Below are 144,179 nucleotides of genomic sequence, written 5' to 3' on the forward strand. Positions count from 1 at the left end.
AACCCAGTTTTGAGCTACTATTGGTCAGGGTGACAGACCCCCACTGACCAGGAAGTCAAAACTCCAGCTCCTTCTATTGTTCTTTTCTCGTCTCGCACTGGGCAGCCGTGCCCCCAGCTCTTCTGCTGAGAGCTGCTGACTGCAGCTCCAGCACCATCCAACACTGGGATTACAACGTTCTCCTGCTCAGCTAAGGAAGCTCCTGCACCCTTTTCTTCAAAGACTGGTAACGTTGAACTGGGCCTAGATAGGAGATGGCATGGTGTAGCATGGTCTTTGTTCTCTTCTATCAAAAAACATAATAATTATCTCCAATAATCTTTTTTTTTTTTATCATTGATAGACACAATTTAACCCAACCTGATATGGATATAAAATCCACTCATCACTTTAGCAGCCAGTATGATAGTTTGATCGATACAAGCTGATGTGTCAGTGTATTAAAAAAATATCAGCAGCTGACAGTCTGTGTTGTGTGATCATTCAAGAATCAAATGTGCATCATCATCACTTACTCCTCGTGCCAAAACACGATGTCAAGCCCATTTCAAATTGTGTGCACTCCGCTGCCTGCCATCAGTGTGATGGGTTCGGGAGGCAGCGTAATGCATCCCAAGGTTTCCATTGGGCTGATGAGTGATGCGAGTAATCATGCTGTCTGTACAGACTAATCATGAGTGATTCTCCCCGCGAGAAGACAAGAAAAACATAAAAACAAAAGCAGCAGCGGCAGCATTTTGTTGGTGTCGGCTCCAGACCCATTTCTCTCTCTTTTACAACACATTTCCACCATGTCTGAAAATGGTATGAAGGGTACAGATACACATATGGTTCAGCATACACACAGACACAGCATACAGAGAGCACCTACCCTGCATTCATGCATCACAGTATTTTTAGTCCTGTTCATTAGCAGGATATATAGCCCTCCAATCTAACACTGTGTTTCATCATAGATCCTGCAGCAGTAGCAGGTGTCATATACTGTTTTACCACCTGGCTGGAACTGAAATTAAACTTGTTGAACTCACATCCTGAGCTGCTGTGTAAGTCACTTCATGCCGGTGGGGTGTGCCGTCCCACTCGGATCATTTTTGTTGAGACTGTGATTGTGATCAGGGCTCCAATGTCAGAGCCGTGTGGCGTCAGGGCGAGATAACTGTTGAGAATGTAATCTACTGTCCTGCCCTCTGGAGGTGTCGTGGGCAGTGCTGCCAGATTGGTTTGATGCTTTCCAGCCCAATAACTGCTCAGAATCTGAAAAATAAAACAAAAGTAATGAGGTCATAAAGAACAGCAACAGTACTGTGGTTCCTCACAATTTTCCATTATGACATGATAATTATGACAACTCAAGTGCTACAATAGTGAAAAGGCTAGGTCTCACGATGCATCTATAAGACTATTTTTCCATTTGCACCCTTTGTCTCTGAAAAAATAAAGGGACAGCAAATAACAAAATTATGCAGAAGAAATAAAAAGGATGTTGTGGCAATTTGTGCAGAGTGACTGCATAACTAATGAATATAATATATGAATGTAATGAAACTGCCCAATCAGGCAGCTTTGACCTTTGACTGAGTTCAATGAAACCGACAGGAGGTTTCATCTATAATTATAGGTGTATGTTAACAATAACAACCTCTCTGAGGCTTTTTAGGTAGCATACTCTGCAGCAGTGCTATGATATGCTAATATGCTTACGCTTATCGTTTTTACAGTGTTCACCATCTTAATACAGCATGTTGGCATACTAACATTTAATCAGCATCAAAAGTAACCAGACATTGTAAAAGGTACAGCAGTAAACCAACAGATTTCGATTTTGCCTGGGTTCTTCATCTGGGGACATTGTGCCAAACAATCCTTTGTAACATGTTCTTGAATGGCAAACATTCGTCTTACAGACATCTGCACGAGTTAAAGTGAAACGCTCGCCAAAATGCAACCTTTGTTGCATCTGTTTTTTTTGTGGATCTTTATATGTCAAACCTTTTGTGTAAAAGCATAATTACGACGAAAGAGGCACTTTTAAGATTTATTGTATTTTCGTTTTCGGGTCAAACTCATTTTCAGTGGAGCGCTGGGGCACTTTTACAATTTCTAAAACACTAAGAAGACTCAACACAACATGAAACTTTGCTTAGTGCTTAGTATCACCAGGGTCTCTACACATGAATCTTAGAATGCAACGTAACCTGGAGGAGTTAAAGTGGACTGCTACTATCTTCTGGCAACAACTATCCACGCGATATCTCATGTGACTTTTCCGGCATTTGGTTTTAGTATTTTTTGTTACATGAGGTTCTTTTTTCAACTTAAAGGTCAATATTGTTTTTTGCTAATGACAAAACAATGAATTGTCCCTGCATTTATATGGAACTAAGCTTTAGGAGTGGTCCACCTTAACTCTCGTCCAGGTTACATTCGGAGATCGATACTTCTCTGCTGCCATGACGACTGGGAGTGGAACAAGCTTCTGCTAAGGCGAGTTGTTAAAAAACTTTTTCAGCAAACTCTGTGTACACAAACAATGTTCTCAATGCTCGTGTTCATGTGTAGAGACCCTGGTGATACTATAAGCAAAGTTTCATGTTGTGTTGAGCCTTCTAAGTGTTTTAAAAATAATGTTTTGATGCTAGCATAAAAGTGCCCGTAGCACTCCCATTGAAAATGAACTTGACCCGAATGAAAATACAGTAAATCTTAAAAGTGCCTCTTTCGTCGTAATTATGCTTTTACATTAAGTTTTGGCTCATACTCATTCACAAAAAAAGCCTATGTTGCATTTTGGCCAGAGTTTCACTTTAACTCAGACAGGTGAAGTATGGGGAGTGTTTACTAGCCTCAGCAGCGTTTTCCCGATTAGCAAAGCCTCCCCATGCTTTTTTTTTAAACGTAACTTCTATTCGATGTCTGCGAGACACCTGCCTATGTGGGCTGTCTGGGTTGAGAATATTTCTCAGGATTAGTGAAGACCTGCTCCTGGTGCTTGAGGAATTTGTCCGTTAAGGAATTTCCATATGTTAAGTCTTATTGTGTCACAGTCATACATTTGTCAATATACTCTGCTCAGCTGGGAGGAAGGGATGCCCTGAGGTCATGATCCGGGTCACGGTGTACCGCTGTAGAGATATTAAGATGCTGCCTACCAGACAACCAAGGTCACGTTCTATTCCTCCTTCCTCTTCATGTTCTCGCATCTTAACCTTTGCTGTGTCATACCAGAGACTCCATGATAGAGCAAATTCCATATTTCACAGCGTACTTTGTAGAGGGTTAAATAGTCACAGCCCAGAAGTGTCCTTCAGAACTTGCAAGCATTGCATTGTGTCACTGCGTAGTGTTGAGCCGCTTTCTCCTTGATCAGGCTTCATTTAATACTTCAGCGAAAGGCATCACGTCTCCTGAGACTCCTGTCTCACCTAGGTTAATTAGATGAACAAAACAATCATCACCATAGTCAAAGTCATTCGGATTGAGCCTCTGGGAGCCATCAATCTCTATACTGAGTTTCATAACAATCCATTTGTTAACCTTGTTGAGATAATTCAGTCTGGACCAAAATGCTGGACAAACTCACTCACAGAATGCTGCTAGCATGACGAAAATCTCATGTGTTGTTGAGATGTATGCTGACGTTTGGTTGGCTGGGACTGACTCCAGCCCCCTGCGACCCTCCAAAGGCATTTATACATAAAGGCTGGCTGGTTGGATGGATGGATGTGGATTACCAGAAATCCAATCAGAAACTTTAAACAAACACCCTCGATTAATGAAAGAAAGATGAGCTCTCAAAAAGAGCCAGATAATTTTAATTACTGCTCTTCATCTTAAGAAGACCCACAAGATCCATCTATGGAGAAAACAGTTAAGAGGGAGGCATCAGCGCCTTTGTTCACCACACTGGTCCTATTCTTTTGACTGTCCCAGCTCTGTGCCGCGCTGATGGCGGTTGCTTATAGGAGGATTTTGATAAAGTTCACATTGCAGAGTTTCTAAAGCCTGTGTTGTATGAACACTACAGACACAGCCACCGGAGGATTGTAGTGTGTCTCTCCTCAAACAAACAATTACCCCGGAGTACAGTTTTTTCCAGTTGCTAACACACTAAAATGACATGCATAGCACAGATATTTAAACTGACACACAGAGAACAACACCTCTTCTCAAGTCTCCAAAACTCATTTTCTGCTTCGCACACATCTTGCAATTCAAAATGGCACTTTTAAACTGAACACAGTTCTCGGCATAAGACACAATCTGACATCAAATCACATGTTTGCCATTTCAAAACACTGCCATTCAAAATGATGCTACATGAGCTCACTGGCCACTATATGTGCCTCCTGGCCAAAAAAATATTAATTTTTACTATGTCGATCAGCATGTAAGCACTTTTGTTTTTACAAAAACAATAGAAGACTCTCTGTCCAGCCTCTCACATTGTCATATTTTATTCTGCAATTTTCTTTTTCAGTTTCCTGTTTTGTGGGCATATTTGTGTTCACTCCAATCTTAATATATCTGCTGTGCATATGTTGCACTGACTTGAAAAATAAAAAAGCAAATGTTTCAACAGCACATGTGTAGCTGCAAATATTTCTGTGCATGTAAACAATCTGAAGAATTCTCTACTGTTTTAGTATTATGGCAAAGCATACTAAAGATATGAGTGCTTCTAATTATGCCCAACAGTGTGTAGTTGGTTAGACAAAAATCTGGTAACATGAATGAAGTCTGTGCCACTTGGTGCAAGAGTTTTATTTTGATAATGCTATTTTGGTTGCCATGCTTCATTTTGCAGGATATCTGAGGTATTTTGCAGTTTGGATGTGTGTTTTTGTGAACTGTGTTAGTATTTTTTGTATCAAAAGCAGCCTAGTTTGCAAAATTATGTTTTAGCAATTGGAAAAAACTGTAATAGTCTGAAACTGACAGCACGTGTGCACCACTTACAGCTGACTTACGTAATCACATGCACCTGCCTGATCCTAATGGTTTCTGATTTCCACAGTAAAGAGCTTCAGACAAAAGCCAGCAACAGATAAATGAGTGCTTTGATGGAAGGCCAAACATTTGTGTAATTAAGGTTTAATGTGACATGGTGTCAGCTGAATCGGTCAAGCAGCGCATTCTACTGGGAATACAAGAAAAACGTAATGAATAAAACGTGTGTGAAGGTTCCAGATACATTAAAGGAACAGTTCAGCCCCAAATGAATATGAATCAATATGAATATGAGTAAAACGTCGCCAGATAAAGCCAGACGTGATGTATGAACCCATTTCATGTTTTCCTTCTGTTGTTTTGTACTTTTTAAAACAAATCCCCATCTACTTCAGCTGTTCGGGAGAATGCCGCAACGCCGTTCTGCTGTGAAGCTCCACAAATGTTTAGTAGACTCTGAAACATCACTCGACTTTAAAATCATCATGGAAGTGAGAAAATAACAACTGCATTTTCATTTTTGTCTAGATTTATCCTTTATCCGGCTAAACACGAGCAGCTGCACTGGTTAAATATTGACCCACAGCAAATACAGAGCTCTGAAATGAGCGTGCCTGCATGTCCGTTTGCCCGCGCCAAATGTGTTTGCTCACACAGGTGTAATGGATACGAGCACGATTACACCCATGCAAGTTGTGAAATGTAAAGGGCAACAACACAATTTGTAGAGCCCACTTGAAAATCCCCCACTTGACTGCTGCTGTAGGCGATCAGAACCATCTTAAATATTTCATCAGCCTTGTTGCTGGCAGGTAATTGCATCACTCCCGTGGTTTAATAAGGTGATTTCATGGAGGTGAATGCCTAGTGAGGATAGTCAGTCCTCTAATGGAGGCAGCCACAGTCCATGGTGAACGGGGAGACCAGAAGCACCTCGGGGTTTGAGGCAGGCAGCAATAAGAGGAATGGCTCAATAAAGACCTGTCTAATTGAGCTGCGAGGCTTCAAGGAGAGCTGCTCAGATCAGGGTTTGACTGACGTTATGCCATGAGTTGAGGGGGAACAAAGCTGTTGTTTAAGATGACAGCCAAAAAATGAATGAATGAATGAATGAATGAATAAATGAATAAATAAAAGTGGGTGTGATGAAACATTATTGTATGCTGGAGATAATTAAAGCACTTTGACAAATGGTATGGCTTTAAGCAGAGGAAGGTTTGGGCAGGAAACAGCTTCCTCGCATCTTGCTTTGTGCACCAGGGATACACACACACACACACACACACACACACACACACACACACACACACACACACACACACACACACACACACACATAGACAGACAGAGAGAGAGAGAGAGAGAGAGAGAGAGAGAGAGAGAGAGAGAGAGAGAGCTCAAACATCCTCCGTGCGCCTCATTTCCAATCCGCCGTCCACTCCTCGTGCGCCCTTGTGCACATGCTCTGGACACTTTGCGCCACAGTGACCTCACCTGCATTTTAGTCTTTCTTTCCTTTTCTTTTCTTTTTTTCTTTTTGCTTCTTTCCGGACATGGAGTTCCCCACTCTTCTTCCCGACGCTCTCGCAGATTTTAACGAGCGCTTCTCGGTCTCACTAACTCCCTTCAACGTGACGCTCTCCGAGGATCTGCTGCGTGCGCCTCCGAGCGGCAACGAGACGAGCAGGGCTGCGAGCAGGGACACCACGAGTCTCATCATCGCCGTCTGCATCACGGCTCTGTACTCTCTTATCTGTGTGGTGGGGCTGCTGGGGAACGTGCTGGTGATGTACGGGGTGGTCAGGTGAGAGACGCGCCATAAAACACAGAAGCAAAACTAAAGAATAACAGCTAAAACAGGGACATTTACTATAATTTGCTGATGGTTACAAGATCAATGCAGATCCCCCATAATGGAGAATATAAGTATTGTTTAAAATTGCATCAAAGCCTCACTACAAGCTCTGATCTGGCTGCATTTGATCATTTAAGACTAAAAATATAACCCAGGAAGTTAAAAAAGTGCCATATTTGCAAAAACAACAACAACAACAACAAACATTTTGACTGTGTGACTTTATCATGATGCCCACTCTGTCAGTGTGTCTGAGAGCAGCACGCCCACACACACACACACACACACACACACACACACACACACACACACACACACACACACCTCCCACTCACTCACACAAGAGGGGATGGAGGGCGGTGCACTCTTCACTGCACCAATTACTGCTGTCAAGAATGATGTTGTAAACTCAAATGATTCGTTTGCACGGTGAGCAAGTTGGCATGTTGCCACTCATAAGCAATCACACTCAGTCGTGTGTTGGAGATTCAGAGGGGTCTGCTTTTGTTCTCTCATTGTTGAACGAACGCTGCGGAAATGAGGGAGGTCAATCAATCACTCCGCTGAGCAACTTCCTACGTCCCAGGCCTAATGTGCTCAAGACGAAACGTGTGTTCCTGCACTTTGATTTGTCAACATCAGAACAATCAAACAAAGTGGATATGAAAGACTCTGTGCCCACTCTCTTCCTGGCAAAGCAATTACAGCCATGAGGGAGATCATTGCCCGGTGTGCGATGTAATACATCTCTTTATGTGAGGGATTAAGATGATAAAAGACATCCACTAGTCTTCCCTCATCCCTTTGGAGCCTGTTGCTGCAGTTTAATTAAATGTGACCAACTGCTGTCATATTCTGGACTTGTGTGGAGGAATTCATTGTTAAACAGGCTGGTCCCTGTTAAAAGAGAGAAAAAGACTGATATCCGATATCAAGGGGGCGTTTTCAGCAACGCATCACAGAAGTACAGTCTAATGGAGGCCTACAGTCACTTTGAGCAAAGAAGCTCTCGCACATTCGAGGCAGTGCCATACAAAGCATTGTGAATTTTAAAAGCTCTTTTAGTAGTTTGGTATTTTTCAAGAGAAAAACAGCATTGACAGCCAGAGAGAGGAAAAGGATTAGGTCAAACAATAAACTGGCTTCCATCCTTGAAACGTTTTAATAGAAGTCGTGAGCCAGCCACATTCTGCTCTGCAGCAGCAGGCAGACCTTGAAATAACTTTTCTGACAAAACAGCAGCTCCAGTCAATCAACCAGTGAGTCAGAATAACATCAGGGTACTCAGTGTTTCTCCTTAAATCAACCAGGTACACCAAGATGAAGACCGCCACCAACATCTACATCTTCAACCTGGCCCTCGCCGACGCCCTCGCCACCAGCACCCTCCCCTTCCAGAGCGCCAAGTACCTGATGCGCACGTGGCCCTTCGGAGAGCTGCTGTGCAAAGTGGTCATCGCCATCGACTACTACAACATGTTCACCAGCATCTTCACACTCACGATGATGAGCGTGGACCGCTACATCGCTGTCTGCCATCCGGTGAGGGCCCTAGATTTCCGCACGCCCGCCAAAGCCAAGATCATCAACGTCTGCATCTGGATCCTGTCCTCTGCTGTCGGAGTCCCTGTGATGGTCATAGCTATGACCAAGGTGACAGATAAAGGTAAGAGGAAAAAAGTGCGGGGAATTACCAGCATTTTGTCAAAGCTTCTTTCATCAGCACACATGCTTTTGTGGCAAGTGTTCAGGGAGCGATCTCATCGTTAAAGAGAAAACATTTAAGCTGGGTTATTAACTTAAATTGGCCTCTCCACATGGCTGTACCATAAACTTCTAATTGTTTTAACTCCCAGGAAACACCGCCTGCACACTCAGATTCCCCAAACCCGAGTGGTACTGGGACACGGTGATGAAAATCTGCGTCTTCATCATTGCCTTCGTGGTCCCCGTCCTCGTCATCACCATCTGCTACGGTCTGATGATCCTGCGCCTCAAGAGCGTTCGTCTGCTCTCCGGCTCCAAAGAGAAGGACAGGAACCTGCGACGGATCACCCGCATGGTCCTGGTGGTCGTGGCGGCCTTCATCATCTGCTGGACTCCCATCCACATCTTCATCATTGTGAAAACCATGGTGGATATCGACCACAAGAACCTCATGGTGATGGCCTGCTGGCATCTGTGCATCGCGCTGGGCTACACCAACAGCAGCCTCAACCCGGTGCTGTACGCCTTCTTGGATGAGAACTTCAAAAGGTGCTTCAGGGATTTCTGTCTGCCGTACCGCTCCCGTCTGGAGCAGAGCAGCTTCTCCCGAGCGCGCAACAGCACGCGGGAGCCCGTGTCCGTGTGCGCTCCTGCACGGACCGAAGGACCGCCGGCATGACTAGGCATGGAGCAGTGGAGGGGACGAACTCTTCAGAACGACCTACAGACTGAGGTCACACAGGTCTCCACCACAGGAGTCTGAGTCTGTAGATGCAGGCTTTTAACTACTGTTTATGTAAATGATCGGTTGTGTTTTCACTTTCATATGACGGGACTTCTTTGCCCAGCAGGTTTGTGAAACACAATACATCCAGGATTGATCACGAGCATGCCCGTGTGTGTCTGTGTGGAAGGAAATGGATACACATGCTGTATGTGTACATATCTAGTTTATAATGAAACAATACGGACAAACACACACAGTTCCCCCAGAAGGTGTTGTGATAGTGATATGAAATCAGTAGAAAACAGGAGCTCAAAGTGTTTTGCCTCGAGGCTTTAAGCAGGTTTTATGTGTTCACATCCACAGTGGGTGGTCTCACAGTGATCAGATTGTCAGGCAGGACATTGATCCTAAACACACGGACAAGGCCTCTGAGGAGCAGTGGCTGACACTTGATTGGCCGAGTGAGTTGCCTGACCTCAGTTGGACAGATCACAAGAAGACCAGGTTGACCCTGAAACTCCTCTGCAGCAGGAGGAACTGACAACGGCTGCAGCAGAGCAGCAACGGGAATCAACGTCAGCAGGGCATTTATGTGCAGCTAAATATGATGAAACATGAGGACTTTGATTAGATTAATGCTCACTTATAAAATGTCTTTATTATTCGAGAGACCATTTATGAAGGGCTACAATTCCTATACTGTTGATGTGACACCTTCAAATTACACCGAAGACCCCAAAGCAGAGAAAATAGCTGTCAACACAACACTGACATATTATCACCTTTTAAAGATATTTAGGGGCACAACTGGAATATCGTATCCATAATTCCGCATTCGTTAGTGTGCAAACACGTGAAACTAAGAATTGTTGTGTTTTGTGACCTTATGAGCCTTTCATATCTAAAGAGGTGCCTCTTTTTTTCACTTTGTTTTTAGGAGCAGTCTTAGTGAGGTCGCTGAAGTGAGGGGTGTTCAGTTGGTAGCTGCTGGAAGCCTTTTTATACATCCAGTAGCTAAATTACATTTGGATTCAGGTTGAAGCTGCAGTAAGTGTGTCTTTGTTTTAGCTCACTGCCTGTTTAATCCTCTCCCTCCTCTCTGCGTCACCACATGAACAGTTGTGATCGCTGGACATAGCGGCAAAAAGCAGAATTCTGCTCTGTATGTGTCACAAGCAGACAGGAACGCCTCCTTACAGAGTTCTCTGTCCTGATTGGATAAAGTGGGCAGGGATGCCAGAAAAATGTCTTTTGTCTTTTACTGCATGAGCCAGAGGAGGAGAGACATGGGTTACTGACCAAACACTCTGGAATATATAACTATTTAACATTTCAATAAAAAAAAATATGACTTACATCAGCTTTATTGGCCACCTGACAAAACTAATTTGATATTAACAATTCGGTCTGTTTTGGTCTCTACCACCTCCTTAGGGAAGTATCTGGCTTTTTAGTTGTTAGAATCCGCCACTTTGTTTATCCACTAGTTACTAAATTTGTTTGTTTGCTATTTGCTGTTGGGAAGATAGTGTGCTGTTGGTTTCAGAGCATTTTTGCTTTACAAAGCTGCCTGTGGTGGGTAAACAACACGAGAGCAGTGGGAGTGAACTAAAAGAGTCAAGAACCAAAACAACGAGCTGAAAGACGCTATAACGCAGCGCTGAGGAGACCTGCAGAGTGCAGTGATTATTCTGTGTGGGGTTTTAACTGTGAGCAACTATCTTTGCAGCACACTCATCATTTGAGCCATTGTTAATATGAAAATACGTTTTTTAACAGCTTTAAAGCTGAATTGACTTTAACCTCAAAGTGTTTAATTTAGTATCTGATGTGCTGGAGCGAACTGAATGCGTTCGTGTCTTAATACTCTGTGAACACAATGTTTATCTAGACTTCTAATAGCACCGTCACTCAAACTCACAGTGACAGTAATGAGTTTAGCTGACACTAAACATTCATGTTACTACAGGCAGGTGAAAGGCAACACACATTCATAAGGAAAATACTAGAGGGTGAAATTCTCTATGATCACAGCAACATGGTTTTACACTTTTATCGACTGTTACATTGTGAAAAAATGCTCTTGAAAGACATCTTAAAGGAGGTGATGATAGGGCCTTCGTGACTGAGCATAAATTCTCATCAGCTGACTCTCTGTTTCCACTCCTCTAGCAGTTAGGTTGCTCTGTTTGATTTTGCGCAATCAAAACGTTTAGCCGACAGTACAGTGAGGGGAAAGCTGTGACTGAATGGCCTCAAACTTGGAAAGAACCAAAGGCTCTATTGGATTAAATGCATTAGTAAGCAACAAGAGGCTTCCTATACGTATTACAGTTAATGGATACATTCCCAGTGATGATTGTTCGACATTTGCAGATGAGATTAGGAAGGTGAGAAGCCGCTTTTAAGCACATTTTAAGAGAATAGTCAAACCGATGCCTCTCATGTTGCCACGGCTGAAATGCAGCTTTGCTTCAAAAGGCCTCTCTATATGAAGTGTAAAGATGATATTGTTCTGTGACAGCATCTTAAGTGATAATGTGATTTAATTTTGTTCAATGTGCCGTCAAGCTGTTGTGACATTAAGCTTCACTTGTAACCAGTGAGTGCAATCAAATGTTGTATTACATAAGGTGTATTTACACGAAGTGCTATCAATGTTCAGTGAAAAACTCTAAATCTTACAAATATATGTATATATATATTGTTTTCCATTTTCTGTCTGGACTATCTCTAACTTCTTTTATCGCCATCACTGTAAGAAGAGCATCCATAAATGTTTCCTGCAGCCAGTATGTTCAGCTGAATGAAAATATGTACCGTATTGCCTTATTCAGCATCATGTTTAGTTCTGGTTCTGTAGAGAAAAAGTGCTCGATCTTTACGCGTTTTTTCATTTTGTGTTTCAACAAATACAGTATATGAAGTACCTTATTGTATAGGTGTAGAAACTGATTTTTGTCTCTTGTAAGTGTTCTCAATTTGAAATAATGTTGTAAATATCTTTCATTTTTCTGTTCTTTGTGGTTGCTGTTACAGATGTTATGAACATTTATATATTCATACTCTTTGTAAATGCCAGTGAGGCCTCGCGGGAGACATGTAATTTGTTGGCACAATCAAGAATGGATTATCGATCAGGGCGATGTTAACAGGGTCCAGCGGCTTTTGACCGAGTCAGAGGCCGCCCGCCACAGGGACAAATATGACTCATCTGAAGGGTTTTTGTAAATGTCAGTGAATACATGGACGCACAATACTGAATAAGTCAGGGGTGATATTGGGGTTTCTGGTCACCAGATTCCCAGAGGAATCAGCACATTTTATAATGTTTCATTTCAACAATAAGGCTGATGATGTTACATATTTTTGTTATTGTCAACAAATCATCTTAAAAGACTAAAGAAAACAATAAAACATTTAATTGTTTGTTGACAGTCACTAATAACTATTGATATTAATGATGGTTATTATAAAGTGTTACCCTTTATATTGTGCATTTCTTTGGGGCTATTTTCAGCATGGATTTGATGCTCCAGTGAACAGCTACTGCAGTACGACATCGGAGTGACTCACCCAGTGCAACAGCATGGCTCAGTTATGCGTTGTTAATAGTTCAATAGTAACACTGGTGTTTTATATTACAGAGGAATTATTTATATCTGGACTTTCCTTGAACTCACTGTTGTTCTTTCGTCTCATCACACAATTTGTTGGCAATAAGACAGCTGTGGAATATCACAAGCTTGATTATTAAACTGTTTTAAAGGTGGAATATATAAGAATGTTTGTCAAAAACAATTTCAAAATGATTAAAATCATCAACAGACTGAAGAACTCGCAGTTTTGAAGCCATGATGTCCTAGAATTGGGTTGCAGGGATATCTACTGAAGTTAGAATGCCAACCAGCCCCAGCCCGTCGCAGTCCGAAGCACCTGTGTTTGCAGTGTAAACACCAACACTCCCTTGAACATTTAAATGGGATAACTAGCTAACGGCAACTAAATATAGCAGCAGTTGGCGATTACTCTGGTAATATGCTGCCCCCCGTTTCATGAATTTCACAGGTGCCCAAATCCCTGAGAGACCACTTTCATCAGTTTTTGTATACTCATCCTGGGAGATAAAATTTATTTTAAAAAACCCACTATAGTACATTTTTACAGAGATTCTTCTTGAATGTGGATTGCGTTTCCTCAAAGGCATGCGTGGGTCACACTGGAGCGCAAATACTCATGACTGGGTGATACCTGCTGACAGTTACATAAGACATGCCAGTGAGGCCTGCAGAAGATGTGTTCTTTGCTGCTTTTGTACCATGGTCTATGGATTATATATGTTCAACTGGTCTTTGGTTTAACTTCTTGCACACATTAAAGGGCTGAAATCATTCAATGATGACAGACTGATGATGTCTCAGAGAAGAGAAAACCCTTGATTAGAAAGCAGAATGGCCTCTCTTTCAGGCTCTTAATAGTTAACGCTCAAAAGATGGAAATGGGAGGTTTTCAGTCTTAAATCACTCAGAGGTTCTATACAGGACGTCACATACACTCCCCTCCAAAACTATCGTAACAGTGGGGCCAGTTCCTTTATTTTTGCTGTATACTGGGTTTGATATCAAAAGACGAATATGAGACGAGAGATCAGTACGTCAGCTTTTAATTCTAGAAATTTACATCGCGATCTGTTACAAAGGTTAGAAGATGGCATCGTTTGTAAAACAACACCAGGTGAGTAAAAGTATATGAACAAATAGACTAAAAACAGATTACCCACATACCCATTGCGACCTACTGACACCTCCAAACCTTTGTATTCTTCTTCACAGCCTCATTCAGTTGTTGCTTGTTTTGGGGGGTTTCTCCCTTCAGTCTCCTCTTTAGCAGGTCAGATGCATGCTTAATGCTTTAAGTCTAGAGAGTGACATGGCCAGTCTAAAACCTTCCACTTCTTTCCCCTGATGAACTCCTTGGTAGTTTTTGTAGTGTGATCTGGGTCGTTGTCATGCTGCATGATGAAGGATCTCCCGATCAGTTTGGTTCTTCATCTCTTTAAATTGGTAGACAACATGTTTCTGTAGACTTCATATCGCTACTGTCATCATGTGTTACATCACCAGTGGAACCATGAAAATGCCTCCACCTTGTTTCACGGATGAGCTTGTGTGTTTGGGATCATGAGCAGATCCTTTGTTCTTCCAACCATAAGCCTTTCTATCACTTTGGTAATGGTTAATCTTTGTCTCATCAGTCCATAAAACTTTGTCCAAGAATTTATGAGCCATGTCTCTGTACTTTTTTACAAATTCCAATCTGGCCTTCGTATTCTTATTGCTAATGAGTGGTTTGCATCTTCTAGTGTGGACTCTGTATCTCTCCGTTGATGATGTCACTGACAGTAGTTTTAGGTTTGTTCTTTACAGCTCTCACAATGTTTTGTCAGCAACTGCTGGTGTTTTCCTTCATCACCCAGTTCATCAACCCTGTTGCTGAGTGCACCAGTGTATTCTTTCTTCTTTAGGATATTCGGATCTTTGTGCAGTAGCTCTGATTGATTCTCCATCTTCTCGCGTGTTTTTCTCAAGTAGACAGCGCTTCATGTTGACAACACCCTTATAACTATAAATGCAGTCTGCATAGGATAAACCCACCGATGAAACTGAGAGTAGACATCTAACGGTATTTATTGTTGGAATAATCAATATAATAGAACACACCCGGGCAGCAAAAAATACCTGTCAGTCACATGTTCCAACAATTTTGCTCACTTAAAAAATGGAAGGGTGTCAGTACCTGGAAATGGATGCTGACATACTGATCTCTTGTTTCATTCACATCTTTACATCAAACCCAAATGTTATCAGTGCACAGCAAAAATAAAGGAACTCTCTAGTTCCAGTAGTGTAGGAGGGGACTGTAGCTCACAGCAAGAGACCAGACATGCAGTAACATTTATCACAGGGGGGGTTAGGGGAGCAGGGCTCACTGTAGATCTGCGCCTCAGAGCAGTGCATACAGTAATATCCCTATGAAATATACATTGTGCTGTTTATACGCTCACTGTGTAAAGGACAAATGAAAAAAAGCAACAAGATGAATAATTTAGTCAAACACCATGAGCTGACTCCTGAATTGTGGATAACAAAGTGCTTTATTCAACAGAGCAGTCAGGTTGACAGCACGACTGTCATGTCTGAAAAGTCCACTTTGATATTTGCCCGTGCAGAAACACAGCTTTGTTCTGCACTTTGAAGTCGATCTTTTTTTTTCCTCTCAGAGCTTATGTGCAACAGGCATTTTTCTTTTATCATTTGCGACCAAACTGGAACAGTTACACACAGAGGGATACAGTAGACAAGGGTGACATGCTGAAAATTAAAAAGCTTTCACCCTCTGACCTGAACTGAAGTGGGGCTTGCTCTCAAGCAACTTAACATAGGGAATCTTGCTCAAGCATTCAGAACAGCTCCCAGTATTCCCTTGCCGCCATCAAAAGCTCGGAGCATCCAGCAATTTTGAAGCAAAGATTTCCTTTTTTTGCTTTTTTTTTCATCTGGACGTCACTTGTTGTGAGACTCCCTCTGGAAAATGCACGTGTGAGGGAGACTTATGAGGGGATCTACTGTACGTGAGTGATGGAATACAAATATCTTCTTCGACAGCTTGGATAAAAGACATGACTTGAGCTCCTTTGCAGCCATGTAAATCTTTTAACACAACAGATGTTTAGGTGTCAACCGTGGACACCAACATACGTCAGGCTTTTCGCACAACATCCTGGCCGACCTGTTAGTGTTGAATCACAACCGTATAATCGAAACTAAAGAGAAGGTACACCCAGAAGGAATTTGGTTTTTAGGATGATTATGCCAATATTCTGGTAATGGATTTGGTGATTTAACCTGCTGCTTTGTGTGATCATAACACAGACATCATCAGACCTCCCGGCTGCCGGAGGTGTTTACGAAAAGACAGAAGTGCGAAAAGGCTCGGAGGCAGTTTAACTGAGAGCTTCACAGGGCGGCAAACACTTGGGTATTCCCTGCTGAGGAACAGTGACAGAGATTCAAACTGGGTGCCATCTGCCAGCTGAGAGTCCAGTGGACTGCATAAAAATCTACTGAGGTGTTGAGGGGGTGAGATAAATCTTATTTCTCATGTAAAATGTAAGGCCCCTTTTTTAACCCTCACCTTGACTTGGAAAAAGACACTCACGTTAAAACATTTCAACAGTCAAAGTACAGGCTGTTCAAAGATGTAATAACATTTCTGCATTAAAATCTCACATTTTTCCAACAGTATTCAAACCAGTTTTCAGAATCCATAATGTTATTCAAGGTAGCGTTTCATTTCGGTCACCTGTCGCTTTAACCTCCAGGAGAGTCCGAGAGAGGGGAAGGACGCTGTCGAAACATGACGTGAATAAAACTTTAAACATTACTTGTCTGTGAACATTTCTGTCTGAGTCACATCTGATAGATTTTCATTACCAGTGGTGGTTGTTTAACAATGAAGATAACAACTCCCATGATCCAACAATACAATACCATTTTTTATTTTGTTTTGATTGAGAGACCCCTTGTGGCAGAAATGACATCCTGTGTATAAAAATGTGTGACCCAGTTTGAATCAGAATATCATTTTGAAAGTTTTAATATGTGCCACCAAGATATATATTAAATAGGTATTGGTAATTAATACTGCATATGTGAAAAAATGTAAAAGACTGTTGTGGCTCCAGAGGGACTGCACAAAATCTGATTAACTGTCCTTTGAGTCAGCGTCAGTTGTGCATTGAGGCATGAGGCACAATAGCTTAACTTTAGTAATGATTTAAATCGCACAACAGGACGACAGAATTGGACAGGCCACCTAAAACTCACATACACAGTCCAAGTTCATATAATGCTCTGAATAAATCCCGAGCTCCATCAGAGCTGTCTAAAAGCATGCAGAATCAAGGTTTATAACTGATTCATCTTGAGAATTTTCACCGTCCTGTTGAGTTTTTCACCACAGCAAGCCTTCATCAGTGGAGCACTTTTATAATAAAGCTATGACACAGAGACAGAACTGTTGTCTTCTGCATTTAGCAAAGTGCACCATCATGAAGCAGAGCACTGGTGAAAAATGTCTTTTGATGTAACTAATGCCTTGTATGGAAGGCTAATACACTAGTGCTACTTGTATACCTCAGCCAATACCCTACCCCTTTCCTGACCCGTCTTCTCAACATTTAGTCTTTAAGAATCAGATAATTCTTTCACAGGATCCATCCCTTTGCACCAGATCCTCAGGACACCATAGTCTGTTTTCAGTTCAGCTTCCACCCACAAAGGTGCTTTATTTGATTATAGCTGGACCTATGTCAGTAATTAGCACAGAAGCAGTATGTCAAAGACATCTAGTAGCTCACAAGTAAAGCCCATTAAAGGGATGAGTCATATTCATTAAATGGTTTGATGCCTGTTGTCATCAGGTCAATAAGAACATGTCTGTAAACATGCAGCAGATCAACAGAATGGCCCTTCTTACAAGCCCAGCACAGCTGCTGGTCTTCCACTGTGGGGCTCACAAGAAGCCTTCAGCCCACTGGACGAGGAGCCCAATCCATCAAGGCAATCTCCAGTAATTACAAGAATGGTCCGCAGGCAATGGACAACCAGCCGCTGAAAAGCAAGAGAGGTACTCATTTGCTAATAATACCCTATTCGTTTTCCTGCTCACACGCTCACAGAAATACATGTTTTGTGGGTGCTAACAACTGAAAACAGCATCTTCTCTGCCATGGCAACAGCGGATACTTCATACATGTAGCACTTAATACATATTTTAATGAATCGGATAACAGCCAGGGGCATTTTGTTGTTGTTTATATCAAATTTATCAATACCTTAAGACACAGGATGTGTGACAGTGTTGACATGAATAAACAGCGTGCCTGTTTGAAGATGTTTTTTTTATTATCAATATCATCTGAAGGTAGCGAGTTATGTGTTTCAGATCATAGGTGGTGGGAAGGCAGTGTGGGTTGAGTGCTCTCTCAAACAAACACACAGACAATCGAGTTGTCATGTGAAGGGGAGGCAATGATAGAAAATGCATGTTTAGTGTTTTGTGGGTAGCCTGTCGTGCTCGCTTTCAATCAACCCTTCCCTCACTTTGTACATCATAACTTCCATCTTCACACTATTTTACTGAGAGCCAAAGCTTACTCAGACAACTCAGAGTGAAGCCACTCCAGAGCATTCAAATCATGACAAAACTTTGGATTTTTTCCATACAAGAGACACAGCATCCCACTCTTGAAACAACAAGTTAATTAAGAAAGCAGCGGGATTACTTACAGGCTGCCGCATCTCAATCAAGGCAGAGCAAAATGATTCAGCATTCGTCTTCCTTGCAAGGTTATAATTTCAATAACACGATGCTGCTGTTAATGAATGCATCGCGCTGTCTGTCAGTGTAAAGCACACGTGAAAGACAGTGTGACTAGAACAAAAAGCTTATGAAATCCTTATGTACAGCTGTGCAACCGCTGTGATTAATTTGGCTCCCTCCGTTATTAGAGTGAATGTGAGGCTGGTGGTGCAGGTGCCTGAGTCTCCTCTGTCTCCTCTGTAATTAGTTTGAAGAAAGGGAGATTAGAGCCCACGCACATTATGAAAAATCCAGTAATACTTTCTACGAGTGAAAGGAATTAATCGCAGGATGCTTTTGCTGAATCCCTGTGCGAATGAATCCCGCACTCGTGCATTCACAGACGTTCTGCATTTCCAGCGCAAAGATGCTTTTAACACCCTTTCCTCACCTTGCAGCTTTAAATCAGTCATAACAGTGAATCGGTGACTTCTGGAAGTCTTTCAAAAAAAAAAAAAAAAAAAAAAAAAAAGACACAGCTTGTGTGTTGGAGGTCTAAAGGACAGAGATAAACAACTACGTCTGAACAGGCGTCCCGGATCAAAAATGTCATTGCTCAAAATTCAGGCGCAGTGGGTGACTAGTAAAAATAACAAGGGCATATCTAGGGAGCACTTAATCAGTGCCGAGACAACAAGACAGAATATTTAACTCTGCTTGGTGTTTGACATCGTAACAGCTCATTACTGAGGTAAGGAAATAAAATGTTGAAAGAAACTTATCGAGGGGTTGACACCGACATGTCTAAAATTGCAGTCAAACTTCAGGGTCAAATTCCATTTTTTTTTTTTTACAGTCAAATGATTGTCAAACTATATTCTTCACAGTCGAAAGAGATAATTATGGAATAGTGTGTCGTGTATGGCAGTGCACGAGAAAACAAGTAGAGTACATTTATTCTTTTCAGAAACTGTCAACAACACATAGAAGGAAGGAAGTTATGTTCTATGAGGAACAATGTGCTTTGATAACGTTTTTCAGAAACATTGTTTGTAAGTGTACATTTCTTTTAATGCCCAGAAGGCTTTCAGATGGTTTCTACTTGAACAAAAGAACCGTGTTTAAGGATATGTTTAAGAAATACTCAGTCATCATTTGGAGCCTCACAGCAAAATGTGGCAGCAGTCTCCTGCTTGTTAAGTTAAAACTTTAAAAAGGATGTAAATTATGTCTTGTCAAACCTACAGTATTTGCAATATTGGGGCTTTCAGAGACTCGTATTTACAACACTGTCAAGCTCTAGAAATGTGGAATACTATCAACTTTCCATCAACATGGGTTGAAAAAATCTTTTTCTTTACAGCTACTGCACAACTTATTACTACCAAATAGGAAACGCTGCCATTAGTTCAGATTTATTTCTGACACTTCTTATTTGTCACAGTGAGGCAAAACAAACAAAAGAAGGGGTTCATTCTGATCACTTAACTGCTTATTAAAGATACTTTAGCATTTCAAAGCTTATTGAGCTCTCTACCACGAGCATTTTTTTTTTTTTTTTGAAATTTCATCATGGGTCCTTTTGGCCAGATGAAAGCACAATGAGACGTGCAAGGCCCCCGTGCAGTTCACCTCAGATTAAACACAAAAGCACATAGCTTTGATGTATGTACTTGTACCATCATTAGCATCCTTAAGTGTTTCTGATTTACATTCATGACACGGTGGGTATGGAATGTGTTATCTGCATACAAAATAGACATAAATCAGCAAGGGTCCAACAGCTTACCGTCAGCGACTTTGTTTAAACCTACGTTTCACACCACGTTCAAAAACAGGGTGAAAAATGAAATCATGTCTGCAGAACTAATATTAATGTCCAACACAATCATTTGATCATTACTAAGGTTTGATTCTTACTAAATGTAATTACTTATATTTCAAGCACAATAGACTCTGATAATCAGAAAGGACTGCAACAATGGTTGATACTGGAGCAATCACCCAATAAAATATATTTTATAGTCAGCATTTATCCCTTCAGTGTCTCAGAATTTCACCGCTGTGGATAATGATGCAAACCTCTGAACACGACTGCTTTATCGTAACTTTGGGACTTTAGTGTGATTTCTGCATCAATTTGATGGCTTATTAATTGGTTAGACATTTATTTCACTATAAGACAAAAGCAATGTAATATGTAACAATATATTGTTGATGGATTCTAATTATGAGACAAACAAAACACTTCAGTGGCCACAGTGTCTTTTGCATTTCTTCCACTTATTGTTACAATATAAAAGTTATAAAACAACAATTTCCTTTTCATGTGTTCTTGTCATTTGTTAACCAGTCTTCAATTTTCACTGAAATGGCCATCAATATTGGAAATAATTCAGTGTGTTAGGTTGGATATTTTCCTTTTGCAAGCAGGGTGTTAGATTTAGCATCCTGCTAACATGTCTGTGGTAACTGCACGGAACAGCTGTGGCTATTCATTTTCATTATTGCTAAAACTGCCAACTGTTGATAAATTTAATGTTTTGTCTATTTAGAGTCAAAACAATTGTTAAAATCAACCACATTGTACAGAAGTCAAATTTTAAAAGCTCACACCTGAGAAACGTAGACCACAAAATATTCAGTATTTTTCAGGAAACTAAAACAAGTATTAAAAAAAAAAAAAAAAAAAAAATGCTGAATATTTGATGCATTGGATAAGAAAAGGCTTAAAACCTAAAATGTAATCTTTATTGTCAGACAGGAAAAGCAACACAATGCAGGTACAGTATGTGTTTCCAAATAGACACAACAATGATGTGTGCTCAAAGTAAAATGAACAGTAGTCTCACATATCAATTTCGGTATAAATGCCTGAACAAAATGAAATGAAATGATTTTAAAGGAAAGAAAAACAATTAAAAAAAAAAAAAGGCTTTGTGGAATTAATTAAAAGGGTTACACTCTCACTTCCTCTATGTACATGCCAATACTCACATTCACAAACATCACATACACCTTCTTACAGTCATACTAATGACCAAAGTGAACATCAAAAACTAGATTTAAAAAAATAGTCTCTCATTTTCATGATCTAGTGAACATCCATGAACATTTTCCCCACACCAGCAAGAAAAGAGTTCCAATAAAAGCGCTTTGAATCTCACCTCTCCCTCAGCTCAGCACAGGAAGTCACACAGATCAACCCCTTCTCCAGATTTAGGCATCGTGAACAAGGCCCCACCAAGTAACTGATCAAAAGATCCCCCATCAGTCAGATAGACATCAGCTCTCCTGTTTGTCCTTGACCAAAAGAGCTGTATGCTGCCCTCCACTGGAGGCCGTCAGTACTACGCGGTTCTCCAGCTGCTTGCCTGTCATCTTAACAGGGCTCCATTCATCATCCTCTTCTCCAGTGCCAAGCTGCAGGTTGGTGCCCATGCCCCAGGCGTACACAGATCCTGACAATGGGCAACACAAGGTGGAGTGAGCAACCTTTTTTTGTTTTTTTTTAACGTTCTTGGCTCATTCATGATTCTTACACTTTTTCATAGTCGAATTTAAGCACTTCAGTGGGGGGATTTCCAGCTTTTCCAGCACCTTACAACTGTGATGAATTACATATTTTTGTATATATACACATATTATAGGAGCCATGTTTGAGAAAGGAGCATTCATGAATTTAAGTTCAGATGTAGAATACTTTACAGAAGTAGAAGAAATATTTACCTTATTTACAGTTTGATGTATCTACAGTTTGCTTTCTTGCATATAAAATGTGCTGATAATTGAAATCTGTAAAATCTCATTCATACTGCATTTGTAATATCTTGAGATAGATAACAGAACGGTTTCCTGGTAACCTGATGTCTTGTGAGTTTTGTTTCTTGGTGGGTATCTCTGGGCCAGCCAGGCATGGGGAAGACAGTTTTTTGATTCTTTCATCAGTGGTTTGATAAGCTTGGATTTTAATCATTCTGTATCATCCTTTCTGGTGTTGAAGTAAGCTGGTCAACTATCGCAAGTGCTAAAGTAGATGTTTTTGGGCATGGATGAAGACAAAGGGAATCGTCAAGCTAAGGCTTCATTCCACAGAACAGTGACAAATTTAGGGAAAACACAAAAGTTTCATGTTTCAGAACATGTCCTCTGTAAGTAAACTAGGCATCATGTATAAACTGATTTAGCCAACATGATGTAATATCAAATACTGCTACAGGTTCAAGTACTTTTTAAAACGACAAAATTAAATGTAACTTTTTACAGGGATTTCATGCTCTTGTACAAACAGACAAATGAAGCTGACACACACTTTGGAAAAACTTTTGGAAGGACTTGCCATGAAAGCAAGTGACACTTAAGTGAACACTTATGAAACCAACTCCGATCACTCAAACGTCTGACGCCTTTTCTTTGTTTCTCACCTTGTCTGGTCACAGCGAAGCTGACAGACGCCCCACATGCCACGCTGCTGGCCGGCTCCATCCCAGTCACAAGCGTGGGCTCACTCTTCTCTTCAGCGCCCTCGCCCAGACCCAGGCGACCATAATCTGCTCTGCCCAGACTGTACACCTGTCCTACAAGAGGAACACATTCAGAGGATTCATCTGTTTGCTTGTTTCATGTGCTGTCCTTGGTGTGTCTTATTTCATTATTTTGATAAAACTATTTTTATATTTTGAATTCTAAACAGTGTCAGCTTGTAGTCTCTGACAGACTGAAATGCTGTAACATGATGTGTGACATAAGTTGCAAATGACCTGCTTACTTATGTATCACCTTGTAAATCTGGATCAGGCCTGAAAGAGCACATATGAGGAACTTACCTTCAGCATCAAGGCAGACTGAGTGATGTTGCCCTCCAGAGAACTGCACCCAGGAAGTGGTGGAGTTCTTGAAGCACATCAGTTTTTCCGGGGAAAAACATATCTTGGTGCTTTTAGTGCCTAAAAGATTGGATAAAGACACGAGGACAAATAAATTCATCTCACAATGTTTGACACAACTGCCTTCAAGCAGAATATGGCCAACTGCCACAAAAATATTTGGAAAGCAATGGCAGATATAAATAAAAAAGCCATTATTGAATCAGGGAAGTCCCATTGAGATTGAGATCTCATTTTCACGAGAGAAAATAAAAAGATTATTAAATATAACACAATACTAGGTAGATATATCATGTTCAAAACTGTATGAAACTGTAAAGTACGTTCAGTAATGTGAAAGCAGTCAAAAAAGACCATACTAACCCAGCTGGTGATAGTTGGCCAGGCCAAATCCATAAATATGTCCTTCTTTTGTCACAGCAAAGGTGAAGTACGACCCACAGAAGACATCGACGCACTTAACTTTGCCTTCTTTCCCTTTTTTCCCTTTAAGAGAAACTACCTGTGGTACCAGCATACGTTCTGAAATCAGAATACACACAGTCAGCCAGAACGCTACATAAACACACATTAAAGACACGAAAACATCGACTGTCAATGTAACCATAAATCAGACATTTATATGTGTTAAAAATTGTGCTATTGATGCTTCGGGCTTGCGTTACTTACCAAGGCCTTTCCTGCCTCCTCTGTTTGAAAAGATTTCAGGCACTCTCCCCAGCTGCCCCTGCTCTCCATTGCCAGATGAGTAAAGGTATCCCTCCAGTGTAACCATTACCAGGTGGTCGTTACCTTTCAAAGAAATTGTGAAAGATCAAAAGAAACATTGTCAGACGTAAAACACAAACATTGGAAAACAAAAACATGCGGCAATGAAGCGGACTCATTCTTACCTGATGCAATTTTCACAACTGGTTCAGGCATGGGGACTTTGACTGGAACAGTGCATGTTTTTAGGGGCTCCAGTAGGCCTATAACACCGTTGTTGTCCTGGAAAAAAGGGTCCAGCATATTAAAAAGTGTATGGAAGGCAGTTGATGGGATGTATACTCTAATGCACATTCCAAATATAACATCAGATCTGGGATAAGAATAACAACATCAATAAGGAACAGAGATTACATAGTGAAATGTAGCCTCACTTCTATTAGACTGTAGAGCGCAGGCAAAGCTACAGTAATAGAGATGTGATTGCCAGTGTGCCATGGAGAATTAATTATGAAAAACCAAGTAGTAATCTAACAGTGAGACCAAAAAGATGAATGTGAGAAAAGGTTCCAAAGCTCAGATTTTGGGAAGAACCTCTCCTGTTCAAAGATCTGAAGTGAGAGATGCACATGACTGGGAGAAACAGATATCAGGAGGAAACTGATGAGAGGAAACCTGAAAGATCATTTGATGGTAAAGCATCAGAGCCTCATGTCCATTTTAAGTATATAAGTGGTTGGATGACCTAAGGTCAGCCCAAAATCATATATTGCAAGAGCCAGTCCTCATATATTGCAAAAGCCAGTCCTCCCATTTATTTACAGTGGGGGTGGAGTGGTGCAGAGAAAAACAAAAAACATAGCAGCCCTGCAGCAGAAAGGTTAAACAGACTCAACACAAGCTGACGTCACGCTATGGTGGCCAAATCACAAGCTTACCATCACATGGCAAACTATCACTAAAATACTTATAATAGAAGTTTGTCATTTGTTCTTACAACCCAAACGAGACACACGCACCAACATTGTGAGGTCTGCCAAAATTTCTATTGTCTTGCCTCAAACAATATCAAACCACCAGGAGACTGCAACTGCAGCAAAAGAGAAATAATCCGCAAACCTGTCTGTTAGTTTGGAAGCACGTGGAAAGTGAATAATTAAGATTGTGTTTGTGTTACTGCTTCAGTAAAAACAGCAATTACTAAACAGTAATCATAATCCAATAAATACATTTTAGTATATGGGGAGGGAGAACTTGTTTTCCCTGTGACAGCAAGGAAAGGAGAGGAGTTTAAATATCTTTTACGAGTGGAAACTTTAAAAACGTGATGTGGGGAAGATTTCATACACACAAACATCCTGACTTACGAAGGTGGCTGAAAAAAGCAGGTTACTAACCCTGAAGGCGCCCCACATGTACACTGTTCCATCATCTGTGAGTGCAGCTGTGTGGCTGTCCCCTGCCGACACCTGGACCACCTTCTCCTCCAGAGGCACCTTTCCTGGAACCATCTCAGACCCCGACTCTGTTGTGTCCCGACCAAGGGCTCCTTCGTCATTACAGCCAAAAGTGTAGACCTAAAAACAAACAAAAAAAAATGTGAAATGTCGAAATGTTAACAGGCAGCCAAAGTAACAGTACTATTATTCCATTTAAAAGACAAGACAGATGGTCCCCTACATTGCCAGTGTCGCTCAGGCATACAGTGTGCATGCCTCCAGCCACCACTTGCACGATTTTCTCTGGCAGGGACACAAGGGACGGCTTCTTCCTCTGAAAGATGTCCTCGCCGTGACCCAACTGTCCAACATCACCCATGCCCAGAACAAGAACCTGGCCTGCCTCCTTCCCATGACTGCTGTGGGAAACTGTCACAAACACAATTTTTATGATAATTAATTAATTATATCATAATCAAATATGCAGCTACAAGGCTTATTCAAATTCATATTGCCAAATGCTTTCCATCCAGGAACTTGGTGTAAACTATTCTCATCAAATTGATTTGGTTCTTCTAGGTTGAAATACTATGCATTGTTACATTTACTCTCATTGTGATTATTTTCAACAAGGCAGTTAACGATACACACACACACACCTTCATCAACATCAACTTTCTGAAAGCTCAATGATTTACCTTTCACTTTCTTGAGGTCTTGCACATTCTCCACAATGGGCTCAGACTTCCTCTTAGTGGTGGTCTTTTTGGCAGGCATGATGGCAACACTTAAGGACTTTGGAAAAACAAACAAACAAAAGGACTGATTTTTATGGGTTATAGTAAGCCATCAAAACATCCATTATGACCGCTCCTGCTGCGCTCAACGCAACTAGACCTTCTATGATTTTGAGGGGCTTTGAGTGAAGGTATACCCATGGTAGGCACTAACTCACAAGCCTACTGGCAAACAAAGTTGACAAACTGATATGACCCAGAAGTTGTTGGGCTTCAACAGCTGTCAGAGAGTCATTTCACTGGCTGGAACAGTGTCAGGTTCAGGACAGCTGTGGCTCCTCCACTTCTGCTCCCAGGCTGTTATCACCTCCGCAATAATGAGGGCACTTCAAACTAGAGTCACTCTCAGCTCGCGGTCACCTAACTCTGTTTTAAACACATTTTATTCTGTAAAGACGTGTCTAGCTAGTGGTGTCAGTGCTTTAACTTTCAACATGCGCTCAACATGCCGTAGTTTAAAATAGGCAGCGTGATCTAAGGTTGGCAGTGCCCATGTGTCCTTGCTAACACCCAGATAGCTAGGTTAACATTACTGATAAACGTGTGCATGGCAGAGCGTCAGTCCACCTATTGATCGCAAATAAACGTGACGCGGTCGGGTACTAGGTAATGTTGCATAAAAGGCACTTCTAATATCAACCACATGTAACTTTAACAACATTAGAGTATAGCTAGTCCACATGACACTAGCTAACGTGAGCTGTTTGCTAGCCGGAGCTAACTAACGTAAGCTAGCGGCGTTAGCATGACATTCGGGAATGAAATAAACTACAATAACACAATTAACTGAATGGACTACATACATATCACTGAAGAAGCTAAGCAGTGCTTGCCTTTTGGACATTTCATGCGCTGATAATTTACTAACCTGTGATATGTGGAAGGTTGCAGGGTGCCCAGAAGTTAACGTGCACACCTTGTTCCGCTTGTTCCCGGTCGCTAAATTACGAATCCTACTATGGCAAAAGCAAGGCCCGCCCTACGATGCCGCTGATTGGCTAGGACTCCTTAACCTTATTGGTTTGGATTGAGGTTTAGGTATGAGGAGTAATGATTGGTTATGTTTAGGGTAAATGTATGCGGGTGAGCCAATCAGAGGACCAGTAAGCCGGGATTTGTGTTTTTTTGGGACATCAGCCTTAAAGGGACAGCAGCACTCAAATGTGCAGTGACAGAAAAGAACTGGGATCATTTACTTAAAAAGTAGGTACGTTTTTTAAAAAATTATTTTCATCAATTAGAGTGGGATTTAAGTGTTACATCACATTATTGGCTATTTTCTGATTATTATGTCGGCTGTATTAACAAGTACTTTGTCAATGCTGCAGTCAATTTAAACTACAATATATATAGTAGGGTATTGTGATCTATAGTTTTTAATATTTATGTATCTTTTGTAAAATTATGTAATTTAATAATATAACTATGTATTTTACTATTTTATCAATCAGCAATGTCACTAGTAACTATAGCTGTCAAATACATATAGTGGTGTTAAGTAAAAGTTGCACAAGTATGGTCAAAACTGCACTACACTATATTCAAAAGCATTCGCTCACCTGAGAGCACCACCCTGCCCTGACACACCTATGTACACCTTCCATAGGACATTGTTACAGGACCCCTCAACCATAACTGTGACATTTCTAATTCTACAGTTCCAATTTATTATGTCATCTTCCTTCTCCACCTACTACAATTGTCTTTTTTTATAATTGAATTAAAGTCTTGAATAAATACACCTTTAAATTGTATGTAGTGGACTGAGTTTATTCAGGCATGATTTTCTCATGTTTCTCACAATACACTTCAAGCAGGGTCATTTCAAGTTACATGACCCCTTGGAATTTTTTATCATATAAATTCCTTGAAGAATACACAATGAACATTGTGCAAAATAGTAGAGCCTGAGGGACTTATCTGTGATATATCAGTATCACAGATATATCAGTATCAGCGTATATATTGTCCGGTATGAAAACCTTATATTTAAAAACTACAAATATAGAATGGAGAAAGCCGCCCCAGCAGGGTACGTTTCCACAGGGATAAATAGCTGGTGTCAGGAAATGTAACAGCTACGTCACTAATGGTTAAACTATAAACCAGCACAAGAATGACAATTACCAACATGACATAAGCCACCATGTTCTGAAGAGACACACTATAAACACTTACAAAATGTAAGATTTAGTTTTAGAGCATAAATAGGAAACTATTAATATTAAACTGGCAGAAAAACCTAATCTTTGAAAAAGCTTGAACATTACTGAAAATAAACATGTGCGTCTGCTGCAGGTTTTGTTCTGCCCTCCTTATGGCATCATACCACGAATGTATAAAGATAACACTTTTCATAGTGGGAACGTTTCAGAACTCTTTTGCCTGCCCGACTTTGTTATCTGGTCATTTTTTGTTTTTATACAACTAACAAGGGGGATACTTTTTGGTAATTTTGCTAACAAGGGGGACATCATCCCCCCTCACATCACCTACTGAATATGTGTATTGCTGTTATGTTTTTTACATAACAAATTCGGCTTTTAATAAGTTACATAGACTATACTGGCTTTTTCAATAAGTGGGCACATGTTCCTAACACCAGCTGAGAGGGCTGGTGATCAAGCTCCCTTTTGGGTCTATCTGTGCACATCTCTGAAGGAGAACAGAGCTGTAAAAGTGGGAAGGGTCCTCTAACTTCACATCACCACCTCATCACTTCATAGCCTTTGTTTACAAAATACCCTGCGTGATGTATTCAGAACTCTGTATTACTTAATTCAGACTGTACCGTACCACCAGGTGTCACTGTAGCCCCATATTCTTACTTTAGAGGCCCCAATTGAAATGTTGAGACACTGCAGGGCTCCAGTATCCACTGATTTAATTCACCTATATAATGACGTTTCTAGAAACACTGTCTCTGACTAACACGTTTATATTTTCCTTTCTAAACCATCAATAGGTAGGAGAGGTTTATTGACTAAAAAGCCAGGGCAGAGAGATTGCACAGAAGGTTCAAGGAATTGTAAGGTGTTTAATTAGATCAAGATGTGACCATTTACATTTACAAAGAAAACTGTCAGTCCATACAATTCCACATTCAATTAAAAATTAACAGTTTTACAGAAAAGGTACACTTTCATATTCCCATTCTTTGTAGCATTAAATCGTCAACTAATATTCTGTGCTTAAAAAAATAGCAACCTATAATACTTTTATATTTAAAATTTTCTTTTCAAATGAAAGGAAGACAAGATATACACAAGCATTAGTTAAACCTATGATCAACCTGTACACAGCATAGAGAACCCTGTAAGCTACTGGCCAGACGATGATACAAGATAAAACACTTCTGCAGTTTCAAAAGGTTCCGGCCAAAATGACTCCCTGTTTACCGTTTATACATTTTCTGATTTTTTTGGAGAATTCCCTGATCTACAATCACAGCAACTTACATTTTTACTCTTAGTATGGACACTAGTAGCATGACCTTATTCAAAATGGCTACAGAATGCATTGCATGTTTGATCTTTAAAGGGAGGTACAAAAACTCATAAAAAAAAGTACAAATGAAGAGAGATTATCCAGATCCATTGGTGTCGGATTCTGTGTAGGCTCATGCAGTGGATTGCAGAAAATCAGTGATATGAAAACCAGTATCCTATATTCCTTTAGGCATTGGGTATGTTGGCACACATAAAAACACCAACAGCCTCCTGACCAGCACCTTTTTCTATATCTAGGATTGACGCTTAAATGGCCACCTCACATCACAACCATAAATACAGGCAAGCCAAATAAAAAAAAAGGTTCAAATAAAAGCTGTCACTACTCATGTGATCAGAATTACAATATAAAATATCTTGTGCATTACAGAATATTTTGTAATTAGATCTTTCCAAGTTTCATTCTAAGGTATAACAATAGCAGTCTGTACACAATTTATATAAAACATACACAATATCCCAGAGATGTCCAGTCCTATAACAGAATCTCCCAGTCTTCATCCTCCAGCCCACTTTCCTGTTTGTCTCTATTACCTATTATTACTGTGTGGAGTATTAGAAGTCTTCATCATTATTATTACTATTGTTATTGTATGTTATTACATTAACAAGATGAATTAGCTTTTCCATATACAGAAAAGAAGAAAAAAGGCAACACAGAATGAGGCCGCATTAAAGGTTGTAACTAGATCCAAGTCCCTGAGGGGTACCACATAACAGCAGACTGAGAGTAAGCCCTGTAGGTCCTCTGTCACTTCTCCGCTTCATTGGCACGTGGTTCCCCCTGTTGTCTGGGAGAAATACTGCATCTGGTCCTCAGCCACCACCACCACCTCAGTTTAGTGAAAGCAATGCAGTGGGAGGGCGATGGAGAGCAAGCGAGAAGCATTCTTGTTTTGAGTCAGTTCCAGGTTTTCCCTGATAATCTGTACATTACATTCAGGAAACGTAAAAAGGGCGATCTGTCTGCATAGGGAGCAGCATCTTGCCACAGAAAGATCTCAAGTGCTTTATTATCCATGAAGAGGGGAAAGGCTAAGGCCGATGAAACCTAAAGGAAACAAAGAGATCTCATGAGCCTTGAACAGACATTTACATTCTGTTTAAAGTCAGAAAATTTACATGAAATCAAACAGGCTATTCATGGTCAGATCTTTTGTAAGTGCGATTTGCCATGCAATATATGTACATCTGTAAGTAGGTCTATGAAACATAGTTATCATTTGATTGGAATACCGGCTCCGTTTAGTGATTCAGATCATTTAGTACAGCTCAGCAATAAGAGTCCCCAGACAGCTCTTCATTCAGTAATACAAAGTCTTTTTTCATAATCCATCAATATACAGGATATAAGGAAACAGATTAACATATTTTTACATTATGATTGATAAAACAACAAAAACATCAAATACTATTACATATGGCTACAGTTTTATTTCAAAGTGAGACGTTTCTGGACAGTTTTTAACAAATATGTTAACTGATCAGTCTGTTCTTTGAGCTGCTTCATGAACAATACATCACAAGTTTTTATTATTTGCGGCAGGGTCCGCCATTCTAATGCTGGATGGAAGATTCACAGGAAACGATGCATTTGTATGATCCAACGTTACTGTTTTTAATGTTATCTCAATGCTATCAGCTTCCCCGTTTACTGTCCACTGAACTGACACTGTATCAGGGCTGTATCAAAGTACTGCTTATGCAAACCCAACAGCTGTGTCACACGAGAAGTCTTCACGTGATAGATGGGGTGACTTTTATTGTGAAGCAATCACAGGAAACATGATGTAATTTTCAGTGACTTTGTCTGAAATTCCTCTACAGAACAAAACTGATTTTCTTCTGTTGTACCTGGTGCAAAGAAGCTGCATACAGTATTTGCTGTAGTATTAAACCGCACTCGCTATCACCATGGTAACCACGGGTGTCGCCAAGTCAACCAGGACTGAAAATGGAAGGATTATAATGTCAAGGTCCAGATGATAAAAGGTATACCTCGTGTAGATTCTGCTCTCTTCATGAACCTCCATTTCAGTGCTCTTATAATCATTGAGCTCCTTCCGGATGGCTGCCTGGATGAATCAACAGGAAAGTCATTATCAGTAGAATGTGAACTTAAAAGTAAAGGTGTAACATAATGCTTGAGACTAATATTATGTGAAACACAATCCACTGCAAAGAGATTTGTTGGTTGCATTTTAAGTGCTGTCAAACTGAGTGAGTACCTTGTCAGCAGGAGTCAGCTTGGTCCATGGCTTGTCTGCTCTTCGATCATAGTCCTGGGCATCTGTGACTTCCACATACTCGTGGAACCGCAGGATTTTCCTCGCCTGTAGTTCTGCAACTGTGGGTCTCTGACTTAGCTACAATCAAGAGAGAGTTTTTAAGTCATTTTTATATCCAGCAAATACACAACTTGACTCTTGGATGTCTGTTGTGGATGTGTTGCCTCACCTTCCTGGTCAGCCGCCGCTTGATCTCTCTAACCTCAGCTTGTCTGTCAGCCTGGTTTTTGGCTGAAAAAAGAAATGGAAGGAACAAAAAAAACAACAACAACAGAACTGCATTTAGATGCAGCATGAAAGCCGGGCTTGAAGTGCACCAAAGGTAAAAGCAGTTTCTAAAATTAGGCATCTAAGCGTTAATCTGTGTTTGAAACTGTTTTTTCATGTCAATTCTTGCTGCAACTGCACATATATCACGATATTCTCTTGGACAGCTTGGAGACCTGAATCAAGAATGTTAAAATGTATGTGTGTTTATAAACGTATATGTTTATTTACATATACAAGATAATTTATAGACAAGTCGTCAGTCCAAACTAAGCAAAATCCCACAAAAAATAAGTCCAGACACATTACGGATTAGCAGGCTCATAACAGAATCCTCCATTTCATAGGTAAAGGCAGTAAAAGCTTCATTAAAGGATAACAAAGGTGAAAAGGAAAGAAAGACTTGATACTTACGCTGAAGGATGTTTCTTTGCTCAAGCTCCTCAGCAGTGGGTCTCTGGCTAAGTCGCCTGAAGTGGGAAGAGAAAAAAAAAAAAAGAAAAAGCAGAGTAGGACTATTTTTACACAGTTTCATCACTTTATCATTCAGGCAATAAGTAGGACAAAGATCTAAGAAATGTTCTCCTGATTTCTTCAGGAAATGCACAATCACTATTGTCATTTAAGGGATACAAAAGAAATTAACAATATGTACAAAGGTATGATGTTGCCTGTCTTTACCTTGTCAGTGCAGTGCCGATCTGTGTGCGGATTGCCTCCCACTGCTCCCTGCTCTGCCAGGTGAGGCCGGTCTGTCCTGGAGGCTGGTCGTCTCTGCTGCTCCTGTCCTGAACAAACCTGTCCCTCTCTGGAGCACAGGGACGGCAGCTCAGCTTCAGAGCCAACGTGTCCTTCCTCTTGACCCTGCTGGCCAGGGCACCTGGATTCAAGCCAAGCAGAGATGTGTTCAGGTGTGAAGGAGCACAAAAACAATTCAAAAGTCTCGACACAAATCACATTGTTAATCTTACTGGGTGGCGGCTCATCCTCTTCATCTTCATCCGAGTCTTCTTCTTTATAAAGTACAGGGCCGTCCGAGTCACTGTCCTCCCCATGCATGTCATGCTCTCCTTCCTCATCCTCATCCTCCTCATTTTCATCCTCTTCCTCACTGCTGTTTCCCCCTGGAATGACACAAACACCGGCATCTCCAACCAAGCATCTGCGACTCCGAGGCTCCAGCTCCGGCTGGGGGATCTCCCCATCATACGCGTCCTCCTCCTCATCATCTTCATCCTCATCTTCTTCCTCCTCTGAGTAGTCATCTTCAGATCTAATGAAAAGAGAACATGAATACATTTATTCATGAACATTCTGGATATTATAAAAACATCTATTGTGTCTACTTAAAGAATTTAGAAGTAGCAAGACAAAGCCAACATTTTAGCTTTAACGAATTAAAATGTATGTACTCAACCTTCAACACAACATACTTTATTGCTCTTGCTAAACCAGACTTTGTAAGATTTGGATGAGATCTAAAATGGCTTAAGTATGCAAGGTTTATGAAATGGATGTATTGGCTTCACATGGTCACATACAAAGCTGGATCTAATGGAAGTAGAGATCCTGCAGAGAGCCTGTTAGTTACCTTTTTTCTCTGGTACTGATTTGTGGTTTTGTCTTGATAGATAAGCTTTTTTAATACAAGATTTTCCAAAATGATGTATCAAGAAACTCACAATTTTAGCGGTTGGATGCTGACAGGAAGGGGGCGCCCACGATCACTTTGGTACTCTGGAGGGGTTTCGAAAAGCAGCGTGTGTGCCCGCTGTAACCCGTCTGGGTGCGGCTGAGCCGGGCCGGGACTGGACAGGGCTCTCTGGATCATGATATGCAGCGGGACAGGAGCAGGCCGCTGAGGAGACTCATTGGTTGGACTTGGTGGGTCAAACAGCATTGGTATGGGTTGGGGCAATGGGTGGGGGTAGGAGTGCTGATGGTGGAGGTGATGGGTGTGTATGTGCTGGCGGGGAGGAGAGGGTGGTATGTGTGTTGGCAGGGGAGGGGACGGAGGAGGGAGAGGTAGCTGGAAGCCCATGGGAAGGCTGCTGTGGTCCTCCAGAGAAAGCGGGGAGGGGCTGATGAGATGGCTTGAACCAGAGGAGTCCTCTGTGTTGCGTTTGGTGACGGGGGTTGTCCTCTTAGGAGGCATGGGTGGCGAGGGCTTGGCTGGCACAAGACTGGTACCACCGGTGGCTTGGTTGAAATCACCTGCAAATGAAAAACACAGTTAATACATCCAACCACAAAGCAAAAAGCTGTAGCTTAGGCCTCAGCGTGAGCTGCTAGCAAGCGTTTTATTTTTCTATCTAATTTGCCACTGTGACATGAGTGCACATGCAGCAGCTCTACATGAATGACGTACTCAACATGACAGAATACACATGAACGATTATAAATACTGGGATTACATGTCTGGCTGAGCATTATTGTGTAGAAACAGTGTGTCACATCACATGATCGTGTCAACATGAATGCACACACTGCCCTAACAAACCAGTGTGCAGCATGTGCCCCACGTCACAGAGACGAAGAAGATACATACAGCCTACATGCTCAACAAAGCCAGACTCTAACCCTCCGTCAAACTGTGCTTAAAGCTCCCAAACGAAAGACTCAAATGCAAACCCTGCAATTATTTGCATGCACATTTGTATATTTGCAATAAATCTTTAAACTCTGTGAAACAGCTTTTAAGCTACACCAATGTTAAAAGCCATAGCCGTGCTACTGAGGCGTAATAACAGGTCAGTGTTGTCAGACTCAAGACAAGCAGACTGAACTGGATTACATCTTCCTCTCTAAATTATATGAAGCCCTTATGTTAGAGCACTCTCGCCTCTCCATTCAACCATCCAGTCACAGCCACCCATCCACCCCACTGTAGCAGAAGCCGAGTGGATTAGCGTTATAAAATTCACTTGATGCATTGCAGGCCGCAGCTGGAACCTGCTGAAGGCTCTTCCTCATTCACATGCCAAACAAGAGTACAGCATTAAAAACATTCAACTGCTCATTCACTCAGAAGTGTTTTCTCACACATACAAAGCACCCAGCAGCACATACATTTTCAGCTCATTATGTGCATGCAGCTTTTATATACCATATCCAAAGAAAAGCAATCAGTGCCAGTCAAGTTAAAGGCATTTGGGGGAAATATGTTGGCAGCTGGAAAGTACGCGACACGATGGAGAACGCAGACTCTGAAGGGGGACATTCCAGACATGGGCACCCTGGCCACAGAGATACCAGGGGGCCTTTTACCTGAGCGCAGGCCTCCAGCCCGCCGGCACAGGTAGACGGGCAGGGACAGGTAGACATCATAGTCGCACTCTCGCTTCCAGCAGGACCAGTAGAGCGGAAGCTGAGCATTCTCTCCCCCCTGCAGGGCGGAGACTAACAGGGAGGAGACGGAGGCCTTCAGCTGGAGTGTTTAATGAATGCAGGTACATGGTGGTTGATGTTGTCTGTTGTTGAGATGGAATCTGCTAGCTAAATGCTAATCATTCTGTCCCTCAACTAGAAGAAAACTCAACCATAATCTTCTTTTCCTTCTCAAACTAATAGTTAGGAAACACACTTATTTTTATCAGAGTTCAAGGAGAGGACTGATACCACATTCATGTCTGTTATGTTAAATGTAAAGCTACAACTAGGGACACGTTAGCTTAACATAGCATGATGACTGAAAGCAGAGGGAAACAGCTATACTGGCTCTGTCCAAAGTAGACATGCATGGTATGAGGCAAACTGACACCAATTATTCTGAGGGCAGCTGACGGCTAGATAGGGCTTCATCTGATTGGTAAAACAGTGTCAATGCAAGGCATCAAGGAATCCATCTGATAGGCCAAATGTTCCCATGCTGGGTGTCAATGCATCAGTCAGCAATAGTCCAAAGTCAGTAAAGTCTGTGTAACAGCTCTTATCAACACTTCATTACTTGTTTCTCATTAATTCAAAACCTTTAAAACTGGAGCTTAGCTAAACTAACTGTCTCCAGGATGTAGCTTTATATTTGAGGAAGAGATATGAGTGGTATTAATTTTTCCATCAAACTCCCAGCAGAGAAGCAAATGTTTGTATTGCCCGAAATGTTTAACAATTCTTTAAATGTTTTGTAACTTTTAATCGTGTTCACAGCATTATATTATATCTGCCACTAATGAGAACAAACAAAACCTCAAGGGAAAACCAACAGGACATCTTGTAATATGTCCCCCCCCCCACTTTGATTAGTCACATGACTATTTGATGAGATGGCTGATAAATATGTAAGGGGAAAAAAACCCTCACAGACGTCTGTGAGTTTGAAGAGCCTGAATAATTTGATCATACAGACGCAACTGAAGGCATGACAAGAACTGCACACAAGGTACCGACAATCATCACATCTGCTGACAAAATAAAAGTGAATCAAAGTAGATGGCCTTTCCTGAGTGGGAATTAAGGCAAGATCCCAGATGAGACAAGCCCACAGTAAACAACAACAACCACTACGGTGCTTCCGACAGCCACAAGAGTCCCTGTTATCTTCAGAGTGTAAAATGCTGGGGAAAAGTTGCAGCTAAAATAGTCCAGGCGTAATAAGTAATTAGCTGGGGAAAAGCTGCTCAAGCTGTTCAGATAACATCATTACCAGGGTGTGTGTATACAAGTGTGTTTTTTGTGTGAGTGTGTAGCTATCTCTGTTCAAGACTTCTCTTTGCCATCAGTTGTTCACCGACTCATAAATGTACATATTGTAATCGCCAGTGGGAAAACGACATGCTAACTGAGCACACATCTGAATGTTCACGATGCTCATTTGTGACTGCTGATGTGGACATGTGACCACAGCGATACCACCCATCACCTGTTAACAGAAGCCACTCATTCAACAGAACTTACCGAGCATGGTGGTATTGCCCCGGTTCACGGGCTTTGGTGGGGGCAGAGGGGGCTGCTTGGTGCCCTGAGAGGTGGAGGTTGGGGCTACAGATGACTGCTGAGTGGATGCTCCCGCAGAGGAGATGGACCGGACGGGTTTGGACGCTGAAGGGGCAGAGGGAGAGGAGTACTGGGTCGTGGGATGGTTGGACGGGGTGCGAGGTGCACCCTTGCTGCCAGGGTCAGGGGTAGAGCTCATGAGCCATTTTGGAGGCATGACGCCTGACTGTTTAGGCGGCAGAGGTTCACGCAGGGAGTCCCGAAGGGCTTCTGGGTCAGGGACATAATGGCTGTCTGACTCTATATAAGAAAAAAACAAACACAGCATCATGAGGATCTATTATATAATAAAAGCACACAATATTCTTCATTTTTTTCTTATTATTGAATTAGTGATATATCATTATGAAATACTCTTAACATGGTAATAAATGTTTCAGATCAGAGACTTGGAAATGAGCCATTTTCTGCTGCTCAACCACTCAAAGCACTCTCTGTCATAGCACTTGTTTGAGAATTGCATTATCTAGGGATCAGCTGTGAAGATAAACAGAGTAGGCGGTTGCAATTACCACCCAAAACCAACCTCCCCCTCTGTCACCCCACCGCACCCCTAAAGCCCCCCCACGCTGCTGCTCCCACGCCATTCCTCAAAGCTACAGCTCTGAAGTTCAGGGTTATTTATTTACAGATGAGCTTCTATCACTGTGTCGTCATACAGCCATAGAGGAAACAATCCAAAGGAAAGGAGGAAGCGATCATGAAGAACACAGAGGAGAGGTAGAGGGAAAGGAAAAGAGGACAGAAAGCAGGAGATGTGATAAAGATAGAAAGAGAGTGGGAGAGGGAGAGAAAAGCAGCATCAGAGAGAGAGAAAAAAGGAAAACACAAGGTGAGACGGAGAAAAGAGACGGGAAGGGACACACAAAGGGAAATGGGAGAAAATATCTGTTCATCTCAATAGAAAGAACAATATTAGGTCTGTACTGGCTTTTCAATATATACATGCAATATATTTTGAATCTGTTGTTGTAGCCCAAGTTCCACAAGTGGATCATTTAGTTTTCCGCTCATCATGAAGTCGAAAAAAATCTTCTTGTGTCAGATAAGTGATAACTGGACAAGTGCGATCTAAAAACAGACAAAAACACCATTATTTCTCAAAGTGTAATGTTTCAGTAAAATCAATTAGCTGTGGCTCTTTACCAATTATCACTGAGCTGACAGTGTTAGCGTTAAAGGGCAATAATGGGTATAGTGATCGTGCCACGTTAATTAGGAGAGGAGAAGAGAGGACGAGTTATTCCCTCATGTTCCTGAATAAGAAGCGTAGCTGGAGCAGGGCCCCTGGGAGCCGACAGGAGCCTGTCTATATCTGGGAGGACAGCACATAAGCAGGGAAGTGACAGCAAGATGGAAAAAATACATGGACTGAAGAATCTTTAAATGTGTATGAAGGAGGTCAGATTTTAAAATATTCACCTCATCTTTGACTTTCTCACAGTGAGGAGAACTCAGCATGGATACTATGATGACAGGTTTTGGTGGATGAATCTCAGCTGGCATGGGGAAATATGCTGGGGGATGACTCACCTCTGCGGGCCCTTCCCTCCTCTGCAGATGCATGCCGAGGGAGTGTGGGCTTCCAGTCGGTTTCCGCAGGCCGACTCCTCCTGCCGTCCTCCGATGGGGCCTTCTGCAGACCGGGCCTCTTCTGCCCATCCTCAGGGTGAAGTCGGACCCCGCGTCTGCCCTCCTCCATCTGGCCGTGAATCTGTCCCTGCCAGACCATGTTAGGCTTCCACTCGCCCTCAGTGTGTGCACGTGAACCCATCCCTGCCCCTCTCCACCCGTCTTCATGAAGTCCCGTGCCCCTGGAGCCCAGAGCTCCCCGGCGGTCCCCATTAGCGGGAGATCGGACCCTGCGATCATCCGGCTGGGGAAGCCAGGCAGGGTTCATCCTAAAGTCCGACTCTAAGGGGAGTTTGCCCTGGTTGCATGGGCTCCTGCTACCGCAGATGACTCCTCCGCCTCCTCCGACCCCAGCACTCACTGGCAGAGTGTGCCCATTCTTCACATAGGCCTGCTTTTGTGTATCTGGATCTGCATCTGAAAAGTTGAAAAGACCTTCGTGAATTTTCAACTATCACACCTAAAAGTGATAACACTGACTCATCAAGCAATTACACTAGAAGGAAACTAATTACTAAATATTTATTCAATCTAAATTATTCAAAATGTTTTGTCTTTGTTGGAAATTGTAGTTCATTGTTCCCTCCCTCTTGAAACTAGATATAATAAAACAAAAGTGGTAAAATGATTAAAACAGTAGGTACTCTTTAAGGTCATTGATCAAGCAAATATGTAAATCTAGCTGCTCAGTGTGAGGATTTGCTGCCTTTCTTTGGTTAATAAATGTTGTAGACTTGAGAACTTGTTAGTTCTGAATTCTTGGCCAGACAGATCGAGTCCTTTAAACCCAACCTTCGTGACTTATTCTGTGGGGCATTCTATGGGCATTTTTCACTGTTTTCTAACATCTAAAAGACTGAGAAATAACAAACCAATCAGATTAATCAGTGATAAAAATGTTTAGTTGCAGCCCCGTTCCATAGTAACTATAAGGTGCCCCTACCTCAAACCCTACAGACAGTGTGTGTTTGTTGGTGTGATGAAGGAGCAGCTGTAGGTTTAATAAATGGGCTTCTGCAACAGCGGGGCCTGCATTACGCTTGCACACACCCCTCTCTCAAAGCTATTTTGCTGCAGGGTACAATTCGCTCCACTTTTTCTCAGCTCTGGAGAGTGGCATGCCATTTTAAACAGACATTGCATTACTTTGGAAAAAACAGCAAGGTGAAAGTCTTTTTTTAAATATGTCTCAGATACCTGCTGGTTAGAAGGACAGTGTTCCTGCCATAATGTACTGATGACTTAACCGTACTGTCTGTGTGGGTGTGATAGCCTCAGGGCTGCTGCTGTCAGATACAGACAACGCTGTGAAGAGAGAGATCAGATGAATCACAGAAGCACTCTTACCGTTGTCCGGGACCTCCTTCAGCACTCCCTGTTCTATGAGCTCCTGCCGCGTACGCCTCGTCGACATCTTTCTCTCCAGTTCTGCCGTCAATAAAAAAGGGTTTACGTTACACACTGAGCTTTCTTGTTGTAGATCTCCACAAAGAAGAAATATTGCAGCGTAGTCGTTCACTTTAGCGCATGACCTCATGGTCCGGAATACAAAGATTGCCGTTTAGAGCTCCTCAGTCAACAGGATATTTTGTTAGCGGCCTATTGTCTTACTATAGGTGCACTGAAAAACATCAGGAGAGCCAGAGGGGTCTGTAACATTCAGGCAGGAACACATGCATTGAGGAATTTTGATGAAAGCTGATTTTAACTGATATGACCAGAGAAGAAAGAGGGAGGTTCACTCATGCTGCAAACACAATGACTTCACATCACAAACCTTCCGAAGTTTCCTTGAACTTCTCGCTGCTTTTCTTCTTCCGCCACTTCCATGGCTTGAAGATCTTGCCAAGGGTTGAGAACTTGCCCTTACGCTTTGGGGTGCTGTCCCCCGTGCTGCCCCCCTCTCCCACCATTGTGCTGTGGTGCTGCTCAGCTTCATCATCTACAATAAAAGCAGTAATAAAATATAAATCCAACAGCTTTTAAGAGAGATCTGGCAAACAAGACACAGAAGCATGGAAGATCAGCGAGGATCTTTTCGGTTCTAACTGAGCTCATCTGCTTCCTTTACAGAGAGGGCCATGTTCATTATGGCTGTTATTATCTTTAGCTGTTAGTTCTCGGGGACTGAGTGTGCCTTGGCAGGGTGATGCTGAGAGCTCATGGACTCCTCCACATATCCACAGTTAACAGAAGAGGTCTGATGTTGGCATTGGGCCAGGATTTCTCGCTGTCAAGTGCTCACATTCCTTGGCTGGATGGAGACTAGCGCCTTATCAGCCTTTCAGCCCTCACTGCCTCTATAGAGGAGAGCAGCTCACACATGGATGCAGTCATACAGTAGCAGAAGTAGTATGATGAACACATACAGCAAACAATCAAGAAGTGAGACATCACACTGATCATTAAGAGATGCCATTAAGGCTTCAAGTGCTCCATCAAATGGCATTCTGCTGTCATGGTTACATATTCGGGGTTACATTATTGACAGCTGACAGGGTGCTGAGCTCAGAGAGAGTTTCAAACATTAGCTGCTTCAAGGCTTCAGCTACTCTGTACAGCAGACATAATATTTACCAGTAGAGAGAAAATAGGGTCCGATTTAAAACATCAAGTCTCATGCACACTCAGGATGTCTCAGCGACAATAACGCCTCGCAGTCTGATTCCCACAACAATATCCTCTCACACAATACCTACAATACTGATTTGGTGTATTCAGCAGTCCAATAAAGAACATAAAAACGTAATAATAATAATAAAATCATTCCTGGGTGGAAAGTGGGTCCTCATTTGACACACACACAGCAGGGGATGTCGGAGTTAGTCATGGACCAGCGCCCCTGGAACTGGCAGCGTTTCAGTATCTTGCTAAGGGACATTTTAGCAAGGCGGATGGTTGCTGACACAGGATTCAAACCCATTTTTGCAGCTGAAGGACAGAGTCTTTAACCGCTACTCCACAAAGCTACCTCAATGCTGCTGGCGGGGTAAAATTTGAACTGAATGCTTACACAGTGTTTAAAAGCCTGACCGTCAGTAAAACCTACAAAACAGCTCAAATCAAACCTGTGAAAATGTATGCACTTCTGCCAATTCAAAAATTAGTTTTGCTGTCATTTTCTGAAGTTGTGACTGACAAATCTTTAAAAGAAAAAAAAAAAGGCACTTGTCTACCTGGAAAAGGGGTGTTAAGCGTCCAGCTTCCATAGCGGTGGGATTTGAAACAGCATGCCATGGGGAAGCAGGGTGCATTCAGAAACCCCACAATCAACCGTCCTGTATGTATCCAATTAGAAAATGCCACAAGGAGAAGTTGCAGAGAGCGGTTCAAAACTACAGCAGAAAGGGTCTGGGTTCAAGGGACATGTCCGCACCATGGAAATCCAGCTTATCTTGGCGAGGTAGAAATCTGAGGATTCAGACCAGCTGCCATAACATCCAGATTAAGCATTGCTTAAGGCAGCTTCCCTGTGAACCAGAACTGAGGTTCTCACACAGCAGCAGACTGCTCTGTCAGACGAGCCCTGACACAGTGGCTCAGCTGAAGCCAGTGAAGCAGGATAAGAGCTGCCTCTGCCAGGCCTGCACACTCCAAAGCACTGCAGAGATGACGATGGCACAGGACTCAGCCCATGCAGCAGGCATCAAAACAATAATTGAACGTATCCTTAGGAGACTTGTACACTTGCCAGCAATTATAAAATGTTTCAATCCACTGACACAAAAAAGACAAAAAAAGTAAAGTACATCCAACTCAACTGTCACATTCAAGAGAACTGTGGATCCACTCAAAATGATTCTTCGCAGATACAGACAAAACACTCCAAAATTCAACTGTAGTGCGAAGAGGTCTGTTGTGTGGTGGCACTACAGCTGTGTGTGACTGACTGGAGTCTGGGAATGGGAGTAAAGGGTACAGAAAGAGCTACAAAGAGCAAAAGTACAGGAGTTATGAAGGGAGGGGGGGCAGCCTGGAAACACAGGGAGGAAACGGCACTCCGCCCTGATTCTGTGACCGAGAACAAAGACAACCTCTTCCCCTCACACTCAATAACAGTCCACTGTACTGTTCATAGAAAAACAGTGCGGGAAGGTGTAACACAGTGACACCAGTGAAACTAATTCATACTCTAATGGTTAAAGCATCTTCATCATACAAAATATATTTCCATTCAGAACAAGGCCAGAACCAGAATCCTTTTAGTCATGCTCAGTAATCACCCGCTCTGCCAAGATAAGGCATACCAGTCAGGAAACATGGGGGTGGGTGACACTGTGTATGTGTCTGTTCCTCTGACGTACCCCTATCCTTAAGCCACACCTACCACTCTCTCACATCTCTCAGAGAGGCCAGATTTCCCTCTAACCTCATGATTCAATGAGTCATGGCAGGCCCGGTCAGGTGAGCATGTGGTTAAAGCAGATTGTTGTTTTAAAAAGTACCTGGCCTTTAGCCGAACTGCGAGCCAAGTGTTCCTGATCACTTACATAATAACCCCCTTTACAGGGGGGTGTGATGGTTAGGAAATACCTCCAACCTCAATATAACAATTACCTATGCCAGACCAGATTATGAATCTTAATCTACTTAATTGACAGCACAAGGAGCTTATAATCACTGTGATTGCTTCTAGTGAAATCTTGTGCTCCCTAAAAGCATTCAACCTTTTAAAAGTTGAATAATTACCATTAGATCGTGCTGTTTGGGGACAGAATTCTGTCCGATTAACTCACTTTATGATGCTTTGTCAATCTAAAGTTTAAAATGTTTAATTAAAGATGAGTCTTTTCTACAGCTTTACACTGTGATATGAAAAACAACAATACCCCAAATACCAAAAAATAGGCTTTCAAAAATGATGTAAAAACTCACAACCTCCATTTTTAAACAATCACTCTATAAAAATGTCCAATCCAATTTAACTGAGCAAATTACTGTCACATGAGAAAATAAGTGCGCAACACAAGCATGAGTGTGTAAAAAAACACAGCTGAGATTCATCCACGTGATCCCAATGATTTAACATTCCTTGTGGTGGTGAAAGTGAAGGGGGGGCAGAGAGACGAGACTGTGCAAAGTTGATTATACAATCGCCAACCCCCATCTCTCCTCTAGCCTTTCATTCATTAAAGAACTACGGAATAGTAAAATGATTTCATGCCGTGTATGTTTACTGATGAGGAATGCACAACCGTGAAAAGTATACACACAGAGCATGAGTGAGTCTTGAAACTCACCGCCATTGTTTTGTTGTTGTGGGTCCTGAGATGGGGTCTCCACACGAAGGCTCTGTCCCATGATCCAGCCCCTGAGGGGCCTCTACCTGTCCTGCACCCAGAAACGTGCACAGAACCCTGGACAGATAAGCAGCTGCACCTGCCTTCCACCTTCTTGTCCCCTGATCTCCCCTGTCTCAGGTCTTTTCTTCCTCCCTGTGTTTCTCTCGTCAACCCTTTCTCTACGCCTTTCACTTCAGTCCTCCCTCCCTCTCACAATCTCCTTAAGACCTTCCCTCCCTGCAGGAGCTGGACTCCCTCTCCCCCTCGCTCACTGACCCTCCCTCCTTGGCTCACAGCACAGGTCAGCATTCACTGAAAGATGCCTGCCATTCCTGGGAGAAGGACGAGTTATGTTTTTAATTTGATGCGTGTGCTGCGGTATGCAGTGCAATGTGTACATTCCATAATGTGTATACAAATGTAATACATGCTATGTGCTGCAGTGGCTCAAGAGAAAAAGGACTTGCATGATCTAAAAACTCCAAACAAAACATCATGATAAAACAACTTAACCAACACACAAAAACTAGACTCAAAACCTCAGAGCTCAGACCACACTGTGTTGCCTAAAAGCATTTCTCTGCCTGACACACTGGTGTCAGTATTTACTTGCCTTGCTAGCGCTGAGATGACAAAGAGAACAAAAGACAGAGATATAGACAGTGTCTGTATCAGCCATTCCTAAATTAGTAATACATCTAACCTGACAAACAAAAACCTTAATTTAGTCTGGATGTGAAGGATGGAGCAGAGAGAAAATTGGAGCAATTTCAATCAATGCCCTCATTTAGGAGAAATGTTAAATAAGATCAGAGACTTTTTGTGGGAGCTGTGGAAAGGTCAAGTGTGTCTGCATGCTGTTCCCTCCCATCATTCCAGTACGAACAACAGACAAGAATCAGCACAATTACAGCTGCTACGATGACACCAAACTTGTTAAAAGAGCAATGAAAGATCACAAGTCCATCCGACAAATAGGAAGATGTGGTGCATGCACGCTAATATAAAGCTATTACTATGCTTGTTCAGAGGGCACTTATCATGCTGCTCACCTCTCTTAATTCTTTCAGACACCATTGTATGCACATCTCCAAGTCTCTTATCACAATTTGAACAGTCTTGGAGGCATTTGCATGACTTTGAAACATGTTTGCCAAGGAGAGCTGCCCTGTCTAGAGCTTGAGTATAGAGAGGCAGAGCAGCAAAGAAAAAGGACCAGTTTCTGTACACACGAAAAAAAAAAGAAAAAAAAAGAAGTGTGGACTGGACCCCCTGAATTAGCGCTTTGATTTCTTTGGAGTCTTGTGTGTCTTCAGAAAACCTTGTCCAACTGCTCCTCAGAGGAATCCAGAGCATTGAGCTGTGTCATTATGCCCGGATAGATCAGAGTTTTCTGAGTATTTGGCTGCATCTCGGGCTGTTTCTAAAGATGGAGAGCTAGTGTTTTCGGCAGCGTTCCTTTTCTCTCCCTGTGCCCCACATACAGCCTCCACAACGGGCCAGCTTCCAGAGAGAGCTGAGCCAATCCGCATGAGCCCAGAACCTGTTGGCCTGACCTGGATAACAGACTGGGCCAGGCCACTTCAGCAGGCATGCAGACTGAGGCAGGTACACACGCAGCCCCGTCCAACATGGGAAGAGTATTGAGCATGCCCTACGCATGGTGCTGTAAAGCTCTGTGTCACTACACTAAGTCTCATTCGTCACAGAAAAATGTATCTTTGTCTTAAAATATGATTCATATATTTCTATGAATGCCACCTGTCTATATAGTGGTGGAGCTTATTAAAAAAGCAAGTTAAAGAAAGATCATCTGAATGACAGCCATCGCATGTTCAAACCAACTGAGGACAGGAGAGAGACACTAAATGTTGGTATGAAGACAGCATTTAGGAAAACACTTTTTACTTAAAGATTTTACCTAGCATACCTAGCAAATGATTTATTGTGGAAATGCGCAGCAGATAATCAATAATGAAAATAATCATTAGCTAGGGTTGTTTGAATGGATTAAACAAATTAGACCCAGAGCTTTAGCTACTAAACTTTAAAGCAGGTGTTCAGTCCTCATGCCAAACTAAGCGAGAAAAACCTTTTCATGTTGGAGTGATGAGAGTTCTGTATGTGCTTTTATTTTGAAGTACCCACAGGAAGCCTTGAGTAATACTTAACAATGTCCAGATGTACATACCCTAAACAATCACTAGTGACTGTTTTTTTTGGTCTTACAAAGGGGAAGTGGGTAACTATGGAGCTACAGGTGACACTTGACCAAATACCAGCAGTGCACTTCATCAAGGTTATCACTTCCTTTTTCTTGTACAGCTGCTGGGTTTCCAAGAGACTGAAGTGTCAGTGTTGCCATACGAATGTTTGAAAGCAATTACACGCCCCCTTTGTTTTTGTTTTGTTTTTTTTAAACCTATTTTGTTCTGGCCATTTAGCTTTATTCATAAGACAGCTGGAGAGGTGAACAAAGATGGTAAATAGGGGTGACACAGCAGCCAAGGGCTGCAGGTCTGGGTCAAACTAAAGTAACTTTAAACACTGACAATGGATATTCACAGAACTATCTACCAATCCTGGATTAGGCCCTTAGGTTGATAAGATGTACAGCTGAAGCCCTGAGTGGCTCATAAAAACACAGAGGCTAGACAGACTCCATAAACACAGTGGACGTACAGCAAGATGAGTGGATCTACAGCTCTCTCTACAGCATTAACACTGCACTTAACAAACCACAACGACCGACTTGGTACTCACCACGATTTTCCATTACAGAGTTTGAGGCACACCAATCAACGGTTCCTGAAAAACAACAGTTTGAGCATCAACACCAATTTAAGAAGTGAGTTGAGACCAAGAAGTTGACCCCAGTGTAGAACAAGAAACCGATTTCACTCAAACTTTTTCAGCAAGCGATGCTCAAAGAAACATTAACACTATGGTCTTAGATTCATGAGACATTTAGTCTTAAATGCCTCCATTAAAATTCTTTAACAACCCAAAGGCATCTTTTCAGCCGAAAAGTATCCAAAGCATCTGATCATCCCTGACCACTTTCAAGCCAAACTTAAAATCAAACCATATGTTATGTTGTTATTAAGCTTAAGAAATCTAATATATAAAAAAGCATACTGATCATAATTCATGGACATGTTTTCTGAAGATTATCATTGTTTTTGTCAGAACTGCCTTTAAAAATGACTAAAATAATCCATTTTCATTAACACATCAAAAAATACCCTTCAAGCTTTGTTTATATTTCATTTTTACTTTTGCCATTTTAGGCTGTACATGACATTAACATGTTACCTCAGCATCACCAATTGTGGATTTCTTTCAATATAAAAAGATATAGACATACACTATACAAAGTCATGGGTGGGGGTGTATGTGGTCCTCAGCAGCAGTTAAGCAGTACTACTTCAGGTCTCCAGCATGCGTAGGATGGCAGCTCCACCCATCTTAACCCCTCTGAAAAAGAGAGACGAGGAAGATTTGATCATAGTTAGTCATAAATAGAGAACAGCGAAGATGCTTGTGTCATCACTACAAATAAAACCAGCATATTCAAACAAGCAAGGACCTAAGAAGACACCAAAGTGTCTTAAAGTGGATAGAGAAAAACACAAGGTATAATGTCTGAAAGCCCACAGCATGGAGATGACATCGATCTCCCCCCAAAAAAGTAACGTTTTTTCAAAGCTGCCATTTTTTTTTACCTATTCTGCTAGATTCCTCTCCAATCTTTCTTTATAGATCATATCTTGATGCAGAAAAGCAGATAATTAGAAATATGAAATCCAATTCTTGACATTAAGGCCATTATAGTCTGTAAGAAAGTTTGTAAAACTAGGCTGTTGATTGCTTATGCCTGAAACAGTTGGATGCACAAAGAAAATACATGTAAAGTGTAAATGTTTGCAGTCTAAACTAGGCTACTTCTTGAGTCTTGGTGAGGACAACTGAGCGGGAGAAAAACAATGTAAGTAAATTAATCAGTTTAAATCAAAAGTACAAATTAAATGTTGATTGCCAAATGTAATGGCTATAGAACTATGACACCATCTGCTTTTAGACTGGTTCCCTTTAAACCTCGCTTTCATGCTGTTATTTTTTGTGCCAGTGGGCACGTAATCTCCTGGGGAAATGAAGGAGATCCAGTCAGACATATTGGTAGTTATGACTTCACTCCACTACCACTATTAAACATTAGTGGATGTGAAAGTTGTCCGTTTCCACTTTAACTATGGATCACTACTATGTTTTAATGGGTTGCAATAGTTACAATGTAAGAAAAAACAAATCATGAATACTGTAGAAATAAAGCCCTCTAAACAGTGATGTTCTCTGAGGTTCCCAATACAGAACAGATTTTATTTTATCTATATTGAGAGAGAGAGAGAGAGCGAGAGAGAGAGACTGGAGGACAAAAAAGATGTATGCAAGTGTGGTAGAAGACACAGCAAAGTGAATGTGTGACAATGTAAGCAATGTTGTGTTTAAATGAAGGACAAAGTGTGAAGCACATAAAACAACAAAGGCCCTTAAAAACACACATAACACAAAATGTCGAAGCTCAGTGTTTGGAGGTACACACAGTTGGGTGAAACTTAAGTAGATGAGTGATGGCATTACACTACTGTGGTCATCTAAAAAAAGACATGATGCTACAGTAATCCCAAAAACTGGATGACTGAAGCGTGATTCCATTTCTGTTACGTCACAGTGATTGTGGTGTTAAAATCTCGTGGGAGAACAGTTTCCTGGCATACACTCAAACCTTTGGATCCAAGTGGGCATTGTTCAAACTATTCACGAGTGAAAAGTCAAAACGCTGTCATCTAACACTTCAGTAATGTAATTAAACACTTTTGTTGGCCAAGTGTATCATTTCACAACCACAACTAATCCTTCAAGTGCCCGAAGTGGACAATTGATGTATGACATAAAATGATTTTACTGGGTATACCTAGCAAAAACAATCTATTAATTTAGGTAATATAAAAGATAGGAAAAAGACAGGGTAGACTTATTGCAGAGCAGGTGAAAACCATATAAACTGTGATTTAACTGAGTTGAGAGAAGAGTGAGCCTGACATCATCACACAGAAGCTGTTAGGATCTGAATTTCCAGGTCCAACTCTTAGACTGGAACACAAAACGTTCTTTTTAAAGTAGGGATGGGAATTGAAATGATTTTATTTCTACCAATGCCATTACTGAATCTGCTTGTCTGTCAAATTCTTCATCTGCTCACCTATTGATTCCTGATACATTTTCTGTGCAGAAAACAGAAGTTCTTCACAGGTTGTCAGCATCAGTGTAACAGTTTTATTATCATGCGAGTGAACATTGTAAAACAAGGCATGCACGTGACTCAGGTGTGCCAAAGCACCAGTATATAACAGCTTTTAACGTGGACTTTGTCGAGTCAAGCTGGCTGTAGCAAACGCCTGTGAGTCATCTGTGGATGAAATGAGAGAATATTTATACAGTATTCTTTTTTATTTAGGTTTTCTTAGTCAAAGAAAGCATCTGCTAAGCCTGTTTGTGTGGTTCAAAAGTCTTTATAACTTAGGATATTTAGCCTCAGTGACTGGCGTGCTGCTGAGTTGGAAAGTAGTGGCACTCGTCAATGTCAAATTATGGCATTTCCTGAATTTAGGTCCAAGTTGCAAAGAAAGATATTTCAGCATTTTTCTGGTGCTTTCAACGTTACATGAAATGGAATACATTAAAACTAGCACTGTTCTCATCTTTCTTCATGACCTGAAGCCCTGCTTTGGATGGATTGGTCCACCATGACTCCTTGATGCAAGTTTTAAGAATGAGTTTGACAATACAGTTTTGCAATGTAGCAAGTGTCCAAAGAAATGCAATCATCAATAAAAGAAAATGACTGGCTCGGGGTAATGACTCCAATTGGACATTTTGAAAATGGTTCTCAACTAGAACTAGTTCTCCACTCCCATCCCTATAATAAATTAAAAATGAGCAGGCTTTACTTACCTGCCCAGGTTGCATAGTCGTACATTATGTAATTAACGTCAGCTCGCAGAGTAAAAAAGGATGACTTCTAGACTGGCATTGCACTTTTAAGGACAGAAAGATAATAGCGCATTGAATAATCCATTTCTAGTTGTGGAAAAAAACAGAGCTGTAACAATCAGATCTCAAATCTACCACTATTTATTTATTATATATATTTTATTTACTATTTTTTTCATCATTTTTTTAAGCAAAAATATCTGGTTGCCGTTTCCAGCATCTCAAACAGGAAGATTTTATGCCCTTCTTTGTCATGCATTATAGCAAACTAAATATGTTTGTGCTGCCAACTGCAAAACAATTTTGTTAAACTGATTATTAGTTGTTAGTTGTTATGAAGCAAAAACCCCAAATGTTTCTGGTTACAGCTTAGATGTGAGAATCTACTGCCTTTCTTTATATGATTGTTAATTTAAGATGTCATCCTAAGCTCTGGGGAACTGGCCACTATTTATAGGGCTTTTACAAAAAAATATAAATTGCTTAAATAGAAATACTCATTAGCTGCAGTTCAACACTAGCATCATTACAAATTGTTCATTCTTTATTATAAAGCCACATCCTTTGTGGGAATTGAGAACAACAAGCACAGACATTTGCTTTGCATGTGAAACAAAAACAAAATAACATGAGAAAAAAAAATGCTGGTTCTAACTACCAGTGAAAATGTACATAGGAGCCAAACTCTTACCCTAAACAAGGCCACAAAAATTCCTTCAGTTCCTTGCTCAACATTGCTGATGAATTTCATTTTAAAGTAATGCTTCTGGTGGTCTCATGGGATCCAGATCATCTTACGTTTCAGAAATAACTCTTCTAACAAAATCACAACATCAGATAACAGCTAAGGCCCCTTTAGACTTTGTGATAGTGTCCAGGCCACCAGAAGCCCTATAACAAGACTATTAATCAATGATCAATGTCCTGTCATGAAGTAAAGCTCCATCTGAAGCACACGATGCTGTGCTGTATTTTGAGCTACACTTCAGACGTGTAAACTTAGAAATACTTTTCTAACCATACGCTAATATTCTGTAATTTTTCTATTCTTCTCTGTTCCTCTTCCAGGCAAATTTGACGACAGGTTCAAAGGTGAACTTCCTTGTCAAAAGAAGAAGCCTGAGTAATGACATTTGGACATCAAACAGACCAATAATCTGGCCTTAAACCACATAAAGTGGAACTAAAAGCTTTCATAGTAGAGCTGTACAAAGAGACTGGAGGAGAACCCTAACACCACTGCGAGGAGGCAGATGTATCCGTGGTTGGAGATGAAATTTTTTACACTCCCGCCCAGTGCCACAGCCTTGGCTGGATGACTCAAAATAATCGAGCAGAGTGGTGAGCGTTTCACTTGATCCAGGGAAAGAGAAAATATCTTTGGTGTCTGAAAGTAAGAGCGAATTTGAGGCAGTGAGGGGGTAGAGCTACAAACACAGAATTTTCCCTGTTTCAGCCACAGCCTCATATGTTATGTATGCAAAACACTTGCATGCATCACTGCATGTCAAGTACAACATTGACGATCCAAGAAAAGAAAAGAAAGAAAAAGAAAACTGGCTTGAGTGGATACATTCCAACATCAAATATTTCTGTTTCACTTGCTGTTTTATGTCACGCTCGCAGCCAGTCTCATATTGTGCCCAATAAAAAAAACACAAAAAAAGGGATGTCGATGGCCTAGTTCCCTTTTGAGTTGTTAACCCTCTCTATGCTGTACACAACAGATCAATATGAAAGTGATGAGGACGTCCAAACAGTGCAGGAACTCTGTCACTCACCGCCATGAAAGATGTTTTTCTCTGAAGGCTCTGACAGCCGCCAACAGTCACTTTAACAGTGAATGGATCGCAAGGGACATTACGCACACAACCAAATAATGGCAAAAACACCCAAATGTAGCTTAAATAGTTGTCTCCCCACCTCATCAATCACTGCTCATTCTATAATCTTGTCTACAGCGCTATACAATCAGATGAACACTCTTGTTTGAAAACTTCCCATTACAAACCCACATCCTCCTCACGGATGATAGCTTTACCACAGATGATACTGGCTGGGATTTTCGTCTTGTTCCCAGCTTCAGTCCCACAAACACACTCACCAGGAAAAGAAGCCACCAATCACGTATGTGAAAGTGGCCGTTACAGACCGCCTTGAAGCCGGGACTGTATAATCTTCTATGGAGCGCATACACCCTCACTGGCGCACTCTACTAGCGCTGATTCAATTATGATGGGAGCAGAAACGGCAGCAGCTGGCTCAGTTATGCCGTCTTTAAATAGCAGTGCGCTTCTCACTCCAGGGCTCGGGTTTTGGGTACAAAAAGCCGCCAAGTCTGTGGAGGAAAATCATCAACTCCACACTTCCTAGTTACACTCTATCAAAAAGGTGAATAACTGCTTTTAATACTAGCAGGTCAGGAGTTAGCTGGGCTGAAGTATACTTACAGGCCTGCTCCAGAGAGATATCGGTGATCGATGTGTAGATCAGAAAAAAGCAAAGTAAAGTCAGACCTGCAGTCTGTCTGCTTGGACCTCTCTGCAGTGTGTATCCCAGCAGCAGTAGTTTCTGCACCCCTCTCCGAAGAGGATGGACGAGGGTGTCTGTTCCCAATCCGGGCTGGGTGAGCGTCATCACCCAGCCTGCCCCAGAAAAAGCATCACTCACCACAGGGACCAGTGGCCCACTTTCACAAGGAGCCCAAAATGCTCCTCGCCTTTGCTAAACTTTTCTTTCTCCCTCCACCTGTGTGAAGACTGCACTGCAGGAGCTCCTTGTCCAAAGGAGGAGGTGGAGGGGAAGAATTAAGCTTCGGAAGAATCTCAGGCACACATCAGTCTCATCTGCGGACTAACCGAATCAATCAGGCCCAGCTGACAGCTCAACTATAGTGGTTGCCTCTTAATGGGCCATTAAAGTGTGTGTGTGTGTGTGTGTGTGGGGGGGGGGGGGGGGAGTCTCCAATGGGAAGTGGGAAGAGCTACAACACAAGCCATGAGGCAGCATTTTCTCCTCTGAGGAGCACATTAACCTCAGGAGCTATTACACCACAGGCAGATGACACCCTACAGGAGAGGAGGTGCAGGTTCAAGAGGGAGAAGGGGCATCTGACCAGCTTTAATAGCAAGTCATATGCCAGATTTACTGGCGAATGCTCTTTTGGATATATATAAAGCAATACATTGGTCATTTCTAACAGATCAGACACTTTTTAGGCCTGTTGAGAGAATACAGTTGCTTCCCATCAGCAGGTTTCCTTTAAATTGACACTTGTGCTCTGAATAAATTACTATGTGCTCCTTATGTGACATATTTCATGTCATGCCAATTATTTTTCTGTCCTTGAGGGGAAAGAAAATCCACTCTGCTCGTTAAATAACGCAGCAAACGACTTTAAAAAATGAGGGGGGATAAAACAATACAAAAGGCTTTGCTAGGCTACTAACCGCCGCTGAAAGATGCAGGAGCGAGTGTATCACGTCTTCCATCTTTGCCCGTCCTAATTAGACCTAAATGAAGCTCTCGTTTTTCATTCTCTCGCCGTCATTAGACCGACTACTACTTAAACGTATTCTTCCCCGAGGCAAGGTGTAAGTTACCTGACAGGTTGACTCGGTCTGCCGTGCGACGAGCATCACGTCTAAGCGGCCGTTACTCCCGGCGTGAAGGAGAACGCTGAGCCCGACCTGCCTCCTTCTCCGAGAGCGGATCTCGCGCCAGCGGACTCAAGATGCTGATGAGCGAGCGCGAGCGGGTCAAAGCAGCTACAGCGGAAGCGAACACTTCCGGTGCTGCCTTTCAAAATAAACCCAGTAGCAGGGAACGTATTTTGTGACGTTTTGTAACAAAAGAACAATTCAAACGCAAGACAGATGCGATGGGGTTTGTCAGCTGTGGATTTTCTGTTGTTGCTGATATTTTAGCTTACTTTACTTGCAGACGAAGACAGAATTTGTCATCCTTTGTCCACCTTTTAAATGAGCCAATTACTGTAAAGCAATGGGGTCTGCTTTCTGTCCCTCTGCTATCCTGTCTTTTTTTCTAAATGTTAAACTGATTAGTTTTCCCGATTCAAGGAGCACCCCCTTTCTGATGCCTTCAGACAGCTTTTTACAGGCCTGTAAATGTGTTTTCCCACAGCACGATAAGCCGTTATGGGAGGGAAGAAAAAGATCCCGGCATACAGACCGTACAGGCGCATCCCACTGACTGACATCCGACTGCAAACATCGACACACACCATCTACATCCCGTAGATCACACGCATCCTTTGTTGTGCACGGACGCAAAGATCCGTGGAAAATGGAGTTTGGGGTGGTGGACTGGCGGCAGCAGAGGCAGCGCAAAAAACTATCTCCCTGTTGCGCCCAGGGTGTGCACAGAACCGAGATGTTTACACGCAGTGCTGCATTGCAAACGTGCAGTTTACTCGCGATGCCGGCTTGTTGTGCGTCTGCCAAGTTGGAGCGTAACTCAGCGTATTGTCTGCGGAGACATGTCCCTCCAAACTCAGCCCCTGGGACACATTTGCTCCCGCAGGATACCGGCACACAAAACCTGTCTCCTCCTGACTCACTCCTCCACCGCCACCTCCTCTGAAATTAGTTTAAAAATAGCAGCCCGGTCATTTCCTCACCTCACACTTTCCCCCTCTTCCACTGCCCGGTCCAAACATTTCACTCACTTACCGGAAACCATCCCGAGCTGAGCATCTCGGTACCGGTAGTTCTCGGCGGGAGCTGCAGCTCCACTGCTGGCGCTGCAAGCACGGCTGCTCTTTGTGTGGAGAAGACTTCAGTACCCACCAGCCATTGCATTGCATTGATTTGGGGAGGGAAAGGGGGGGGGGGGGGTGGAGGAGCATTCCTTTATATTATCCTGCTCCCCACCGTGACAATGAAACACTGCATGACAGAGATGCTGCTCTCCACTCCCTACACCCATCACTCCATTTGAAAGAAAGTTATCACACTGGAACCCAAAAGAGATCATTATGTCGTAATTCACATTTTGTATGACCTCATCCACTTCACACCTTAGGCTATAAAAAAAAAAAAAAAAATACAGCAAAAACAATTAAATAAATTGCATTTGATAAACCTTGGTGTGAATCTTGATAAATGAAGAACAACACACATGAGGTTAAATGGAGACTGTGTATGAATCTAATGTTGTTTAATTTCATAATCAACGTGTCTAAGATAACGCCCACGTTAAATATAGTCCCATCATTTGTTTAACTTTAACACCAGAAATCACTTTGGAGGAGCTTCTGTCACTGTGTCAGAGGTGAAAATCACATTTTAGGCTCACAAAGCTCTTCAGCTGCAACTACCCGTGGCATCAGTTATGGAGACTCTTTCTTTTCATGCATGTTTTCTAAATACGTTCATGTCAAAGCTCTCAAATAGACATGTAAATGTTGGTACACCCCCACAGACCTTCATCCAGTGGCTGAGCATTTGCACATTGATTGTCTCCGCTTCACCGGCAGCTGGCTCATACTGACACACTGCACACACGCTTACCTGCACAACCGTATATATTCTTTAACACAGCCATACATATTTATACTACTGTCCATACTGCATGGCCTGTATCTGATCACCATTATATATACAGTGCAATTGTCATGTGCAATCCAAGTCTCAGGTTCCATTATGATATACTTTTTTTTATCTCCCCTCTTTTTTTATGAAAAAGAGGGGAGACAGAACAGAAGACTTCAAAATTAAATTGAATAAAATAAATACATTTTAATATACTTGCTGATATATGCACATTGTTTTTCATCGATCGCTCAAATGTGGTTGTCAAAAACACAGAATGGAGGAAGGATGTTTCACAGTTTAAGAATAGACATTGTCATCTAAAATAACATCAGTGCAGTGAAACAGTAAAGATTAATGGGATTTTAGTAATTATAAATCAGCCCAGGGAGCATGTTGACCTCTGACCTGAAGTTTTCTTATTCTCTCATACTAGACAACATCTATCAGTCGGACTCAAGTGTGCATTACACTTTCTGTTTCTGATTCTTGAACTGCTGTAACAACTGAACTTTGAACCTTGATCCTGTCACTACAGTCTTTATGGTAAGGTGTTTATATTGTATATAAGTCTACACATTCTTAACTGCCCCCTACTGCTTATTCTATTTATTACTGCTACACTCTGCATTTTCCTGAATGTCACTTCTGGTTAGATGCTAAACTGCATTGAATTGTCTCAGTGCTTGTTCATGGTGTAATAATAATAAAGTTAACTCTTATTTAACCAAATATAATCACTGAGGCAAAAGCAAAATATGGTCAGTGGTTTCTGTTTTCCCAGTGGGGTAAAATACAGTGTTTGAAATTTTAAGCTACCTGTTCTTTACCTGATTATTTTTTCATTTTCTGCCTCTTCTGCACCACTACATTTCAGAGGGTTGTGTTGTTGTACTTTTAGCTCCAATACATTTATTGGATAGCGTCAGATACTAGTTAATTTACAGATGCATGATAAGATAAGATGTGATTTATTGGGGAAATCAAGCTATCAGCAATATATAAAGTCATAAAAAAACAGTCCCACCTTTAATAGCAGCTTTAAAGGGCCACTTACACGTTGACACATTGATAACTGCAATCCAATAATATGATAATATGACTAATATTGTTTTTAAATCGTTCATTCTGCATAATGAGTACTTTGAACTTGATGCTTTCAAAATCAGGACATTTTTTTCCTTTGTTGTATTGCTACTTTTTAACAAGTAAAAAAAAAGAATTTGTACTTTTTCCACAATGGCTCAATCATACTTCATTTTTTGAGGCCCCAAATTCTCCCAACAGTCGGTATGAGCTGTACCAGACCACCGTCCAGAAGAGTGTCAGCCAGCAGATGGCCTCTGTTCACCATGAACTCACTGCAACAGCTCTTTCTCACTCTCAGACATCACATGTGGCACGGAAGCTGCTCTGCAACAGTATTGTCACGCCTGTAACGATGCTGACTTGAAGGGACAGACGGACAAATGAACTCCTTCTCAGCTCGAGTGACAAAGGTTTCAGGGAGGTTTCGCACAATTACTGTGCAACTGTGGTGGAAGGGTATAGTGTCCATACTATACAGTCCAAAACTTTAATGCAAACATATTCAGTTAAAAACTCTGCATTAAGAAATCTGAAGTGAAGCTTTATTGATGAAATGCCATGGAAACATAGTGATTGTGTTGGTGGTAAGGCATATGCAGTGAGTGGAAAACAAAACTATTTACTGTTTCGTTTTCTATTCAGTGTCTACAAACACAAGCGAGAGCTCCCTGAAGCTGTTAATCAGAGCAGCGAGTGTTGAACTGGGGATGTTTTCAAAGTTGTAGGAGCAACTTCAGCACCTCGTGATATCTGAAAGTGAGAAAGGCCTGTTGCAGGTAGTTTATGGTGAGCAGAGGCCATCTACTGGCTGACTGTGGCGATGGCATGTGTCTCCACTGAATTCAGAAAATTAAGCCCAAGAGCGAAAGTGTACATACTGAGTTTCATCATAAATACCTGTGTGTAAAAGTCTTTGCAGTTAGGAAAACATTTCGGTTTGCATCATGAGCTGCAAATTAATCCGAGTGAAACCTGGATAATACAAGTTTTTATTACAACACTAACACAAGAAAACATTTTGAGCCACCGGGGAAAAACCCAATCGTATAAATCCATCTGTGTCTCGCCCCTGTGAGTGTTTGATGTGTGCGATGGGACTGCACTGCAGCAGCACCATATCTGAAATCTTCCTGGTTCAACAGCTGATCTGGTATCTAATCCATCATTTCCTTAATATTTGAGATAAGGGATTGACTCTTGTCTTGATGCCATGCAACTTCAGTCAGCCTTTTAAAGCTTGCCATTGTGAGCACAGCATGAAAACCATGTGACATTTGACCATGTCCTGTTATAAATGGATGGAGCAGAAAAACTGTAGCACAAACAACCCGAGGGGATGAATGCACTGATATAGTAACTAAGATGTTGGTTTGAACTTTGAGTTTGAAATGTTTAGAGTCAGCATTCAGCATGACACTGCATATATGCAAAGCAACTCCGACAGTCTAAAATTTATATCAATGGAAATGTTGTAAACCACATTCTTTATCTGTAGTTCATTGCATCTTTTAATCATTGTCGCTGTTTTACTTCAAGATGGACTGACCGTTTTGGTTCAATTGAATTCAGTTTCACATTTTTGGCAGTGAAGTTGTGGGTTGTGTGTAGGGATGCAGCGATACACAGGTTTTAAGCTGCTTTTTAAACTGAATGACATCATACTCTAAATATTTACATGATACTGGATTCTACTACATTCATGTTATCAAAAATATGTATATTTTAAGTTCATATCATGTTTCCTGTCTGTCAGTTCATAATATTTTGTGAAATTCTAGTTAACCTATTTAACTCTATATAGCAATTTGTAGTAATGTATTTACTTTGTATCAATCACTATTCTTTGTCACATGAAAAGAGAGGCCTTCCCTGTCTTTTACAGACACCAGCCACCCAATTATGATGCTTGATATTTTTCATCAAGTTCCATGCATAAATTCCTTGGAAATAAACAAAAATGTTAAACAGCGCTCTGGCATGCATGAAAAGAAAGAGTCTCCATAACTGATGCCACGGGTAGTTGCAGCTGAAGAGCTTTTGACAAAAGTTAATGGGGTCGATTCTTGGTCAAGGCCCATCTGCCATCTAAGTGGAAACATGACCAGCTAAACAGAGGTAACATTTGTGTAATGTCATTGATCGTGATACTGATGTTGCACATTGTGCCCTGCATGTTGTACATGTTCTGTACATATTTCATCTTATTTTAGCATTTTTACATTCTTTATATTATATTCGTAGTGAAAGGCAAAGACAGAATTTCATTGTAGAGAGAGATTTGTTTACTTTAACTGTGTTCATGACAAAAAAACCCCAGCACAGTAAAAAATCTTTTTCATGTTATCAATCAATTGATTTTTCAAAAGTCTGGCAGCTATCTCTGCACTAAATTGAAATCATTAACAACCAGCCATTGATAGAGAAGTGAAACGCTTTCCTTAGAAATGTCAGTGCTAATGAGAGCATGTTGCAGAGCTTTCCAAGACACTTCCTCAAGTGAGTGATTAATAAAGATAGTTCCTTCACTATCAAGGTTTATACCATCCCTCCCTCGAAGCGCACCTTTGCACTTTGCCCTGTTATACTGTGTATGTAATTCCTCTCCTGCCAAGCCTGCAAAACACCAGGGTGCCACACAGTGTTGCACAGCATGGATTGTTCCTGCATGGGTTAAGTTGTTCGGATGTTGACATGAACAGCAAAGGCAGCTGTCTCAGCCTGCTTTAAGATAAAAACATGACCTTGTGGCCTGGTGGTAAAGAACCATTGCTCTGCACAGCAGAGGGTAAAACACACGCTTGTAGAATCTGCCTCTCTTTGCATGATACACTGCAGTCTTTATATAAAACACCCCCCATTATAAGTCTCAACAGTTTGTGTCTGTGTGTGTGTGTGGTGGCTGCTGGGCTGTTGCTTCACTGCACATTCTTGGGGAACAGCTGTGGAATATTTGACCACTGGCTCCATCAGCTTTGCTCAACAGCAGGTCCCAGTATCTGCTCTGACAAGCTGCTGATCGATGGGCGCTCATGAAGCTTTATGGATATCCGATAAAAGTTATGCTCCTTTATTAGAAAGGAAGGGTTAGGGTTAGTGGGTTAGGATGGCATGCAAACTTATGACTCATTTTGAGCAAAAGCAGGAAAACTGACTCTCACAGCCACATTTATGTAATGATTTTGAAGCAATTATTTGAACTTGACTTACACTTGAACTCTTTCCCTTTGTTCACTCAGGTGAAAACATGAATGATACCGAGGACTATTTTAGGATTAGGAACATACTGTTACAAATTAACAGTATTTATTGTCACTTTAGAGTGAATGAGAACACAGAAAACATTTGAGGAATGTTTACCGAGTGTGTGGAATCAGTGTGGGCTATATCTAATGTGATGCGATATTTAAAGCTATATATACCACAGGGGTCAGTACTGGTACAGTATATGAGTCATTGAGAGGATTACTAGGGACTATAGAAACTTCTACCTGCTAAAAATAAAAATGCGGTCATCAAAATATCTAAATTGCCAGAAGTTGCTGATTCCAAACCTACCTCACAGGTCAGCGTCTGTTTTTCTCCACAATGTACACAAATCTTTCAGTTACACAACTAACATTTGGAGCGCTGCCAGGTGAAACCTCTGTGTGTTTATATTAGGAACCGCAGGACTAATAATGGTGGTAGAGAACTTCATCTTTAGAGGGAACACACTGTACTGAAATGGTACATGTTGTACCTGCAGTGGAAGAATTCCCCTAAATGTCTCAGAGAGGATATCCATTACATTTAGACGGAACAGACAGACTAAAAAATTTGTTAATAATACATTAAAAAAAAGTTGTTACTGGGTGAGATCAAGTATTCAAATATTCATTATCAAGGACTTTTTGCCTGATGCCTTGACTGTGGACAGCTGAGCGGTGGAGACAAATCAAGGAGGTTGGGATCACAATATATGTTATAAGTGAATGTTATGAGAATCTTCAGTAATTCAAAGTGTTTTGTTTTTATATAAGCATATGTATTTTTGGCTTTTAGCCTTCATTTAGCCAGGACACCTATTAGACGGAGAAAGGCATCCAGCTATGGGCCAGAAGTCGGAATTGAAAAAAAGAGAAAGAATCAGCTCTTCATTTAACTCAAAGAACATCTGCAGCTGGTCTATTGGAGCTACTTTGTGTCAGTATTGGTACAAAAATGATACTGCAAAACTCTTTGGAGGTTTGAGAGACTGAATTCAATACTAACATTTCTCATGGTTCACAGCGGTCTGAAAAATAAAATGATACATGTCAGTTTATACATACATCTTTGAATTCATTAGATGATAAAAACTTGACACATCTTTTCACATCAGCCTTAACCCTAAATACTGATATCCAACTTTAACTTAGCCTGCGCAGGCACACTTGTGTATAAGCTGCATATTGACATGTTTGTCTGTACAAAGTATATATGGGTTTGCATACAGTATGTGCTGTCCTAACGTCTGTAAGAATTTATATGTGGCCAGCGTTTCTTTTTTTGCTTTACTGTAAATATGATAGGTAACAGATAGTCTGTTTATAATTCTCTTTTATATGATTTTTTTCTCCTTTGTGGCATGCTTTCTGATATCAGTCTGCTTTTACTTGACCAAATTCCTCTGAATCCCTGTATGACTTTTCTGTGTAAACAGTGTTCAGGCCCCTGATTTAAACAAAACTGAGTTGAATGAAGCTGGCTGCTCATTGTTTTTCAAGGTGACACATATGACCTGTTTCAAAAGCAAGTAATACAAGTCACTTCTCATTACAGCAGACACACAAAGGTACATGATGAAATGAAAAGTGGTTTTCTTTAGCTTTCGTATTGCAGCTCCATAAGAATCTCAGAGAAAAGAAACAAACACAAAGCAGAAATTATTCACTGGTCATCTTGTGCAATTATGGTACAGCTTATGAAACTATTGATGTATAAAGACACTTTGTTTTTAGACGTAAATATCATTAATATCATGAATGTGATATACTGTATGTATGTAACCTGGGAGTCTGGGTCTTTCAACTTGTTTCCCTCATTAGTTTTGTATTTTCATATAACAACATTTAGAACAATAACTATTCACTTTTGACATAGTTCAGCTCTACAGTCATGTAATGTAGATTAAAAACAGCTAAAGGAGCCAAACAGCACAATACCAGACACAACACAACAACCTGAGCCCCAGGAGAGTTACGGGGTGACTGAGTTCTTCAGACAATGGAAACAAGAGGGACTTATCTGTGAGAAAGGAGCCGGGGAAAAGGTGAAAGTTTGTGGTTTCACTTGTTTGGGGAAGAGGAACTTCCTGTTTTGGAACTTGAAGTTGGCTGAGGGGAGTACAATGGCTGGATCGTGTGAAGCCGAGTGTACAAACAGTGTAATGTGGGACAATCAGCAGGTCACAGCACAGTCTGAAGAACTGAGACTGACGTATCTCTGCAGGCGTAATGTAACTGTGCAAGTCTCAGTTTGATTAATTATTATTAATCACCACTTACATTCATAAAAAATAAAGAAACAGCATGTTAGCTTGAACTAGAAAAGATTCTGCAGGAACATATATGCAGGAATATGTATATATATATATATATATATATATATATATATATATATATATATATATATATATATATATATATATATATATATATATATATATATATTTCAGTTTGACAACAGGGGACACCTGCTGGAAAAAAACAGCACAGCTGATAGACGTCACAGCATATGAAAATATTACAATGCGTCTTTATTTCATGTATGCTACGCAAATAAAAACAATGTATGGCTAGGTAAGGTAACAGAAAAAGTGATTTAAAAATGACAAATCATTAATGACACAATAACAATATTCCAGCTAGACATAATCATATTGTATTCAAAAGTTGTTTTTTTAATGTTTTGAACTAAAATACTGGCCACAGCCTACTATAATATTGCACCTTTAATATAGAGACATCCTCCATTTTTTTTTTTTTTTTTGGTTATTTAATTCTTGACAAGGACCCACCATGCATGACCATAAATCAGACGGATATCTGACGGAGATATCATTAGATTTGGTTTGCTGGTCAAACAAATCTGGATATTTGCCTACATGTGATTTACTTTGTTCGGCTCACCAGAGAGTTTCATGTGTGGATGCTGACAACACTGTTTTAAGTTTTAAGTTTTTCACTGGAGTCTCTCCTGTTCCAGCACCATGGACAGAGTTCTGCCTTTGAGGCTGCCTGTGCGACCCTAAAGCTCAGCTGACACAGTAAAAACCTATTTCATCATTATCTCACATCAGTTAATCATTAATAAGCATTTGTCTTTGTTTCCATTTAATCTTTATCTCTTTACAATCCCTGAATGTCTCGAGTTAAATAAAATGACTCGCCATATCTTAAACCGTCAGTGACCATGTATCATTTCCGGTGATTAACCTGTGACTGGCCCCTTGCTTTCTGCCATTTCTCCACTTTAAAAATGTGTCCTGTTTTGCTATGTAAACCCAGAGAGTCAAGGTTACGTGAACAAGATTAGAAAAAGATGTAAATTAAACAGGTATGCTGATAATCATGACAATGCACAGAAGTGTATAGAAGATACTGAGCATGCCGACATTATAACACTGTCAGAACAGGACTTTACCCTCACAACTTGTACACCGTTAAAACAGTAACTAAGGGAAAGGTAAGTTAAGTAAGGAAAAGATAAAGGCAAAAAAAATGGGGAGGAGAGATAATGAAGACTTGTTTGACAATCTGAGAACTGTGTATATTCTCTTTCTTTCTTTCTAAATATAAAGCTACAGCCAGCAGCTGTTAGGTTAGCTTAGATTGCAAACAATTGGAAACAAGGGTGAAGTGCTATCTTGTTTTTTTGGAACCAGAAGTGACCATATTTGGACAAGAGGGTGTAGCTGGGGAGGATGCCCTGATTGTCAATCACAAAGTAGCAAAGACAAAGTCCTTTAAGGTAAATCTTACCACTCGGCAGCCATCTTTGACCAAACAAGACCAGGCATCTATCTAAATTAATGGGGAGAAAACCCTAACTTCACTTTCAGTGGTCACTGGGAAATAAAAATTGCATGTACAGAATCACCACTCAAATCCAATTAAAAAAAAAAAAAAAAAAACTGCCTATAAGTCTGGTGACTATGCTCCGAATTAGGTTTAAAGCACCAACTTCTTTTACACCTCAATTCAGAGTGGTGTGATGTGACACTGTCAGCTCATCCAACCAGAGCACTTGAATAAATGTGAGTCTAATGTGTGATTAAATTGACTTTTCTTGGTAATCCTGTGCAATAATGTTTCTGGAGGAAGGGGCTGGATATGTGTCATACAATTGTCATCTATGGTGTTGTGCACTTTTCTACCAAAAATGTTTTGAGGGATTTGCCTCCTCTCTTATAACACCACGGGCCACACCCTTACTCATATGCCATTTTATCATGTATTTACTGGTAGGGAAGGCGACTCTGGAGAAAGATAGTTGATTGCTGAGTCTCATTCCCAGGTCAGGGTTGGGGCATTCGGTTAGGATTACGGGCCGAATACTGATGTCTGGCTTTGGCATTTGATGACCTCTTTCCCCAGAATCTAAAGCATCATAATGTACAAAAGAAGACTTAAAACTACCTATTGATACCGTATGTTCATGAGGAAACTGTTTACTGAGGTAACAAATCCAATGAGATGTTGTGTCATTTTCTCATAAATTACATTCAGGAAGACTTCTTTTTTGAAACCAGTGGAGTCGCGCCCTGAAGGCCATCACCAAGAATGCAGGTTTAAGGCACACTGGATTCTAAGCTCCATCCATCATTCATTAAGTCAGTGGTTTGAACAGACCTGGAAAGTGAGAAGCCATCCATCCATCCATTGTCTGTAACTGCTTTATCCTTTTCTTTGGGGGTTTTTGCTCAAGCCAATCCCAGCTGTCTCCGGGCGAGGGCAGGGTGCATCCTGGACAAGTCGCCGGCTCATCGCAGTGCCCTCACTGATGGCAGAGACCGCCATGCAAGGTACCAACCGCACGTCAGGAGCAATTTGGGGTTCAGTATGTTGCCCAAGGACACTTCGACATGCAGCTCAGCTCAGCCTGGAGCTGGGATTTGAACCAGCGACCTTCCGATCACTAGCCGACCTACCACCTTACAGTCACCCCAAGCTGTGAAGAACGAGTGTTAAATAACTCTGCCCAAGTGTATCTGTGTCTCTACTGCAAATACAGGCAAATATCCGTGCAGCCAGACTGAGGTTTTGCTCAGGCCTGTCTCAAAAAGATGGCTGCAGGGGGTCTCTACAGAAGTAAGCTGAAGGAGAGGTATGACAGGAATTAAATGCAATGCAGCGCAACTGCATTAACACTTGAGTCTTCTTACTCATTCAGGTGAGCATGGACGGTATGTACAGTACAAGCAGGCAGAGAGGAACACAGGGTGATGGGCAATTTGTGCCTCTCTCTCACCCCCTCAGCAATGTTACAAAACGCTGCATTCTTTCCACAGATCCCAATGATAACAAGGGCCGCGCCGCCTTTGAATGGCAAGCAAACCTACTATTGATGTGAGCCTTGAATTCCTGCACCATCCATCCGTCTCAGGCCTCCTTTTGAACTCAAAAATGTGTTTGCTTGTCACACATTTGAAGCGCAGCCCCCACACACAGAAACACAAAAGATTCTTAATGTTTATTTTCTATATAGCAGTAAGAGTGCACTTTACCAAGACAAGGCCATAAATCAGAAAATAAGGGCTAAAAACAAGATGTGGTCAATTTTCTCTTTATTTAGAAATTTAAAGGTGCAAAATGTATACATTTTTGTTTAAAATCAACATACATTATTAGCAGAATATGTATGTATAACAGTTTTAGTCAAAGACATCTATGTATTGTGTTGAAGAGATATCTACTAAGGTTAGCATACATATTTTTTTAATCTGATTGCTATCAAAATGAATTTACTTTAAAATACTTAAAATGTACTTTAAAACAGTACTTGAGTGAATGTATTTAGTTACATTCCACCACTGCCTGTGCATGCATGTACAGTATGAATGTCTATTTTCCTCTGTTACATCCGTCTATGTCAGTGCTGGCCTGGTCTGTCTGCACTGTGAGACGGAGTCAAACATGACCAGTGGTGCACCACGTCCTCTCCTGATAGTTGCTCCTCTCGACACTGATCCTCCACATCCATCTCCATGATGTGTTTGCAGAACTCTGTCATATTTTCCACCCTCTATCCTCGGGTACAAACAGACATCTTTGAGGCACTCCGGCCATCCTGCATCGGGTCTGTCAGCGGCCCTTTGTTTGCCCCCTCCCTATCGAAGGAGTGTCATTTGTTCAGGTGCTCGCTGCTGTCTTTCTCTCACCATCGCTGCCCCAACAGCCATGCTGCTTTTTAGCGAGCATTCCTTGTCTGTGCATCCAGAGCTCTCCTGCTGGCCACAGATCTGAGGGACAGGAAGTAGGTCAGATTATTAAGTAAAAAGAGGTCAAAATGTCATATGTCACTGAAGCTGAATTCTTGTCATTCAAAGCTCACCGTAGGATGCTGAGTATGTTGAGTTGACGTCTTTTTACAGATCTCTTTGGGGAAGTGATTCCCGGGCTGCACATGAGGAAGAAGTAATAAGTTAGGATAAATAGTTGGTGGATAAATTAAAAGAGACTAAATACAGACTGCCCATGACATTGCATTTTGCCTCTTCAAAGTTTTATTGCTATTGTTCTAGTTAAAGAATATCTAACTTACATAAAGGCATTAAAATTTTATTTTTTACATTCTCAGTCACCTAAAACAAGATTTATCTTTACAAGCTCACTAAATGTTTTACTTTACAAGAAATCACTGTCACTGTTCTCCCATGAAATCTCCTGTCTTCGCCTGTCACTCACCCTCTTATCTCTGCTGTTTCTAGGTGGTGACGCCAGTTTTTGGGTATTTTCTGGGAAACAAGATATCTCAACTTAGCCTCTAATTGCTTCTCAACGTGCTTTACTCCTCCAGTCTCAGAGCCAATCGGAAACAGGCTTTGTGCACCAGACAGAGAACATTTTACCCCCCAGGCCTTGGCTGTATAATTTGATGATCACAGTGGGTATACTGATACCACTCCTTGTCATCCACAAAGGGCAATAACATTTGCCTTTTACTCTCACGTGGGCCCTGCTTCACAGTTGTTTTGAATGCCTTGACTGACCTCTGACGACAGAAGCTGGCGCAGGTTTGATCATCTGGGTTGGCACAGGTGCAGCGGCAAGTAGATCTCCTGCGTCTGGACAGAGCGCTGCCGAGACCATAAACTGTGGTCTTACTGCAGAGAGAAGGACAGACACGGTGCCATGAGTGGGATATAAACATTGTGCAGACTTTGCTCTTTGATACTCAATACACCTCTGCCCATTTAATCATACAGTGATATGATAGCACTTGTTTATTCTGGATCAGAACGCTAATGCACTTCTAATCATCCTGACTAAAAGTTACTATACAGAGTATGCTGCATGTGTGGCCTCTCTTGCTCACCTGGGAGTATTGACCCAGATGATATCCAGGTGGCAGAAGTAGTGGCACTCAGAGTCCAGAATGCTGCTACAGGCACAGCGCTTGGTCCTCGCTCTCTGCGGGACACTGTCAGCAGCTTCCACCTCCTGCTGTTTCAACACCGGTAGACCAAAACCTGGTTAAAGATAGAGCCACTCAGTATCAGAGACCCAAAGCATCAGCATCCATCAGGGGTCTACTCTTTTACTGTCTGTTGTTTTTAAAAACAGATGGAAATGTTACATCACTACAACTTGCGTGTGAGAGCATGAATAAGCTCATCAACCATTCTTAAATTCTTAACAGATTCTTCCTGCAAAACTCATCAGTCTTGATATTTTACAGTGAACAAACAAATGTATTGTAAGATGTAAATGTGGATGGATATGCATGGACTCCTTTCATGCCAAGTTCTCACATCTACTTCATCTTGTATTATTTTTGATTTATAAAACCCACACAAATTCAAGCATAACACCTCCATGCTTCTACCACTTGTACCACAGAAATCATTTACAAACTGTCTGTCAACATTGAGCAGCGGTAAGAATCCGCTCCAGATCAAACAAGCAGCTTCTGTGTGACAAATGAACCCTTTTATGTGCTCTGAGCTTGCCAAAACGCGCATGTGCACCAGCATACAGTGATGGCCACTGCTGCTTTGTGCACAGTGCGACTGAGATGAAGACATTCAAAACACTAACAAAAACACACAGATAAAGCAATAATATGGTACCATTCTCTCTTTTAAGATAACTGAGAAAGTTCCCAGATTCATGTAAAGGATCCGAAGCTTACAAGTAATGTCATGCACATCTGCTAAAACTAGAGCAAATATTGCAATCTTTTAGAATACATCTAATGAAAAGTAGGCTTACCCTCCTGCATTGTAGCCCACAGAGTGATGAGAAAAAGCACGCTGGTGTTAGCAGTCATACTGTCTCTGATAGCAGCTGGATGAGGCTCTGCAGAGATATGATTATCCGTACAGTCACAGCTGTGTTGTATCTGCTGCTGCTGTTTATCTGCAGGTGTCTGAGTTCTGCCCTTCTTATACCTCCCTCACATGATGTAATGGAATAAGCTCCACCCACAGCTGTTTGCCATGGAGGCACAGTGTACGACCCCAGGGTGTTGGAAACCTGTGACACATTCCAGGAATATCTGGTGCTTTGTAGCCTCTTCATGACACCGCTGTCACCCGCTGAGTGACATTTAAGTCTGAAGTTTACATTTGGATGAGAGAATGTCCACTTCCACAAGCTAAAGTGACGGAGGAGGACATGAAGTTAGAAGGATTGCCTAATTTGCTGGAGTAGAAAGATGGAGGCTGATGTGTGAATAGGGTCTAATAGGCGATGGAGGAGGAACAAGATAATGGATCCCAACAGTGATCACTGGGAACACATGTGGGAAGAGATAATGGGAGGGAAGCGATATGCTGGTTTCCAAAGGAGACAATTTAAATTGGACAAAACATATAAAATCAAAGTTCATCATTGATATCCAAATCCAGAAAAGACCAGAGGCCTTTTATGTTCCAAATCTAACCTGTCAAGCTCCTGATACAAAGCCTGAGGCATTGTCATCAAATGATTGTGACCTTTAAATATATTCTGAAACTGAGTCGGAATCCAAAACACTTTTAGAAATGTCTGAAAAATACCTTATTTTGAGAAAATATGGATTAATAAACCTTTTGACCTCCAAGTACTGTACTGGCAGTTTGATGTTACTGAAGTTGCCACCATTCAGCAATCTATTGGACTTGACAAATCAAATCAAATATTTGCTAGTCTTCTTGAATAAGACAAGCCAGTGACAAGCTGAAAATAGATCTTTGTTAATAAAACTATATTGAAATATTTTTGTTTTTGTTGTTGACATGACTGGACTAATGTTAGTGATGCACATCCAAAAAGTCTGTTATTTTCCCCAATGGTGCGTCTAGTCTCTTAGTAGATACAGAAACAATATATCACTATCAGTGATTCACGTTACAGATTGATGTGACTCGTGCAGATTCCCAGCATCTTAGGAGACGTTTCTTATCACATCTAAAAAAAAAGTTTTTAATTTTTAGTACCAAAATAATGAATGAAGCCTTCAGAGCTTGTGAGTGAAACATGCAGGGCTTGATGATTAAGGTGAACTGCACTGATTCTCATCGTGGTGACGGCTGTGGGCTGCATGTCGAAGGGTCCTTGGGCAAGATACTGAACCCCAAACTGCTCCTGATGTGCTGGTTGGCACCTTGCATGGCAGCCACCGCCATCAGTGTATGAATGTATGTATGAATTACTGTAAGTTGCTTTGGACAAAAGCATCTGCTTAATGCCCTAAATGTAAATGTAATGTAAATGGTGTAGGTAAAAAAAAAAAACCCAAAAAACCTGGGGTCTTGTTTTTATTTCTTTAAACCGATCACGATCGTTTTGGACATCACAAAGCCCAGGATGCAGCTACAGCAATACGGTGTCCTTGTTTTACACATGGGCAGTTGGACCAGGCAGTAAAAGGCAAAGAAAAGTTAACAGCTGCTAGCTTGTTTTAGTTCATACTGCTAGCAACAATTGGGGAAGGATAACTTTTCTTCTTCAGCAGGTAGATTGCTAGCTCTGGGGTTGTTTTTGTTGTATCCCATAGCAACAGGGATGTTAAAAACAGTGGGAGGCAGAGAGCGGAAGGGAGGAGAGTGTCCACTGATATAACCCTTCATCCTGTGAGTCAGACTGGTCATTTTGTGACTGTATGGGTATAACCATCATAAAATACATTCAAGAGTTTCATTTGACTGAAATGAAGCCTCCATGATAGCTGGTGAGGGCTCTCATACAGATAAGCAGGCTGTTCTCCCCTGCCCCTCTGGCACTATACACTGCTGGTCATGTCCCACCCACATGGTGCCCAGTATGCAGGTCAGCCGTGCCAGAGTCATGCTGATAGCCAAATGGCAGCCCTCACTCATGTGAATACAGTCCATGCATGTTCAGATTAGTAGCATTGATATTATCTTTGCTGCAATTATTTCCCAGAAGAGGACGGGTCACTTTCATGATTGGGAAATCATTTTCATTTTCTCTTGTGAGCTGAGATCATTCTTGTCCGATGGCAGCCTGTGAGCATGTGAATCAGGCAGTGCATTTGAGAAAAATATAGATTGAGAGACAGCCATGTAATCTGGTTGTTATGTAGTTTTTACTATAAGAGCATTTTGTCATTTTCATTTCCCGTCCATGGATGGTGTTTACCTAAAGGGGCTTATAATCCGTTTTCCATGACACACGGCACCTGAACATATAGAACATAACAGAGAGCAGACAGAACGTTTCCTCGCTGCAGTGGGCAGCGCACTAAAACATGTCAATGAAAACACTGAGGAGAGCAAATGAAACACAGAGGAGGACAAGTGGGAGGACAGAAGAGAGAACAATCAATACAATGATTTTGTGTTGTGTAATAGGGAGACTGGATGATTGTAACACTTTTTACTTCAGTACTGGTAACTCACTGAGTTTTGTAGTTATTGTTCTCAAACCTTTATACCTTATAAAGTACCCTGTTTTGTTTTTGATTTGTTTTGTTTTCATTACAAATGGATGCAACACCATTGGATTTGCTACAAAATGAAAGTGGAGTAGGAAACCGATTTGTCTGACCACCTGTGCCAGTATTCAATTTTAATCTGGTCACCAGTCGCTAACCCGTCATATGCTTACCTCATGTGGAGTCTGTCCATAGTGCAGGTCTGCTGCCTGAGTCAAATAGTCAGCCAACTATTGCAGCTGCACGTCAGAGAAAACTTTGTTGCTGCTCTTATAACTTAGACTGGGAAAGATCACTGGACCCCCGGACCCCCAGCTTCTGCAGTGATCTGCAGTAACTGTTACATGGCAGATCCCATGTGCCTTTGCAACTGATCCGACTGACTTACCCTTCTTTGTGAACTCATCAGAGCCTGTATTTTTTAATCTTTTTTTTTTTTTAATACTGGCAGGCACCCCTCTGTGTCTTTTCCACTGCATCCTGCAAAATTATTATATACAATATACAATAATAAATACAATGTTATTAGTGAGAAACTACAACTTAATATAATATAAGATAATATTTTGTCTGCAATAGTATAAATACTGCACAAAATAAAGTCTTCATACAAAAAAATAACTCTTTTTTTCTGCAAAAATATTCATCAGAAAAAAAGATCTTCATTGACTGATTTTATATGCCTAAATAAGCTAAATAAACAAACTGACCATGAAGCAGAACACAATTTCATACTGTTTTACTTTGCTTATTTGTGGCAGACCCTGCCACTTGTCTAGCTTCAAACAGTGTTCTGAGGACCTTATTTTCCTCTGAGAACAGCTATTTTCAAAAATTTCTGAGTTTGTATTATTACCCCATTAATATTCTAAATATTTAAAATTCTAAATTGGAATTTCTCATGGAAACCCTTATTAAGTATCATCTCAGTCTGTTTTCTTCTCCTCCCAGACTCTCAGAGGATGAGTTACTAGTGAGTCGATCAGGATGTACTAGTGTCAGAATATAAAATCTGCCAGACTTCCGGTGGGGCGGGCACAACATTTCCCTCTCACATAAACATTTGTGGAATGTCTGACATGGTGGATGTGATGTCCACACTGAAGATTTTATAACACATTCTTGCACCAGGGGTTATAAGTTGAGTTCCCTCAGGAGCACAGATGTGACCCCTCTGCCATCACATCAAGCAGCTGTTCGATCTCTGGAATATGGATAATGAGTAAAAGCGATGCAAGTGAGAGGAAATCTAGGGAGTCTCTCTTTGTTCTGCCACGCTTCCGTGTGTTCGCCGGCTTCTGTCCTTAACACAGGTGTTCATTTTTAATTAGCAACCTTACCTCCTCAGCTAACTCTTCCGAAAACATCATCAGCCTCTAACCCTTCTGGTTCGGTGCCGTCAGCATATACAGAGCTTTGAAAATGGAAGAGAGCTCATTCCCTTCAAATCATTTTTCATATGGGTGTCTAAAAATACAAGTGCCTCTGTTGCCTGTTTTATCAAAATTTTTTGTGGAACGTCAAGTCACAGCAGCAAACATCTCTGGGCTTCTTGTCAACACACTCGCTGCTGTGCCTAAGTCAGCTTTATGTAATCCACGTCTTGCTGTGCTGTTAAACATTGTTGTGCAAAGCACCAGTGACGGTGAGCGGAAACAAAAACACTGCAGGGATGGGAGTGATACATTAACAGGAATATTGTTTTATATTGTTTGTTTTGTGCTCCTTTAGTTGCATATGAAAAGAGTGATTAAATTGGATGATATAAAAGAATGATAGAGGGTTTAATCATTTAAGGATCAAAATCAGCCCTTGGAAATGATTAGTGTCCTCTCACCATCATAAAAATGGGCGTTTTCAGGACTGTTTCCAACTCATTGTTACAAAATGAACACACGATTGACCTATATACCCAACAGAATTTATAGACTTGTTATTTAAGTTTTATGCTGGTTGAGATTTGATAAGGTGCATTTCTTCAGAAAGGTGTGTGTTCACCCTCTTGACCCTAATCAAAACCAAGATTTGGATGGATACCTTGAGGGTTGCTGATTTAGTAAGGACATCTAGTGGTGCTTCTCAGGAATACAGCTGCCCTGAAGAGAGGAAAGCTCAGCAGACTGATAATTGTGAGTTTATATCTGCTACTTAACCCTTGTCACATGGTGAACAATTAAGAAAAACTCCTTAATAAATGAGAAGAGAGGTACCAGAAAAGGAGACACCACAAGGGCTTTAGATCCACTATAGATCAGGAGAGGATAACAAGTTGGCAGTAACAGTTTCTGTGAACCACTTATAAGTTCACATTTGTATGTGTCATAGGCCTACTGTATCAAGATTTCAACAAAACATGACATGATCATCATGATCATTTGCAGTGACAAAAAACAGATATATTTGATGAGAAGAAGCAACATTTTTCACACAAGACTGACTCAGGGTAGCGGGTAGAGCAGAGCAGGTCGCAGTGGAGCTGAGCTGCATGTCGAAGTGTCCATGAGCAAGATACTGAACCCCAAATTGCTCCTGATGTGCAGTTGGCACCCTGCATGGCTGCCTCTGCCATCAATAACGGTGCTGCAATGAGCCGGCAACTTGTCCAAGGAGTACCCTGCCCTTGTTCTAGCAAAACCCCCCGCAACCCCATAAAAAGGGATAAAAAGCTCCAGACTGCAGCTTTAAGAGAGAAAGTACAAAGTACAACCAAACTTACCACCAACTACACCAAAATAGAAGCCAAGACCAAAATATCACAATGTACCACAAACAACCACTAATATCACCACAATTACCATACAGAAATGACAGAGAAATAACAGCTTCTTGCGTTCTTCTAACAAATTCCGATGCGACCAGTTGGACACTCAAAAGATATATGTTGTGGTTTTAACGTGGTTTCTTGTTCCAACTTCCCTGATCTGTTGTAGAAAACCAATTCATTGGTTCATAACAAAAATAAACCATTAAACAACAATACTTAGACCCCCACAATGTAAATAAAACAAGCATTGTGGTAGGAATGCTACTGCAGCCAAAGCATGATGCTGTGTACATGGTGACGTGGAAAAAAAACAACAAAAAAAAAACAAAACAACCAACCTCAGGGGAGTCTGGTGCATTTTTTATTTCTTCAATGACTAGAAATTTTGCTGTGTGTGAAATCTGCAGGGCACTTAATCCTCCGGTACCAGCCAAGCTCAATTCCTCATCTCTGTCACCAATTCAAGTCACAAGAACATCATGAAAAAGACACACAGATGTAACAAAAACATCCTTTTTTTCAATAAAAAAAAGTAAAAAAGAAAAACAACCTTGACACAATGATCATTGTCATCAAATAACAATAAATAAGGAGCGCTCTTCCCTGTACAGAGATATAATCTAATCTAAAATCTTTTGTAATAAAAAATAGAACTTCAGTGCAATTCCTTTGACACGTTTCTGCTGCTCCTTCAATATCTCCGCCATGCGACGCTCTGTTACCCTGGCATTAAAGCAATGGAACAGAAACAATCAAAACACCAAATATTAACCCTCCCAAATGACACAAAAAAGCAGATATAAAATTTCACAGCCTTTCTTTGTCTATCTGTACTGTACATCTCAAAACACAAACCTGGACAGAAAAGGCACAAGTAACTACAATTTGTGTAATACTGGACAAAATTTGGACAAACAGAAATTGAATTATTTTTGTTTAAAGATTTTGGTCATTTACAAATTTATACATATTCCTTTTACATATATTCAAACAGACATTAAGATTACCAGTATCAATACAGATACAGGAAGGATATATTTTCATATACATAATTTAGATGTATATAGATAGACATTATTTTTACAAAGAAAAAAGTGCATTTTTATAACAAACCTGAATATTGCCAAAGAACAAACATTTAAGTTAACAATAGTATTGAAAACTGTATAAAAACAAAGCAATAGAAAACAAGACTAGTGTAGCAACCAATAAAGCAAAATGGGATGCACGATGCATCAAGGTGTAGACACTATTACGTGCTCTGGTCTGCTCTGGTTGAGTCTCCTTTAGCTCTTCCCTTGACCCAGTCGCCACCAGAATGTGGCTCCTCCCCCTCTGGCTGCTGTTCAGTGACAAGCGAGGCTACAGGAGCTGCTAAACTGAGGGGTGCTCTTGAACGACTGTCTCCGACACTGCGCTCGCTGGTCTCAGTAGCAGACCTGCAAGTGTGGGCTGAGCTATGTGAGCTGCCATATTGCTTTGAGTCTGAGGTCTCCAACTCCGGTTTGGAACATGTTAGTGCTGTGCTGAGAATGCACCGCCCTGACTGGCTGGTTCCTGCTGCCTGGTGCTCCCACCAGTGGTCTCCAGGAGTCCTAAGCCCTTGAGTTCTGGGGGTCCCGCCCCAGTATGATTCAAATCTGGCCAGTGATGGCCCCTCCATGGGGGGAGATGTTGGGGACGAAGGGGTGGTAGGGTGGGACCTTGGTCTAGCCTGTACCATTTGGATCCCTCCGATGGGGATCATCAGGCAGGGGACCTTGGCTTGTTGGGAGTGCATGGGAAGATGGCTGAAGATGGTGTCTGTTGTTTGGGTGCCAGAATAAGCCTCACACGTAGAAATACGGAAAGCAGGTGGAAACAAGCTGGTTTCTGGCAATGCTGGCCCCTCTGCTGCTTTACCACCTTTCTCCTGTAGGGGGAGAAAAGACATCATCATCACAGTTCATAGACTCACTCTGTCAGTACAGTCCTGTACACTGAGATCTTCCTAGAGGGAAAGTGCAGAGGAAATCCAGTGCATAGTGGTTGCTGTCTATGTCTTGGCATAGACCAAGTAAAAAAGACTCACCGGTTTGACAAGGCTACCCTTTGTACCTGGGCTCTCCCATGGCAGGTATCCAGGGGTCCTGTGCTGTAACCCCAGTGGCAAGGGAGGAGTCCGAGCTTGGTGTGACCGGTAGCAGCTGGGTGAAATAGGAAGAAGAGGAGAGAGGGGTCTGATGGGAGACGGTCCTCTCTCAGGGGAGGGCGAGACATGCCGGCTGGGTGAAGACAACTCCGTCCTGGGGGAAAGGCTGTGGAGGGGTGATGACAGCTCCAGCCGTGGAGAGAGGCTGCGGCTGGGGGAACAGCTCTCACTACTGGGGGAGAAAGCTCTCGGTGATGCCTTCCAGCCCCGCCGGGAGAACAGTGCTCTCCTGCTGCCTGGAGAGGCGGCTCGTCTACTGGGCCAAACTCCCCTTGGGGATAACTCCGGACCAGGACTGGGACTGGTGCGTGTGGGCTCGGGTTCAGGAGTGCCCTGCTGAGAGTGCCTACTGCAGCTGGAGTGCCCTCCTGCTGATGGGTGGGTGTCTGACGAACAGGAGGATGGCAGGTCCTCATGGGACTCGCCTTCCTCATCGTCATCGTCATCTGTGTCGTCATTGTCCTCAGACTCCTCCACGTCAGAAAATTGATGTTCCTCCTGTTCCTCGGAGCCACCCACACGCTCATCACTTCCTGCTGTTTCTGCAGACATAGAAAAATTCAGTGTTTAAATTATACCCTTTTAGGTCCATATTGTACACTTTAAACCTGTACTGAATCTACAAAACATCAAAACACATTAACAGAACAATTTAGTGGGTTAGGACAGCGTACTGTGTCTTTCTGACAAACCTCACCCACCACCCATCAAAACCATGTTATAAATAGACTGAGGATGAATAGAACTGAATTTAATTGAATAGCATCATGCCTCTATTCACAAACTATCTCTACAGCCTTGTGAATGAAAAGGCAGTTTAAATTGTGTGTCCTTGGCTCAGGTGAGTGTAGTCTGTCAGCAAGAAAGAGACAAAGAGGAGAGACTAAGTAGAGGAAGGTTAAAGGGGAAATCGTGAGGTGGCTGGCTTTTTCCGTGGATGGATGAATGTGTTGGAATGGGTGCTGACATGTGCCAGCAACACATCCTTGAGAACAAGGTGAATTTGCCAGACAGCCGCAGCCACATCAGGAAACGTTCTGTATTTGTCATTCATTTAGCTTCTGCTTTTCCGCATTTCTTATGCATGGCCAAAGGGAGGAGAATAGAACATGGTGTTGCATAAGCTGTCAGTGCTGAGCAGCTACAATTCTTTACAGGCACAAGTTCATCCAGCTGTATACCAATATTTCTCTGCAGTGGACGGGAAATATGTGAGATGCCTCTCCATCCCCTCTTAAGTACCTGTTTCCTCGCTCTCCGGCTCGTCAAGTGATGACTCAGATACTCCCATTGCCTGGCATTTTTTCCCATGAGCCTTGGACTTCATATGTTTAGTAAGGTTCCCTATAAAGAAACAAGAAAAGCACATTAAGATTACCCTCGACTCTTTGAGGGTAAGAAAAATTAAGAGGGAAATATTTGCTATCTGCACCTTAAACTATAATGAAATAGAAAGAATTGCAACACAAATCATGTTTCAAGTGACACGTAAATTGTTCCCTTACCTTTGGTTTTAAAGGCAAAGTTGCAGTGTTTGCAAATATATGGACGGACATCTGTGTGCGTTCGGATGTGCTTTTTCAGCATGCTCGGCTTCTTGCAGCGGATGCCACACTCTCCACATATGTACTTGCCCCTGCCGCGGCCTCTCACATAAACATACTCTTCGTTGGACTTGAACCTACATGAGAGAGACAAAGAAAGATAAGAAAATTAGGATTAGGGTGGTCGTTCTGAATAGATACTGCCATTTATAATAAAGCATACATGTTTTTTTTACCAACCCTACAGTGTGCTTTAGGTTGTTTTCTTGCATTTTACACATTATACACATGATGTGAGCTCTTCAGAAGATGAGAGAGTTAGGATTACTTTCATATAAACTGCCAGTGTCACTGTATTGAAAGTATAGTAGCTGCATGCATAAAGCTTGTTCATTTCCATACACTGAATTGCATTTAAGCTGCGTAATATTTATTTTTTGGGGCCACATGAGGGCATCAGAACAAGTGAAAACACAAATATTTTCACTCTTGTGAAGTTGTGTTTTTGAAACCTGTTGGAATTCAGTCCAATATTCTTCTTTTCACTTTATTTGGTTTCCATCAACCCTTGTGGATGTATCAGGCTCTTCAGCTGATAATGTTCAACAGCTAGTTTCTTACTTGGCCTGTCTATCATTTGGCTCTTTGCAGGAAGCACACAGTGGGTGCATTTGCTGGAAAGAAGGTTGATGACAGTGAAATTTGCCAGATGAAAAACCCAAATAATTTGCTAAAAGATGCTAAATGCCCTGAGGCTGAATTGGCTGATACTTCTCTTCAGCTTTATCACAACAAGCAAGCACTTTGTAGGGCATCCTACTTGGTCATATTAGGTGTGCTCTAACACAATCCAACATCTTTTAAATCTAAACTGAAAACATCCCCTTTAAGATGCCCCTTCCATGAGTCTGGTCTTATGGTTTACCATTATTTTACAATTTCATCTGACTTTGTAATATTGGTTCCTTTATTGATTTAGCTCATGTGTTAACTTCATTCGAAATTTCTGAATTTGTTTTACTGTTTTATGTGTGTTATTTACTCTCCTAATCGGTTGATAGTCATTATTTTATGTTGTTGAATGGTTTATAATGCACATGTATTCTTTACGTGTATTTTTTGTGTCTCCTTATCTGTAATGTTTTTATACTAACCACAATGTTTTTGTTGATGCAACTTCCATGGTAGCTCATCCTTTGTGTTTCCACCTGTGATAACATGTGCCATATGAAATAAAGTTTGGCTTGCTTGTTTGTGTTTTACATAACACAGTCATGTGACCCACTGTCCTAATAAAATATTGATATGTGCACCTTTAATAATGACAATAAATAATGTGGATGTGGGTTTATGTGTAGCACAAATACACACACACACACACACACACACACACACACACACACACACACACACTAGGAAGAGAAACTGGGAAACAAGGCTTTCTTTATGGAGGCGGGTCAGGGAAGCCCCACCAAAACCCCGGCAGCACTGAGTCTCTTGGCTGTTCCCTCCACTACACCCTGGGCACACAGAGAATACCAGCTATTCTGCTGTGACCGGGTGGCCCAGCCAACAACAGCAGCAACTAAAGAGAGGGAAGGGAAGCCTGGCTATGGCCCACAACCTAAAATAGACACTATATATAAAAATCAAGCAACATTTTTAGGTCTAGTCTATAAAAACATTGTTTATACACAATCTCAGTGTTTACCAAATGGCTATTTGTGGACACAGGGGACCGCAGACATTTTAAATCTGAATGAATTGTCCTCTATGCAAAACTCCATCTGCTTCCACTACTCATGAAGAGATGCACAATCCATTCTGAATTGTAAATATCCAATGTGTGCTGACTGTGTTTAATTACAGGATATGCGCCACATCTACAAGAACCCAGGCTGTGAATGCTCCCAGTTGTATAACAGAACCGGCAACAGCAAATCATAACAAATTGTTACACAAATGTAAAATAGTCTCAACAGTGGCATTATGTTGTGTTCATTCAGGAGCTGGCTACTGTTTACTGGCATGTATTTGTTGCCACTGCTAAAAATATCCACCCGCATCTCAGTAAAAACAAGGCAGAAGTTGCACTTCACACATCAAGAATTAAATCAGAAACCCGTCTCTCGCTAAACTCAACCGACAGTCTGCCCCTGCTTGTACTGTAGCTTCCTGGCTGCCATGGCAGATTGGTGGAGAGAATGCCGCTCTCAAACATTGTGTGACTGATTGATAAAGTCATTGAATATCAATGCAGCAACAACTGAATAACAGTAAAAGGCAGTGGTGCAGGGTACTGAAACATATTTTGATCATTATTTAACCAGAAAGGAGTGCTCAGGAATGTCATTTCACCAGTATGTTTAAAGCATTATGACAAATCTGCAGTGTTGCTACCACTAAGATGTACACTACGAAAATCAATCTGCATGTTTTAACAGAATGCAGAAGGAGACGGTTCAGCTTGTATTCACTAAGAGGGATTAAAGCTGTTGTTCCACTGACTTTTGCTGCCACCAAGAAGGAATAGCCATGCTTTCTTATTTGCTAAGACGTGTTATTGAGGGAAAAAGCTGCCTTGATCCAATATCTGTTTCTTTGGCTGTGTGAATGTAATAAACTCTGGAGACCCCTGCACCCCTCTTTCTTAAAGGGATTTCTGAAATTGGATCCAGATGAAATCACGCAGGCCAGTGGAACATAAACAAAGCTGCATGATGCATTTTCATAAAAACAGTGTTGCTTGTTCTCTGCAATAAAACGAGTGGCAGACAGTTGTGATGTCAATGTGTTGACAAAAGGGAGACAGGGATAATGAGTCAGGGTACAACACATTCTGCTGTGTTCGAGAGTAGCAGTGCTTATTTGCATGCACAGAGAAAATACAACAGGACATCAAGAGGTGCAGGTACACACAGAGAGAGGACACATAGAGAATGAAGAGAAAATAAAACACTGGTGAGTAAAACTGCAAGAGCTGTCAGAGTGGCACAGGCAGCATGAACAGAAGGAGGAGGGTGGTATGATGAAGAGTGAAGACTGTAGGCTGTTTATGGATGAAAATGCAGACTTCCTCAATGTAATGGGGGGCTGCAAATGATAAAGACTGGTAATTACTGCCTCATCTACTGTTAAGCAGACAACTCCTTCACACTCAATCTGTGTGCACATTTACACAAAACACAGGACTTAATGTGCAAGTGTTGACACACACCACACAGACAAAGTCGTGTTTCCATCACTTTTGGGGACATCACATACTACATAACTTGCGTTCATTTCCAAGAGACCTATGCTTACAAAACCATAACTTCCACTTGCCTTACCCTAACCGTAAACCAAGCCTTCACCCTTTAATTAATCGTTTACATTTTGTCCCCATAGGGAAGATGGGGCCCCAAAGTGTGGTGTGTTAACAGATGTCCCCACAATGTGGGTAATACATGTTTAAACACAAATACACACACGTGCACACACACAATTATGTTTGCATCACTTTTGGTGACATTAGACTGAATCACATTTACTTTCTGGAGACCCACCCTAATCATAACTATAAACACTACTTTCCAAAGTCAAACCCAAACCTGAAACTCTAGCCAACATTGTGGGGACTTACAAAGTGGAGTTTTTCCCATCTTCATCTTTTATCCATATCTAGCTGTGCCACAGCAATGTAAACAGATCTGCACAGAATCAGCAATTGCATGGGGAAACTTTGAGCTCTAAACACATTAAACTGAAAGATGAGAGGCTGCACTGGAAACAATCACTCAGACATTTATAGAAAGCACAAATATGTAAATATGTGAAAGCAGTTAAGTGTACATACAAATGCAGACAGGTTTGAAGACAAACAGTTACACACACTGCACACAATCACAACTGATGATTGCTTGCAGATTGCCTCATATTGTTCCCCTGTGTCTTTTCAGTATGTTATATAACTGTAAAAACAGGTATTAATGAGAGTCTAACAGTGGAGTTAGACAACCTTTTCCCCCCTCAACGAACACGCACATACGCACACTTTCCAAATGAACACTTCTAAAAACACAGACACTCATGCCAGCAGCAAGAGGAAAAAGCTTGGCTGCAGGTACAAATGAAGTCCCTGCGGGTTCCATTGGCTCCCATCTGTTACTGTAATTCTCTATGTGCACTCCAGTCAGCTCTCCATAGTCTCTGTTTTTGCTGTCAGCGGGCGTTGGTTTGTGACAGAACAACAGATTACTTGTGTAATGAGGCACCGTCATTATTTGCAAATATTGATTTTTGAATTAAAAGATGTGCATTTTAACAGTCTCACTCTTGTAGTTCTTACCCGCCTTCAAAGATGCGAACACGAGAAGCCTCGCTCTGTTTGGAGGTGGAAGGCCCTTCCTCTTCTCTCATCTCTTTAGTGTCCTCCTTTTCATGTTGCTGCTGATCCTTTACTTGAGTGAGGGTGCTGGGTGGGGTGGCATGTACCTACACTCAAAACACATAGGAAATTTCAAAACAACTTAAAATTAAGTGTTAACTTTAATTGTTAAGAGTACCCAACCAATTTAGTACTGTACTCCTGTCAGACTCATGAAAGACAGTTTGATGCAGCAGTACCAATACAGTCTTTTTTATTCCATGAATTCTTTCTTGTTAGCTAGCAGTGGCTAATGAAACCTGTTATTTGTTCACCTCACACAGAGCTGAGGAGCAGGCTACAGAAGCCTGGTGAGTTAATTTCTTTCTAACTCCACTGCCCCAGTTTTTGTTCTTTTTTGCACAGTTTCCTTTGGAGACACTAAAGGCTTATACAACTTTCACATATGCAGTAGTACTTCTTCAGACCTGTTAACAGCCTTTGATGTTTGAAATGTTTCTCATTAAGACATTAACGCTGGGTTCATGAGTAAAACATCCAGACTCGTTAAAAAATACAGTATTTTACATTTTACATAAGTTCATGGTCTCCACATTAATTTTTTATAAACAGTGAGTGTACATTTTGGTTATGTTTACCTCTGACACACGTGGGGTCCTGCTACTGCTAGGGGCCGGTTTGCTTGTGGCTGGGGATGGGGCCATGGCCATGGTGTACGTCTCTGAGCTGTGCTTCTGTTTTGAGCACAGTAGGGACAACGCCACCTTAGTGCTGACACCTGGTAAGTTGGGGTTGTGGGCACTGACGCTCCAGGTAGAATAAACTGAGGTGCAAGGTTCCCTCAGGGCAGATGGATTGGGCTTAACATAGTTCAGGTAGCACCAGTTGACTGAGGTGGAGGTGTGGAGGCTGGGGTATGAAGTGACGCTTTCTACCCCCTGTTGGACTACTGGTGGCACCTCCGTTTTTTTACTTGTTTTCTCAGATGACTCCTCCTCCTCCTTTTCCTTACTATCATGCTTCCTTGGTTCTTGCTCCTGCTCCTCTTCCACTTTAACACTTGTCACCTCCCTCCTCTGTAACTGTTTCTTCTCTCCTTCTTCCAGCTTTGTCCCAGTGGTTTTACTTTCTTCTTCTGGTCTTACCTTCTGTTCAATGACCTCCTTCTCCTCCTCTCCAGCCGTGTGCTCCCCTTCCCCTTCCTCTTTTACCCTTTTCTGGTGACGTTGGGCCTCAGTGCTGAGCTCAAGACTGGCAGCAGGAGAAAGCATGCGTTTACTTCCTCCAGCCCCCAGTGGACCGTATCCCTCCCCAGATCCTGAGGCCAGCTCTGTTGGTAGAGTAAGGGGAAGAAGGCTCTTAATATCTGTGGAGGGGACCTTTAAATAGGATCTCTGTAGCTTATCCCGTTCCACCTGGCCCATGATGACCATTGCTGTGCAAGAAATGGGCTCCTGTGAGTGAGTGGAGGCCAGGATCTGGGACAGGGTGGTATACATGGCACTGGCATAGGTAGGTATATGGGTCTGGAGCCTCACAGGCACCACAAGGGACACAACTGGTGTGAGCTGTGCCACGCATGTGGCGATGACTGGTTGTGGGTGGTGGTAGGAGATTCTTATGAGGGATTGATGGGTAAGGGTAGAAGGGATGGTGGGTCTGCTCTCTGTAGTTGGAGGGGAGGAAACATGTGCAGTAAGTCTTGGAGGGAAAGGCAAGTACAGAGTTTGATCTCTCGTTCTGGAGGTGAACTGGAGAGGAACTAGAGCAGGTAGCTGCGGAAGTGGTATACCCAACCTTTCAGCCATGTGAATCTGTGCTGGGTGTATCTGTATAGGTGGAGGTCTTGTCTGTGAATGTAAGAAGGCTCTGTGTATTATTTGGGTGGAGAGTACTTCAGAGAAGGCTGTGGTGACGGGAAGAAGCTGGGACAGTGATCCTGGAGAAAACGCTTGCTGGCCTCTGGGTTGAAAAGGGAGCACATCCTGAGAGCGTGGAAAGATTTGTGGCTGGAATAGCTGCAAGGCTTTCCCTGTGGTGTCTAGGCTGAACCGGGAGCTTGTCTCAGTTGAGTAGAGAGGAGACTGGATAGCACGGGAAGGCCCTGGCTTTGGACTGTCCGCTCTGGACAATTGAGTCATGCTGGCACCTTCCTCCTGCTCAGGTTCCCCTAATGTGGCATGCTTCACAAGGAGACACTTTCTCCTTTCTTTCCAGGAGGATGCAGATTGCTGAGGTGACAGTGACCCATAGTCAAAGGACTTACTTCTGGCCTCTGAGATCTGCTCTGCTTGCTGGGGGCTTGTTGGAGCCTGCTCTGAAGCTGAGCGCCTCATCTCCTTGTGGCTTTGATGGTGTTGGTGGGAAGTGGATGGCACCATCAACATTTGGGAGCTTTGGCTACTGGAGGCCCAGGCAGCAGACTCTAGTCTTGCTGTGTCCTCAAATGAAGCAGAAAGGCTTGAGGTGTGGGAAATGTTGCTTTCTTGACTTGGGCTGCGAGGCAGAGACACAGACTCAAAGCTAGACTCCCCAGAGGACTGGGCGGCTTCTACCAGGCGGAGTCTCTTCTTCTTTGGTGGCAGCTTCTCTGCAGGGAGCTGGGCCAAAGTCTGGCTACGCTGAGGCCACTGGAACTCCTCCACTCTCTCTGCCTCCTAGTATACATAAACAGTTAATTTACCATTCAGTGTAAGACAAAGAAAAACTGACTGCACCTGCAGTTTATCAAGATGTTGAAGTACAAAAGTAATTTAAATAAAAGAGGGTAACACCCTTAAAACAATCAATGCATCAATGCTACTTTAAATAATAATGTACCTTGGATGAGGATGCTGTCACTGGCGGTGACACAGATGGCATATCGGCATCAGGCTCCACAGTAACAAGGATCTCTGGCACTTGGATGTTTGGCTGGCGGATGAGGCGAGATGTAGAGGGTGATGGTTTTGGCTCGGGTTGTTGTGTTTGCTGAGTCTCTCTGAGGTCTGGTTCTTGACTTTCCATGGACAGACTCTCCTGCTTCTCAAAAGAGCTTGTGTGTTGGATGACAGACACACCCTTCCTGTCCTGCTGCTGCTGTTGTTTTGGCTCAGTCCGTGAAGAAACACCTAGAAGCAAGCAGAAGAAACAACACATTGGCTCCCGTCATATTAGAGGGATATACTGCTTTTAAATGAGGACACAGAACTGACTCTTCATTCCATTCCCTTATCTGTAGTAAGGGCAACATAAGTATTTTTTTCTAATGTATACATATTTTTTTGTACATGCATATGTTTTCTTTGGCTTTTCTTTATATTTACTCAGAAGTTAAAAAGGTATTAAAAGACATGAATGAAAATTTAGAGCTGCAAGAAAGAAAATTATTTACCAGCTATTGTGATGATCGCTTATTCTTTTCAGTCATTTTTAAAAGCAAAATTGCCAAACATTTGCGAGTTCATGCTTCCAGAATGTGAGGATTTGCCTTTTATGTAAATGAAGACTCTTTGGGTTTTGGACAGTTGGTTGGACAAAAGAAGCAATGTGAGGAAATCACTTTGGGCTCCGAGAAATTGTGATAAACTTTTTTTTTTTCATTTTTAATGTCATTTTACAGACAAAATAATTACTAGATTGATTGTGAAAAAATAGGCAGGTTAACCAACAATGAAAACAGTCGTTAGCTGCGGTCCTACACATCATAATTTTGGTATCAGTTTATCTGCTACTGATGGGATAAATAAACACACCTGAGTGGGCCTGGCTGTGCTCTGGTCTGCTTGGCAAAGGGATTAGGCCCGCAGAGCTGCCTGACATGGCTACAGATCCAGGGCTGGGAGGATCCTCCTCCAGACTTTCCTCTTTCCTCCTTTTCCTAACAGCCATGGCCAATGCTCGGAACTTATAGTGCATCATCATTGGGGGGCGATCGTCCCTGCATGTTTTGCTCACATGCCTGCTCTCTTGTTCTAGTGTTTTCTGCCCAAGACATGTGCCTCTGTGGGTCTCGTAGCCTTCACTATGTTGAAAATGGGCCCCACAGACTTCACATTCAAACAGGCTCAGAGTCTTTTGTTTTTGTTGTTGCTGGGGCTGCCTAGCTAGTTCTGTGCCTCTGGTGGAGGACGAAGAGGAGGGTACCGCCTCCTCCAGCAGTTGCTCAGCTCCAAGTGGGACCTCTATGGCAGGTTGGCGCTTCAGCATACGCTGGGCATGGCCAACCCTCATCTCTGCTACCACTGCTTGCTGCTCATCGAATGACTGGCAGAGACGGTACCCTCTTGGAGACATGGTGCCAGAGGTGGAGGGCTCTCCTGGGCTGGTAGATGATGGCATTGAGTGGCTTCTAAGCAGAGGCACTGCTGACATTTCCTGAGTACCTGCTGGATCTGCCTCAGGATTGTGGAGGTGTCTCAAACCACTGGGGCCAGGGACTTCTCCTTTGGGATCAAATGCGTAGGGATCTTTAGGGGTGGTAAATTTAGGGGACTCCATGCTGCTCTTCCTGGACAGAGAGGAGCGTCTGGGCTTTACACTGTCAATCTCACTGGTGTCTACTACTGCTTCATTGATAGTGATAAGCTTGGTTATGTGTTCTATTACTTGGGTTTTGGGTACAGCAAATGGAATGCCCTTGTCCTCTGTTCCTGAGGATGAGGAAAGTGAAGAATGAGGCTGCTGCTGATGGGGACTGCGCTGCTGGCCACCCAGCCTTCCATATTTCCCTAGAATAATTTCTGCGTAGGTTTTGGCACTGGCACTGGGGGGGCTAACTTGGGACATGTCGGTACTGCCTGATCCGGAGAAGTAGCCAGACTCTGTGCTGCCCTTACTGCCGGGCCCTAGGGAAGAAGAAGAGGTGGAGGAGAGGGAAGAAGGTGGGTCATCTGGGGAAGCCATTGGGCCACGTTTCCTTTCACTAAGCCTTAGTGCCAGCCTTTGCTTGACAGCCTGGGAGTCTTCAGGCCTCTGGCTCTCCTCCGAGGTCCCAAGCAGCTCCTTGCCACCTTTCTTCTGCTGGCCCAACATCTCCTTAGATTTTCTGTGTTGGCCTGTCTCTTCTTCAGACTCAGTGCTTTCTCCTTCTGTGTGCTCCTCGGGGTCTTCTCCAATGCCACTGCCCTCTGGTCCACTTGAACTCTGCTCATCCCGACTGGATGCCAGGCCTGCTTTAATGCGATGGGCATGGGACTTACGGTGCTTATAAAGGTTGCTCTTGGTCTTGAATGAAAAGCCACAGGGGGCACAAGGGTAAGGTCTTTCTCCTGTATGTGAACGAATGTGTTTCTGAAGAACACTTGGCTTGGCACATGGACGGCCACAGTAAGAGCACACATATTTCCCTGGTTTTTGGGGTTTCTTCTCCCCTTTTCTGGGTGAGCTGACTCCTTCTAGGCCCTCTTGGCTGGACTGAGGTGGGACCCCCTGACCATGCTCACCCCGGGTAGAGGAAGTAGAGGGAAGAGATGAAGTTGATGAGGAAGCTGGAGAATAGAAGCTGCCTCCTGAGGAACCTGGGGTTTCTGAATGCTGCCATGCTACTGCTTGCTGCTGCTGTAACCGAAGCAGAAGGTCAGTGCGTCTGGGTTGGCGGTTTTGCAGGCGGCCCAAAGCTCTGTGTACAGGACGAGGATTAGGAGGCTGCTGGGGCTGCTGAGGTGGACAAGATCCTAGCGAGGATTCAGCCGTTACATGCTGTTGCTCTTGCCTTCCAGAGCGCTCCTCATCAGGCGGACGGCTGGGCTCAGCCTCCATAGAGTGGGGAGGAGGCCTCAAAGACAGACAAGGAAGGGCTCTCGGAGCCTCATGGGGCTAATCGCATGGCAGCAGAGACGTCAGAGGCAGGGGAACATCGACAGACTAAGCTGTAAGTCACAACAGAAGGCCTTTTTCAGTGTGGGCCAAAAGTTATTCAAGAGGACCAAATGAGGCATCATTAAAAGGTGCCCTGGAGCTGCATGGATGCAGGTAAACATAGATCATATCCTTGCATGATGCAGCTCTGCCTCTCTCCAGCCTTAGCCATCTTAACAGCCCTTCCAAGGTCTTCTCTGCATCTCCTTTGTTGTCATAAAGAATGTTGACTGCTCAGACTTCTGAATGGGTCTAAAGAAACACAGAAAAAGAGTTACAGAAGCAGAAACACAGAAATACATTAATTAGTCTCTAAAAAAAATGCTTTGTCACAAAGAGCTACACTAAAGCAAAAGACTTTCCCCAGTTCTCTCTTTCCCCTTTTCACGTTGCAATAAAAAAAGATGTACAAAGTTTTTCTAACTAAAAGTGACAAAACATAGAGAGGTGATAAAGGAAGGTCCTGCCAGGATAAAATACAGATGCAGCAAAACACATATGACTTTGTGAGGAAGTGAGAAGTCTTGTCTCCAAAAAGCCTGCCATGCTGTCTGGAAAAAGAGTAACGTTTGTAGAGCTGAAGGCCAAAATCATTAGTGTCCTATTATCCCTTTTAAAAAATTGCCCCATGTATCATACTATGACAAATGAGGTTACATTTCCTGGTGTAGTGTTGAGTGGCGTCAGTGTTGTAATGATAACATTAGTGAGGTAACTGCATCAGTGACACGTTATTGCTCTCATCTGTCCTGGCTTCAACTCTTATTTAGCATATAGTGTGCAGTCATTCAAAAGAGAGAGGCGCACCTACTGTAAATCAATTAAGAACTGTTAGCTCAAGCTGTACTCTTAATGTACCACTTTAAAAAGGCACACAGGCTTTAGTATGTGAACATCCACACTTGTTAATCTTTTTTAAAATGTAGATAAAACATAAATATTAGATTCATATCCAACCCGTGACTGGCTTATGCTGCAGGAGTCAGAGCGGCTTGGGGCCAGACTGGCAAAATGCACTGAACAGGCATCAACAGAGGAAACCACAGTGTCAGGGCAACGAGTCAAAACAAATGTTGGAAATACAACCTATGCTTATCTGATCTGGCACTAAAGCTAAGGGGGTAAATGGAGGGGTGCTGTTTTCTTGTGGATAAAGAGATTTGACAGCAACTGGGTTTCAGCCTCCACCCCTCACACTCACTGCCACCAGGGTGCAGTGTTTATGAGGGGTTGCCTGTTATGAAGCCAGTTGTGAAAGTGTGCTGTGAGAACTTTTATCAAGACAGATCTATTGTAATATTTCCCGCTCACACAAACCGCCACAGAGCTGCATTTATGAGGAGCCAAGTATAGCTGATCAAGGAGACTTGAGGGCACAATGAAATCTCCTCTTTTATCAAGATGTATGTTCTGTAATATTCCCCACTTACTACAAACCCTGCACTCTGTCTCAACTTGAGACGCGGGATTCTTGTATCACAGCCAATCAAAACACATTCTGGGAATGGATGGGGCCAATCATAACATTTTCACTGAGCAGCCATGCCAAACTGCTGACAGTCCCAGCACAGGCTCATCGAGAGTATCAATCATCGTCAACACTACTTGCAACCCCCCCAACCCTGAGTCTGTCAGACACTAGAGATCAGAGCTCAGTGAAGGAGGATGCCGTGTGTGTGCTCACCGCACAGCTGTAGATCTCTGTGATGGTGCAGACAGTGTGCACCACCTCTGACAGCCAAGAACATGCCAGGAGATGAGATAACAAGTGAGAGGGGTGGGGCAGATCCACAAACTGAAAGGAGTTGAAAGGCAGAAAAGGCATTGATGTTCTATGATATCAGAAATGTGGACATGAAGTAGGAGTAAGAACGAGACCAAGATGAAGAGGTGGAGAAAAGAGAAAAGACTGAATCAGTGACCCAGTGGCTGAATAAACAGCAGAAGACTACAGCTTAAGGTGCCAGTGGTGGCAAGGCAACACTGACAGTTTTTTTTTTTTTTTTTAATGAGCCACACTTTTGCTCTCTCCATGTGTCTAAAAAAACACTCTGCACAGTCAGCCTTCATTAGAGCCAGTTTACAGAGTGGAAAGAGAATCAGTCTACCTCTTGGAAACAACTTGACAGATTCTCGGCTCCATGTTCCCCCACATCTGCTGAGGGCCGATCATCTGTGTAGGGAGCGTTTCTCCAAGCAGACCAACGCTTTGATTACAGCACACGTTTACCATCAACATACAGCAATTAGGCAGCACAACAAACCGAATCAACACCATTAAAATTCTCTGTTTTCCCCTTTTCCACCTTTTCAGCTGAACAGGAAGACTTTAGTTTGTGGTGGCAACTAAAACTTTTTCTGCACTTCAGGTGAGAGAGATACATTAACCCTCCAGAGTTACATGTAAATGAGTTAGATCAAAAGAGAGTGTTGATCTTCAAACACCTGAACTTTACAGGCAAGAAAATAGTAGCGGACAACAAGGCTGTCAGAGATGGACAGTATTTCAACCAAATTCAGTCACTTTTGAGTATTTTTTGTTTGTTACAAAATACTTACTAGCTTAAACTTGCACTGATTTATAATAGAACTAGATACCCAACACAAAAATGTTGTCTATCTAGTAGAGCTGAAACGATTACCCAAGTAACTCTAATAATTTGATTACAAAAAATGGTCAAAGAAAAATCTCTGCCTCGAGGCTTCGTTTAATTCCTATCACCTGCGTTATGTGGCCTTCTGAGCTCAGGGATCATTTTTCCACACGGACTGTTATTGTGGACACACACACCACTACATTCAGAAGTGAGTTGGCGCGATCGTGGAGAGCCAAGAAACCGTCTGTAAAAAATAGAGAATGTCCAAAGTTTGGGATCATTTCACACTTAAAAAAGAAGATAACAAAGTGCAATTTGTTGACTGCAAAGCATAACTGGCATACCACAACAGCAAGTCAACAATGATTCAACATCTGAACTGAAAGCATCCAGTTGCTAACACCAGCTCAACAAGTGTCGCTGACACAAGGTAAGGTTAACAGTGATGTTAGCTAATTTAATGTAGCCTACCTTCGCTGGTTAAATGATATTTGTAGAGGCTGTAGCTTGATGTCGGTATGACTAGATATCATGTTAAGATGTGGAAACTAATTTGTGTGTTAAATTGCAAAAGAATAATAGCATCCACAAAATAACTCCTTCCAAACACACACACACACACACACACTCATCTCGTCTCTTTCACTCTCCTTCACGCACGCGTGCACACACAAACAAATACACACCCTTACTCACGGTTTTAGGTTACGACCACACCATATAGGCCTACTCCAGACATTATTAATAGGTCATTTGATAGTAATGGTTAATGCTGCAGATGCACAAATCTGTATTAAGATATTACTTTTAAGTGAGTATTTTTTTTTCAGCACACAACAATGGCGAGTTGGAATAAATATCTGTATGTTTTTTTCAGGAATAAAATTGCTTGGTCTATTTAACAGGCCTGTCATTTTCGTTATGTGTTATTTGGTTTAATAATGCAAAAATAATAATAATTTTTTAGATTACTCGATTAATTGATGGGATAATCGGTAGAATACTCGATTCTAAAAAAAACTGATAGCTACAGCCCTACTATCTAGTCCCATGAGAATTGCTTACTTGACTCATTTGCCAGAAAAAGTCTCAAGCTTACAGGTTTACTTCACAGTTTTGTGGCCCACAGACTCTTCGGGGTAGTTTTTCTCACGCTGGCCCCGTCCTCTAGCTCCTGTTAAACCGACAGACTTTACATTGTAATGACGTCATGTTTATTGTCAAATAAGACCCATTTTTCTTGAAGTTCAAACTTTAGAAAAAATACTGTGCAACAACAAGCCTAATAACATTCAACAACAAACAAACTGGTTGTTCACTCAGTTGGACCAGACTTGCTACGATGACCAGAACCCACCCAGCATGCATCCCTGAATTTGCAGCCTCCAAAATATCCCGATTGACCACTTTAAGTCTTTGATGCGGGAAATCAGCAATGAAAGGGGGTCAGACCAGTACTGAGGCAATTAAATCCCTAAAACATGATATTTGGGTTATACTGATATGTATACAGTAATGTTAGCATTGACATTTTGGTACATATTAATTCTGATTATTTGAAACAGCTTAAATACTCTTTCATCTGTACACCAGTACTAGCTGCTCTTTTCCTCTCCAATCAAACAGTGAGTTGCTACTACTACTGCTGCAGTGCCTCAATTGCTTGACGTATACTCTATAAGTAGCTTAACTCCGATGCCGTTGTTCTTAACAAACAGTGCGCAATTATCATATTTATCTTTTAACAAAAATATAAAAATTGATGCCCTCAATGGTGTGTCAATTTTTTCTGTGTTTATTGGACATGATATAATGTCAGTGTTTTTTAAGGTATAGTATCAAAGTTTTTTCTATTACTATATAGTAAAAACACTAGAATAGAATGTATTTTTGTGTTTTCAAATAACAAATTACTAGCATTTCAATCTAATACATTTCCAATGTTTTAAATGTTAAATTTTGATACATCTGAAGAGCAAGTATTATTTGCAAGACTCTTTGATTTAAAATATTTTTCGGTCACCTCTGCATAGAAAATAAAACAAGCGTGCAAAGAGCACAACAAATTGTCTTCCTCTCCCTTCCTGAGATCTGTAATGAATGTCTTTGTTTGCAGAGTTGGTTATCAGAGTGTAAGTTTAATGATCTCTGGCATAGCTGTTGATGCAGCCCTTAAACAGGGCGATTAGAAGGTTTTAAGGTTGGGAAGAGCGTTGCTTACATTATTCATGGCAGTCTAGACTGCCAGCTCTGAGCGGGGGGAAACACACAGTCAGGGCCGTGCCAGGAAGATGAGGGAGAGGAAAGCCAGGGTCTAGCCTACATGAAACTGTAACACAAGCACGCATGCATGCACACACGCACACGCACACGCACACACACGCACACACACCCTACAGTGCACATGCAGTGTACACTCCCCGGAGCATTACCCACTAACACGCAGTAGATCTGATTCTACTACGACCAGCTAATCAGCTGCAGCGGCCTGAGGTGACCTCCCCCGGTTTGAGTCAGCCGATCCTCCTGCTGTTTGACGAGGGGGTTTCCTTTCTCATCATCCCCATTCCAAAGAGATGACTTGTTATCGACGGCGCCTATTACTTGCGACACTTTACTACACTATGAGCTCATACAGTCTGCACACAAAGAGCAATCATTTTTGCTCAGGTGAGAGAAGGTATCATAATGATAAGACCTCTGGTTAAACAAGCAGGTTATGCAAGCTTGTCTAACCTTATTGATGAGGGTGGGGCAAGGGCGTTCTTCGCTGGGGTCTATTTTTAGCGCAGAGGTGCAAGCAGGAAGCCACCAATGCAGCTGTTGTTCTGCGTTACATTTTATAGATAGGAGATGTCAGATCGAAACCACGAAGCCGATATTAGCAGCAGCTTGCCCGCATTTTTATCTCCACCATCCAGCCCAGCTCCCATCGTACGATCACTCACAGAACAGCCTCATTGCAGTGATTTGTTGTGTGAACCAGTTTCTGGTGTCTAAAATGTGATTAACGACCGGTCCACAGAGAGGAGAGAGGAGAATGACTGAGGAATGTGTGCAAAGATGTGTGTAAATGCAAAGGGGCTTTGTCAGCAGAAACAGGCAGTGATGCAGGTGCCCGAGGGAGCCCTGACACACGGAGGAGCTCGCGCTCACACGCCCACACGCTGTCACACACACACTGTCTCCTTCCATCACCCTCTGCTGCGTCTGTTACGTCCAGCGGTTACACTTCTAAATCCCATAAAACAAACATTCGGCTCAAGTTCTGCCCGATAAGCAGCGCAGGAGCTTTGCAGCAGCTTTACAGTTGAAACTTCATTATCATGCACAGGAGAGCGCAGCCGGCGGAGTTTGTGTTCATTTCCTCATCAATACCCAGACGTATTCATGCAGCTGGTAATGACGGATGGAAATATGGGCTAAACATTACATTACCTTGTGCCCTGAGAACAGATAAACCCTCTTAAGTGCTTTTTAAAAAATCTGCTGTCATACCCACCTAAAAACACACACACACACACATAAACACACACACACATCTCTCTCTCTCTCTCTCTCTCTTCCGTTTCTCTCTTACTGGCGGTAGCCTGGTGCAGGTTCCCATGGAAACCAGCCTACTCTGAGCAACGGCAGATGGAGAGGGAGCTGGAGGTCTAAATTTATCTCCCAGCATCCTTTCTGACTATATACGCACACTGGCAGCAGGAAGTGAAGAGGGGAAATGCTCGGCCGCCGCATGCATTGACAAGCTGGCATGACCCCTGACATCTGACGGTGTCCGAGTGTCGATGGGTCGAAGTTACAGTCGGGCTGAAGGATAAGCAAAAACACTGATATTGCAATCTCTTTGACAGTTGCTGCGATTGTGAGTCACAGTTTTAGCAGGAACAGTCATTTTTGCTTTTCATTTTCACTTTAAAAAAATCTAAAAATGAGGTCTGTACCAAAACACACTGTGGCCTCGCATGCGGAAAATGTGACTTGTAGGCTGGAGCTTCTCTGTAGCACCACAACGCTTAATCTTTAACAGTATGTTGTGACACATTTGAGCTTTCCCCTCAGAAATGCAGGCACGCTTGAAAAATTGCATTTTTCGATTAAAGGTGCACTATGTCGTTTTAATGAGAAGAAAAAGATCTCGACAGATTTTTGAATATGCCTAAATAAACTAAATGAACAAACCCTGTTCCTTTTCATGACTGATTAAACTGATTAAACAAACTGTCCTCAAAGGACAACACAGTTTCTTTCTCACTTTGTTTATATGTGGCGGACCCTGCCACCTTTCTAGCTTCAAACAGTGTTCCAGGACCTTTATTTCCTCTGAGAGCAGCTTGTCTATTCAGACATGGAAAAAAATTATATTTCGCAGTTTTATTATTACCGCATAAATATTGTTTATTGTATTTCTTCTCCAAAACTACACAGTGCCCCTTTAATGTTTCAGTCCTATACTGCAGCAGACGAATATGTACAGTTCAGTCTGTGACGGCTCGAACCGCAACACTCATTTATCTCAAAGAAGCACTACAACATTTGATACTGCATTTGAGGCTCTGCAGCATTCCCAAAGTATAAGGTAAATGGAAAGTTAAATCACAGTCCTTCCTGTTCAACCGCCAGCTGCCAATCACACTCAGCCCTCAAATCCTATAAAGTCAAGCTAGCCAATCACAGAACCTTGACAAGAAGAGTCTGGTATGATAGTAAGCGGCTGGAAAAGAAACCGAGAAGACAGAACGAAGACAGACACCACAGCCAAGAGTCACACTCACCCGGGGATATCACTACCGAAGGAGGACGCCGTCTGAAAAAACACCACATACCAGAGCTCTCACTCACTCTCTCACTCTCTCTCTCCCTCTCGCCCAGCTCCGTGCAGGATGCATCGCGGTACCTCTGAGGCGAGACGGCGAAGAGGAGGATTTCACAGGGCTTTCATGAGACTGGCAGTTCACAGGCGTCGCGGTGTTCACTTTGATTAAACACAAGCCAGTGAACTCCAGGTCAATACCGGCCTTTAAATCAAACATGAGTGCCACAGCGGAGGCGGTGGGATGCACACCGCAGCGGCAGGAGAGGGCTGCACTGAAAGTTTGAAAAAACGTCCCCTGGCAACTGTTGTGTCCTTTGGTGACATAACTGTTAAAAAAGAAACTGATCACAGCTTGGACCAAATTGCAGATTGCAGGGTTTTCCCATCATTTTATCTGCGAGTCATGGATTGGAAATCACCTTTTTGTTTGTCTTAGTTTGTCTGTTTTAATTATAAAGCCCAGAAGGAGAAGTTTTATCCTTAGACCATCGAATCGGACAAGGAATGAATCCCACAAGACGTCAGTAAATTCAGTTAAAAAGGGAAAAACCAGCAGAGGAGGGATCCCTCTTCCGAAGCGGGCTTTCGGTAGAAACCACAAAATAGACTCTTTCCAACTTTTAATTAAATCCTTGCATCACGACGTCCAAACCTGGCATGCTATAACATCTCAGGTATCCAGTGATAAAGAGTCTCAAACATGAATCCTTTAACTTACAAAATACTCCTCTGGGTGATAAGGTGCTACATTGTATAAAGTACTCAATGACAGATGAACAAAAAAAAAATAAAAAATACACCTGGAACAGCTGCGACGAATAAAGAACTCGTTTGCCAGAGCTGACAAGTGAAGTGATAGTAAGGAGGTAGAGAGAGGCAAGAAAAGGGAGAGGTAGACAGAAGACGAGAGGAAGACAGAGAGAGAGAGAGAGGAGGGGGAGCACAGAGAGAGAGAGAGAGAGAGAGAGAGAGAGAGAGAGAGAAAGAGAGAAACAGACAGACAGAGTTTAGATTACCTGACGGAGCAGTCTGGTCTTCCCCCTCAGAGACGCTTCACAGGCACTGTGAGACAAGCAGGGAGAGCCAGAGAGTGAGAGCGGATATGACTGTTTGAGTGGGTGTGTTGCCGAGAGAGGGAGAGAGAGAGAGAGAGAGGGAGAGAGAGAGAGGGGTGAGGCAAAAAAAAAAAAAAAAACTGATGGGGAGAGACACTAAATGAATGTTTCCACTGTAAAAACGTGAGGGGAGGATGAGAGAGATGCGGTAGCAAGAAGAACCCCAAATTCCCTTAACGTCTCAGAGAATGACACGAACCTCCTGGAAACCATGGGAATAGTTGTCAGTCGTCACGTTTCTGATTGTTAACGCAACCGGCGACGCGTATGTTTGGATTCAGGACAGGCGCGTCTGCTCGCACACATTCAACGACGTTGGCGTGCAGCCCGTAGGTAGGATTACAAACAGGTCTTGCACGGGGTTTTCCCCTGAACCCTGGAGGCGATTCCTTGCAATTTTCACCTCCTCATCAGCATCTTATTGCAGTGGTGGTGGTTGAGGGAGAAGAAAAAAACAACACAAAACACATCCTTCCCCCGCTAAGTGACAAACCCTCTGCCTACATCAACATCTCTCGCTTCCAGTTCCTTCCAGAGTGCCACTGTGCTGCCTCTGTAAATGTATTCCAGAGTGGCATCCATTCAAGCAAGCCCCCGCGTTACGCAGAGCCCGGGCTAGGCCTATCAGCGGCGCAACACGAGAGAGAGCGAGGGAGAGAAACAGAAAGAGAAAGAGAGAATTGAGAATGAACGGAGGTCCTGCTGTTCCATAGAGCTTTGCCTCATTGGCAGAGTACAGGAAGCGTGAGTCACACACTCTAAAATAAACACACTCGCACAGAGAAGAGCCGGCGCACACACAGAGCGAGAGGAGTGGATGGCTGGGCTGCGGATCAGAAGGCAGGCGGAGGGGAACATGGATCCTTACAGGCCGGCAACACGTGGTGGCCTGGTGGGACTCACGGCCAGCCGAGGGGATGAGTCAAGACGAAAAGATGTTACTGGTTTTTTTTCTTTGTTTCTGTTCAGCCTCTTCTACCATACACCTGCTCATTTGCTCTCTCATTCTGGTTTCCTCTCTCCTCCACTCGCCTCCTCTCCTGCTCCAGCTGCCCCCCTTATATTCTCCCTCCTCTGCTCTGTGTCTCCTCTCTTATTTTATTTGCTCCCAGTCAATAGGGGTGTTGTTCAGGACTTGGTGATTACCCCTGGCTCCGTGTGGCTGCTGGCTGACTGCTGTAGGGGGACTGTACTGGCCTGATGCTGGGCTACTCACAGGCTGCTGGGTTTGCTGGCCGAGGCTCTGTATTGTGTCTGCCTGAATGTGCTCATTGTCACCCTTTACAGCACACACCTTCTCTACTGTACTTCCCTGCGAGGGACCTTCACCCATCCGTCATCCCTTTGTCCTCTGTTCCTCAGACTGAGGGGTTCTGACGGGAAGGTTGAGGGGGGGGGCAGAGGCCCGGGAACAAGACTGCCACTGTGCCGATGATTGACAGGAAAGTTGCCCTACACAGACGTAACGATTAGCAAGGCTGGGACCGAGCTGCAGACACACAGTCTGGTTGGGCGCGAGAGAGAGACCTAGAAGCAACGACAAGGAAGATACTATCTTTGAAGCTTGGGATCAAAGTGGGAAGTGCAACAATTGTGAAGGTGTAAAATCAAGCTTTCACGATGCTGTAATAAACGTGTAGACCGTATACGACTGGCTGCCCCTCGAGCATGTCAGGCTCACATTATGCAAAGCTGTTCTCGTTTACAGTAAATGAAAACAAGGGCTCCCCTGTGGTACGGTCACGTGATTTCATGCATACGACAGGCACCTACCTATACAATATAATGCAGAGGCAAGCAACACCTAGAATGCAAACATTATGCTTTAAACTTCATGCTGTTTTGGAGCGGCCACAGACCAAATGAGTGGTTTGTGCATTTTCAGACAACCATACCGATGACATATTTTTGGACTTTCACCCCATAAAATGCAGACACAGGCAGTAAAACAGGCAAATTTGGGAGTACCCAGAGAGGGTTCTCTCTGTCCTGAGGGCAGATTATTTCAGACGTGTGGTCTTCCAGTAAACTGACAACCCTCTGTACATATAACTGTGGTATTATGATAGAAACAAAATACATTTAAAGAGGGAGCCCACCTAGTTTATAAAAGCCACTGTGGCGCAGTATTTTTCTACCTGTTTTTTTACCTGTTTATTTAAAAAAAATAAATTAAATTAAAAAACCCCTACACTTGAAAATACAACTAAAGAAAACTTAACTACATTTTAATTTGACATTTGACATTTTCCTCCCAAGCTACAACAACTTAAGTTGTCAATATACCTATCATACCAAAAATGTTACTTTTCGCCATGCTAGGGCCTGGTTCTAGAGATGTCAGTTGTCGGTCTGTTGGTTGGACAGTCAATCACTTTGGTCCAAACTGATATATCTCAACACTTACTGATGGACTGCCATGAAACAGACGGTCATGTTTGCCAATGGACAAATCCTCAAGACTTTGTTTACCCAACTTTTCTTTGAGCAACACCATTTGCTAATGTTTGTGCTCAAACTTTTTGATCAAAACTTTTGTTAATGACCACAAACTGACAAAATGACACTATTGACTCATGATGGTCAATTAAAAGAAAGAATTAAGCCTGGATAAAATACAGTTTAAGCTAACAAAACGGTGGTTTAAATCAGAAAATATCAGATTAAATATTAAGAAAGTGATAATCTAGTGGTGCCTTGGCAATAAATCTAAAATATTGGATTAGGCATCCAACTACACATATGTACATCCACACAAAAATATGTGAAAAGACAACATACAGCTAGTGGAAAAGGGTTTTAGACGTGCAACCGAATGGCCTGCTAATGGAGTCGAGCTTGCCAGTCTTTTGTTAATGCCAATCGATACGTATCTTCAGCAGATGTGATATCCGATCCTGTAAAACACTGAATGACTGACCACCCTCTGTTTCACTCAGTATCCCTTTTTTTCTGATCTTCAGGAGATTCTCTGCCTCTCGTTTTTCTCCTTTCCTCTCGATTTCTCTGAGACACACAAACGCACAATTCCCTCTTTGCAGCCACTCTCTCCCCGTTTAGTTCTCAGTTTCACACTCTCATTATCTTTTCCTTTTCCATGGTGCAGAAGCATTAATAAGCACCACTGTCTATACATGCGGCAAAGTAAACTTGGTGTATATTATGAGGAAGGCTACCAGGAAACCATGTCTCCAGGGTTGCTGTGGGTAGTGATTATGGAAAGCAGTCTGGCCCTGAGTAATGTCCCTGATTGGTAAGTGATACCACCATATATAGAGCTGATATATCATTCGCAAATTGCCAGTGTCGTGGGAACCCAGCTATTAAAGTTATACAGTATTAAGCGTTAGGTTTGATTCACTGCTTCAAAGGCAAAATGGACTTCTGACATGAAACACAAATACATCAGGGACAGCAGCGGTGAACAAACAGACTCCGGAGCCTCGTTGGGAGTTACTGCAGCAGAAGTGAAACAGATACTGAGTGTCTGTCAAAGACACTTCAACTGCCTTTTGACAGCTCGACACCGAACATCAAAATGCAGCGCGAGTGGTGTGCAAATGAAATAAAAGAGTGACAAAGCATGGAGGGCTGGGGGGGGGGGCAGGATCGAGATAAATATAGAAAGAGGAACTGACATTCTCAAAAGCTGTCCTCCCTGCGCCCACAAGTTTCACTGATGCGTGGATGTCAAGATCACAGTGCAAATTCTCCCACGCAGCTTACTGTACCCGTCGTTCACAGTCGGCTGCTTCATATTTGCTCTCTCAGTCATGGTGAAACTGTAAAGAATGAGGCAAAGCTGTGATGAGAGGATCGTCTCCAGTTAAGGTGATCGAGAGGACGCAGATCACTAATAACTATGAAACAACTCAGTACCATGAGAAAAATCTCCAACTGAGATTTATGCCTTTCATGAAAGAGCAACTCCATCAACTTAACACATCAAAGTGTGTTTATAGGTTTTGGGGAGTTCTACTGCATTATGCGAAAAAAAAAAAAAAGAAGGCATTTTAAAGCCTTTTTGTGGCCCCAGGAGAAGTTTCATGTATTCTGATAAATTGCCTCACTGATGTCACTCAGTGGCTAAGGTGCATTGTGGTTAAGGGTAGAGGGAGGTGGCAAATGTTTACGTATTGCAGTTGAATTTACACTCTAAACAAATAGGGGGCAGCATATCACCAGAATAGCTGCAAACATTAGCTGCCATTAGCTAGGTAGCTCAGTTGGCACGCAGTTAGCAGTACGGACTGGGAGCTCGAGGGCCAAGGGAATGTTGGTGCTTACACCAATAGCACAGGCGCTTTTGACTGGGATGGGACTCTGCAACACAATTCATGGGTGCAATAACTTTGAAATTGTTGTTTCTGCACATTCTGTTGTTACTTTTAGTTAATTTTGTCAATGTTTACAATTAAAATTCCCTCACACTGCACCTTTAAGGCCTTATCATCCAACAATGAAAACATTATATCATGTGGATTCCTCCTCTGCAATGGGAAAGCCTGTGCTAGTTCCTCTTTCTGCAGCTGCTGCTGTGTGCATCCTGTGTGACGCTGCAGCCGGTACAACGAGCACTGCTGTAGTAGCACTGTGCATGACCCAGCGCCATGCCTTATCTGCACAAGTTATCTGTGACTATGTTAATTCGAGATGTTAAGTCAGAGCTGCTGGTGCTTTCAGCGCTGTCTGCACAAACATGGGCGCGGGGGAAGAGTCAACAGGTGGAAGCTCAGCCTGAGTGTGTTCAAACACCAGCACCAGGCCGCAGAATGTATCAACACGGCCTCCATCCCCAGCCCTCCTCTCCAGGCCTGGCAGAGGGGCACCCTCCTGATCAGGGAGTTTACTCAAAGCCAGGCCAGTCCAAGTAATTGCTACCCACAGTGACAAACAACCCCATTCAGCCTAAGTGTTGGTTTACAGTTTACTCTCCCTCCTCCGCTGCCCATTCTGCCCGGTGCCACGCTGCATTAGTGGCCTGTCAACAGAGACTCTCCTGACGTGTAAACGCCTTGTCAGCTGCCCTCCAAATCCAGCGCACATACACCAAACGCCATGTGCCATGACCCGTCTGTTTATGTGTTTGTTTCTCTAAAAAGTGGAGGTGTGCATGAGCACATGTGTTAAGAGGGAGAACAAGCGCGAGACAAAGAATAACAAGACAGTGGAGAAAAACAGTGTGCACAAATGCGTAGGAGAGACACGGCGACGTAGAGAGCTCTTGTATGTGGTCATTTTGTGTTCTCAGTACTCCGACCCACAGCAGTGACTCTATCTGCCATCTGAGACAATCTTATAAAAGGCTATCAAATGTGTATGCTGTGTGCTGTCTCAATATCTTGACACTAAGGGGCAGAGAGCGACAGCTCATCAATCAAACACGACAATCAAGTGCAGTAAATCTGTGTGTGTGTGTGTGTAAAATGCTTAAACTACAGAATACATGTCAACAATGAACTGCGCTGAAGCATGCTTACTGTATGCACAGTCTGTTTTGTTAATCTGAAACAGTTGTGGATGACATTTATTTCAGAGGGATCTGGTTCTTGATTTTTGTCACCATACTTCTCTATCTGAGCCCCCTTCAGAAACTAAGGGTCCCACTATTTTCTCTGAATCTACAATTAAAAGGTTGGTTCTATTGAAATGTTTCTCTAGTGGTGTGTGGTCCTGCTGATAGTTTTGGCTTAATTGTTCAGATTCTTGGGATATCCTTCTGAGAGTTCTGCTCCAACCCCTTTCAATTGAGCTGAATGGAAGGCTCATAGTACAATCACAAAAAACTCAACAGCAACATTTCCTTTCAAAAACACAAAAACATCCTGTTTACTCGATGATCCTCAGTTGTAAAAAGAAAGTAAAAAGAAAAGTTGCTGCAAATGTGTTAAACGACGCAACTTTTTAAAGCTTCAAGCCCGACAAACAAAAATCAATTGACCTCCATTATACTGAGGTGAAGGCAGTAATCTGAACTGTTCTGCATGGACGGATACTAAAAAATAATATGAGCTTTTTCATTATTTCAGTGAACCAAGTAGCTTCAAAGTTACATGAGGTACTTTCCCACATTTTGACAGTCACCTATATTATATAACATTCTTTATCTGCTTGTGTCTGCACTTCATTGACACTGAAGAGAGAGATTTATGGAAATATTAAAATCCAGGATGCCCTGATTAAAAACACTGAACCATTAAACATACAGTATGTCATTTCTGCTGCTTGTGTTGGCTCAACAAAAGACTAGGGATGAGCGAGTACAAGGTTATTTGTATCTGTCCAACCAACTAAATCATCCGTATCTGCTGCCACACTTTGATATGGAGATGTGCGTGGCTTAACCCCAATGCAGGCATGGCTTGGTTAAAAGTGTTTAAGCTGGAAATTGACACAAGTTGATCAGAAGTTGCTGTATTTAATTTCTATGTAGGAACCCATTTACAGAACAGCCACATTATCGAGTTTCAGATCAATATTTCGATCACAAGAGTAAGAGAACTTTTTAAAGAATACATTTTTATAGTTACCCAGTTAGGTTTTTCCTTCCTTCCTACCTTCCATCCAAATATTTTATTCGGTGGATACTCATACTTGAAAAAGTACATTATGTGTACTCGATTCTTATTTCGTTTTGATGACGTGAAATAGCAAGGGATCATGGAAGCTGCCATCATTGCAGATGAAAAACTATCTGACGTGATTAACACGAGGTTCCTTCCTCACCCTTGTATCCTCTGATGTTTCCCCCGGACGTTACAGCAACTAGAGGGGGTAAAGTGCTATGATGAGAGGTGACCAAATGAAACAGACTGTTACCTTGAATGAAATCAGATTTCTCTGAGTTTTAACATCTGGCATAATGTAACTACACACCTGAACAAAGCAGATGACTGAAATATCATATCATTTAATCTAATGAAGATTTCTTGATGTTTTGCCGATTACATAATTATCTACTTGTACAGTTCAGGATTTTCATCACAATTTACATAAAGATCGGGTTTGTCTTTGTCCAACCTACATTTATTTGTACTGATGGGTCCACCGTAGGTCTATTGAGTTCAAATAGGTTTAATCATAGACAAAGTGCTGCTTTAACTGTGCAAATCTTATCTGTACAGTAACAGTTGTCAACAACAGAGAGCTAAAAAAACAGAGCATTAGTGTACTGCAAACACAAGGATTAAGACTTGAAGACAGGAGTCAATACCTGTGTGCTGCTTAGTAACAAAGCACCAGGGAAAGCAAACAAGCACCGTCCAATTTTTTTTTTTTTTTTTTTTCACCAAAACTCTGACTACAAGGAAATGAAGTTACTTTTGGAAGAAGGTCTTTGCTGCGACAAAAAATGGATTTTGTTCTAAGATTTAAATCATGAGACACCTTTGTTTGTCAAAAAAACGCCCACTCTTCTGCAAACCAAATGGCCCACTTTGTGCGAGGAGACGGACAGAAATGTGTCACCGGCTGTACTCGTTGTTACTAGGAGGTGCAGTCTAGTCTGGCCGCTAGGGAAGGCCACACGCAGCCACACCGTCTGGTTACGGGGTATGGAAATAAACCCATATTCCTACTTCTGAATGAGATCGAATCATGGTGTACATATAAGGTATATGACACACACATTATAAACAGACATATCTCGCTCCCCTAACCGCCCAGCCCGTTCAAATCGCTTTTGAAGGTAAGCGACCCCAAAGGTCACGTGACCCACGCTAGGGGAATTAGCGGCGCATTCCTCCAGCTGTCGTCACCTAATAACGATCTGGTTGGGAGAAACCCGACTCCAAAAAATCGGCTCGCCACCTCTCTCCCCTCCACTCCCCACCAACACACTCGTCCTCAGAGCTGCATCCTCCTGCCTGCGAGCCTGATCATTTGAATACAAAGCAGTGAAACAAAGATGTCCTTAAAATAGAGATGCTGTGGCTTTCAAAGAAGCACACTGCAGAGACACAGTCAGAAAAAAAAAGAGGCAGGGAGAAAGAGAACAAGAGAGAGCGAGAAAGACAGAGAGATGAACAGGCTTATGGCGAGAAAGCGAGACAGTGTATTGATGTAGGATAGGTGGCTGGATACATTGATTTCCTGTTAATTCTTGCCCGGTTACGTACGGTTGATTTGTCATTCAATACAGGTTGAAGCACTGTCTGTGAACAAGCCCTAAGCCAGGCTTCACTCCATAGATATCAACACATCAGATCGTTACGTTACCTGAAGAATGTTTCCCCACTGGGAGTGTTTACTGTATGAACTTTCTGTCGTACCAGGTTGCCAGATAACACTGTAATCTTAGTATAACCTCAGGTAGAGCATTTGCTCACCTCAGGACCGCAGATAGGGTACCAAATAATTGCCTGATGAAGCAAATTAGCCATTATAGAGAAGATAGCTCCAATTATTGGTTCTCATTGGGTAAAATCAGTTTGAGCATGTTGTAAAATACCAAATATAATTGAAACCTGAAGGCCACACATTTACGAAATACTACGCTAACCAAATTACTTAATCTCACCACGATCTCATTGAGGCACTTATTGGTTGCTTATCAACCACAGTTATCAGTCATTACTACAAGAACCACGTTTTTAATTATCTTTTCATTTTTGCTGACTAAATAAAAGAAAAAAGTTTTCTGTGGGACTGATTGTGAAACTTTTTACTGGTACCAATTTTCCAACTGAATGAGCCACCTCAACACCAGTAGCGTAGCCAGGAATATTGATGTAGGTGGGCCTGTGGGATATAAAGTGTGCAAGAACCACAGACGAGTTTTTACAGAGGGTGAACTTAGAGATTGCCTAAGTTTTATACATTGCATTGATAGCAGTGTAATTTATTTCCTCAATTAATGTTGCAATAAATTCTCCAAGGAACATTTTAGCACAACTGTTTCATGATGAAATCTTGAGTTGTGGCAACTGCAATGGTCTAAGTCACTGAACATCTGCATGGTCATCTATTGCTAATGGTTCCGTAACGGTCATAGCAGTACCGTGTCCTGAGGCTGGAGCATTCAGGTCAGAGGAGTCTGGAGGCCCCAGTGCTGGGGTCGGGGCAGGAGCAGTCAGTTTTGGTTTGGAGGCGTCAGAAGGTGCATGAGGGACATCCCTGATGCTGGCCTCCATGTTTTCCCTCGATGGCTCCTTTCTGACTCCTATTATCTGTTTCTCTCTCTCGATGCGAACGCACACATTATTAAAAACCTCACCGGACTGGCCCGACTCCCCATCTGACGGGCTTGCATCTATTGTGTTCATATGCCACAGGTTCAAATAACTGGCGCCTTCTTCCTGTTAAAAAACAGATTCAATCTAAAGAGAGAGGCTGAGGAGATTGTTGTGTTTACCTGGGAAACTACAGCTCATAAACTGCTGGATCAGAGCCGAAAGAAAAACAGACATTACCAGCACTACTGCGTGGGTTCACAGCTTAAGTCAAGCAGATGGAATGCAAACAATCAAGCCAACCAATAACAGACAGAATAGGGTTGGTCTTACAAGAAGTCTAAAATAACAGCTGTCGTGCATCTCAGTGTAAAGCTCAACAAGTGTTATATCCGACTTGTGTAATGTGTCTAAAAGTATAGGGCAGATTTCTCTACTGTTGGACAGAGCAAACCTAGCCATTTCCCCTTTTCCAGCCTCTTTGCTAAGCTAAGCTAACCTGCTGCTTAATGTACCCTTCTGTCTAATGAGACGTGAAAACTCCCCACAAGAAAACAAACAACTGTATTTTCCAAAAAAAAAAACACCTCTTTGACAGAATATGTAACATCAGCTTGTGCTTTCATGTAATGACAGCAAACTGACATGTTTTCATCTCTTTGTGAGTGAGCATTTGTACCATGGAGCAGCTCTTTCATTTATCCTGGGACAGTTTTTTTCTGACACAGTTTCACTTTTGTTGATGGAATTTCAATAGTTTTTCATGCTTTGATTTTGCTGGCTTCGTGGTCAGCTGGCTCCAATTCACCCTGCTCCAGATGATTCAGCTGCGCCTGGAGAGGGCAGCATATCAATTTGTCACAGAGCTGACAATATTATGATTTTTGTGTTTATGTATATATATATGAAAACATTCCAAGTAATTTTCCATTGTACAGCTTGTTTGATGGGGGTGGCTTCATTTTCATACGGTATCACAGTCAAATGATTTCTTGATTTGCTGACGCACCAGCCGAGTGAGGGTCAATGAAAACACACTGCTGTTTTCCCAAGAAATTATATTTTGACGTTGGAGCACAATTTCTTTCAAGCCATCAACAATATGTGGATGCCTCTTTTGGGGATAACATCCCTGTATATTCCCTTCACAATTAAATGGTAACTCCACGAATTTATGCAACATGTGTTAACAGCTTTTGGGGAGTAGGAAAAAAGAAAAAGTAGTTTTTTTCCAGAGGAAGCTACATGTAATCTGACAAACTGCCTCCAGTGGTGTCACTCAGTGGCTAAGGTGCATTGAGGGTAATGTAAACCAGATTTAAAAAAGGACGACGAATGTGTGAAACAAGTTAGGTGATGTCTCTGGTTCTGCTGTGTCAGTTGACTGTTTCTAACCTTTCCATAATGCGTCCAACAGTGTTATAGGAGTGCAATGCGCAGATCGACAGTGTTCGTGCAGAGTGACATCACCTTCAACATCAGGGCCGCCTTAACCAATGTTAGACCCCGGGGCTGAGAGGTTTTGTAGGCCCTCCATCCCCTCGATTTATAGAGTCTCATTCTGTAATATCTAGGTAATCTACCTCACAAAATGCATTAGTTTCTTTCGAGACATACAACAGTTCTCCCTCTTTGAGCCAGAAAACACCATAATATTGTTATTAACATATCATAACATAACAAAACAAGTAGTACATGAGTACAGAAAAGAATACAACCTGGTTTATTAAAATACATTTCAGGTTTATTAATATAAATCTTAATTATTCACTGCTGAGAATAAACAAATGAGTCCTCAATAAACAAATAAATAATACTAAAATAAGTAAAACGACGCTGGCCAGTTGTTTAATTTTATCAGCTGTGCTTGTGCTAGCTCTATTGCTGCTAAGTGCGTCAAACACATGGCATTGCTGGAGTATAATGCCGTGTTGTGTGGCCAAATGCTTGGACATATTAGTTGTATTACTGCCTTTGGCACACAGATCCCTCTTACAGGTATTACAGGTGACGATCCCCAGGTGTCGTCCTTGTTTGTGAAATGCAGTCAGACTTTTAATTTTGCCAGGACGACATTTCTCCTCAGCGCATCGCATGTAGCAGCTCAGCTCACCTCTGCTCTGCAGCAGCTTTTGTGTGTGACGTCGTCGCAAATTTGCGAGTGGGGTACGTTTGTTTACAGTGGCGGCGCAGCCCGGGAAGAATTGATTAACCTGAACATGTGAGGCCCCTGAAGTCAGGAGGCCCCTCGGCTTCAGCCCAGGTAAACCTGTGCATTAAAGCCGCCTTGTTCAACAAGCCACCAAAATGTTTCTTCAGTTCCTCTAGAGCTGACCGATAAGGGAAACCTTCATGACGTTTGTGGTTAACAACCCTTTCAGCTGACCTTTTGTGGTCAGCAGCTTCAGACAACTTTATTTTAGGCACAAAATGAAGTGGATTATAGCTCATCAGAGCTTCTCAGGTGTCTGCAACATTTTGAGAAAACTTGCATATGATCACAAAAGTGCAAGTTATGACATTGTTTTGCTCAATAAATGTGTAATTACTAAAAGTTATAGATGCATTCAACTCAAGATATTCTCATTAGACAATATGTAAATTTATAAATAGGACTAAAGAAACCAGCAGAACAATATTGGTATCGCACTATTATGTCGTAAAGATATGGAACAGCCTCAGGTGCTACAAAAGCTACAATGGAAGGAGTCTAACAACATAACTTTCTGGAAGAACAGAAATGTGTTTATAGACCATTTAAATAGCAGATGAGGAAGTCATAAGCTTGAAACCACAAAATTGAAACAAATGGCAAGATGTGCCCTGCAGTGAGCTGCTAAACCGAGAACGCAAATCTAATCTAAAGACCTAGAAAATCAAATCTGGGGACTGGCAGGGATAACTCTCATTGTTGAAGCAGTCTGACTGCAAATCGAGGAAAACTGAAAATGTGCATACCACCAAAGTTAACCAGCGTCTGAACAAACGCAGCAGAGGGAAGGAGGAACTCCACTCCTGCGGTTTGTGATTCTAGAGGGAAGTCAGGACTGTTTCAGGTTCAGTGAGAACTCTCTCTGGATTTTATGGTCAGACACACACACACACACACGCAGAGACACACACATGCACGAGCTGGCACCTACCAAAAACACAAACTGTCACAAACACACATTTGACAGGTCTTGGCAGAATCAATCTTGTCAGCCCACAGTTTTCACTCTGCTCATTGTGGTCTGGCAAGACTCAACAGGCGTGTGGTCGGGAGAGACGTCATCTCACGTAGGTTGTACGGAGGATGATTGACAGATCGCCATCCTGCACGTGGACGTCAACATAAACTGTCTCTCAGTTTACATGTTCGGGTTACAAAAACAGTTCACCTGTCGGGTTACATGTTGGGTTTGTCCCAATATGAGAAAGTGTTGAGCAGCTTTAACAGAAACTACGTCAATTAAAAAAATATGAACTTTATAGATTTTATTAGAGATATTTAGTGACAGAGAGACATACAATGTTATTAAAGAAATAATTTCATACTAAAAGTCATGTTAGTGTCTTTCATGAGGCTGTAGACAGACAACATTGTTCTCAGAGCTCAATGCTAATATCAGCATGCTAATTTGGACATAAAATCGCCACTAGCATCTGGCTTTTTAAAGTGGGACAGGGTACAATCAGCTATGTGGGGTTTTTAGTTCAAGCTCCAATCAGCAGTGATGAAAACATGACAACCGGGCTGACATGTGGTGAGTTCATAAAAGAGGCTTAAGTTAAGGAAAGAAATAAGTAATCACTATTAAAATGAAAGTTGCTTCCATGCTGCTTTCACCGGATTCCTGTTTCCCCACCAGTCTGTGACGTCAACGGTGACATTCCATTAAAGTGTAGCCAGAAAGGTAAAGCCGTCTACTAGCAACGTGTAAAGATTTATTGCCCACTTTTAGCAGACTAACCCACATGTAAGTACAAATGTTGGTGTAAGATTCATAAAGTATATTCTGTTAACATGCTAGCATTTGCTAATTAGCACTGCAGAAAGTGAAGATGACGTTTATGTCTCTGCCATTAGTTTATTAAGTACCAAAGTATTGGACAGACTGCAGTTTTGACTTGATGGTGGTGCCAGAGAAGAAGTCAGCTGTACAAAGTCTAAGGCAGTCCAACCTACACAGTTGTTTCACTCAAAATCTAAATTGTCAGGGGATGAGAGTCAGGGGATCATCAAAGTCAGCTCGTCAGTAATTTAGGAACAACAAAGATCAGAACAAGACTTCACGGCATATCCACCCCAAAGAGTCATTTTAGTCAGAGAGGACTGAAAGAACCATGTTGCCATCCACAGAGCCATGACTGATGTAAGATGAAAATAAGTGGATCAATAAATCTCACCCTCAGATTAAAGGCTTTAGAGGGATAACATTTTTGAAAATCTCACAGACTGAAGTGTAGAAGACTTGGCCAATACAATGAAACACAATGTTCACTATAAAAAAAACAAAAAAACCCCCCCTGCACTGTGGCTAATCTGATAACACTGTAGTTACACAGAGAAGCAATAAACAGTGCATTACACAGACTGATGGGATGAGGCACTGATCCTCTCTGCAAAGCAAACTGCAGCTCCTGAGTTTTGCGGCTGCACTTGAGCAGCAGAAGAGGAAAAAATGTCTGCGCAAAAAAGTCCAGGAAAAACAAGCCATTTTTCTACCCTCACTGCCACTCCAAAGCCGCCGAGTCACCGTCCGAAAACCTGTGACTTTCGCATCTGTAATGCTGATAACAGCGTGAGCAATCACGCACTCCAAAACACACCACCGTGACCAATGAAAGAAAGACTGTTGCTGGCTTAGCAACGGGGACAGCTCGCACTCACAAGACCGGAGGGACTGACAAAGGGACATTTCACACTGACGGCAGGACAACATTTACAGCCAGAAAGACAATTTTCAGCTCATGTGTCCATCTTTTTTTTCTACACCTTCAACTATGTGTCTGTGTGTCTGTAATCCTCTGTTCGCTCAGACACAAATTGATTTCTCCACCCCTCCTCCTCCTCCTCCTCCCTCTCCAAAACTCTCACTGGGGTTTCTCCTGATCTCCCTCTTCTGTGTAATTTAGGCACTCCCACAGTAATGGACACCCTACTCAGGGCCTGCGAGCGGGAACCCAGCCCCGCTGCTCCAGCTACTGTACTCCCAAAGAATCCTAATCAGCCTCTCAGATGGTTACACTGGCGGGACAAAAGAAAGAGAGAGGGTCCCAGAGAACCAGGAGAGGCCTGGTCTCCCTGTGGGTGCAGGTGTCAGAGTGAAATATGGAGTTCACCCCGGGAGCACTTTGCGCCCAACAGCCTCCTTCTCCTCCCCCCTACCCCCAACTCGCCGCTGGCCCGCCAACCTGTCAGATGACATCGGGGCGAGAGGCTGGTCCTCAGAGGACGGGCGCAGCAGTGCCATTAAGCACATTATAGTTGCAGTGTGTTGATGAAAAATCAAAGTCTGCAGTGACTAAGCCGGGGTCGCTCCCTACAGCACTGTGCTGACTGTGCAAAGCAGGAGAACGATGGAGGCGGTGGGGGACTACCTTGGTGCAAACAGTGGGACTGCTGACTGTTTGAGATTGCTGGGGACAGGAGGATTACATAATACAAATCACTGTAACACCTGTGAGCGAGGGAGAGATTCCAACAGCTATTCTCTGTCCCTTTTCGCCAAGATGTGTGCCGGCGAGTCTTCTCAAGTCGACGCGTTATGTGCTGGATTACCTTTCAGATCTCATGAGACGGCGCAGGATAAGCAGGTAGAGAAAAATTGGATTGATAAATGGACCTTGCGTGCAGGACTGTCGACTGTCGAGCCTCAACTATTTCCCTTCATTCCGCCTCTCTCCGCAGCTTTACCCACACTCCAGCCCATCTCATACATCCTTGCTGCCGCAGAGAGGCGAGGAAAACCTTGGCTTTAGCCTTTGGTCGCAAGAGGATAAACATGCCGCCCCTGCGACGAGCCGCTGGCGCTTTTTTCTTTCAACGTCTGTTTATTTTCCCAATTTACGCCGGGTGAGTCTGTGTGACACAACATTTGCAATATTAAACAAGTTGTTTTCTCTGCTGTCGCTCCATAACTTCACACTGAGAAGCAAAGAAGTCACCTGACCGCCCTCCACCCTGACACGTGCCACCGATGTGACACGAGATTACCTCACAAAAGGCCACAGAGCATTGAGGAGCTGGATCCTGCCTGAAGAGATTCACCTGCTGTCATGTACGACGTTAGCGGATGAACTCAACAGCGAAAGCAGTCTGCCTCATCAAGGATCATTAAGGTTTTCAGACAGACACCCAGAAGTAACCCAGACTAAGGCTCAAATAAGAAGTCAAGTAGGAGTGGGAGCAGTGCGCCTGCAAAGTTCAAGTAGCAATGTTTATTTAGGACTAGTCAGTCCTCAGCATTGGACCGTACTTCCCAAAGTAACTGTTGAGGTTCCAAAACACAGCAACATTACAGCTTATTAATGCTTAAGAGTAATACAAGTCCAATGAGGCAAAAAACACTATTAGCCCATTTTTTCTGTCAAATGCTAAAGATTTGTAATGGAGTCAAGATGTTTTACAGTTTAACAATAAACTTGTTGACATCAGTGGATTGAAATTTCGCCCAAAATCCAATAACTATAAATCACCTTAAGCATTGTTTTCTGCGCTGTTGTGTGTGTGTGTCTAAAACCAAAACGTTTTCATATCGACCGATATTGACAACATACAGAGATACTGATACATCTGTGATTAGCCAGTACTGACTGATAGTATTGGCCAACAGATAAATCAGTTGGGATCTATTGGCCACGACTTCATATAGAATTCAAATAAAGGTGACATCACTGATAACACCTGCCTGGCCACTGTGAGTGAGAGCAACTATTGAAAGTGAGGCAAAGGTCAAAGTTGAACCAGAAAGTTGGTCTGTAAACTGTGATGGTGACAGCTTGGCTGCTCAGCTGGACCTTGGGTTTGGCTGCATTCTGGCAATCTCAGCAGTGACTTCATTGATTACCACAAATAGAACAGACAGAATTAATGACCAAAGCTACAAAAACTATGTGAACTGGAACAAATCGCAGTTTCCCTTTAACTTAAGCTACCATGTCTGCTGACCACTTCTGAACACTTTGTAATTTCCGATTTGAGATGGGTATTTCTCCGACAGTTGCCGGCAGCCAAATAAACAGTGCAGACTTGATGAATTACACAAGTCAAGCACGTTTCATCAACAGCTACCGTTTTATATCGCCAGAGGTCTGATACATAACGTAACTGTTTTGAGTAACTTGTACTTTTTCGGCGTAGTTTTGATACACCATCCTTTAAATCTTAACTGAGCAGATTTTTAAAGAAACTGGTTGTTAAACTTATTCACTCACCAAGATATGTTATGCATTCATGCACATTCCACGAAGAGGCAGGCGGTCAGCTGGTCTCAGGTCTGCTGAGGCTCTGTTAGCCTCCCACACACTGTTGACTCAGGGCAGCACAATGGCTAAAACTAGGAGCTCTGTATGGGTTTCACACTGCTAATATTTACAGATGGATTACCAAGAGTTCTGTTTTTCTGCAGTTATTCATTACTCAGGTAACTTTTCAGCTCACACATTCGTACTCAAGTTAGTTATTTTGATGACTACTAACCCCCTAACCCTAACCCTAACCCAAGTTCGGTAAATGTCTTTTGAAAAAATATTTTACTTACTTTTACATACATTTGAGTACAGTTGTTGGCTACTCCCATCTCTGCATGCTTTATAGACATGAGCGGAAATCAGTGCGTTCCTAGAACTGTAGCTGTCATACATGCACATTTCTAAAAGAGAGCAGCGTAATTTGCTAATTCTGAGGGTGAGAACATATAGCTCATGATGTGTAATCGACTGTGAGAGTACAGTCTGTTATGTTCACCTCATGCAACGTACAGTAAACGTAAGTAGGGCTGCAACTAATGAATATTTGATCGATGATTACTTTAATGTGTAGCTTTGTGATTAAGTGTTTGGTCTATGAACTGTTGCTTCGTAAAACCCAGGGTGATATCTTCAAATGTCTGATGTCTCCAGTGGACTATTGCCTTTACTGTATGATAAATAGGGAAGCAGCAAATCAGGTTATTTAGGCTGGAACCAGAAAATTGCTTTTATTTCATTATATTTGCTTGAAAACAACTAAAACAATTAACTGATTATTAAAACAGATGACTTTTCTGTAAATTGACTGATTCATTAGTTGGGCTGCTGTAATAAGCCTTGCCTGACTATTCTATTCTGCTTCCCGTCTCTTCTCTCTTCCAGTCACTGCGGCTGTTTCCAAAGCCCCCGTCTCAATAAGAAATGTATTATCAAAGAGGGAAATTCCCACATGTTTGCTGAACGTAATTAGGCATGTGCAAAATCATTCCCCAGAAGTATCTAGCGAGAGAACCGGTGTGCTTTGCAAAGTTAACGGATACACTTGGTGATTCTTATTGGTTTTTACAAAATCAAACAACCAGGAAGGTTTTTTTTTTTCTTCCCCATCTCCTGCAGAATAATAGCAAGCTGTGAACGTCCTCTCCACGGCTCTGACTCAGAGCGAATACACACCAGTGTAGTGAGATGGGTCTGGCAGAGCAGGGCTAGAATATGACAGGCACTCTGATTTTATTGAAGCACACTGGTACCCTGTGTTCATTCTCATTCAGGCTGGGAAAGTTGTTTGTAGGAACGTTCATGCAAATATTGACCCTGAATTAGGTGAAACATACGCCCTCGCTTAAGGGCTGCAACACGGAGGCATCAGCATAAGATATCATAAACATAAACAGTCATGGAATATATATATACGTGAAAAACACGCAGCAAGACATACCTACATAGTGCAAACAAACACATCTTGTGTAAATACACAGTCATTTGCAGATCAAATGGAAGCCGTCTGCAGAACCCGAAGCCGTTTAAAGCTAGATCTGACCTCAAACAGGATGCAGAGTGCAGCATCAGCAGCGTCGCAAAAACCACAACAAAAATGACAAGTTCTACCCCGGCACAACACACACAAACCAGAATCCGTAGAATTCTGTGCCCTTTAATGGGGTGAGGAGAAAATGACCTTCCCATGTGACGGCGGTCGACCACACTCCTGCATAATTAACAGCATCTAAAATGAGGCGTTCTTTTATATGACCTTACCTGACAATGTCAGGGCACAGCTTGCCTTCAGGGACTGTGCGGGAAATAACAAATGCCCATGCATGTGTGTGTGCGTGCGTGTGTGTGTGTGTGCCACCACACCGCGGCGCACTTTTTGACTTGTTTTAGATATTTCTTCTACCAGATAATGGATCGTACTGCAGAGCGTGCCTCAGAGCTCCCCACAAGCCAGCACGTCTCTGAGCATGAAGGCACTCCAGGTGAGCGAGAGCGTTCCTCTAGGCTGAACATGGCACACTGCAGACTCACAGCGCCACGAGAGAGACAAAACACATCTGGATTCTACTGGAGGCTGCTCCACAGATTTCACAGGGTTGTCTAAGGAGTGCAGCTAAAAGAGGATGTGTGTGTGTGTATGTGTGTGTGTGTGTGTGTGTGTGTCCAGGGGTTACTTCGACTGCTCTGCTTCAGTGACAGTGACACGGCTGGGGAGGATTGTGCTTGAGCGTCGCCTGCTGCCTTGATTTGCTCGGCAGATCCCCGGCAGCGCTGGAAGGATTTTCCCCCCAAAGCCCTCTTACCCTCCCGCCAAGCAGAAATCCCCTCCAATCCTCCCTCGTAGTTACTGCAGGGACGCCTTACACTCTGAGACAAAGGAGTCCAGAGAGGAGAGGAGAGGAGAGGAGAGGAGAGGAGAGGAGAGGAGAGGAGAGGAGAGGAGACAGAGGAAGAGAGGAGAGGAGGAAGAGACGTTATGGAAAGAAAAGGAAACAAAAATGGAGGATGAAAGATAAAAGTTAAGTGGAGATGAGATGGAGTAAATGAGGAGAGGGCGAGGAGAAGAGAAGAGAGGAGAGCAGAAGGTAAACAAAAAGAGGAAGGCAAGAAAAAGAAGAGAGGAGAAGAGGGGGAAAGGAGAGAACAAAGCAGAGGAAACAAGAAGAGGGGGCAACAGAGGAGAGATGAAGAGGAGGGGGATGCAGAGAGGAGAGATGGAAAAGATGGACGAAGCGAGGAAAGACGAGAGGAGACAAAAGCAGAGGAGGCAAGAGAATGAAGGAAGTAGAAGAGTGGAGAAAAGAAGAGACAACAAGACAAGGGGAGAGGAAAGGAAAGCAGAGAGGGAAGAGAAGGAAGACAGGAGGGGAGATGGTGGAAGTGAGGAGGGCGAGGAGGAGGAGAGGAAAGGATAGAAGGAAGAGGGGTGAGTAGAAAGTAAACAAAAGGAGAGAAGGGAAGAGAAGGATGACAGGAGAGGAGAGACGGCGAAATATGAGTGAAAGAGGAGAGGAAACACGAGGACAGACCAATAGAGGAAAGGGGGAAAGAGGAGGAGGGGAGGAGAAGAATCGGTTCTAAGAGTTCCAAAAAGGTTCTCATTCATCCTCTCTCTCTCTCTCTCTCTCTCTCTCTCTCTCACACTCAGACACACACACACACACACACACACACACACACACACACACACACACACTTCGCACATCGTCATGGGACCAAGATAAGACAACACAGATGGAGATCCTCCCGTAAGAGGATGAGGAGGGGACGCGGCGGCTCCAAAGTGAGAACAAGAGGCACATTTTGGAGGAAGTGAAGCACAAGTTATCTCTGCAGGTGCCAGTTAATCAAAACAGATCAGTGTGGCAAACAGACACCTGCAGAGGGGGACTGTGTGAGCCGAGGGGTGTGGTTCTCCTGTCTTGGGACCCGGAGAGAGAGGGGAGGAAGATATCTGGGCATGGAATATAATACCCCGCCTGCATCAGCGATCGATACACACACACACACACACACACACACACACACACACACACACAAATCATCTGTAGACAATCTTCCAATGCTGAGAGAGCCAGAAGAACAGGTTTAATCCTTCATTTAACTCTGAATGTGCAGCAGGTGATAGCTACCACTCTACCTGTCTTATCAGTTTATGTCCCTTCACCATGAGGTCCTGACTGAGCCTCTCAGGACATACCTGTGGTAAGCGGTGCACAGAGAGCTTACAGTCACTATTACACAACACTGACCGCTGTGGAAAGTGAACACCTGCACAAAAATGTCCTCACCGCTGATACAAGGGGACAACAGAGCACAGCATGTAAAGAAAAGAAGAATATGAAATCGCAAATCATGTCGGCATGACCTGCAAAAAGATGTTTTGAGGGACGGGCGCCGTTACAAAACAGCAAACCCCCTCGACATTCCACTTGGCTACTGACTGTGTCGCGAGCAGCTAATGATTAACTCTGATGAAGGGAGTGTTTGAACGAGTAATCCCTTTTCCCTCCCTGCGAAACCTGCGCCGCCCACTCCCGGTTTGTACGTGTACATCATCGTCCACATATATCATTACATAACCTGGGCTGGCCCGGCTGGCACACATGGGAGCGAGCCAGCCAGGCAGCCACACTAACACACATACAGGACAGAGTCGCGCTCGCTGGCACGCACGGGGAAATTCTATCTCTGCTCGGAAAAGGGGGCAGCCGACACAATGGCCTGGGTGAGAGGCTGAGGCGAGGCGAGGCGAGGCCACACACTGATAGATACTAACACAAACACACACACACACACACACACACACACACACACACACACACTGACCGAAATGATATGAAAGCAGATGAGGCCATGTTAACAGTGCAACTGGATGCATGCAATCAAATTATTGGGCTAGTGGGGCATTTGTGAAGCTGCCAGGCTGGCACTCTTGACCTCCATTTTGCTTTGTGTGTGTGTGTGTGTTTTTGTGAAAGTGTGAGCCCAAGGTCTTGTTCCTGGTTCACTCCGGTCTCCCAGCACTACAGTGAGTCTATTCTTCTCGGGTGCTTCAGAGAACAGGATTAATGACCAACAGCAGAGACATGAAAAGGTTGTGTCAACCAGCCACCAGGATTTTACGGCCTGTGTGTGTGTGTGTGTGTGTGTGTGTGTCTGTTTAGTTCACTTTAAGGAGACCGACAACAATGCAATCCTTCTTGCATGCTCCCTCCGAGAAAACAAAACTCAAACATGCTCGTACATGCCGTTTAATACTTCACGCTATCTGTCAAGCCAACACCGAGCACACCGTCAGGACCAGAGGCATCGCAACACAGATTCCACATCCAGCGTTCAGACTAAACTGTCACTCTCTCTCTCTCTCTCTCTCCGCGGATCATCCCCCTGATCCTCCGCTCCGGCTTGTCAACTTTGATCGAACCTCGTTATCTGTGGGAGGTGTGTCTGCAGGTCAGAGCAGGAACTCCACACGACCCTCTAACATTTCTCATGCATCTGAATAAACATGTCGCCACCAGCACGGCGGGCTCATAGCGTGAGAGATGAAGTGGGGAGGACACGTCAGGTGAGCGTCTATTCAGCCTTAGATAAAGTGCCCAAAAAAAGTCATACTTAAGTAAAAGTATAGATACAGTGTTAAATTATTACTTACGTAAACGTGAAAGTCACCCATACAAATACAGTAATACTTGGGTGCAAGTTTTTAAGTACCAGATATTAAATGTACTCGAAGAAAAAGGAAATTATACATACTAACGACATGCACCATTACCTTGAATAAAATCAGGGTACGAGTATTGTTGAAAACATGTAGGGGAATGCAGGTACACAACTCTACAAAATATGCAGGTCTTGTTTTTAGATTTGTTGTTTGCACCTTGAAAGTTCGAGATCGCGAAAGATGAAGGTGTCGTCGTTGGCAAAGTTGGATTGTTTATTACAGTTTCAGAGGAAGACAACACGATTGGAATTTGCAGTACATTTTACACACCGGGTTGGGGGAGGAGGGGAAAGTGTCACGTTTTAGAACAACAAATCTTACTAAGGCTGTGGAGTATTGAACGATTCCTTTTCGCTCATTAAGTCTTAGACTCTCTGACCCTCGGTTGTGCATAAATTACAGGTTAAAGAACTTCTTTTTTAAATACAAATACATGAACTTATCGGTCAACTTATCTGTATTCACCACGAGAAGCATCGGCTCATCAGTATCGGCTCAGAAACAGTCTATATCAGTCCAGTCGATTTGAAGACATTTTAAGGCAGAATTGTTACAGACTATGTCTTTTAATGGAATAAAACTGCCCTTATGGAGTGGAGTGTTTCTTGTGGCAGAGGGGGAAACAGACACACACAAACCTGACTGACTGAGCTTCTCAGTAATCAGTGCCGACAGAGAGATATGTTTTATTATACCTGAACAAACTTATTGCACAAGTCTGCGGCTGCGATGCTGAATACCAAAGCTTTCTGTAATGGCTTGGCGCTGCTAAACTGTTGACTCGTATGAAAACAGGTTCTACAGCAACACTGGTAATAGCACATTCACTTCCAGCTTTTAAAACATAGTAATTATTCTTAACAAGCCAACTTCTAACATTTCAGCCAAGTTACAATGGTATAAAAACATCAAAGCGACTCGCAGCTTTTATCCCCGTCCATGCTGAAACCATAAATGGTCGGTAATCCCTGAAGCCCAGGTTTTTTCTTTTTCCAATGATCAAATGCCTCACGATGTCAAACAATCTTGGAAATTTGCAAGGAAATGGAGCAGCGCTCTCCTTGGGTGCCTGCTGAGCTAGCGCCTTTCTTCAGCCAGCACCACAAGTGGTCTTGATCCAGGCCAGAGCAGAGCACTGTAAGGCTGCCACTTTGTGCTGATTCAATAAGAAATAATTGCATATTGGCCTCTCTCCACTCATCCCCTCTTCACCACCGTGGTCTGACACTTTACTGTATTTTCTGTGCGGTAGGTTACAGTAAGGACCCGGAGTGAGGGGAAGGACACTGCAGCATTGTTTTTTGTTTTTTTTTCAACAGCCACATGCCTTTGAATTGCACGGGGAGTTGCACTGAAGCTCCACTGATGTGAAGAAAAAAAAAAGTCTAACTCAGCAGCACCTGGTTTTGGGGCGACCACAACCACTGTGGTCTTCATCTGCAGAGAGTAAGACACTTCAAGTACTGTCATTACATCACTTCCTGTAAAAGCTGGCAAGAGAGACATTAAAGTGCAGTGACTTTGCCTTGTGTCAAAACTCAGATCGAGATAGATAGATAGATAGATAGATAGATAGATAGATAGATAGATAGATAGATAGATAATTGCTATGCTGCCCAATATTTGTTTTGAACTGGAAAGGTGGTCAGTTCTTACATAATGCACCTTTAAAAATGGCTGCTCAACACAGGTGGGTTCTGTGTTTTCATCGCTGACTGGTGAAGATACCAACCGACCACATAATCACCACCATCTTGCTGCTGCTGTTTACATTCCCCCGATGCATTTGTATATATATATATATATACACATTTGCCGGGCGGCGCACATCATATCACGATAGACGATATACCTTGATATTTTGAAATCTCCACAATAGCTCTGGTCATCGTAATTTAAACCGCTATATCGCAGGCAAGGGGGTTTGTTTCAGTTTCATCATCACTAATGTGGATATAATAAGCAAGTATAGGCAAGTATTAAGACGAGTGGAACAGTTCGGTATGTTCAGAGAGTGACATCACTGTACTTCACTGCAGCTTTTAAAACCTGTGTAAGACAGCAACTATGCTGTATCACAAAATAACACTATACAAAGTTTCTATAGTATGTATCTAAATATAGTAAATATATAGTCTCATATCACCATAAGGATATACGTCATGTATAATGCCCTCATTTATCATTCTTAAATACCCTGTGAAGTGTATTGTGTCAGTGCTCTGATGTCATTCTGAACAATAACGTCTAGTATTAAAATGTGTATGTAACAATAGCGGCCAATATATCAATATATCGGCAGTAGCCCCAAAAATCCTGTATCAGTTGGGCTCTACCTCGAGCCTTGAACTATCGTGAACTATCGTTCATCAGTAATGTGAGTATAATGTCTAAGTGGGTGAATGCTAGTATCAGAAGAGGTAGAACATTCTAGTAAGTCTAGAAAATGACATCAATCTACTGTGAGGCCGCCTTTAATACCAGGAGAAGACAACATCTAAGACCATATATAGCCTCACATCACGATAACGATACAGTATCAATACCCCGGCCAGCCCTGATCAGTGCTCAAGGTGACATCCTGTTGCTCTGTTGGTTGGCCTGTGGGTAAACTCTTTTGCATGACCAACATGTCAGACATGTTACACAGTCATTCATTGTGTCCACATGCAAATGCCACTACTATCATCACCCTGCAGTGTAAAGGTGAAACCCTGAGCGGGAGGGTGATAAAAACATGCTAAACGCTGGAGGGGAAGCTGGAGTCCTTGTTACTGATTGGAAAGCCTCTAAAGTAAACCTGCTCCTGTCAACTTAATCCATTTATCAGTGAGGCGGCGGATCAACTGAGCACAAAAGCATGATGTCATCCCTTAAAAATCTGCCAAGTGTAGGTGTTGCCCGCTCCAAGTTAAGTTCACAGGCCTGGTGTGTCTCTCTCTGTGTGTCTGTGTGTGTGTGTGTGTGTGTGTGTGTGTGTGTGCGTGTGTGTGTGTGTGTGTGTGTGTGTGTGTGTGTGTGTGGTGGCGGAGATCTAAAAACTTGTGCGTGGCCCTGCGTGTGTCAAGTGCGCGCTGTTGCTCTCCTCTCCGGGGTCTGTCTCCGAGGACAGGCGGGCTGGATGGAGGTACAGATGCGATGAAGCATATGCTGTCAGCTGGATGTGTGCAGCGCCCCCCGCCGCCGCCACCGCTGCTGCTGCTGTATGCGAGCACATCCTCGCTTTTTTTTTTTTTTTTTCTTAATCATCACCTCTCACTATAAAACACAACGAGACAATCTGAACTTCATGACTCTCTCCCTCTCCCCCTCTCGCAGTGACACCGCTTGCTGGTGGGATCCTGCGCCCTAACTTCACACCACACAGCGCTCCCTCCGCTCAGTGTGACAGCCAGTGCAACGTCACCGAAACTAAGTCATAAACAGGCAATAACATTACGGTTCATATTTACCAGCTTGCTACAGAGCGAGCGCTGCAGCCGTGTGTCCCGCGGAGAAAGGGCCAGAAGTCCGCATTTCCTGGATCGCGATGCGCCGCTCGGAGCTGCTCTCGGTGGCCGCGCTGCTGCGGACGGACAGCCGGGCGGGCTCGGGCTGCTTCCCACTGTTGTGTCAGACCGGACAGCGATGCCACATTCAGCTGATCGCCACAACAAAACAACATCTCGCCCTACGCAAGACACACTCCGCCGCTCCGCACCACCCCGCACGGCAGGTCCGGTGGGCACCGCCCCCCGCCCTCTCAGCCTCCGCCAGTGGGCCGGCGCGTCGAGCCCACCTCATTAATACTCATGAGCCGTCGCGGGCGGCCATTGGCTGAGGAGGAGCGGATCCCGGTTAATTCTTATTAATTCCAATTAGCCGAGCGACCTCATGAGAGTTTGGGAGGCTGACTGAAGTAATGATCTGGTTTACTTCACCTCCACACACACACACACCCACACACACACACACTTTCTTCGTTTTCATATATATGCTATATATAGGGCCTTGTTCTGGGGGATCTTACATTTCTCTGAGAACTGCTTGTTTATTCAGTGATGGAAGAGATACATATTTATGAGTTTGTATCATCACCTCATTAAAGGTGCAATATGTGAAAATTGGCCACCAAGTCATCCCAGCAAAAAGGGGCAGCATGTCACCAGAGTGCCTGCTAACTGCCGCCAACTGAATCCTCTCCATGCATCCGTGACTTTAGCTGCCGTTAGCTCATTAGCTCAGTTACACGTGTATCTATTCAGCATGTCTTTCTTACATATTGCACCTTTAATATTGTAAATATAAACATTTGAGATTGAATTTCTTCTCCAAAATGACATAGTGCCCCTTTAAGTGATGCTGACAGTGCATCACACACACATACAAACACACACACACACACAAATGAGAAGGAGAGGGAGAGAGAGATAATGGAGGTCAGGATCTGAAGCCACAAATCAATTAACTCCTCCTGGATGAACTGTCAAAGAGTCCCAGTTTTACAACCTTTTGTCCACATGTCAGAGCTCCGAGTGAGTTTTTCTGCTGATCTGATGACCCTGTCAGTCTGACCTCATACCTGAGGGACCAATAGTGTTTGTGTGTGTGTGTGTGTGTGTGTGTGTGTGTGTGTGTAGAAGTGAGGGTCAGATAGGAAAGGTCAATGAGGGCAGCTGCTCTAGTGGCTGCTGCCTGAGATCAAATGGTGCTCTAAAAAGGCTATCAGAGCACACAGGTGGTGTCTGTAGTGCTCACTGGCAGCACAAATCATTTTTTTCACCTGCATATGACTGTCGTGGTGCACAAGCAGTCGATGGGGGAGGTGATTTTAAAAAATGATAACAAGACAACAGCTGAACTACACATTGCATGATGTCTAGTGGAGCAGAAACTGCTGCAGAATAAGAAACACTTCGTTCTCATCTGCATGTGTGCGTACAGTCAGTCCCGCTCTCTGTGGCTCATATGTTCAAAGCTGTCAATGCATCTGCATCCAGCACTCTAAACTCTTTGTTCCCCGGCGTGGAGAACAGCTCCGCAGCAAAGAGGAAAGGGAAGGGAAAGAAGGAGGGAGGGGAGGGAGGGATGAGCTGTAGCAAAAAAAAAAGAAAAAGAAAAAGAGGAGAGCAGAGAAAGACAGTGGGAGGAAGTGAGAGACAGAGCAGGAGACAGTGGAAGGAGTGCAGGGACACGCTGTGGTGTGAGCACTCCGCACCGCTACAATATGACTCTGACGGGCTTATGTAACCAGACTGGCCTGGCATTTGGCTCACAGCAGACGCCGGCTGCACCGACTGTTATATAACTGCATTAGCTGCTCCTCTGAGCCGGGGGTGAGCATGCGCACAGGACGGCCCCCTACCACACACACACACACACACACACACACACACACGGAGAGAGAGAGAGAGAGAGAGAGAGAGAGAGAGAGAGAGAGAGAGAGAGAGAGAGAGAGAAAGTTTCAGACTTTTCCAGCTTAGGACACAGAGGCTGCATTGCAATGTAGCCAAAGCAATCTAAAAACAAGATGAGAGAAAGCCCTCTGGAAGATGAGCAGAATTTCAGCATTTTATTGGAAAATAACACATATCACACACACAGCACGATGACAGGCGTCAGCATCTTCACTTCCCATCATCCAGCAACAAGTTTCCCATCCTGAAAAGCCTAATTGGGGCTTAATGTTGGGTAAATGTTTCCAATGCGCATGCAGTATGCCAGCAGGGCTTAAACTCAATTAGCTCCCCTGCATGCAGCGCATAATGTAATGGGCCTGGATCCCACTCTTAAAAACCCAATTACACCTCAGACGGGCATTTCCAGTCATCCTGTCGGAGAGGTGGTCAGGGATGCGCAATCCGCTCACAAAGCAACACTTCTCCAAAGCAGCGTGAGGAGCGGTCGTACCTCACACGGTTCATTTAATGCATTAACATAAACACTGAAATAAAGCTGGGAAAAGCAGGAGGATCTGACCTTATTCTCGACAAGTGAATGCGAAACGCAAGCCAAACGCTGACATTTTCCAGACAAATGTGGGGAAAAGGGAAGTGAAGATTAAGGTCAGGGATAACACGGCAAGTGATAACCATTGTTTCAGTCAATCTGCAATTAAAAATCCCCAGGACGCCTAACCAAGCATGGCTCCAGAGCTGCGCTAAGTGGTTCATAATCATCACATTACAGCCTCTGATCTCTTATTACAGCGACAAATTGCATCTGATGATAACAGAGGAAATGAAGGTGGGATTTATGACACAGGAGCCACTGGCCAAAGGCGGAGAGTGTCTTAAATCTGCCCTCGGAGAAAATCCAAGTTCACATTTGTACACCTGATGATAACGCGGGGCATAAAAGTGCGATTTATGACATTTAGCTAATTTGTTCTCCGAGGCTGTTGGCTGCGTTCGGAAGGTTGTTAAATCTCAGACAGGGCCTTAATGGACGAGTCCAGAGCAAGAGAGTTCTGTAGTCTCGTGGAGCTCAGTCTGAGGCTCTCACACTGTAAACACTTCGATCACTGAGGGGGGTGGGGGATGGGGGGGTAAAGAGTAAAAAGTGAAATAATGTTAGAGCAATAAAAAGTGGAAGACATTAAAGATCAAAACTGCCTCGAGATATGGAGGAGACGCTGCCTCGTCTGTTCCTGTTAGAGCCGTGACGTCATGTGTCTTTTTTTTCGCGTTTACTACAACATCTGTGTTTGACGACGATGATTGCACAAGACTCGACGTCCCCCACCCCACCCCTCCTTCTCCTCCTTCTTCTCCTCCATGTGTCTGACCCTTGAAGTGAAGCCATGTGTCAGGACGAGTGTGCACGACTTGAACTCAGCACAGCAGTCACACAGAGCGGTGTTCCGGCTTCATGACAGAGCTTCCAGCTGCCAGTGGTGAATCTCGAGGAGTGTCTGTAAAAGACAAAAAAAAAAAAACAACCAAAAAACCCAAAACACATCATTACAGGGGAAGGATCTTTATTTGTCACATACAGTCATACTCAGCTCAACATTGTGAAACGTGCTTTGCACTTCTGGGTTTTTTTTGGTATATATTTTGCATCCAGCTGTTTTTCTTTCAATGAAAGCTTGTTATTAGTTACCCAACACTAAATACATCATCATAACCTAAGGGCCTACAATAGCTTCACTCTGGGTCTGCTGTCATCACTGCAGCAGTAGTTAGACGCTGATGTGTTTCATTGTTGTGAATCATATTCTAAATTTGTTGTGTGGTTCCAGGGCCGGAGCCATGGAGTCAATGTGGAGGCGGGGGGACCGAATCCGTCGGGGGATTGTGGGTGAAAGCTCATTTCCTGTCATTCTTGAATATGAAAAAAACTCATTTACACATGGGTTTTTATTGCACTTGACCCGGACTTCATGTGGGATCTCTGACGAATACAATGAAATACAGATAAAACCACAGGTTGAATACACCCGTGAGCGCTGCTGCTGGTTGTTGGGTGAATGTGCAGCTAATTAACTTGTCAGATGACTTAGCTGTGATAACTAACGTACAATTGATTAGTGCCACTCATACCAAAAAGTTTGTCTCCACTTTGAGCTGTTACCAACGCTTTGTCAACAGTTACATTTCCAGCACATAATGACACACTGTTGTCAACATGACGTCATGACCTCATCATGCATCGCCTGGCTGAAGTCAAGTGCTGTTATTGGTGCAGTTTATGATAACAGATGGGAAGACGAATGGATCCTAACATTAATGCAAAGCTATCAAGGTTTATATGCTCAGAATGTTTGGGTTTTTTCAACAGCTGACGCTTCATTCTTGGTGTCACTTTTACAAAAACAATTGCAATTGTGAGTGATAAAGCCCACATAACATTTATATTTACATATGAAAAATAATAAAAGCGGCCACCTAGGGTACTAACAGTAATAATAGTCACAGTTAAGTTAGTTATGATTATGATCACATATTCTAATGTATATTTCAGACTGTGGCCGCTAAATATAAAAAAAATACACCAGTTTGGAGAAGTGTAACATTGTAGTAATCACTACTGAGCAGTCATGGGTCGGAACATTAACTGATTCATACATCATAAATCTGGCCCTGCGTGGTCCTGATTAAATCTTTCAAGAGTATATGTTCTCTGATATACTGACACTGGTATTGAGATATTCTTCTTTTCCATCTGTGAATTAAGTATTTGCCCTTCAAGTCCCCTCACTTCTGACAAAATTAGATTTTCTGCCCCTGGAATATTTATGACACTACATACTGTTTAAAAAATACTTTTACTAAATCTTTTCTTTACCCTCTCATGGCTGTTTTCTTATGTTCACAGTAGTGTGCTGCGTTCCTCCCCACAGTGCAGGGGAAGTCTTTGCTTCCTCCGCTGCATATAAGGAAACGGGAAATAATTCTCGCTGCTAAATTGTGACACAACCCATCAACTCAGGATTGTCATGGATAGGCTGAGCGAGGGGTGGTACTGTGGGAGGGTGGAAGTCGACAGGAGGTAGTGTGTCCTGAACAGTTCTGGACAGTGCCAACGGGACTGAGTGACTGTAGCTGCCAAAACCAACAGGCCCCGTCTGCCGGCCAGGCGAGAAGGAAATAACACAGCAGAGGCTGCAAGCACTGGCACACACTGCTCTGTCTCTGTACCAGCACTGGGGGGACGGGCCGGACACATTTACTGCTGCAATTTACAGTTAGGCAAAAGGGGTCTAAATCTGTTATTGGGATCATTATTTACTGGAAACACAAAGTCATGTGCTTTCAATTTAGCTTTGGCCAGCTGTCACAGGAAGCTAACTGGCTGAACAAACACTCAGTAAAGGGTCAAGGCAACAGTGACTGATGTGAATGTGTCCCCGTTCACACCACTGCTGAGAAAGTGTTTGAGTTTATCAGATATACATTTTCTTGCACTGAGGTGTACACAGAGTATATAACACACAGCCTGCTTGTTTTGGTGTGTAATCTATAGATGATGCTTCACCCAGAGTACAGAACGTGCTGTAATGTGTACATCACAGCGCGTGCAGCCCCTCCTCAGTCCCCTCACTCTGGTCCCTTATGACCTTTATCTACAGGGTGATGCACAGAAAGGAGGGACAGTGCTGTCACAGGAAGGTGTAATTCAAAAGCAATAACATCCATGGCACACCTACATGTCAGCAGCCATGTAATGTAACTAAGCAGATTTACTTAAATGATTACTTAGGTAATCTTTTTTTGATTATTTCAGCTACTTCTTTCTTCCTCTCCACTACATTTTAGATGTATATATATGTATATATATGTATATGTATATATATATAGACACACACCCCCCACCCCCCCACACATATATACATTAAATATAAATACATTAAATATAATTCTCTATGTTTTTTAAACTGAGATCTTCACTTTTTCCAAAGTAATATTGTAACATATCTGTTGGGTACATTTTTCCAATACTGAATGTCAACACATTAATTACCAGTCAGTAACCATCAGTAGATAGCGGTGAAAAAACTATTCTGATCTTGCACTTAAGGCAGCAGTCCTTCAGTGCAGAAATACAAATAAATCCAATAGTTTTGCATTTAATTTTTATGTGAGTAAAATTACTCATTACGCAGAATATGCATCAAGTAATATTAAGATTAAAATACTACTTTATATAGTCTGCTGAGTAGCTTTTTCTTACTCTATAATGTCATAACTTATTTATTGATAAAATGTTTAATTATGAAACCAAATCTGCAAAATAACTACAACTGCCAAATATCTGTATTGGAAAAAGTACATTTGTCTGTGAATTGTAATGCAGTAAAAGTATAAAACTTGTACATCTCCCTCAAAATTGTACCTAACTTAGTTACTTTCCACCACTGATCTTCATAATATACTAATAAGGATATTTCACTCAATTTATTTGGTCTTTTTATAGGACATGAACATTATGTTTCGATTGAGGCTGCATTGAGACAACGAGAGAGCGACAGAACTTTATTAAAAACAGTGTTTGTACATTAAATACAATATTAATTCCTGTCATTGGCCTGTGCCTTATGGCATGCAATGAGCACAATGTAAGGCAAGGCATAACAAGCACACATCAGCATTAGTGATACATTTGCTTTGAAACGCAGGACTACAAAAAGGCACTTAATTAGTGTTTTGAAATACAACATATTATGATCCAACAATGGCAGTCTCCTTTGCAAACAATGATGGGAACATGTACGATACATTTGATGGGATTGATAAATTAAACTGATATCAGTGTAAAAGAAAAAAAAAGGTTCCAATTTATCACAACACTTTCAAAAACTCCATTCACAATACTCTTATGCAGCCAGAAAAACAGGAAATGTGATTCATGTGTGTGGGTACTGAAATGTTATAAGAACATAACAAAAACAATGGATTGTACCAAAAAACTTTTTTCACAGGTAGGAAATATTCTGGCCTTATTTTGACTCATACCATTCATATTGAAATTGAGGTAAATACTATATAATGCATAAAATAACTGTACCACCATTACAACCATCAACATACTATTGAGTCAATTTAACCATTTAACAGCAATTTATCAGTACTGACATGCGTCATTATTGATTTGTACACTGCGACAATTAAAAATCCCTTTTTCTCAACTCAGTAACACTCTTAAGCGTTCGCACCGTCACCTCCTGAACCGTACCGCTGCACATCGCATGATGCTGACTGCTATGGATCAATACATGTCTCCCTGCTGCACACCGACTGCTATGCAGGTACAAATTGTTTTGCCCGTGGCTGTACAAGGCCGAACACAGTCAGACGTGAAGAGGCATAGCACCGGAGATAAATTACCATAGGTTGAAGCAGACAAGGAAGAGCTGAGATTAGACGAGTGGTCTATTAGGGCTCTTTAGCTCAAGATGTTATGACGTGTGGTTGCATACAGCCTAGCAGCAAAAGGGAAGCCCTGTTACGATCTCTTGGGTGTGTCATATTCCTCTTATCTAACTCTCACACTCACCTCACTCAGGGGCTCCTGAGGAGGGATCTCCTCATTGCCCCCAGCACCAAAACAGTCCAGCTAATCAGGGGGATTCCAGACCTGGCCAATCAGAGAAGTCTGACGTCACAGGACCTTTAAAGGGGAATCTGAAAAGGAAACGTCTGAGGTATTGAGAAAGTGCTTTTGTTGCCAAGTCTTTGTGATAGTCCAGTAACTAAGATCCAGCAAAGAGATAATAGAGCATCGGGTGGAAGGTAGGGAGTTGTCTATTAAGGTGATTCCCTGGCAAATAAAATGATTTCTTGCAGCCAAAACCATCATCCATCGGGCTAACTAAAAAATCCACTTACACTTAAAAAATCTGTAGTAATTTTTGCACTAAATACTCATACTAGGAGGAGTAAAACAACAGAATCACAACGACAGCAGAGGCAATTAATTGAAAGAAGGAATAAAAAAAGAAATTAAAAGTGTTTCCTTCATGATATTCTTCATATTTCCTTTACAGCATCCTTCACTCTGCCTAATACACAAGGCAAGAAAAATAAAAGCCCGCTAAAGCAAGTGGGTGTGCTCAGTTGAAATCCCTGTCAGGGAAGATGAGAGGGGCAATGAGGGTCCAGAGGTAGAGCCCGAGGCCCAGCCAGCTGGAGCTCATCTTCACCCAAACAGCCGGCATGCTGCTCTGCATGGCCTGGGTGGTGGTGTCCGGTCTGAGGGAGGACACAGAGGGAAAAGGTACAATTTAGTGAAACCAACTCAACTAACACGTGTACTCCAATTTATTCATGTACATGTTTCTCATATATTTCTGATTAATGATTTTAAAAAAAGCACTGTTGTGGAGGAGCTTTTCTTTTATAAACTGAGCTGATTTTAGAAAATGACATTCAAACTGTGTTTTTTAAAAAATGGGTAACTTTCTGGTGAAGTAATGTGCCCTCTGGTGGCTTTCTCAAGACCTACAATGACTGCCATAACCATTGAAAGCTATTGATTTTAGAATGTGTACATTCTTCCACGTTTGTCTCAAACCTGATGACTTCTTTCCATTATATATGTGAATATATGTGTGCTTCAAAGTTGTCAGTTTGGGTAATAAGTATCTGTCCACTGGGGAAACAGAATTGGTATTAAAATGTACTTACTGGTACCAGTTGGTGAGAGTCATCATGATGTAGAGAGAGGCCAGACAAAGGTGGAAGTGGAAAAAGGAGTAGCTGTAAGTCACTCCCTCCTCTTCATTGTCCACGGCCCTGCGTATGCCGTCCTCTCCCACCACACCCTCTCCTCCTGACCCTCCGCCCTCCTCTGTCTGCATCAGCTTGTTCACCTGGGTGTTACTGGATGAACGAATACTGGGCGAAGGACAGAGAGAGAGAGAGAGAGAGAGACCGTTCTACAAAAAATATAGGCAATACTAAACATTTTGTAAAATGTAATTAGTGATGTTAAACCTACCTGGCGTAAAGAGTGCAGAAGAGGAAAATGATCAAACCCACGATGCCCTGAGCATCCCACCACTGCACAGTTCCCGGGGTGCTGTCACCGGGGGAGGGGGTGGTGCTGACGTTTGCCACCAGACTCAACAGGCTGGGGTTACACTTCCGATCTAATCAACATCAGAGCAGACACACAGCATTAGACATTTATTACACCATAATAGGTTATGAAAAAGAAATCATGATACAGTGAATCTCTCTACACTTATCTGTATCTCTAGGCATCTGAAATCTATCTATAATGCCAACAGAATTTCTCCTTTTTCCTTGAATATATTAACTCAAATATTGACACAGAAGATTGTAAGCGATGCATTATATTAATACAATATAAGGCCTTTTCTCTCCTTTAGAACTATTTCCTCTTAAGGGGGCTACATCTACACTACAAAGTGTATTCTTAAACGGACATCTCTATTAGTTGTAGAGATGTCTGCCTTCTCTCCATTATAGTGGAATTAGATAACTCTCAAATACTTAAAAAAAAATAAATAAATAAATACACGCAAAGAGACAACCAAAAACCTCAACGGCAATATCACTTTTAATAAACCATGAACTGGTTACTGAAGATATCCACAGACCTTGTTGTAAGCAGTTATATGCAGGAGCTATTTCCTTTCTAAGCGACTATATCCATTAAGCGAATCACCGCCAGGAGTAAGCATACCTCAACTTATGGATGAGAGGGTACCTAACAAAGCTACTAAAGCTAGTTAACGTTACAGCACAGCCAAATATGACGCCATTAATGTTTACTTCCTTCCTATAGACACACCGTTTCTTCTACATAGTGACAGTGTAGTTGAGTAGAGTGTAGTTTGGTAGTACAAATATATTTGAAAGAAGGCAGACATCTCTACAGCTGATATCTCCAAAACTCCGTAACTCACACCAAAACAATCTCTAGGAAAACTACTGTGAACTATGATTTTAGATTCCACTGCTGACAGTAAAACACTATAAAAACAGGAAAGGTGTTCATGCTCTTGAAAAGTATGTTTCTGTTTCATACTAATAATGCTTTTAATATGTCTGCTTTTATAAAAACAGGCAGCTCTTTCTGCAAAGAATCTAGCAAAGATAAAAGTGTGTACAGCATTACAACATCAGTATCAAAGAGATAGTGAGACAGAGATCTAGAATATGAAAGAAATTATTTTTTTCAAAGAGAGGTGTAATGTACTTGTAAATGGATCTCAGATGTGCACACATACACATAACTAACCCTACAGTCACAACAAGCTTGGTCATTGTTGCCTTTTACTAGAAAATGGCAAATCACACAACATGAGACCAGGAGGGTGTGCCAGCTATTGGCAAAAAGCAGCTCTTTGTGCCTACAACTTGTCATGGGACAACTCACCAGTATGATCAAAATGCTGCAGCAGAAAATCAGCAGAAACATATACTGAAAGAAAACTGTGAGTACAGTCACAGCAAAGCATGCCACCAATAGAGTAGAGCTGTCACTGAGGACTAAGACATCGGGAGACTCACTTGGATTGTTGGTCATTGCAGACCAGGTGACGTACATGGTGTAGAGGGAGATGAGGGAAGCCTGGAGCAAACCGGAGTGTGGCTGGGCTTCCTGTAACAAACAGTGCAAACGCAAATGTTACAGTAACTGTATTTGGAAGTACAAAGTATTTAAATGACTTAAGTCATTCATTAAGCAGGGGGAAATACACATTAAACGGTGCACTACGTAGTTTTGGAGAAGAAATTTGAATCAGAAGGGAAAGATCTTCATTGACTGATTTTTCTGCCTAATCAAAATAAACAAACTCTCTTTGTTGACATGACTGAATAAAAAACTGACCTCAAAGGAAAACACAATTTTATACCGTTATACTTTGTTTATATGTGGTGGACCCTGTCACCTTTCCAACTTCCAAAGAGCGTTCTGTTGGCCTTATTTTCCTTTGATCCTTCAGTTATGGAAAAAATAAATATTTCTTATTACCTCATTGACTGAGTTTTAATTTCACTACATAGTGTCCCTTTACATTTTAACTTTTTCTCACATGACAACAGCAAAGCCATGTCTACACTATGACAGATACAGTAAATGTGAAATAAAAAAAGCTTTTTTCCTTTTAGAGGTTTCCATCCACACTGGTTTTTGGGGGTTGTTCCCTCAAATTTCACAACTGAAACACGATGACAATAGGAAAAGGCTTCTTGTGCCATTGTTTGTTCAAGGCATGTTAAGACATTAACATAAATACACAGTGGTACCACAGTGACATCAACTGCATTGTGTGACCAGCTATAATGACTCATCACATAAAGAGTTTGAGGAGATATAATCTTTGCCTCTTACTATTTTTGCTACATCATACCCAACATTTAGGGAAACCTCTGCTTTCCCTGTCAACACCACAATGCAAGGCTGGTATTTCCCCATTTATCCACTCTAACAGTTCTTGTGTTGATTTTTCTTTAGGAAAATTTTGGCTTAGCATTTAAAGAAGACCAAAACAGGGAACAAAATGTTTTCAAATGCATCTGCATTAGTGTGCACTGGTCCATACTGTACCTGTATCTTGGGTAGGATGGAGACAATGGAGATGATAACGCAGAAGATAAGGTTGAGGCTGATGAAGACCTTGTGCTCTGTACAGTCGTCAGGCTGTGTGTAGTAAACGTAGAAAAGCACCACAGCCGTGAAGGCCAGTGCATAGTGGAGGAAGGTGAAAGACAGCAGGCCTGGAAATTACATGAAGATACATCAATGCAAATACTATTAACATGAACAACAGAGGAAAATCTATCCATTCAAATATATGCCACAGGTATAATTAGATATAAAGAAAGAAAGAACTCTTGTGAAGTGGATGCTGTACCTGCGAACCAGCATTTGTTGTCACTATTTTCAGCATTTTCAACCCAGACCTTGTTCCAGGAATGGGCAAAGTCAATGAGCAGAATAAGTTGGATCAGAATGAAGATGAAGGATCCAATGACTCCAAAGTAAAACCACACTGTAAAGTGGACAGGAAACAGACACAGCTGATACAATTTCCTGTAACTGTTGATCCGGAGAAGTCTGAGACACTCACAGTCTGTCAGCTCAAGAAAAGGACCACTTTTTATTAATGTTTATTACTGTCATTACCGCTATGAAATGTTCCATCAGGGATGAAAAAAGCTCCAACAGTAATCCCGACCAGGATCAGAAACTTAAAGAACCAGAACCTGGAAGAAAAAAAGCCAACATCAGCAAAACAGACAGATAAAGTAACACATGCAAAACTGCCTCCATCCCTGAACACATGTATTCCGTATCATCACTCACCCATTTTGAATAGGTGCACGTGGGTCTTTGCTGCTACGGATACCGATCATGATGGCGGCGAACAGAAAGAAGAAGCATGTCATGGCGAAGCACATGCGGTACACAGACTTGTAGCCCACTATGACATCACAGTTGACATGGTTTTCGATACCAGGTATTGTAGTTCCTCCTTGGCAGAATCCTGGGATCTATAAAACAACAAGAATGCAATAATAGCATACAACACGGTGTACAACACATTAACCATTTATTGCACAGTATAAAAACATGATGATTTCCCTTCTGTGTAGCTTTTAATATGTAACTATCCTAACTCAGATAATTACACCTGGACCAATGCCAGAGACCTACTTTTGTTTTAGGTAAGTAGGCCATAACAACAACTTCCAGTAAGATACAGCCACTACACATTATACTGAAGAAAAGGCATGCACAGTAAACACATACTGTAGTTCAGGAGATCTTTAAAGTGCAGCACAACCCTAAAAAACACAATGTATTAAGACCCGCCATTATCTTACTTTTCGAAGCTGAGTCTCCATTCCAGGCAGGATCATGATGACAGACACCATGGTCCCCAACAGCAAGAAGAAGGAGAAAACCAGCCGTGTGACAGTGGAATTGTTGGAGGAGGGACAGCAGCCACACAGGAGGCATGGTGCTGACCCACACAGACAGGAGGCCTGTGTATGATGGAGAGGAGGGGAAGACAACAGTCAAATCAATGTAGGCAACTGCTTTGGCAGAATGCCAATCATAACTTGGCCTTGTTCCATTAGATATATTGGGGTCCATAAATTATTTATCAGGATAGTGATAAGAATCACCCACAAATCTGACTCCTGTCACTCAAAATGAAATATACAACACGGGCCCATCACTGGTTGACCTAGTTGTTCTATCGTTTAACCTCCCAGTGGCTTTTCTGATGTGTTAATACAGAGAAGAACAAACAAGTTTCACTTTCTTTAATCTGAGGTTTCTCACAGTGCCCTTTCTTTATACACGGTCTATGCTAACGCTAACGTGACAGTTGTCGGAGACAGACCAGGAGCTGTCGTCCTAAAATATAGTAAAGGTGAGCCATAACAGACTGTCATAACTCGAGTCTAACGTGGGAGTGAGTGGCCTGTTCTGACACTTCTTCGGTCCCCATTATTTATATATTTACTCTGCTGATTCACCAGCATACTAAGCCAACAATTTGCTAACTTCCTTAGTTTGTCTAGCGTCAGCTTCACGCCTAGTACAGCTAAGCCAGCCAACTAGAATTTGACGCTAAACTAACGTTAAGTCACTGGTGTTAACGTTACTTATCTTTAAAATGACAGCTTAGGTTGACTGTCGTGTAGCGTTAGCTCCTATCTGCTCCTACTCTTTAGCTAACATTAGTTAAACGTTAAGGCTGTTAGCTCATCTATCGTTAGTGCGACGAGAGTGGACTGAAGCCTTCAGTTAGTATCTAAGACGATATTCGTGTTGAGGTTAGATACTTACACAGCTGGCTAAAGAGCACAAGGCGAGACAAGCCCCCATGTTGACATTAAATTGCTGAAAAGAACGGTGGAGTAATGTCGCCTGTCGTCTTCCTGTACACAAAAAGTCGGAAGTTACTCGACTGCTTTTCAAAATAAAAGTATGTAGCGTGACATTAACTGACAAGCTTTTCAACATAAAATACCTAAAAAGAACAGTTAGTGCAACATTTTTTAAGCAATACAACCTAGATCACGCAACAACATGTCAATTTATGTGTATCGCATGCCCAGTTCTAAAAGAACATTTTTTTTCTCATAGAAATATATAAACTGTTGTTTGTTTATTTGTTTTTAACTATTAACTGTTAACTAATCACATCACTTGATCACACGCACAGCTGTTAATTCATACATAAAATCATTTGGAGTCATGCGTTGGTTAAGCACCTCTTAATGATTCGTACCCTCACTCACTGAAATATTTGTAGCAGTCCAATGGTTTGAAAGTTGCTATTTTTCTTTGTTTTCTGTGCACAAGTGGTGAGACTGACTCCTGATTGAGGAGAGGAAGCAGCTTGGGGCATTTTTCCTCCCAGCCAATCATGGTGTGATGACACCCTTTTTTTTTTTTGCAAAGGCTTAAAGGTGCCAAATGGCACACTGTTGGCTCTGTGTTCATTTGGGACCCCCTTAAAATCCAAGCCCCTATTTACCTTCAGTTTGACATTCATTTCCCTGGGGATTGTAGGAGGCATTTGTTTGTTATTTCTTGTCCAAGAATCGGACATTGGACATTTCCCCCTAGATTTTCGTGTTTTTTTTTTTATATTTATATGCAGGTTGGGCTGGCCTGTAACACAATTTATTGCCACTACTGCCAAATCTCTGCATATAAAATTGTTCTGCATTTTGATCTAGTCTAGTTGTGTCTGCAGAAACATACCATCTGTCCCCTCACTCAGCATCACAAGAGCTGAGTGACTGTTGTTTAAAACTACACGGATAGCAAGAGCGAGACTGTCAGGTGCAGACAGAAGCCTCTTCAAAGCCCCTGCTGTTGGTAGAGCACCTGCACAGCAGGGAGCCAACGGTTATTAATAGAACCGTTAACATCTGACCTGGAACAAGGAATAATTAACTACCAAGTACTCAATTAATTCTCTCACAAATAGGAGTATTGAGAACTGGCAAGGTAGGTAAAATTAATCCGCTTGGATATTTCTCCAAATAACCAAACACTGAAAAACTGAAAAATAATGCATATACTTTATTGAGTACAGACTTTAAACAAAAGGTGAGCATTGTAACAAACCATGAAAGTGTCAAACATGAGCGGATTATGCTGTTAACTTTTAATATGTGCCAGGTAAAATACAAAATAATAACATTGCCATGCACAGATAAAACAAGAACTTACGATGAGGATACAACAGACCATGGTAATCCACACTACCCTCGACTGTTTGACACAGATGAATTGTTCTTGAGATAAAAAAAAATATATATATCAAAACTGCACCTCAAGTTCGATATTCAATCACTGGTAATGCAGAAACTTGCATTTTATAAAACACTGGCTTTATAAACACCCTAATGGCTGTGTTGATTCTATAATTAGAATCCACATTGGTCACAATTGATTGAATTGATTATCAATCAAAATGTATGTAGAATTTTCTAAACAGAATACACATTCCTCTAAAATATTTCCATCAATGTATGTGGATTATGTGGATTTAATGTGCATTTGATTTCTTTTAGTCAGGTTGATTCCTCTAAACAACACTAGGTTGCAGCATTTAACCATTTCACACGACTGTACCATCCAATTTAATGAGCTTCTACAAACTGTGATTCTCATTTCAGCAGATTAATCAATAGTCAATAATAATTCTACACTAAAATAAAAGAAAGTCCTTGGAGTAATTTAGAGCAAAGATTAGAACATTTATTTTGAATAACCTGTTCAGTGCATGTTTGTTCATAGAAGAAGGATGGGTATTTAATTATAATTCCTGAACCCGACTGAAAACAACTCCTATTTCAGCACCTTTTATACTTTCATCCAGTAGACTGGGGATCGTTATATTTAAACATACTTTCAAAGATGTATTATTTGTTATGGCACTTCCTATTACTAACCCTTAAAATCCTGCTAAAAGTAACTGCAATACACTGAATCAAGAATATTTTGTATTCATGTCAATGTTGAGATGAATCAAAATCACATATGAGCTAGATTCAGGGACCGTCCTCTCAGCATTGAACTCCTTTGGTTGTGTTCGTGTAAAGGCATACGCCCAAGTAGTTTTTAAACTGAAAGTAAGACTGCGCATTTGAGCCACTCAGCCCTGTGAGTCTCTTATAATCACCCCTTTGTTCTGGCACTGACAGGCTGACTTGGCTGGCAGCTGATGTCTGCCTCTGTTTTATTGTCCGTAGTATGCCGCTGCCAGGATTATAACTTCACCCACTACTCTTTCATCAATCACTCCAAGAACACTCTGTTGGTGTTTTTCCCCCTCTTAGACTCAACAAAAGAAAAATGTTGCAAGGAAAAAGAGTCTTGTTGGAGCTTTTCTGTCGGATATAGAGGGAAAGGTGAAACGCAACACTAAATCTAGAGAACCTTTTCCATCTAACCTGGATTGATTGACTGAAATAAAGTGATAATCTTTCATTTATATTACATTCATATGCTACAACATGAAGGACACAAAGAGAGGTAGCTGTAGTAGTTTATTTGCACACTCAGAGGTTGCCTGAAAACAGCTGATTACAAATAAGTATAATATTTCATAAGTGATTCCATCAGCAGTTTAATGACTCATAAACTTTAATATACTTTTGGCCAATGATGAAAGCCTCAACAGTCGATATTCAAATGGACCATAACATGTTATTGTATATTGAACTACAACATTTGATTTCAGGGTGTAGGATCCCTGAGACAAAGGAAATGACCAGGTTTCGGTTTGTGCATGAGTAATGAGAGAGAAAAAGAAAGAAGTACACAGTGATGCAGAGTGCTTTACTGAAACGTCATACATCATCAGGCCAACTCTAACAGCTCGAATAATATAATCTCATCACCTTGGTATTTTATGACTTACAGGGAATAGACCTCTCTGTGGTCTACCAACCCGATACACAATGTCACTATGTAAAAATGTGTCTAACTTACTATGCATTAAACATGTACTTTTTATTTTGTGTAATGACAGTGCTTTATGGTAATGTTTTGCGTTCAAATTCAAATTTAATTCAAAAAACTTTATTTGTCAAAGGGCAGGGGGAGTTTAAGGCAAATGGAGTAGACAGTAGACACCACGTTAAAAATGCAAGTCAGCATGTTACTTACACAGACATAAAACAAATCAGATGAACTTGAAAAATATACACAACTTACAATGTACACACTGAGATATTTATAATATTTAAATGAGGTGCAAAGTAGCATTGAGTATGTTGAATTGAGCATTTAGAGGCCAGCAGCAACTTAGTGATAAATGTGCAAATGTGAAAAATGTGATAGGCGGAGAGGGGAAATGGGAAATGCAGTGACCATCAACAGATTACTTATACCAGTCTGTATATTGGGCCTCAAGATGAGATGAAAAATAAGAAAAGACATTTTCAAGGACAAAAACTGGTTGATCTCATATTTTTTGTATTTCAGGTTTTGTTTTCTCTTTTACATTAGTAACACACAGTTCACTATATCAGTTAATCTTTTGTTCAAAACTGTTGTCTTAACTAACATGCAGCTCAGTACAGCAGGCCATCTAACATCCAAAATGCATCAATGCAGTGGTTCACAAAGTGTCTCATATAGGGAAAAAAATTAAGTTATTGCTATTTACTAACAGGAGACCACGTGGAGCAAGTTTAAAGACCACTGCACAAATGAAGTAAAACACATTTTTACCCATCTCAGGATCAACCCTTGTCCCCGGACAATGGCAGCCTTGACTGCATTGTTCAGTGACACTTGAATGAACAGATATATTTTCTTTTTCCTTAGTTGTAAGCTGTTTTGATGCCCCACGTTCTCTTATCTGTTGTTTTTGTGTTTTCACTCACAGCTGCAAATCAAATTTCCCCTCAGGAGACAGTAGCAGGTCTGAGCTGAGCTGAGCTGTTTCCCAATAACACTAATTATGTAGTAACGTAAAAAATAACCCACACCCTCTAATGACAGGAGTCTGTTTACTTCAACTTATCGTCAAGTACAACATGACTTTAAGTAGGCCTAATTCCAGTACTGCGATACGAATCTGTACATTTACTACAACAGTTCAAGACTTCAGGTGCAATTCACCAAATGTATTATTTATCCTTTAAATAACGTCAACCCCAAACAAGAATAATTAGCCTCAATGGGTAAAACTTCCATTTAGTCACTGTCCCTCACATAACAGGGGAGTATACTGCCGTAACCATTTCCTCATAGCTTTGAAAAGAATCATCATGTAGTAATGTAGATATTTTAATAAAACATAACTATAATGTTTTGCTGTAGGCTACCTTATAAATACTATAGCAGCTGGATCCAATGTCACATTGATTCGAGCTGCATATAAAAAAAACATGTGGATGATTTATTTGACAGTTATGTAACAGCTGGTAAAACACAAACGGACTTGTTTTGCCCTCTCATCCATGAGGTGATGCCAGCTTTGTGTTTTTCACTGCTCCATCTTGCAGAGCCACGCCCCTCCCTGTGAGACACCAATGGTTGAGTAAATGTCATTGGCCCGCTGGCGCTCACAGTTAATACACTGCCGGTGATTGGTGAATTTGGACCAATGGACGCACTCAGCTGCCGTGACGTTGGAACACATTAGAGAATGGCGCGAAGGTGCAGATGTTGGCGTTCCGAGAGAGGAGAGAAGAGGAAGGAGAAGAAGAATAACTCGGCGGAGGTCTGCTTTTCAAACAGAAGCACTTCAGACGGTGAGAACAATGGGTTTTATGCAAATGTTTAACCAGGCTTTCAGACCAGTCAGACAAACTGGTGATGGAGTTAAAGGTCGATTTGGACACTTTTTAAGCCGGTGTAAGAAGTTCATTCAGCATCACTGAAGTCAACTGGAGAAGTTAGTTAACGGTCTTTGTTGCTATGCCCGCCGTAATATGGCCGTAATAACGTAACATCAAAATTACAAGAGCGTCTTAAAATTAATTGAAAAACTGTCTCAAAGGCACAATTATTGCTAACATGTTTCCATTTAACTTGGACAATAAGTCGAATAATTGGTTTACACTACATTTTATGGCTTTATGTTTTGTTTTGAGTCAATGTTACGTAATGAGCATTAATGTACAGTCTGTTTTGCTAACTGGCTGATTTTAATTCCCCAGTGGGGGACATACTTTATTTGCTCTTTATCAATATTCTCGTCTGTAATTAATAACCATTTTCATAATGATTTGATGTGTGTTGTTTTTTTAGATTGTGTGAATGTTTTATATGGTCGTGTGCAGCACCTCTGTGACAAGGTTAACTTACATCTGTTGCCCACTTAGTTGCCCCGCCTCCGCCATTTTGGAAACAACCCATTTACTGAGAATTGTGTGTGTGGTGTCCAGGAGTGGGCACTCAGAAACATCACCTTCCACTATCACTAACGTTGTAATTATAGCTGAGGTGGATAACTTGTTTTGCCTGTCATGTCTTCACATGTTTGGCTGTTGACAGTTTATGTAACTTTGTAATGGTAGCATTAGCAACTATACAGCCCCTTCAGCTGCATTATTCTTATTTATGCTGAAAAGATGAATTATTGATCAGCTATAAAAATAAACAACACAAGCATACATGTTTAGTTCATTGATTTAGTAATAAGGTTATTCTCTTGTTGTTTTGAAGCTACAGGCCAAACTACAGGGAGAATTATAGAAGGTAACTGTTTTGTTAAAGGGCCTTCTTGCATGCATGACCAATGATCTGTCAAAACATGATCCGTAATTGATGTGGACATACTGCAAAATCAGCACTGCTTTGTGTCATAGGTGGACCTGAAATTAAAGCTTATTCATTGTGTACAAATAGTCATAACGTTATATTGCTTGATTATAATCTGTGTTTTCACATTTTCTTCCAGTGTCAACTGATTCTGCAAAAAATGGAAGCCTCAGGAGGTAGGTATAAACCATGTGTTATGTGGATAATTAGCTTTGGCATGCAATAGTACATTTTTAAAAAGTTAAATTTTAGACCATTTGTGACCTCAAATGCTACTGAAACAAAAACAAGAAAGGGCAGTATATAACAGCAAACCAGGAAGGTTTTTCACCAGAAAAGTAGTGCACAGCAAAGTTGCTGTGTCCTCTGAATGCGTATGCACGACTTCAACACATATTTAACTCTACGAGTAACTGGAGTTGTTTTGATGTGGTTAGTGCAGCGAGTTGCAAAGCTGATCTATAAAGCATCACTGCTACAATACTTAACAGTCTTTGTTTTGTCACATCTTGTTTTCATTTCCTCTTCATTGCCTTATTCAAATGCTGCCACACAGCAGGGATTATTGTATTTTTTCTGACCTCTCTGACAAAGCAATGACCCATAAGATGGTAGCAGGAGGCCTCCTTTAATTATCCACGGACAGTGAATCTCAATAGAGGCATCCATTAACAGATTTTGATAGTCGGGTCACTGTCACTAATTAAATCAAAATGTCTGATTTGATTGTATAAACATTTCCACATTGTTAACCTCTAATGTCACGTCATGTCATCATCACATTTGAGAGACATCACTGACAAATGTCCTGTTTTACAGACATCCAAGTGAAGGAGCTGAACAAGCGTGCTTCAGGTCAGGCATTTGAGGTCATCCTGAGCCCCTCAGCTTCAAATGCTAAGGCTGAATTTCTGTTGTCCCCACTGAAGAAAAAGGAAACATCGCTGGATGAGATTAAGAAGAAACTGGAAGCTGCCGAAGAGAGACGCAAGGTATTGTCAGAAATTGCAAACAGATATGTGAAATTTAAGTAATTAATTTAGCCTTGCACACTGGATAAAGATTCTGGTTCTGTCTTTTTTGCCAGAGCCATGGAGCTGAAACGCTGAAACACTTGGCTGAACAAAGAGAGCACGAGAAGGAGGTTGTGCAGAAGGCCATGGAGGAAAGATGCAACTTTATCAAGGTGACAAAGGAGAAACTCGATCAGAAGATGGTAGCGAACAAAGAGAACCGCACTGCACAGATGGCAGCTCTCACTGAGAAATTCAAGGAGAAGGTAAGCTCCTGATTTGATGTCAACTCAGCCTCATGACTAACGTTGATAAAATGAAAACTACAGAGTTGTGATTCCTTTGTTGTTCAACACTAATAGGACAAGAAGCTCGAAGAAGTGAAGAAGAACAAGGAGGTGATGAAAGAAAGCAAGAATTAAGTTGGTAATGATCTGGAAAACAGTCGTTGCAACTCCAAAGATAAGCTGTACTTTTTAAACTGACACTTCTGTATTGTTTGCTGTGTCGGTTCTGATAATGCTGTTGAATGAAAATTGGTTGTACAATGTTAGACTGGGTGTGGATTTAGTCTGATTCACTTGTAGATTTCTTATTGGCAGCTGAGTACACTGTAGCTCTTTTGGCATTCCCTATATTTTTCTATTAAGTATTCAGTTGTACTAAATTGGTCTTTTTACTTCATACTGTTGAAATACATCGTATAACAGTCTTTGTTACTGTTCTAAGTTTTAATCTACTGTACAATGCCAAGGTTTGAACATTAAAGTCTATATCTACAATATAATGTGTGCTGAATGTATTTTGTACTTCATGAACTTTAAGAAAATGAAATAATTGTGTTTTTGCACCATGTGATGTAGAGCAGTCATGTGTATTATGATGCAGTGCACTCAGTAACACTTTGACATCGCTGACACCTAGTGGCAGCTGGGTCAACTTCATGATAGTTGTGCAGCAGTGCAAATTCATCGCTAATGACTCCTAAGGTTTGCTTTTTTCCTTTTGAAATACTTTATACTGTTACTTATTCAGGCCAATAAAAAAGATATTTCAATAAGTAACATGAGCTGGAACAATCGCAGATTGATTTCATGTCTACAGTGAAGCCATAGCCTGTGCAGGTGTGTCTTAGATAAGGTGTATGGCTTCACTTAAAGGGTGAGAATCAGTGGTTTAAAGCAGTGATTTAAACATTTCATGCCTGGGACACAACTAATGACAAGCCAAATGATAGTTTTAAAGGATTTTTTTAGGGTAAATATTTTGCCTCAGGAAATGAAAGCATACAAAGTACTGATATAGTGAATTAAAAATGACTTGATTGCTGGATCTGGACTTGCCTCATGACCTGCTGGTTGGGAACCACTGGTTTAAAGGATAATGAATCAAGTGTGAAGTAGGACTTTATATCAGGTCGCTGATAAATATTATTTGTACAATAGGATTTTTAAAGTTTGAAAAAAGTTTCCTAGTCCTTTACAAGGCATGATTATAAAGGGGTTGGTCTTTATCTGTACAGTTCTGGGTACAATGAGTACACAAAACAGTAATGCTGTGTTTTGTGGCTCAGACTGCAGGGACACAAATATGCTCTAATAAACAACAAGGAAGTGTTACAAGACAAAGCTGTGGATCGCTTACTTGGAAGCAGTGA

General features: G+C 42.1%; 7 protein-coding genes across 17 annotated transcripts; 2 read left to right on the top strand and 5 right to left on the bottom strand.

Annotated features, from left to right (window-relative positions):
- The first annotated feature begins 6,370 nt into the window (after positions 1 to 6,370).
- Positions 6,371 to 13,600, top strand: oprd1b (opioid receptor, delta 1b). The gene is made up of 3 exons (XM_037072873.1): positions 6,371 to 6,754; positions 8,116 to 8,471; positions 8,662 to 13,600. Exons 1-3 carry the CDS (start codon positions 6,504 to 6,506, stop codon positions 9,189 to 9,191), a joined length of 1,137 nt encoding a protein of 378 aa, XP_036928768.1. The 5' UTR covers positions 6,371 to 6,503; the 3' UTR covers positions 9,192 to 13,600.
- A 7,731-nt stretch (positions 13,601 to 21,331) lies between these two features.
- rcc1 (regulator of chromosome condensation 1) lies at positions 21,332 to 27,454 on the bottom strand. The gene is made up of 10 exons (XM_037075926.1): positions 27,301 to 27,454; positions 26,334 to 26,430; positions 25,877 to 26,064; positions 25,594 to 25,773; positions 24,382 to 24,478; positions 24,158 to 24,280; positions 23,852 to 24,010; positions 23,429 to 23,548; positions 23,027 to 23,179; positions 21,332 to 22,063 (listed from the first exon to the last, which is right to left on the bottom strand). The coding sequence occupies exons 2-10, from the start codon at positions 26,410 to 26,412 to the stop codon at positions 21,888 to 21,890; spliced, it is 1,275 nt and encodes a 424-aa protein (XP_036931821.1). The 5' UTR covers positions 26,413 to 26,430; positions 27,301 to 27,454; the 3' UTR covers positions 21,332 to 21,887.
- Positions 27,455 to 29,449: 1,995 nt separating this feature from the next.
- phactr4b (phosphatase and actin regulator 4b) lies at positions 29,450 to 55,267 on the bottom strand. Of its 8 annotated transcripts, none has more exons than XM_037074734.1 (16): positions 55,148 to 55,267; positions 47,770 to 47,879; positions 47,166 to 47,210; positions 40,898 to 41,062; positions 40,468 to 40,548; positions 39,022 to 39,537; positions 37,390 to 37,728; positions 35,764 to 35,895; positions 34,179 to 34,710; positions 33,468 to 33,769; positions 33,178 to 33,376; positions 32,911 to 32,966; positions 32,399 to 32,460; positions 32,170 to 32,307; positions 31,940 to 32,016; positions 29,450 to 30,992 (listed from the first exon to the last, which is right to left on the bottom strand). In XM_037074734.1, exons 3-16 carry the CDS (start codon positions 47,176 to 47,178, stop codon positions 30,977 to 30,979), a joined length of 2,628 nt encoding a protein of 875 aa, XP_036930629.1. In that variant the 5' UTR covers positions 47,179 to 47,210; positions 47,770 to 47,879; positions 55,148 to 55,267; the 3' UTR covers positions 29,450 to 30,976. The 8 variants fall into 8 exon arrangements, with proteins under 8 accessions (XP_036930629.1, XP_036930627.1, XP_036930630.1 ...); XM_037074732.1 differs by having other exon boundaries at positions 55,096 to 55,154; XM_037074735.1 differs by lacking the exon at positions 55,148 to 55,267 and adding an exon at positions 54,648 to 54,978.
- Positions 55,268 to 65,892: 10,625 nt separating this feature from the next.
- LOC119006078 (endothelin-2) lies at positions 65,893 to 68,707 on the bottom strand. Its single transcript, XM_037074419.1, has 5 exons — positions 68,551 to 68,707; positions 67,655 to 67,808; positions 67,329 to 67,442; positions 66,671 to 66,736; positions 65,893 to 66,578 (listed from the first exon to the last, which is right to left on the bottom strand). The coding sequence occupies exons 1-5, from the start codon at positions 68,606 to 68,608 to the stop codon at positions 66,527 to 66,529; spliced, it is 444 nt and encodes a 147-aa protein (XP_036930314.1). The 5' UTR covers positions 68,609 to 68,707; the 3' UTR covers positions 65,893 to 66,526.
- Positions 68,708 to 74,321: 5,614 nt separating this feature from the next.
- LOC119005978 (transcription factor HIVEP3) lies at positions 74,322 to 122,017 on the bottom strand. 3 transcript variants are annotated; one of them, XM_037074211.1, is made up of 10 exons: positions 121,754 to 122,017; positions 96,354 to 96,399; positions 85,818 to 88,173; positions 84,904 to 85,193; positions 82,722 to 84,740; positions 82,045 to 82,190; positions 77,679 to 77,854; positions 77,416 to 77,517; positions 76,054 to 76,715; positions 74,322 to 75,894 (listed from the first exon to the last, which is right to left on the bottom strand). In XM_037074211.1, the coding sequence occupies exons 3-10, from the start codon at positions 87,820 to 87,822 to the stop codon at positions 75,235 to 75,237; spliced, it is 6,060 nt and encodes a 2,019-aa protein (XP_036930106.1). In that variant the 5' UTR covers positions 87,823 to 88,173; positions 96,354 to 96,399; positions 121,754 to 122,017; the 3' UTR covers positions 74,322 to 75,234. The 3 variants fall into 3 exon arrangements, with proteins under 3 accessions (XP_036930106.1, XP_036930105.1, XP_036930107.1); XM_037074210.1 differs by lacking the exon at positions 96,354 to 96,399; XM_037074212.1 differs by lacking the exons at positions 96,354 to 96,399; positions 121,754 to 122,017 and adding an exon at positions 89,606 to 90,025.
- A 6,224-nt stretch (positions 122,018 to 128,241) lies between these two features.
- Positions 128,242 to 136,080, bottom strand: serinc2l (serine incorporator 2, like). 2 transcript variants are annotated; one of them, XM_037075238.1, is made up of 11 exons: positions 136,016 to 136,080; positions 135,561 to 135,652; positions 134,585 to 134,746; positions 134,064 to 134,251; positions 133,884 to 133,963; positions 133,612 to 133,749; positions 133,305 to 133,474; positions 132,263 to 132,353; positions 130,722 to 130,872; positions 130,409 to 130,618; positions 128,242 to 129,973 (listed from the first exon to the last, which is right to left on the bottom strand). In XM_037075238.1, the coding sequence occupies exons 2-11, from the start codon at positions 135,597 to 135,599 to the stop codon at positions 129,835 to 129,837; spliced, it is 1,368 nt and encodes a 455-aa protein (XP_036931133.1). In that variant the 5' UTR covers positions 135,600 to 135,652; positions 136,016 to 136,080; the 3' UTR covers positions 128,242 to 129,834. The 2 variants fall into 2 exon arrangements, with proteins under 2 accessions (XP_036931133.1, XP_036931134.1); XM_037075239.1 differs by having other exon boundaries at positions 136,006 to 136,028.
- Positions 136,081 to 140,372: 4,292 nt separating this feature from the next.
- Positions 140,373 to 143,309, top strand: stmn1b (stathmin 1b). Its single transcript, XM_037075973.1, has 5 exons — positions 140,373 to 140,497; positions 141,649 to 141,685; positions 142,329 to 142,501; positions 142,597 to 142,788; positions 142,885 to 143,309. Exons 2-5 carry the CDS (start codon positions 141,670 to 141,672, stop codon positions 142,942 to 142,944), a joined length of 441 nt encoding a protein of 146 aa, XP_036931868.1. The 5' UTR covers positions 140,373 to 140,497; positions 141,649 to 141,669; the 3' UTR covers positions 142,945 to 143,309.
- The last annotated feature ends 870 nt before the right edge of the window (positions 143,310 to 144,179 follow it).

This window comes from Acanthopagrus latus, chromosome 17 (assembly GCF_904848185.1).
Source record: "Acanthopagrus latus isolate v.2019 chromosome 17, fAcaLat1.1, whole genome shotgun sequence".
Classification (NCBI taxonomy): Eukaryota; Metazoa; Chordata; class Actinopteri; order Spariformes; family Sparidae; genus Acanthopagrus; species Acanthopagrus latus.

Bases quoted from the DNA above. Each gene is read 5' to 3' on its own strand.
- rcc1 (XM_037075926.1), bottom strand. From the start codon at position 26,412: ATGCCTGCCAAAAAGACCACCACTAAGAGGAAGTCTGAGCCCATTGTG. The intron at 24,479-25,593 runs GTTAGTAACCTG...CCTTTTTTCCAG, and splicing joins ACATGTGGGGCGCCTTCAGG to GACAACAACGGTGTTATAGG. The intron at 22,064-23,026 runs GTGAGAAACAAA...GCCCATTGTCAG, and splicing joins CTTCGCTGTGACCAGACAAG to GATCTGTGTACGCCTGGGGC.
- LOC119005978 (XM_037074210.1), bottom strand. From the start codon at position 87,822: ATGGAGGCTGAGCCCAGCCGTCCGCCTGATGAGGAGCGCTCTGGAAGG. The intron at 85,194-85,817 runs GTGTGTTTATTT...GCTTGCTTCTAG, and splicing joins GCACAGCCAGGCCCACTCAG to GTGTTTCTTCACGGACTGAG. The intron at 82,191-82,721 runs GTAAACATAACC...TTTTGAGTGTAG, and splicing joins GGACCCCACGTGTGTCAGAG to GTACATGCCACCCCACCCAG.
- stmn1b (XM_037075973.1), top strand. The intron at 142,502-142,596 runs GTATTGTCAGAA...CTTTTTTGCCAG, and splicing joins CTGCCGAAGAGAGACGCAAG to AGCCATGGAGCTGAAACGCT. The intron at 142,789-142,884 runs GTAAGCTCCTGA...CAACACTAATAG, and splicing joins CTGAGAAATTCAAGGAGAAG to GACAAGAAGCTCGAAGAAGT.
- serinc2l (XM_037075238.1), bottom strand. From the start codon at position 135,599: ATGGGGGCTTGTCTCGCCTTGTGCTCTTTAGCCAGCTGT. The intron at 134,252-134,584 runs GTAAGATAATGG...GTTGTTTTATAG, and splicing joins TGGAGACTCAGCTTCGAAAA to ATCCCAGGATTCTGCCAAGG. The intron at 133,475-133,611 runs GTACAGCATCCA...TGTAATTTCCAG, and splicing joins CAACAAATGCTGGTTCGCAG to GCCTGCTGTCTTTCACCTTC.
- oprd1b (XM_037072873.1), top strand. From the start codon at position 6,504: ATGGAGTTCCCCACTCTTCTTCCCGACGCTCTCGCAGATTTTAACGAG. The intron at 6,755-8,115 runs GTGAGAGACGCG...TAAATCAACCAG, and splicing joins GTGATGTACGGGGTGGTCAG to GTACACCAAGATGAAGACCG. The intron at 8,472-8,661 runs GTAAGAGGAAAA...TTTAACTCCCAG, and splicing joins GACCAAGGTGACAGATAAAG to GAAACACCGCCTGCACACTC.
- phactr4b (XM_037074730.1), bottom strand. From the start codon at position 44,421: ATGGGACAGAGCCTTCGTGTGGAGACCCCATCTCAGGACCCACAACAA. The intron at 39,538-40,467 runs GTAAGAGTGCTT...TCAACTTTTCAG, and splicing joins GAAGGAGGTCCCGGACAACG to ATGCAGATCCAGATACACAA. The intron at 35,896-37,389 runs GTAAGTTCTGTT...CCTCCCTGTTAG, and splicing joins GGGCAATACCACCATGCTCG to TCTCCGCCCTGCAGGGGGGA.
- LOC119006078 (XM_037074419.1), bottom strand. From the start codon at position 68,608: ATGACTGCTAACACCAGCGTGCTTTTTCTCATCACTCTGTGGGCTACA. The intron at 67,809-68,550 runs GTAAGCCTACTT...ATCTTTAACCAG, and splicing joins GTGGGCTACAATGCAGGAGG to GTTTTGGTCTACCGGTGTTG. The intron at 67,443-67,654 runs GTGAGCAAGAGA...TTCTCTCTGCAG, and splicing joins ATCTGGGTCAATACTCCCAG to TAAGACCACAGTTTATGGTC.